Source organism: Rhinolophus sinicus, linkage group LG03 (assembly GCF_036562045.2).
Source record: "Rhinolophus sinicus isolate RSC01 linkage group LG03, ASM3656204v1, whole genome shotgun sequence".
NCBI classification, from domain to species: domain Eukaryota; kingdom Metazoa; phylum Chordata; class Mammalia; order Chiroptera; family Rhinolophidae; genus Rhinolophus; species Rhinolophus sinicus.
In genome coordinates, this window is record NC_133753.1 from 110,680,521 (window position 1) to 110,824,699 (window position 144,179).

Here is a 144,179-nt window from a genome sequence, read left to right on the forward strand (position 1 = left end):
ATGAATGGACTTTTAACCAATCCATCAAAGGAACACCATGTTTGAGTTGGCAATAAGCAATAAACAAATGAGATACACTTATCATTTAAAATTTTTTTAAGACAGACCCTTCTAGAATAGCTTGCTAGACTCCTGTACCTGCAATACCCCAGCCTAGTTAAAGTTCCTTCTGTAGCAGCTAGATTCCAGGAAAGGGTTTTTTAGACTAAACATCAAACTTGTCACACTCCTAAGCAATCTCTAGAGCATATTATCAGAAGTAAAATTAAACTGAGGTTTATGAAATATTGTCAAATTGGTCTTTTATTGAGTTTATATTCTACTAGGAATATATGCAGTTCAATTTTCCATCTCTTTTTGCCTATTCTTTCACAGACTTTTCCCCTTTTTTGTCAGACTTACGCTGTTTAATGATATCTCTGTGGTTTTAATTTTCCTTTTACTGATTAATTACAAGGTTAAACATCTTTCATATTTTTGTTAGACATTTAGATTTCTTGTTATAACTGTTTATTTTAACTCTTTGTCATTTGTGTTTATCTTTTACTTATTGATTTGCAATGTCCTGTATGTATATTTTCAAAACTAAATTCATTTAAAAATACAAAATTTCATTGCTTATGTTGTGGCTTGATATATTGTTTAACAAATAAACTTAATAAACTAATATTTAGTAACTCTAGTTGGAAATCATAATGATTTTCAAGTTGTTTTTATTGTGATTAATAAATGCAGTTCACTAAAGGGATTTCTGGAGACAAACGTATATTCTGCACAGATCAAAGAAAGACAAACCACTAAACTTCTTGCAGTACCCTTTCCCTGTGGCTAAAGATAACAGAATCTAAACACACGGCCCAATTCTCAAAGATTTTTGTATTGCTCATCCAGGCTTAAATATGTGCTAATTTAGATAATGGCTACAGTCCATAAGTTAATAATATTTACAACAAAAACATATGGCCAGCACTTGGAAGGCCAGTCCTTAACTAATGTGGGTCATTTCCAGATGATATAGAGATAATTTATATTGTCGTTATGAATTCTATTTGAGTAGTATGGCATCTGTCAGGGTGGACTTTAAGATTAGACATTGGTGGCTACTTATGTGTTGTCTATTGAGAGATCATGAAGAAGACCACTCGCCCATCACAAATTATGAGGTACAGACCGAAGCAAGCACTAGAGCTTGAGGGAGGTAAGGGAGAGATGAGAGAAAAAGAAGGAAATAGTCAGAAAAGACTAGGAGGACAGAGAGTGAGCAAATTAAAATCTACATTAGTCAGACTAGATACGTAGGTTATGATGCATAACCTATGATCCCTAATAATAATGGCTCAATCCAGTAAAATTGTTTTCTTGCTTGCAGCATGTGGTCAGCATGGGCCAGAGAGGGCTCTGCCCAGTGTAGTTACTCAGGCGGTAGAAGTTTCTGTGATCATCAGAACTCCTTGCTAAATTAATACGCATCATTTCTGATCACACTTAGTTGTCCACAGCAAATCCCATGGTCACCTATAACTTTACAGAAACCAATGTACCTTCCACGATACGCCTGGAAAGAAGTGAGCTGGAACTATTTGGTAATCAGCATAATGACTACCAAAGAGTAATGTCAATGAAAAAACATCCAGCCTAAGAGAAATCTTATAAGAGTTGATTTGAGCCAAACTGATGACAATTGCCAGGAAGCAAAGTCTCAATGGATTGAGAAAATGCTCCGGAAAATGGAAAATGGTCACTTTGTAACTTATTTTATATATTAGAATCAAAGGAGGAAAGTTATATGAAATCCATTGGTTGTAGATTAAAGGGGTGGGAGAAAGCAAAGTGGGGAAATCTCTGGGATTGGATAAAAAGCAAAATGAAGATACACACACTTCTTTTACATGGGTGGGTACAGGATAGTTAATAGCATTTTGCAGCACATAGAGATGATATTTGAGGAACAAGATAACAATGAGAGATTTTGTAATTTCCTGCTCTGAGGTGGTGGGTTGTGCCCCCTGGGGGGTCCGGAAAAAGGGATTACTTTGACATTCCAAAGGGTATGTTATCTTAGATCCAAAAAGACAACAGACAGGCTCACTTAAGGTAAAGACTGACCTTTGTCAAGGAAGCTACAGGCCAAGGACTTCCTGCCACGGCCCACCTTAGTCAGGAATTTTTATGTTCACACCATCCTATGTGGTTATTTTCAGTCTCCTGAGCTTGCCACGTTTAACATGTGGCCCCTTTTCCATCCACGCCACCATTTTATTTATTCAGTATTGGTTCAATTGATTCACACTCAACCCCCCAAACAGAAAACATCTAGCCCTGCTCTGAGGAAGATAACCCAAGAGTTCTACTCAGTTATGGCTCTAAGCTCAGTATCTTGGACCTCTGCATTATTCATCAGTTTCTACCTCAAGGTTAGATGTGGCTACTTTTAAAATGGAGATCTGTTAACAGAGAGCAGGCCCTTCTCAGCATGGTGTCCAGGTTCTTGGCATCTCGAACAAAGAATTGAATGCAACACAAAAATACAGGGGTGAAAGAGCAATTTATTAGAAGTGAAAGTACACTCCAAAGAGATAGGAGTTGGCCCGAGCCACAGAGTGGCTCAAAAGGCTCCGACTGGCAAGGACTTGGAGTTTTTATTTCCTTTTCTCTAGAATAGGCTACTCCTCTCTATGCGTGGGGCCACTTGATTGGCATCTGTGATTGAGAGGAGGCTATTGCCTCATCTTTTTAGACTGCAGCATGTTCCTTCCCAGAATTCAGTCTGTTATAATGATATTAATGAACTTCTGGGCATATGTATGATATTATAATGATAATGAGGCTAAGGTGAGGTAAAGGTCGTTGTAGCCTTTAGGTGTGAGTGACTGGTCTAATCTAGTTAGGTATTTTGTATCCTCTCGCTTCATCATAGTAGTTGATGGTTATAGGGGATAAGGGAAAGGTTTGGGTGGAGAGGGGACGTCTGCTGGGCAGTGTAGGCCATGTTGGACATGCAGGAATATTGTCTGACATGCTCAGGCGTCTCGGAAATCCAATTCCTGTCTCTAACTGCCTGCCTCACATCCCCTTTGAGAGACGTGATCCTCATAAATCTCTATGGGAAGCTGAGGGACAGGAAATCTCTTCTGTATCTGCTTCCTGCTGAATGTGGAGTGTCCTTATATATCGGGGATTCATGGAACTCTAGCCCTATCTGATCTTAGAGGAGGGGAAGGGGTCTCAGGATCTGCCCAGAAGGCTGTGTTAACCTCTTTGGATGGGATATAGTGGAAGTCTGGCTGGGGCATCATTTGTATCCCATCAGCCCCTACATGAGGACAGATAGATTTTTGTTAAGCAGAGTTAAAAGTGTTGGCCTAAGAAGCAGGACCAAAGCTGTTGATGCAAGCTGGCTGTGTGATAGAAATTCTGTTTAGCTTCATGGAGCCTGTGGCCTTTTCCTCTGGTTAATCCTGTCATTCAGGTGGCAGTGTTCACCCAGGAGCTGGACCTGGAATGGCAAGGGACTTCCTATGATTCAGGCAGCTAGAAACAATCTTCTGTTAAGATTAAAAAGCTGATTTGAAAGGTGATTAAGATCAGGAACTAGGTTGCTAAGAAACTAGGGAAAAGGAGACTTAAAATTCCTGTAGTGGCAGGGGCGGCCCAGTGGCTCAGGCGGTTGGAGTGCCATGCTCCTAAAGCTGAAGGCCACCGTTTCGCCAGTGAGCTGCGCCCTCTACAGCTAAGACTGTGAACGACAGCTCTCCCTGGAGCTGGGTTGCTGTGAACAGCTGGAGCTTGGAGCTCAGTGTGAGATGCCCTGGGCTGCCGTGGGCTGCCGTGGGCTGCTGGTGGCCGCGCTGGCCGGCAGCTGGTGTGAGCGGCCGGCAGCCGCCGAGAGCTGCTGTGAGCCACCGACCACGGACTGGTGACCGACTGCCTCAGCTGGATGGAGTGCAAGGCTCATAATACCAGCATGGGCCAGGGAGCTGTGTCCTTCACAACTAGACTGAGAAACAATGGCTTAAAAACTGGGGAGGTGGGAGCAAAAAAAAAAAAAAAATTCCTCTAGTGGGAGGCTCTCCTGTATCAGATCTATCAACTAAAAAGACAAGTTAACAACATCTAACACACACACACACACACACACCATACATTAGTGTAACAGACACAGGTAACCATGATAAGGCTGTAAACGTAACAGGCCAGTGCAGGAAGATAAGAGCTGCTGAAAACTGCTAGTACAGTGATTTTTCTGTGAGGCTGTCTGGCATTTCACTTATCCTAAACTAGGTCTAGGGTGATACCTGGAAAAGATAGACACAAGAAGCTTTCACCATTCAGAACCTTGCCAAATTAATATGAAAAAGTTAAAACCCTATGTAGCATATATAAAGATAGATAGGCACCAGAATATGACATAGTTTACTTTTATCCCAGGCATTTCTGTCAGTTTGTAGATCTGCAAAATAAAATTCCCTTGTGAGCTGTCTAAATTTAAACTCCAGGACTCCTTTAGCAAATGCATTTCTCTTGTATTTCACCTTATTTTCCTCTCACCTGTGTGGTCTGCAGCCCCTGAACTCATTTAGACTGAAGTCTAGTATCTGTGCTTCTGGTATCTAATTTGTTTGGTCCCAAGTGAGTACTCCCCTTAAGAAGATAGATCTACAAAAAGAAACGGGATATTTTTTATGAGAATGGAAGACTTTCCTATCACAACTCTTAAATCAGTAACTGACAGCACAATCGGCTGAAAAATAAATTATAAATGAAAGAGTTTAGGGTTATCTTCTAACATGTAGTTTATACTTCAAGAGGAATAGAACCAGGAAATAGCAAAATAAGCCAAGAAGAAGTACAGAATGCCAAACACCAAAGAGAACAAACAATTGAAGAGGAAAAAGCCTGGGGAACTTTTAAACAGCAGTACAGAAAGCTCACCCTCGCTGTCAAAGCGTGATCTGTGCACAAGCGGTATGGGTACCATCTGGGAATTTGTTAGAAATGCAGAATCTTGGATTCTGAACCTTACTGAATCCAAGTCTGCATTTTAACCACATCATCCGGTGATTCACGTATGCGTTAATGTTGGCAATCATCTTGATTGTCGTTATTAAAAGTTATTAAAAAATAGAAAAGTATAATTGTTTATATAGTCTTGCTTACAGAAAGCAGCATGTAACAGGGCCTGGTAACTAGGTGGTTATCAATGACTATTTGTTAGTAAAATCAAACTTCCCCTTTTATACTGGAAACACTTCTTTTGCTATGTAGAAGATTATTGCTGAGATAAAGTTTATGTGAATGGCAAAACAATAAACAATTTGAAAAAATAACTAAGTAGAGGAATGTCTTACCCTTTATATATTTACATATTCCTGTGCACATTCTCACATAAATCATGCATACAAATATCTAAAATGTAATACAAGTAAAAAAGGTAAACTTTGTCATGTAAGTATATATATTAAAGGATGCTTAGACACAGAGAAGTTAAGCGTATCCAAGGTCACAAAACTCCTAACAGATAAAATACGGAATAGAATTCTAGTTCTCCTGACTATAATCTTACATTATATCCAATAACTTGGAGGCTTAAATATTTTTGAGATGAATTCTCATAGTATTCCATGATGAATTTCAAATAAGAATCAGGTTATAGCTTGAATGGTTTTGTATTCATGTTCTTTTGGAATATTAAATTAATAAATGAAAGTTTCATCTTGCAGTTAAAAATAGTTTTCATAATTTATAATTATATATTTTTAAATATTCGTGTTATTTTATGATTATGAACTTACTCTTGTACTTTCTAAATAATATGAGGTGAATTTAATTTAAACATTAAGGCTTTAAACTCAGAAATTTTAATTTCAGTAAAGATTTTCATAAAGTTTTAAATCTGACTTTCTTACACATTTGATTTGTTTTAGTCTATCTAATTTTTATAATGGAAACCATAAAACATGGAAAATGGTAAAAACTAATTTATTAAGTATTTTCCACGTGTCATTCATTTATGCCGTACTTTTTTTGCACCAGTAAAAGTTCCTTCTCTTTACAATATTAATATACATTAGCTCCAACTTTTATTATACATAACTACCTTATTTATACCTATGAAGACTTTAAAAACAGAGAATGTAGAAAATCAAAACATATTTATGTTAAAATAATCAAAATTGTATGTACACCATAATTACAACATAAAAATATTCATGCACATAGAGGGTAAAACGCAAAACTAACAAGTTTATTTTACTAATATAGGGTTATATATTTTTGCTATTCTAGACATTTACTTAATGTTATGTATTCTTTTCAATAAAAAGTGAGTGCTCTGTGTGTGTATACACACATATGCACAAATGTTTTCTCATACTCTGTGGTTTTAATTTCATCTTCTTTTTAAAAATATATTTAAAAATTTTCAACTGCAGTTGATGTATAATATTATATTAGGTTTCAGGTGTACAATATAGTGATTAGACATTTATATAACTTATAAAGTGATCACCTGATAAATCTAGTACCCCTCTGAAACCATCCATAGTTATTACAATATTATTGACTATATTCTGTATGTTTTACTTTATATCCCCATGACTATTTTGTAACTACCAATTTGTATTTCTTAATCCCTTTCCTCCCCTTACCCATCCTCCTAACCCCCCTCCTATCTGGCAACCATCAAAATATCCTCTGTATCTATGAATTTGTGTCTGTTTCGTTTGTTCATTCATTTTGTTTTTTAGATGTGATTAGATTTTTATCATCAGGTCAGTAGTTCAGCCTTAGCTAATTTCCTGTAGTTGGAACAACTAATTTCCGACTGAATTTATTTAATAGAAGAATATTCAGATATACCACTTCCTTCTGTATCAGTTTAAGTAAGTTGTATTTTTCTAGAATGTATAACATGCATTTAATTAAAGTCCTAGAAGGGAGAAAAATGGGAGAGAAGGAATATTTGAAGAGATACCCACCAAGAATTTCCTCAAACAATGAAAGACTTCCATCCATAGATTCAAGAAACTCAAACTTCAATCAAAATAAAAGTTAAGTTAGAGGCAGATAAATGGGCAGATGGTTAAAAAAGTTACAAAAGTAGTAAAAGGAATAGCAAATAGGCAGCATATGTAGGAAGCAAGTAGGAAGATTACAGGTTTTAACTCAAATACTATTACTACTGGTCACATTAAATGTAAATGTGCTAAATGCTAGAACTGGAATTTTTTCAGAACCTCTCAGATGCCTTAAAGCTGTTCTGCCATCTCTGCAAGAGCTGATGATTTCCAGTTTACACTAACTCCTAGAATGCAATCTTCTGAGACCTAAAACATTGTGGGTTTCTAAGTGTTCCCACTATTGGTGGACTTTGGAGTGCATAATTTGTCCCCATGTCCCCTGAATTCTTTCACTTGTGTTGCTCAGCTTCCTTGCCCCTACTTCTGGGTTGACCAAAGATCCCTCAGCCAAAGCAGCCCCAAAGGGACTTTTTTCCTCCATATTTCTGTCAAGGCTCAATTTTCTGCATTTCTGTCTCCTCATCTAGTAATTCTTTATTACCTTGTTATGATCCTGATCACTTCAAATACATTTTTTCACCATGTATTTTATGCAGGTTTTATAGTTGTTCTCAGTGGGAAGAGTGGTCTTAATAACGAGTTTGTCCTACCAGTCAAGGTAATTCCTCTTATTATTTTTACATGCACAAGGGGAATCCAGTTAAAATGGTTTCTTCATTTCTTAAACTTATTAAAAATAAGTGTTTTAATAAAAACTGCATACGAATCACATTAAAAGTCAGATAATCTCTGAATTTAATCATTAATAATATATTTATTATTTATAAGTCAAGGGTTTCATGAATTTATTGTATGCATTGCCCCAGTATCAGTTCCATGAATATTCAAATGGACATAATTTCTATGTAAGCATGTTTAACATCAATTTCCATTAGCTTAGCTAATTCTAAGGAAACAACAACAACATTAATAATAATAATATATATAATATTAGGGATATGGAATAAGTGGACTCCAAATATCTATAACCTGAAACTCCAAATATCTATCCAGAGAGAGGAACATCATGAAGTTGAAAGAAAAGACAGAAACAAATTTCACTTCTCAATTTTCTTAGAATCTAGTATGACTCTCTTGAGCTGTTCTAGAATAGCTGACAGTTCTAGTATGTAACTTATGTTGAATTGGGGGGTTCATGTGACTATTTTACCCATCTCAGTTTTATAGCTTCATGCTTGTTTTTTTTTTTTTTTTTAATTAAAGCTTATTGGCGTGACAATTGTTAGTAAAGTTACATAGGTTTCAGATTTACAATTCTGTAATACATCATCTATATCACATTGTGTGTTCACCACCCAGAGTCAGTTCTCTTTCCATCATGATATATTTGATCCCATTTACTCTCATCTATTCTTAGTAATGAAAGCAAGGCCAGATGATATGGCCAGTTAACAAGCTCTAAGAGATAGCCAGAAGAACTTAAATTGAAGTTAGTCTTAACTCAAAGGCTTTCAGTTGCTTTTCTTAGTGTGAACGAGAAACATGCAGTCAGTTGGCAAGAGATGGACTCAGTTATTTTCATACTTCCAGCTTTGCTTTGTGCTATTCAGAAATTGCTTATGGAGTAGGGAAGATTTCCTGGGAAAGACAAAGTCTCTGATGACTATTGAATAATGAGTATGAATTAGCAAGGCAGAGAAGGGCATGAGGGAAGGGTTATCAATGCAGGGAGATATTTAAGAGATGTATTTTAAGATCTTATCATGTGGGAATCTAAGGAGTAATTTCTGCCTCTAATCAGACAAAAGTTTCTGATTTGAGTAGTTGAATGGATAAATAATGGTGCAGTTTACTATGGTCAGAAATATAGCAGGTTGAAATCCTGAGACACATCAATAGTTAAGAAATTAGTTAAAAAAGAGAGCAAAAGATTTTGAGATGAAATGTGTTGATGTAAGGAATGTCCAAACCTGTAGAGAAGTTTAATGAGTTTATTTGGACCTAACTGACAATAATTGCTGGGAAGCAAAATCTCAACAGATTAAGAAAATGCTCCAGAGATTGGCAGTTCTGCAGTTTATTTTATACATTAGAATCAAAAGAGGAGACATAAGACGGGTTACATGAAATCCATTGCTGGTAGATTAAAGGGGTGGGAGAAAGCAAAGTGGGGAAATCTCTGGGCTTGGATAAAAGGTAAAATAGAGAGACACATACTTCTTTTACATTGGTGGACACAGGATAGTTAACAATGAACATTCACAGCACATAGAGAAGTCAGTATTTGGGGAAACAAGATAACAATGAGGGGTTCTGTAGTCTTATGCTGTGGTGAGGTGGGTTGTGCCCTGAGGGGGTCTGAAAAAGGGGTTACTCTGATATTCCAAGGGTATGTTATCTTAGATGCAAAAAGACAGGCTCACTTAAGGTAAAGATTGACCTTTGTCAAGGAAGCTATGGGCCAAGGATGTGACTACCTGCCATGACCTGCTTTTAGTTAGGAATCTTGGTGTTCAGACCATCCTATGTGGTTAATTTCTGTCTCTGAGTTTGTAGGGCCTGCCATGCAGGCCTCCCCTGAGCTTGTCAGGTTTAGTATGTGGCCCCTTTTTCATCCACAAATGGAAGAGAACCCAGAGAAAGTAATACCCCAGAAATCAAGCAATTTGAGAGTTTCAATAAAAAATAAGTTCTCAAAGGTGTCAAACAAAGCTTGTGAGTTGAAACAGAAAATACCGAAAAGCCATTGGATTTAATAATATGTTGATCACTAAGGACTTTTGGAGAGCCGTTTTGATGTTATTAAGGCATTAAAAATAAGACTTAAGTGAGTTAAGACGCAAATAAGGAAGGAGAAATAACAAGGGCACAGTAGACTTTCAAGAATCTTGGCTGTCATGATATGGGATAGTAGCTATAAAGGGATGCAAGGTTGAGGGAGTTTCTATCTCTCTCTTTCTCTCTCGTTCTCTCTCTTTTTATTAAGGAGTAAACCTAGAAACTGTGAGAGACCCAGGGGACTGGTAGGATAAATATAGGAGAAAAAGTGCATAAGTGATGAAGAGAATACCAAGTGAGAAAGAGGACTCTTGATGGACAGCAATGGGAAGTGGTTGGCCATAAAAAAGGATATTTTTAACATTTGAGGGCAGGCAAAAGTTGCCTAATGAAGATACACATGTGTGGGGCGGCCGGTTTACCCAGTGGTCAGAGCACAGTGCTCATAACACCAGGGTCGCCGGTTCTATTCCCACATGGGACAGTGAGCTGAGCCCTCCACAACTAGATTGAAAAAAACAATGACTTGACAAGGAGGTCACGGGTCCTGGAAAAACACACTGCTTCCCAATATTCCCCAATACAAAAAAATAAATAAATAAAAAGATACAGGTGTGTGTATGTTTGTAGAAGTTTACTGTGCAGATGATGCCTGATCAGACCCTAGGCTACACATTGATTAGCTGCACTCTGAAAACTCAGTTGAAGTTGATTTTAATATAAATGTTATAATTAAGAAAAATAAGACAATTTGTAATAGTCATCCACATAATGAAGACTTTAAATAAGAAATTATATTGCAAACAAATCCAACAAAAAGATTTAATACAAGAATCTTGTATGCAAGATTGACCTTGAATGACGATTATGGGCTGAAAGGAAGTTGCTGAAATTCCAAAAAGGGCTATTCTCACCTGTAAGGCTACCTTTAGACCTCAAGGACATCCAGTCCATCAACCAAAGGAAATGCCAGTGGTCAGGATAAGGCGAATATTTGAGATGGCAGAAGTCAATGAAGAGGCCATACATAAAATATGATACAAATTAAGAGCTGAGAAAAGGGTCTTTGAAGCATTCACTACAATTCATGGTATTTGGTAACCTTCTATTTATATTAGCCTTCAGGATTTAAATAGAGATCACTGGTCCTTGTTTGCCTGGTTTATACCTGCTGTCACAGCATCCTTTCCTGTTTAATGTTGGTCATATGGTGATCCTAGATTTAGGCACACTGATTGGACATTGAAACAAAGAAAGGTCATGCTGGAGTTGAGTGAATATGTTAAATCAGGAGAGCTAAGACATTTTAAAACCGGATTGCTATGTCCATTGGTGCTGGCCCTAAGCCACTCACAGCCAACACATTTTGCTTTAATCTCATTTGACCTTGATATGCTTGAAATTATAAGCTTAGCTGTTCAGACTACAGGAAATTAGCTAAGGCTGAACTATTGACCTGATGGTAAAAATCTAATTAGGAAAAATGCCTAAGAGGCTCATAACCCCTGGAAACTTTCTCATGGTCTCCAGTGGTTCCTCGGAGAAGAGCCAGTGCCCTAGAAAGAAGTAGCTATTTGTAGCCATAAATGTAGCCAAAGGATTGTGTTAGCATTTCCCCCCCCCCCCCTTTCTTCCACTTGCCCTCCCACTCAGGTTCAAGCCGTTGTTTCTAAGACTAGTTGTGTAGGACACAGCTCCCTGGCCCATGCTGGTATTATGAGCCTTGCGTTACCTGGCTGAGGCAGTAATTATCATCTAACACACGCTAGCTCTTGGTTAATTATCATTACTTTCAGCATTAGTCAGATAAAATGAATAATAACTGTGGATGTCAGTTAAGCATGCATAACTTACTTCTAACATTTAGTGGATTCTAATAGCCACTCCTTGTAAAATTAGATATTTATATCCATACAATAATAATGTTGCTTCCAGTCCTCTCATGTAAAACTCGCACACTATGGAAACATGGTCAAATGATCCTATATTTTGAGACCAACTGTAAAAAGATAGGAAAAGAACAAATTAGTTTGCCTTAAAAGCAGTGAAAATGATATGCTTTCACAGAAATATTGTCAGAAATAAAGTGTTATGGTTTTTCAGTTGACTCCATGTTCAATACGAATTTTTAAGATAATGCAGTTGTAAGCTGAATTAGCAGGGGTACAATATTTCGAAAAGGAGATAGCATTCATCCACTCAAAAAAGATAGTTTTTAAAGCACCTCTGAGCCAGGTACTATGCTAGACAACAGAGATGCTCCAATGTGTGCTGTTACGATGGGCTCATTAAAAAAAATAGGTTAATATAACCTGGAGAAAAACTGACATTATAGTTATAGGAAAAGGCCTAACCTTTAAACTGAGTAAAATCCTGTACAACAGTTTTTTCCTGACTTATTATATCTGATCACATACATGTATTAGCAAAAAATGTATTTAAAATTCCTTATCATCTAGGTCATGCATACTAAGGTGTTAAGCCAGCTGCTTTTCAAAATGTTCAAACATCGCCATCTGCAACATTTGAAAATTGTTTATTCTTTCCTTTTAATTTTATTTATGTTTCTCCTGAACATTTCTCATGATGAACTATAATCTTTTGTAGAATTTACATTCTATTAATATTTTAACTAAACTTTTAATATATTTAAACCTCAATAAGAGTAGTTAAGGTGTTATAAAATTTTAAAAATAATTATGTAGATAATACTCTAAATTGTCTCAACCTTTTCCACAGACTCAAATCCCATTCTCATTACTAAATTTCAGATACACGCATATTATTAAAATCCTGAATTGATACGGAAGTAGGCAGATGCTATTTGTGCTACCAGTTTTCTGACAAAGTAGCCATTCATACCTCTTTTTCAGCAAAGTAAACATTGAAGAAGAAGGGAAAACATGAGCAGTGACTGGTGAATGTATCAGGCCACAAACTCAGGTGTACAGGAAATGACACCAGTCTTTGGTCACTTTGATCACTTCGTGCTGGCATCTGCTGACTTGTCCATCATCCCATGAGCCCATCTGGTCAGCAGATCAGTGGCACCTAAGTGGCAGCTGAGTCTTCCTTCTTCCCAACGTCAAACCTTGTTGCTTCAGTTCTTTCATTACTACAGTGCCCCTCTAAAAGGCTTGGAGAAATCCTTGGCTGTGCTCCCAAACCATGCTGGCAGAAGAAGAATTTTCTCAGGCTGTCTCACACCCTTGTTGCCTAGACATGCAATAGGCAATTCCTACCCACACCACACATGTTGGATAAAGGGGCCCTTGAGCTCTTGCAGCCTCCCAGGGTTTCACTTGGACTGGGGTTCAGACCCCCCACCAGTGCTCTAATTAGGGTTTCTGTTGTTCTTTTCTTTCCTGGTATTTGGTCTCAGACATCAGCCAGCACACAGAGCCCATTCTCTGGGAATCACACCAATATCTAACCCTTTTGTATCTGCCCCGCCCTCTTCCTTGAATATACTCTCCAGAAAGAAGAAACTGACTGCCTCTGGAGCTTAGACTTCTGAAACTCAGAAATGAAGTTCTGACTTCATGGTTCTGTGTTCTGCTACAATTAACAGGCCAACTTTGAGGTAATGGATGCCTCTTGCCTTAACTGGTTGAGAGGGTAGTGAGAAGGCGATATGGGCCAGACAAAAGGGCCTCTCACTATAGAAACTCTAAGTTTTCTTCTCACTATAGAAGCTCTAAGTTTTGTCTTGCTTTGTACCTTCTACCTGCTGGCTTGTATTTGCCTTAGGCCTGGAGAAACGCCTGGAATGTAAAAACCATCTTAGCCTAAAAGCCATCTTGTCTTGCTTTGTACTTTGTACCTGTTGGCTTGTGTTTGTCTCCTAGGGGCTTATGATCAGTGGGCCTGGGTGGTGGGTCCAGAAGGTGGCCTGGGGGCCAGGATGTGTAGCCGGAGGGCTTGGTCATGCTTGGAAACCCTTTGTTGCTGAGAGACAACACAATGAAAACCCCCTGAAGTGTTGAAGGGGGAACAGCCTCATTTACCCGCCTCCTATAACACTCCATACCCCTTTTTGCTCGGGGAGGTTATCGTCTTTTCTAGGCTGACCTCCCACAGCCCAAACATGCCAAATAAATCCTAATAGACCAATTTTGGTCTCCCGCAACTCATTGTTCCATCCGTGCCTAACACTGGTTATAATCATTTTTCAAATCAGTTTCTTAATCATAAATAATATATTGTTTTTAACCTGAATCATAGACATCTCCTACCTCCTGCTTTAGGTAATTACCCTAATGTCTGTTGACTATGGTCATTGTATTACAGTGCTCTTTCCAGGCCTAGCTCCCAGGTGAACAATAACTGAATGACCAATTAAACCAGAAGAAAGGCCAGGCACCATGAAGCGGAACAATTTTTCATCACGCAGTCACCTGTGTCAATGGCTTTGAATCCTGCATCTTGGGCCAACACTTTTAACTCCATTAACTAAAATCTAGCTCTCCTCATCTAGGGGCCACTAGGATACAAGTGATGCCCCAACAAGACTTCCACTATATCCCAACCACAGAGATCAACCTGGTCCTCCAGGTGGATCTCGAGACCCCTTCCCCGCATCTAAGATCAGATAGGGTGAGAGTCCCGTGAATCCCCAATACGCAGGGACAATGGCCACATTCAGCAGGAAGCAGATACAGAAGAAGAGACCTTCTGTCCCTCAACTTCCCATAGAGACTTACAGGGATCATGTTTCTCAAGGGGGACATAAGGCAGACAGTTAGAGACAGGAATTGGGTCTCCGAGATGCCTGGATAGGGCAGGTAACATTCCTGCACGTCCAACATAGTCTATGGGAAATAATCGCTCAAAAGCCTCCCCTCTCCGACCAAATTTGCCCTTGTTTACCATAACCATTAGTCATTGTTGATCACAAGTACCAATCAAGTGGCCCCACACCTAGAAAGGAGTAGCCCATTCTAGAAGAAAAGGAAATAAAAACTCCAAGACCTCACCAGTCAGAGCCTTTTGAGCCTTGCTTTTGATCGGGGGGCCCGCTCCAAACCCTTTGGAGTGTACTTTTTCTTCTAATAATGAGCCCTTTGAGCCTTTTGGTCCACTCCTTTGTGCTATGCCCACTCCAAACTTTTTGGAGTGTACTATCTCTTCTAAACAACTTCTCTTTCACCACTTTACCTCTGTGTCTCATTCAATTCTTTGCTTGACATGCCAAGAACTTGGACATCGCGCTGAGGAGGGCCTACCCCTGGCAACGTAGGCTAGGATCCCCAGTTTTCCTCCCAAGGCCTGGGTTCAACCCCCAGTGTGGGAATCTAGTCCAGACTGCCAGGTCGACCCCCGGTGTGGGAGCCCAGCCCGGACACCGCTATGTTCGACCCCCAATGTAGGAACCAAACCGGGACACTGTGCCAAGAAGGGCCTGTTCTCGGGTAACAGAGGGAGGGAGACGGGTGAAAGGTGGTTCCTGGGATGGAAAAAAGGGTCACAGGTTAAACCTGACAAGCTCAGGAGCCTGAAAATAACCACATAAGAGGGTCTTAACATAAAAATTCCTAAGTAAAAGTGAATTGTGGCCAGTAGTCACATCCTTGGCTTGTAGCTTCCTTGAGAAAGGTCAATCTTCTTCTTATCTGTTATCTTTTTGCATCTAAGATAACAGAGCCTTAGAATGTCAGAGTATTCTCTTTTTCCAGACCCCCCAGTGGGTGCAACTCACCACCTCAGAGCAGGAAACCACAAAATCCCTCATTGTTATCTTGTGCCCCAAATATTACCTCTATGTGCTTTAAAATACTGTTAACTATCCTGTACCCACCCATGTAAAAGAAGTATATGTTTCTCCATTTTGCTTTTTATCCAATGCCAGCGATCTCCCTGCTTTGCTTTCTCCCATGCCCTTAATCTACAGCCAATGGATTTCATGTAACCCTTCTCCTTTGATTCTAATGTATAAAATAAGTTGCAAAACGGCCATTTTCTGGAACATTTTCTCAATCCATTGAGACTTTGCTTCCTGGCAAGTGTCATTAGTTTGGCTCAAATAAATTCTTATAAGCTTTTTTTTCTTAGGCTGTATGTTTTTTCATTAACACAGTGCAGAGTCTTAGTCTCAAACGCATAAGGACAAGGAAAAGGACAAATATGAGTGAATATTTGGAGAGGAAGCTCTTAAATTATGTGGAATTCTTGAAAGTAGATGAGTTGTGAGGTGAAAATAGCTTTTCTTGAGAGGGAATAGGATTAGAGAGTTAAATTCAGGCTGGAATAGAAATTTATCTGCTCAGGTAAGAGGTGAAAAAGTGCTAGTTAATTAACCAGTTTTTTAAAATATATACGTAATTTTGTTTATTGTAATTTTTCTTGATATAAGTTAAATTTTAGATTTTTAAAAGTGCTATGAGGAATGAAATGTGCTGGGGAAGAAACAAATTCACTCACATTTTTACAGCATGTTCTCTTTTTGTCACATGGTCACATGGTACTTGCAAAATTTTATCTCAGGAAAAAGAAAAAAAAATACAGAGAACTTATCTTCCTCATCCTCTCCCCTTCTAACTGAAGATCAATAAACCTCAGATGCTACCAAATAGTACGAGAGGGAGTTTTCATTCTCTTTTTCTTAAATCAATATTTTTATATTGTTAGTAATGTAATACTTTTGTTTTTGCTAGACAATGATTCATTTTACTACAAAACTCCATTTGATCTAAATGTCTTTCTATGTTTTCATATAGCAAACAACTAGATCATAAAAACTTCAAATAATGTCCTCTTTTTGGATTTAAATAGGGTATGAAGGTATTTTGATGCAGATAAAAAACAATGGACCATTCATAAGCTTTTCTTTTAATAATTTAGCTTGCTTATCAATCACCAAAATATTTGGTTAATGCCCGATTTACAACAGTAGGTTTGATTATTATCTTTGATATAAACCAATTAGTTCATATTTTTCCCCTTATTGGTTTTCTTGGCAACATCAGAATGAATTGCCTTTTTTGTTTGCTAAACCCAGTCTGACAGAATTTGTTCATTATATTATTGCCCTTTTGGCATAAGCTTTCAGGTATCACCTTCAAAATTTTTAGCTTGTTTGCATTAAAATATAATATATAGTCTCAATATTGCAGCTCTTAATATATGGAGAATTTGCTTTAATTTTTCATTATGTCATTGACAATTTGTAAAACAGAAAATGGCAGTTTTTTGACTCCAATGTCCAGGTACAGAGAATAGTACATTCAAGAAATAGCACAAGAAAGAGTCATGGTGAAAAAGATAGTGAATGAGTTACCTATTTCCTTTCCCAAACATTGTCTTTTGCTTTCAGAATTTTGGTTTCTTGATTTAATCTGACATTTCAACTATGTATCCCCTTTGACTCAAATCTTTCTGGAGATAAGAGCACAGCTGTGTGATTACCGTCTGCTTCCTCTGTCACATTTCAACAGTGAGGTGAAAGGGTTGCAAGTGTGAATGGGTTTCAAAGTGGACACACCTGACCTTGTGAACAGTGTGGCTCCTCCTCCCATCAAGTTACTGCCGGAAGCCTTTATTACCTTAGTCCCCAGCCTCCAATAAGACACAAAGGTTCTCCAGGCCAGAGCGCTTAACAATCATTTGTGCAGCTTTTAATATGCAGATTCCCAGGTGCTACCCAGCTCTATTGAATCAGAAACTCTGGATGTAATCCCTGGGAACTTGCATTTTTAACACCTCTCCCAGGATTCTGAACTCCAGCTATGTATTATATCCTGTTTTTTTATTCTCATTCTCTAACTGTCCCTGCTGCCCAGACTTTCCTCTGGGCCGCAATGGAACTCAGATATGTGCACATCAAATTCCTTATAAACCCTCAATGTCTTATAAAACCCATCCTTCCATGATATGCCTTATTAAAAACTTGGCTCTCCCTGGAGGGACCCACTTTCCCTTTAGTCCACTGAAGTGAAGGCAGTAAACTCTCACACACCCTAAATACTGTGGTCAACATGTGCTCCTTGTACTTCATGGTCTCTTCTGGACTATTATGCTTCCTGGTTCTGTGATCATGCTTTAACTTTCTCATATCCTGGTACCTCTACCTCAACCTCTGAAGACTTCAAAGGGCTTACAGCTTTCTTCTCTTTCCGATTCATGTCATCAGTCAATTCCAATCTCCAATTGGGTTTTTATTTTTTTCCCACTCTATCATACTTTGCCAGTCTTTCATTCCTCACCCACGCCACTCCATTCAGATGCTGGCTCTACTCATATTTATTTGAAAATATACAAGTCATCAGATGGGAACACTGTCATTTTCATAGCATTCAAATAATGCATATGCCAATTGTCCTCATTTTTCTTGCCATGGAATAAATGAATGTCCCTTTGATTATCAAAAGCCATTCTTATTATACATGTTCTAGAAGTCATGTTCTCTCCCCCTATTAAGAATTGTCCCTGATTATTCCCCTTTCTCTTTTGATTTAATCTCTCCTCTTTACCACATTATTTTTCTTAGCATATAAATATTCTCTGTCATGTTCCATATTTAAAAATACTTCCCTTTTCTAGAACTAGACAAGGTGATTTTAAAGTTTGTGTGGAAAAATAAACAGGAGAAACATCTAAGATAACTGTGGAAAAGGAAGAGCCATGAAGGGTAATGAGTCACATCAAATATTAAAACATACTATAAACGCTCAGCAATTAAAGCAGTGTGTTACTGGTTCATGACTAGAAAGACAGACCAATAGAAAGAGATCAAAAAATTGGAACAAAGATAAAAATTTAGTATACAATAACAGTGACATAAATAGGACAAAGATAAAAATTTAAATGAATGGTCTTGAGACAATAAGATTACAATCTGGAAAAGATAAAGTTAAATTAATACCACACACTACATATGAAGATAACCTCTAGATACATGAAATATTTAAATAATAATAATAATAAAAAAAACTCATAAAAATCACTGAAAGAAAATATAAACCATTTCTTTTGAATACCGGAGAGGTTAAAACCTTTCCAGTTTAATTCAAAATTCACAAACCAAGAAGGAAAGATAAAATATTTGACTACATAAATGGACAAAAGGAAGGAAAGGAAAGGAACAGGAAGGAAAGGAAAGAAGGAAGAGAAAGAGGAGACAGAGAAAGGAGATGGAGAGAGGGAGGGGGAAAGATGACAGAGAACAGGAGGGAAAGAGAAGAAGAAGAGTTGGGGGGGGGAAGAAAAGGGAAGAGAAGAGAGAAGAAAAAAATCTGCTTGGGAAAAAAACACCACAAAATCAAAAGACAAATGAAAAAGTGGGGTAATATCTGCAACTCATATCACAGATGAGGGATAATCTCTTAAATAAAGATCTCTTAGCAAAAGTAAGTAACACAGTGAAAAAAAATAGACAAAGGTAATGAGCACAGTTAAGAGAATATAATTCTTTAAGAGTATAAAAATGTCCAACTTTATTCATGATATGAGAAACACATACTGAAAGTACATTTAGCTTCTATTTTTCAATTATCAGATTGGCGAAATTCAAAGGTTTCACAACAGTTGGCAAGGGAATAGGGAAGCAGGCCCTCATGTATTGCTGATAGGAATATAAAATTATATAACCCCACAGAATTCAGTTTAGCAATACCTATCTACACTATAAAAACATGGTCCAGCAATCTAATTTCTGGGAACTTATTCAACAGATGCACCTAGATGTTTACAGGAAGAAATATTTACAAGGTCATTAATTTGGGCATTGTAGTAGCACAACATTAGAAACAATCCAGGAATGCATGGATGGGGAGCTGTTTAAATAAAGTGTAATATATGCATCAAAAACTACTATAAAAAATGAGGAAGCTCTCTGTATGTTAATTTGGAAAAGTCTTCCATGTATATTATTAAATGAAAAATTTCATGTACAGAATAGTATTTTATATGCTTAAAATGGGCACAGAAATAAGAATATGTATGCATACTTACTATATTTTCATAAAGAAACACTGAAAGTTTTCCCAAGAAATGAGTAAAATAAAAAGTGTTCATCTACCAAGGGTGGGAGACAAAGTCGGGATAGAACCAAGACTTATCCATGTATCTTTCCCTCTTGTTTTATTTGTTTCATTTAAATCAAGATGGTCGAGTTAAAACAAAACATAAATAAAATATTTCAATTCTCTTTTGACTCCACATACTCCCCAAGGTTTTTATTTCTCTGTCCCTGTTTAATGCAAAATTTCATGAAAGAATTATCTCCACTTCCTCACCTACCATTCACTCTTCAGCCTATCTGGATCTGGTTGCTGCCTCCCCATCAGTCAAAAATTACTCTTGCTGAGGTCTTTAATGACATCCATTTTGCCAAACCCATGTAACTTCTTTCTAGCCTTGTCTTTCTAGATCAATCAGTATCATTCAACACCATTGACTATTGATAGGTCTGTGACACTCTAGCGCTCATTTGTCTCCTACTTCTCTGATCACTCCTGTGTTTCCATCTATACTTGAGCTGTGTGTGTGTGTTATCTATATCTATTATCTACATCATCTATTATCCATCTATCATCTATCTATCTATCTATCTATCTATCTATCTATCTATCTATCTATCTATCTATCTATCTATCTATCTATCTATCTACCTACCTATCTCTCTATCGTCTATCTAATCTATCTATCTGAGTTAAAGGAATTTGGCTTCTGTGATTGTAAGGGCTGGCAAGTCAGAAATCTCTAGGGCAGGCTGGCAGGCTGAAAACTTAGGCAAGATTTCTGCATTACAGTCTAAAGGCAGAATTCTTTCTCTAGGAAACCTGTTTTTGCTCTTAAGGCCTTCAATTGATTGGTTGAGGGCCATCCACAATTTGGAGGGTCATCTCTTTATTTCATGTCAACTGATTATAAATTTAATCACATCTATAAAATAAATTCACAGCAACATCCAGACTAGTGTTTGCTCAAACAACTGCACACCATGGCCTACCCAGGTTGATGCATAAAACTCACCAAAACAAATAGTTCTATTTGGTTTCTCATTTCCACTTTTGCCTCATTTTCCACTCTGATTTCCACACAGCAGTTGGTGTAATCTTTTTCATAGTGTCTCTTCCATGATTAAACGATTTCCATTGATTCTCATTGCCCTTGAAATAGAGTACAAACACTGCCTACAGGTCCATCGTCCACTCAGAGTTTTCTCCTCTGCATTTACTTTGCTCCAGCCACTTGGAATACTGGCTTCCTTTCTGTGCATCCAACATGCCAAATTCTTTCCTCTTCTAGGGCCTCTACATATACTTCTCAGATGTGTGATACATATTTGTCAATGAATGTATAATAAATAACCCCTCCTATGGAAGATAACTCACTCTGTTAAGAGACTCATTCATGTGCTTCCAGCTTGAAGCAAACACTGGAGTCTGGTGCTTCCAGATTGAGATAAATAAAATTGTGCTTATTACACTATCCTTGCAATACATTTCCCAGTTAACTACTCACAAAAGCTGGAGTTATATTCTTGTCTATTCTTTTCCTGTATAATTATTAGTTTCTATTGGATTTTATCATGAATTTGATCCCATTTATATATCTTCAAAAAATTTCTAAATGCTTCAGGCTTACCAGTTTTCCTGCTCTGTTGTTTCAAACTTTCATATTTCTTCTATCATCTTAATGTGAGTTAAAGATAAGGGAGACAGGAGTTTGCATTGAGTCAGTTTCCTTTGACTAAAAATTTATAATCAGAACAAAATCTCAAAATACATATTAATGAAGATGATTTTATTGAATTACAGGACAGAGAACATAAAAATATTTGATTAAAATTTAACCATTTATTCAAAATTAGAAACTTTAACTATTACAAAGTACATTTTGTAGTAAGTATCTAAACTATTACCCACTTATTTATTATTTAAAAATTTTATGATTAAGGCAAATATTTAGTACTGAATCCCCAAATAGGTAAAAAGAACATCAACTAAAGTTTTTTATATGAATTAAAACAAATTAAAGTTCTTAATTAAAGAAAAGCTTTAATTAAGGAAATATAGCACATGCTTAATTAATGTCAGTTCCTTTTTTCCATTTCATATTAAAGAACCACACCCTTTCCTTTCACCTCTCCTAAGAAAGCATATGAAAACCCCATCTATATAAAAAAAATCTTAAAGTTTGATCTCACCTAACATTATTTGATCATAAAGTTCTTTGGTCAATGGAACATAAGATTTTTTCAAGTTATCCATGAAGTAAAGTGGATCAGAAATTTTCAATGGACTAAATCCTTCTTCCACCAACTGAAGCTTCTTTGGTTTGAATGTCCCTGTAGTTTCCATCTTTTCCTATAAAGCAATTACCAGGATTAGTGGAATAATTTAATATTATATATAATATATAAAGAACATATTTAACAATATAAATTATAATATTGAGTTACATATAACATTTTCATACCCAATGGCCATCTCTATTTACTACTAATAATTTAACATTAGAAATAAAAAATGCTCTCTAAAACATCCTTCTCTGCTCTCATCCCTTTTCTCCCCTTTCCTACCCAACAGAATTAGATTTGACTGTGTAGAAACACATATTCTCTTTTACAAAATTGGAAGCTCATTGTTTCTACAATTTTATGTTCTGCTTTAAAAAAAATATACCATACCAGGCACATTTCCCCAGGTTAGGTAATTTTCATTAAAACAGCACTTTTTAATGGTTTCATAAGGTCTCATCTAATTACAATATTTTAGTTAACCTCACTCTTATTCTTGAACTTAGAGAGAACATCAAAAAATTTTTACTACTATAAATAACACTTTGAAGTACAACTTTCTACATAACATTTGTACATCTTTGATTACTCCCTAAGGATAAATTTCTGGGAATAAAATTACTAAGTCAAAATACATGCAAATTCTAAGACTCTGATCACATATTTACCAAATTATTTCTTAGAGAGGTTATAACAATTTGTGTTTCCACAGGCAGAATGAAAGGACCAATTTAATTTCTTTGCAGCCATACTGGAGTAATAGCACATTAAAATTTTTATTTTTTGTAATTTTGTTGGCAAGAGAATCCTTTCAAAATTTGTGCTGAACAGATTTTTAATAAGATAATTGTTTTATTCATTTTGTCAGAAGTAACTTATTGTTTTGTTTATATCAGATCATTAGTTCATTTATTAAATAAATATTTTGACTGCCAACTAAGTGTCATGTATTATGCTAACTATAGCAAATACTCTAATAAACATAAAAGTCATAGCCCAAGTGCTTTTAGTTGTTTAATGATGCTAAAATATTTTCTAAATTTGTACAAGACTGATTTAGTCTTCTAGAGTAGTCCTATGCCAAAATATTTCTTCTGCTTAATAAAAGTGAATTATAAATTGTCCTAGGGGAAAAAATGTTTAAAATATTATTTGATTTGTCAACTTTCTATTCCATTAAAACACATTGTTTCTGGGGTGGTGTAGGGAAGAGCAGGAGGGAGCTGGTGTGATCATAAAAGGGCAGCATGAAGGATTCTTGTGGTGTTGAAATTGTTCATATCTTGACTGTCTTCATTGATGTGTAAAGCTACACAGCTGATAAGAGAACTTAATACTGGAGGGGTTCAGAGCCGGCCTCCCCAAAATGTACCACTTTGACATGTGAATTATTTTGAGCTGAAAGCAATTGAGACCCTGCGGGTTCACAAGACACTTTTACTTCTCCCTTAAAGAATTTAAATTAGGGGTCTTGCCCATAATGAGTTATCACCAGAAATAGCTTTTTATCACCTATCCATATGGCAGGGAAAACTTCTAATTACTGAACATCTGCTCTTCTTATTGTCCTGCAAATGACCTTCCTCCTCTCTGAAGTTCAGCAGCCTACCTCATCCTTAGCTCAGAATACCTTATATGTCTCATTTTAACTTTCTGTTTCTGAACCTGTCTTGTATGTGGGGTCTCTGACTCTCTCAGGTATATGGGGTTCCCATATGTACGTATATAATTAAATTTGGTGATTTTCTCTTGTTAATATGTCTCATGTCAATTTAATTATTAGACCAGCTGGAAGAATCTTGGCTGGAGAAAAATTTCTTCCTCCCCCACAATACACACACACACATAAACACACACACACACACACACACACACACACACACACGAACACACACACACTGGAGTACAGAGAAAAGTTTAATAAGATGGATAGATTGTATCAATGTCAATATCCTGGTTGTAATAGTTTTGAAAAATGTTACCATTGGAGGAAACCAAGTAAAGAATACACAGGATCTCTATTATTTTTTTTCACTCTCATGTGGAGTCTCCATGTGACTCCACAATTATCTCAAAAACTTTTTTCAATTAAAAATGTGTCACTTCTGCTTTATATTTACTTACCTTTAGTATTTGAGACTACTGATATGAAAATAATCTGAGATAATGTGTAAAAGTTCTTAAAAATAAAAAATATTATGTAAATGAAATATGTATTATGACAGTTCAGATAATGTGTCCCATGGGTCAAACAGTGACTTGACCATGAGGATTGCTCAGCAAATTCTTTAAAAATGAACAAACAGACAACATCTGTTGCTCTAGTGGAGATTTGATAGCAATATGACAAGTGTATCTGGAAAAATTCTGTGTTTGGGTGTTAAGAGGTGATGAGTACTAGCTTTGGGAAATTATATTTGAAGCACAGTATTAAATAAATGAATGGCTGAAAAAAATGAGCAAGCAAAGTTACACAGTAGCTGAGTAAATTTATTTTCTTTTTATTGTGCTCTATTCTAGAAGCCTAACAAGAGAGCGCCCACCTCTGAAAACAAATAAATTCAGAATTCCTCCAAAATATAAAATCCCAGAGGGAAGTTAGACAGAATGAGGACAAAGATTAAAAGCAGAATTGCTTAAAGCAGTTGCCTTTAAGTTCTGCACACATCCTACAGATACCTTGATGTCAGCTTGGCAGAACCTAATTTTAGGCACAGAGCACCAGATACTTTCACAAGGCAAGTATAAAATATGCTTTGGCTTGCCACTATCTGTGGGGCCACCATTTTTGCTCTTGAGGTCTTGATTGAAGAGGAAGAGAGCAATTCCAAATTAGGACAAAGAGAAAGACATCCTAGCATTTCATCAAATTACCCCTTCTATAATTAGGCTTAAAATATGGCATAAGTTAGCATCCCAAGGCTTTTTCATTGCTCTTAAAATTCTCTAATATAAATAAAATGCATATATTATCGAAAGGATAAAACATTATTTTGTAATTAAACCATCTCTTGGATTCCTGGTCTTACATTTGATGGGTAAGTAAAATTACCTGAATTCTTAAAAATCGTGGGCAGGCGTACACTGGTAGAAATGTTACAACTTGTTCATAAACTTTTTCCAAGTCTAAAGACTTATTTGGTTTTAAAATAATAGAAGCCATTCCTGTTTTTCCTTCACATTCTGAAAAAGAGTTTGAAACAGAGTCAGTTTTATAAGTACTAGGTGAATTTTTAAAATAGTCCTGTAAATTGCATATTAATTGTTGTAAGCAGAGACATTAACTCTATTGCAACAAGAACAGTGCAACAGTATCGTGAATGAGTGAGTCCTTCCCTGAGCATATGATTTATTCCTTAGAAAGAATTTAGGAACAGGGAAGGGCAGAGTCTATCCCTAACTGTCTATGCTACAAAAATGAAATAGATGGAATGGAAAACATCATAAATGACCCATAATTTGCATCCTACCAACATCAATACAAAATATTGAGGCAAAATTTATTTAAAGGCAAACATGTTACAGAGAAATGTCCATGTTAAGTATCAATGAAAAAAATAAAGGACATATTTTCAAGTTAAGAAACTAGAGACAGTATTTCCATAACTAATTCCACAGATTGCTTACTGCTTATCATGCCACCAATCGATCCTTCCAGGAGATCAGAATTTCCTGGACCATTTCTCTAGCACCTAGTGGTTGGCTATTAGAGTAAGCATCTCCTTCCTTTGCTCCCCTATCCACAGTCCCCCGTCCTCCCCATATAAACATTAGTTGAAAAATACTGTCATTTGTAAAAAAAAAAAAAAAAAATAGACAGTGAAGGGGAATCCTGTGATTTCGAGTTGATCATTTTTATTTACCATTTGTACCATCATGAGACAATCCTAAAATGCCTATTTAGAAAGATAAATGAGGCGAAATTTTAAAATAATTTTTTAAAAAGATGCAACTTAACTACAAATTAGTGTTATTGAACATTTAAACTAGAACATGTTTCTGTTTAGTGGCATGTATAAATTCTAGTCATAAAGAGAAAAATAATAGACTATTTAAAAGCTGTAACCTATTGTCAAGCAGTGACTCACTGACCAGGGTTTTTTAAGCTTTGCTGAAAAACACACACAAACATTAAAACTCATTGGATACCTTTCCCCCGATGTGCCCGTGAACTTTGTTACCTTGGTCCAGGGCATTATTTGCCAAGACGAGACTATAATAATCATTTAACATATAAAAAATAAAATGCTGAATTAGTAAGTTTGTAGCAAAACTAAAGAAAAATTCTCTTTTTGAGAATCCTTCCAAAAACCAGAATATATTCCTACCTGGCACAGCCACACCATAGACGTTTGATTCCTGTATGAAATCCAGCATTCCAAGAACATCAGCAACCTCTGTGGTTGCAACGTTTTCCCCTTTCCATCTAAATAAAAAGCAAGTTCCAGTTAGAGTACCTATATTTGAAGTACTAGGTACTCAGTTTTAGTGCCTTGCATTTGGCTCTGTGCAAGCATCTAATAACCAAAAATAATGGCAGCTTTCAAAACGAAAGGCATTTTCTAAAGAAGCACTTTGTTGATAAGTCAACAAGATTAGTATGCTTTTTAGTTAAAATTACTTTACCTATGTCTCACTGGTATAAATTGCTTACTGTCAGTGTTTTTGTAATATAATAATAGTTAAGTACAAACATTTCCTATCTCTAATGATAGAGATAAGAAAAAAACAAAATTAAAAGGAAAGCTATAGTTGTCTTTCATTGTACTGACCTCCTTTAATTTCTAGGGATTAATCCCTTTGGATCTTTTAGTGTATATTTTAATTAAAATAATTTTACATGAAGTGAGCTCCTAACATAGCACAAGGAGGTGAGGAAGTAAGTATAATTCGTTCAAGCATTTTTGGCATGTCTACTGCCTGTCTTTCATTGTTCTATAGTCACTGATTAGTAAAGTAAAATAATTTCATAAGCCTAAAATAATTTTAAGTAATTAAAAATGAAAATAATAGAAAGGGAAATTTTGCCATTTCATTTATTTTTATCATTAGGTCAAGAATTATATCATATTTGACCAAATTGGTTTTCTGTTTTAACCCTACCATTTAGACTTCACATCTACCTGTATGATATATTAAAGAAAGGAGCTCACTGATTTGGATTAATGGATTCATTAAAATAATTATAAAAATTGACATCAAAATTTAACTTATGTTTCAGTCTGGAAACAGATAGCTGATTTTTTCATTTTTAAATGGGGAAACATGACTGAGTAAAAAGCCTCTGTCTACCCTGAAGACAAAGGGCATGTGATTTATCATGTTCCCATAGAGCCTTGGTCGGAGCTCGGTTCACAATTCCAGGACAATTAGTGCAACTGATGATATTTCAGACCTGAAAGTGTCTCCAATACGGTCCCAAAAATAAAGGAAATTCTCCTGATCTTGGACCATTAAATCTCCTGTGTTAAAGTAAACATCTCCCTTCTTAAAAACATCACAAAGCAATTTCTTTTCCGTGTGCTTCTTATTCCCAGCATAACCAAAGAAAGGATTCTTTTCATTCACTTGAGAAATTAGAAGTCCAGGCTCTCCTGTAAGAAAAAGGTATTCTTTAGTAATCTGATCAAAACTATTATTATACACACCATGCATTATGTACGTAAATTATATCTGACCAACACAGCCAGTGTTACCTATCTTACTTTCCTTTGAACTTATTTTTATTATATTTGACATTATCTGTTCTGGGTGCTTACAGGGCAACTAACACATTCTTCCACTTTGGAAAAACTAACAAAAAGGAAATTGAATGTAAAAATAGGTATATTATTTCACATGCTGGGTGGGTAGACCAATGGCTAGTTTTCTTTTAGATTATGCCACTGATAATAAATAATGACAACTATATTATAAACAATAACCATAATACTAATTTTAATAAGGATATGATAGTACTATAGCAATATTTATTTATTGGGCATTTACTACGTATGTAGCAAGCCCCATGAGCCCTTTTATTCTTCACAGATAGCCTTTGAAATTGATAATTATAATCCTTATTTCACAGGGAAGGAACCAGGGCCCAAAAGGGTAAAGTTACCAAAGTCCAACAGATAGAAAGCAATGGACCTAGCACTCAAATTCAAGTCTCAATGATTTTGCCTCAAGGTTTTTGTATAGTACCATCTCTGATCTAATTAACATGTTATTAGAAGTTTAGGAAAAAGTTTTAATCCTCTGGGATGTTAGTCTGCAAATCCTTGATGAGCAAGAGATAAGACATGAAATTCATTAGGTTTAATTCAAGTGAATCCAGATTTCGCCCAGCAATCTGCAAGGTGGAAAAACACTTCTAAGAGAAGGGGAGAAGACAAAGGGAGCAGCAATCACTGCCTCAGAAGATCCCAAGGCCATTGTTGACTTGCTTTGCCCCCTGTGAAGAGAGACAACATCCAGGTGAGAGTTAGATGGGGTTGAATTGCAGTAATTTTAACCGTCTCTATTGAACTCCCATCACTCCCAGTCCTTCTGGGTATTCTGATTTCCAAGGGCACACATGCTGCTGGCCTGAACAAGCCTGCTCTGCTACAGCATAGGCCCCTCACTGTGATCATCACTGGCACCATCATTAACATCATCATAGTAATCACTGTCATTACTATATGGATTGAGCACTTTCTGGGTACCAGTCACTATTCTGAGAGCTTTACAAATGTATCCCATCTGATTCTCATCACAAATCTGGAAGACAGGCCCTCCTATGATCTTCATCTACAGGTGAAGAAACGGAGGAATAAAAAACAACTAGCCCACTGTCACACACCTGCCAAAAATTGGGGTTGAAGTTTTTTTTTAAATCAGGTCCATCTCACTACAAAGCCTTTCCTGCATTGCATATTCCATCGGTCTACATTCCCTATATTTCAGAATTTTTCCAAGCCTCATATTTCTCTTAAAATTTATTTTGTTTTTCTTCTTCAACACACAAACTGACAGTTTCTTCCCTGAGAAATCAATTATTGCAAATGCTTAAAAAGACTGTAGTGCATTCTTTGCTATCCGTTATAGGCATAATTTAAAGCAAAACATGATGCTTTAATAGAAACATAAAATATCTAGTAACCCATAATGAGAATTGCAAAATAGTAAAGCAGATATTTGGGGACAATCCACTCTTTAAGAAACTCCGAGGTTACGTAAGCATTGGATTCAAATTCTAATTTCAGATATTATTGTAATTGTAATTGTAATACTAAATGAAACACACTAATAAAGTGCGTTTAAATAAAGTTCTTGTGATTTCCAGTCAAGATGGTGGAGTAGGTAAATGCTGTGCTTGCCTCCTCTCATGACCGCATGAAAATTACAACTAAACAACCATCATTGTAAATTGCCTCAAATATAGCTGAACAAATGTCTTAACAACTAAGGATATACCGAAGAAGACATGTCAAAACTGGTAGGAGGGGTGGAGATGCATAACAGGATGGTCCCACACCCACGTGTGGCAGTTAAAAATTGGGAGGGCTATCATGGCTGCAGAGGTACCCCCTGGAGGAGCAAGGGGTCCCAGCCTCTCTCCAGCTCAGGGTTCCAGTGTCAGGAAGAGAAGTCCCCACAACTTCTGGCTATGAAAACCAGTGGAAATTGTGGCTGAGTGAGACAAAGGGCAGCTGCACTCCCAGGTGCTGCTCTTAAAGGGCCTGCATACAGATTTGCTCACTGATGGACTCACTGGCTCTGAGCTGCAGCATTGGGGCAGCAGCTCAAAAGGCACCAGGGACTTACAAGGAGGAGCTGAGCAATCCGGCTTCAGGGTGAGGACTGGAGGGGCTGCTTTCTCCCAGACAGAAGTGCTGACAGAATCCACTGTTCCTTTGCTGAGACCTCCCCCTTCCCAATGTGCAGACAAAGGTGGTCCCCTTATATGAGTCTCCATCAACCTGGCTAATACTGTTTGCCCTGCTCCGGTGATTCCTTGAGACCCTGTACCACCCAACTTGCCAGCCTTCCCAAGCTGCTTCCAGTGTTTATTCCCTCCAAAAGATCTGTCTTGACTCCTGCTGCAGACTTTTCTAAAATCTCTCAAAGGTTCTCAAAACCCAAAACAAGCAGCATCTGGCCTCCACATGACCTGTACCTCTTGTTAAGCAGCCCGAAGCTGGGCATTGGTTGCAGCTGACTTCGGTTTGAGACTTGGCCTCTCCCAGGCACTTCCAAGCCCAGTACAGGTGGCAGCCATCTGCGGATTGCTTTGTGGATAATCCCAAGGAGCTCTGGGCAGGCCACAGGCTGCAGCTGAACTTGGCCTGAGGCTGGGCCCCTCGCAGGAGGACCACTCCACTGCCTCCATGAACAACACACACAAAGGGCAGACTGGGCCAGCACCAGAGCCCTGCTAAAGTGAATCCTGCTCCACAGGGTCAGCCCCTGCACCACAACTCCTCCACTGTAGTCACAGCCAGTCCTCCCACTGATGTGCAAACAGCAACCAAGATTAAACTATAACAGGAGGACACACTCAACCTACACAAGGGACACACCTGCAGCACCTGGCTCAGGTGACCAGGGAGACTGTGCTACTGGGCATCACAGGACACCTACTACATAAGTTCACTCTACTAAGACTGGGAGACATAGCAGCTCTCCCCAACACGTAGAAACAAACACAAGGAGGAAGCCAAAATGAGGACACAAAGAAAGGTGTCTCAAATGAACAAACAGAACAAAACTCTAGAAGAACTAAACAAAATGGAGACAAGCAATCTACCAGAGGCAGAGTTCAAAACACAGTTTATAAGGATGCCTAGTGATCTCAGGGAGAACTTCAATAAAGAGATAGGAAATATAAAAATGGAGATAGAAAATATGAAAAAAGCACCTGTCAGAAGTGAAGAATACAATAACTGAAATGAAGAATATATTAGAGGGAATCAATAGTAGGAGAGATGGAGGAAAAGATCAAATCAGTGATTCAGAAGATAAGGTACAATAAAATACCCAATTACAACAGCAAAAAGGAAGAAGAATCCCAAAATATGAGTATAGTTTAAGGGCTCTCTGGGACAACATCACGTGTACTGACATTTGCATCATAGGAGTACCAGAAGGAGAAGAGAGAGAGCGCAAGGAATTGAAAACCCATTTGATGAAATGACAAAAAACTTCCCTAACCTGGTGAAGGAAATAGAAATACAAGCCCAGGAAGTGCAGAGGATCCCAAACAAGGTGAACCCAAAGAGGCCAACACCAAGACACATCATAATTAAAATGCCAAGGGTTAAAGGCAAAGAGAGAATCTTAAAAAGAGCAAGAAAAAAGCAGTTAGTTACTGCTAAGGCAGCTCCCATAAGACTGTCAACTGATTTCTCAACAGAAGCTTTGCAGGCCAAAATGTATTGGCACGGAATACTGTATTGAAAAGCAAGGACCTGCAACCAAGATTACTCTATCCAGCAAGGCTATCATTTAGAGCTTCATTTAGACAAGAAAAAGCTAAAAGAGTTAGTTCATCACCACCAAACCAATATTGTAAGAAATGTTAAAGGGACTTCTTTAAGAAGAAGAAGAAAAAATATAAAAAATATAAGCAAAAAAAAGGCAATACCTACCTATCAACAATTACTTTAAATGTAAATGGATTAAACGCTCCAATCAAAAGACAGGATGGCTAAAGGGGTAAGAAAACAAGACCCTTACATAAGCTGCCTGCAAGAGACTCATTTCAGATAGAAAGACGTACACAAACTGAAAGTACAGGGATGGAAAAAGATATTTCATGACAATGGATATGGAAAAAGAAAAAGCTGGGATAGCAATATTTATACCAGACCAGACAGACTTTAAAACAAAGGCTATAACGAAAGACAAATAATGATCCAGTAATCCCACTTCTGGGTATTTATAGGAAGAAACCCAAAACACTACTTCAAAGGGACATGTACCTCCATAGTTTCATTGTTTATTGTTTACAATAACCAAGATATGGAGGCAGCCTGGGTGTCCATCAATGGGTGAATGGATAAAGAAGAAGTACACATATACAATGGACTACCACTCATCCATAAAAAAAATGAAATCTTTTCATCTGCAATAACATGGATGGACCTAGAGGGTATTGTGCTAAGTGGAGTAAGTCAGACAGAGAAAGACAAATGTCATATGATTTCACTTATATGTGGACTCCAAAGAACAAATAAAGAAACAAACAAAACAGTTAAACAAACTCATAGATACAGAGAACATTTTGATGGCTGTCAGATGGGAGAGGAGTTGGAAGGATGGGTAAGATAGAAAAGGGCGAAGGGATTAAGAAGTACAAATTGGTGGTTACAAAATAGTCATGGGGATGCAAAGTACAGCATAGAAAATATAGTCAATAATATTGTAATATCTATGTATAGTGCCAGGTAGGTACTAGACTAGACAGGGGGTTCACATCATAAATTATACACAAGGTGTGATTAAAAAAAATACAGTGAATGTTTAAATTAAAAAAAAATTACAATAAAAGACACATTGCCATTAATCCCCCTCAAAATACTCCTCCTTGCTTCGAACACACTTATTCCATCGTTCTTGCCACTTTCTGAAGCAATTCTGGAAGTCCTCTTTCCTGCGCTGTCATGGCTGTCTTAATGTCCTGAATCAATTCCAAACATTTACCTTTCATGATCATTTTGACTTTGAGGAAGAGCCAGAAGTCACACAGTGCTAGAACCAGTGAATAAAGTGGATGAGGACACACTGCAATGTTTTTATTTGACAGAAATTGCCGTATACCAGAAGTGATATGTGACATGGAGTGTTGTCATGAAGGAGAATGAAATAAAGACCCTCATGAAAGAGGACTTCCAGAACTGCTTCAGAAAGTGGTAAAAACGATAGGATAAGTGCTTGAAGCCAGGGGCAGTATTTTGAAGGGGATTAATGGCAATGTGATTTTTACTGTAATAAATCTTTTTTCATTTAAACATTCACCATATTTTCTATCACACCTCGTAAATGTCTAACCACTATGCTGTACACCTGAAACTAATATAATGTTGTATGTCAACTGTAATTGAAAAAGAAAAATATTTAAGAAAATGAAGTTCTTTGTAATCTCTTTGAAATGACTTTTCTCTTGGACACTACCTATAGAGTTGAATTAGGGAAAGACATTTGATAAATTTCTTAGGCTTGAAATGCAGAGGATAGGGAAATCTGTTTTTCAGTAGACAAAGCTTATACATTTTCCAATCTTTCAGCTGCCAGTAAAGAAACAGAGCAAAACAAAACAAAAAACAGGTTTGGAACCTTTATCTCCACATTTGAAGTGAAGATTTAAAGGAAATTATGTCTGAAATGTATTTTAAACATATTCTGAGGCAGTAAAAATAATTTTGGCTTGATTTATTCAGACTGGATTGCTAAACAATTCTAAGTGCACCTCTCTACATTTAATTTTCTAGATTGATTTTATGCAGCAGCAAGTCAATTGGGGCACTTGCTTTCACTAAAATTTCTAACCAAAAATTATAAGAAAGTCTACTTTGGTGGAGGAGGGAAATGAGAGGGAGCAGAGAAGGGAGGGCATAACTAGCCCATGCCAGGCCCTCCAAAGGGCTTTGCATACATCATCTCATTTAAATGTCAACAATAACCTCACAAAATCTATATCATCCCCTCTACATATGAACAAACTGTGACTCAGACAGGTTGAGGGACCTTCCAAAAGTAGTAGAGTTTCTAAGTGTGAAAGCCCCGATTTAAATCCAAGCCTGCCTGACTTTCCACTACACCTAGAATGTTAAATTAAGTCCTTCATTTTTATGTTATATTTTGGTGATACAGGACATTGGACATATGCCTCTATCAGAAACCAGAAGTGGTGGATTAAGAAAAATATGAGTCAATAGTAATCACTTTTAAATTTTAATAATTTACCGTTAATCAACTTATCTGGGGCCCCTAACATCTATTAGGGTGGTGCAAAAGTACTGGCGGTTTAAAAGGTTAAAAATAATTGCAAAAACCACAATTACTTTTGCACCAACCTAATAATATTAATAATTAAGCCATTCTACCTGCATTGAAATTCCAAGTAAGTCACATTACATATTAGAAATAACCGTTCTTTCTTTTCTAAAATCAGCAGTAATTTCAAAGGAAATTGAGAAACTTCGCCTGAGGTGACATCTTCAGATACAAGAATCTTACCTTTTTTCACATGGCTACACCAGCCCTGTTCATTTCTAATAGGTTCATCTTTCTGAAAATCATACTTTATCAAATCGAAAGCAAAAAAAAGCTGCAAAAACAAAATAAAATGAAAACAAGATTTAGTTATTTATTTGTGCAGTGACATCTACTGGTAGCAGATTTTATGCTTAATTGAAATAAAGAATTAGAATGTGGATTTATTAAAACACGTAACCTTCTGTTGCAAAATTTTAATAAATATTTGAACATCAAAATTGAAGGTATTAGTAAAGAGCACTCATGTACTGGCATTACTTTCATTTCTTTTATGTTGCACACTACCCAAGCCAAACATGAATAACTTCTATCCTGACTGAGTGAACGTCAGCATTCCCTGTACTCAGTCACATATTCTATGAATTCTAGGGAAGAGGACCACTTTCTTGCCTTCTTCTTTTTGCAGTCATTCAAAACATCCCTCGAAATGGAAAGTTTTAATAGAACTAAAATGTAAACTATTTGAATGCAAGGATTTTGTTGTCTATTTTTAACTTACAATCCTTTGAAAAGGCACCAGATGCCAAAAAAGTACTTGTTATTGGACGCTTACTTTGACCGTTTCCCCAGGCCTTTCACTGTAACGTCTCTCAACTAACTCTCAGTACTTCTCTGTACACTATTGTGGTGTGAGGTGGCAAATTTGTTGGAACATCCACATCCCACTGGGAACCACGCTTATCGGACATCTCTCCTTGTTTCCAAATATTTGCAGCTGACCTACTCCCGAAACGTCCATATTACCATGTCACGCAGATTCATAGATCCACTAAAATGTAATCCTGGGGGAGAATTACAGATTGGTTTAATCTAACATCCTCATTTTATATATAAGAAAATTGAGATTTTCCTGATCAATTAAATAAGCAATCTTAGTAAGCTGAATGAGAAAACAGTAAATACAATGGAGGTAATAAAATGACGTAAGGAAAAATAATAAGGAAGGACAAATAGAAGAGAGAGAAAGAGGAGAAGGACGGAGGAGGAGAGAAATGAACAAATATAGAACAAATAAGTAAGAAAAGATAAGATTTCTGAGATAAATTTAATAATATTATTATCAAAGACTAAGCACAAATATCTCTGGTTTTTAAACTCAGTGAAATCAGCATGTAACTAGAATCACAATTCTCTATTTGAATTAAAATACAAATAAGAGCAACTATTATTGATTCAGCACTTACTGTATGCAGACACTGTGAAAAGTTTAAGAGCAGTATGTAATTTAATCATCAAAATACCCTGTGAGGTAGAAATTAGTATTATCTTATTTTAAGATGAGGTCCAATAAAAGAGTTGCGAAGCTAAACACATTGTTATTCTAGACATATAGATTCTTTATTAAAATGCAAGCTTGCATCTTGTTGGTCTTTGTCGGTAATTGGGATAACAGGATACTGGCCACTTGCCTAATAACTGGTAAAAGAAAGATTCCAGAAGTTCCGGAACTACAATTATCATTTTGGCCAAACAAGAATAGAGCCCTGTTCATTACACAATCTCTTCCGTCCTGTTTTAACATGCTTTATATTTTGAAAAATTTGCCCAGCAACTGGTGTTATCAGCTTTAGTATTATTTCTTTTATATTCATTTGGCAACCACATGTGTGGGTGAGATTCACTCCACACCAAACCACTGTTCAGTGTACTGTTATCAGATACGGAGGACCTGATGGTCAGCAATTGGGTAATTTTATAACACAAATGAAATTGACAAATATCACGACATCTTCTAGAAGCGGCGGGGATCAGAGTATTACATCTCTGCCAGAGGGATTTCTATTGTTTTCCCCTGCCCTTGAAAGGTCCCATTTTATAACACAAAAATGGCTGTGTTATAAAACCAAATAAAAAAATAGGCACCACACTTTCATGTACCCTAAATGGATGCCTATGTACAAGTACGGGCACATGTGTCCAGAGCACAGCTGCAGGGAGTCCATCCGTAACATTCTAGGTAAATGGATCCCCCTGAACTGCACAGCACACACCTACGTGGCCGGACACCTTGGCCCTTGGAGTTCCCACACACACCCGGATGCCTTTGCATATTCAGATTTGTAAATCTAGAATTTAGAAAGAGAACACAAAAGTTATTTCCTTCATTAATACATGAGGAGACTTTGAATACAGAGGAAAGTGACTTGTCAATGTCAAAAAGTCAAGTAGGGAAAGAGCAGGGACTAGGGCCTTTGGCACAGTGATTCCAATTCAGGGGTTTTCCTTTCAACATTATATTACATTGTCTTGGCCGGTATAGTAGAGGCTCATTTACCTGGCACCATAGGTCAAGGGCAGTTTCTCTGTTTTCTCAAACAGACGACCCTAAAAAAATACAAACACACACACACACAAAGCACAAACCTATCCATCTATGTAGCTATTATAAATATATATTTATATATTATAACATATAATATCACATATAGCTGGGCTATTTTGAATACTTAGTTTTAGAATGCATTGTTATGCAATAGCATAGTTCCGAATGGCTGCAGAGTTCATTGTGGTTAAAAATCCTCATTTTAAAAAAGTCAAGCAAAACAGAAACATAAGAAAATTTAAAATCTCCCCAAATCTCAACCAAAAGTAAACCAAAATAAACATGCTGTAATATATTCCCCACACCACCAAAGTGATCCCATTAGAGCTAAAACAGATGCACTCAATCTTCTGCTCAAAATCTTTGCTCACTTCACTTTCACTACTGTGGTCTCAAACATGCCAGGTCTATCGAGACCTCAGGGCATTTGCACTGGCTATTCATTCCACTTTGAACACCAGATAGCCTCATGACTCATTCCCTTATTTCCTCGAGGCTTTCCCTAAATGTCAATTTTGCACTGTGGCCTTCCCTTTCCACCCTGTCAGAAATTGCAAAAACCCCTCCCAACACACACACACACACACACACACACACACACACACAATCTCCTTTTCTATGGAATTTTCTCTTCGGCACTTATGCGTATGTAATATAGACTCTATTTTACTTTTTTATCTTGTTTTCTGTCTTCCCCAATGGAATATAATCTGCACATGGGCAGTCTGTTTTTATTGACTGTATTCACAGTGCCAGGCATATTGAAAATTTTTAATAAATACATACCGGTGATGCCAAAAAAATGTATACATGTGACATGTATTCATCTTTTGTTATCGGTGTATATTGAGCATTACAGTTTTAATACAGTTTTTTCTTTCTTAAAATGCGTATACATTTTTTTGGCACCCTCTATAAAGGAATGCACTTGATGAATGTCATTACAAGCTTGTGTTGAAATTGATATAAAGGTTGGAAGTTGATTAATAAAATTATTTGTGAAAAATGAAACCACACCATTTTAATACATGCAGTCAATTTAAAATTTCTTGAATTTGACAAAATTCTTTCATTGAATTTTACTGGAAAGTTAAACTAAAGTGTTTCTTTATCATGAGAGACATCAGTCCCTGGGGTAAAGAATTTAACCTTAACTCAGAATTTAACCAGAGGTCTGGCTTTTGCTCTCAGCTTCTGGGAAGTAATCTCTAAGCCCTAGCAATGTCGTGACCAATGGGAGTGTATTTGTTTGCCTAAGGGCGTTGGGCAACCAGATGGAAACAACATGAGTTAGAGCCACACCAATGATGTGATCATTGTAGGGCTTGAGTCACCCAGCTTGACCTCCTGAGAGGTTGTAGATGGAGGCCAGTTAAGGACACAGCCAACTAGATCTAAATGATCAAGACTCTGGATACCAAGTCTGGGTTAGGTTCCCTAGTGGGCAATACTCCATGTATATTGTCACCCATCGGTTACTGGAAAGTAATTCTGTCCTGACTCCATAGGAGAGGAGAATGGGGAGCCTTGCATTTGGTGCTCTTCTGGATTCCGTCCTATTGCTTTTTCCCCTGGCTGATTTTAATCTGTGTCCTTTAGATGTAATGAGCTGTAACTATGAGTATAACAGCTTTCAGTGAGTCCTTCTGGTGAATTATCAGACCTAATGGTGGTCTTAGGGGCTCCCAAATTGCAACTGAAGTCAGAAGTAAGGGTGGTTGTGTGTGAACTGTTCCCTAACTTTGCAGTTGGCTAAATTTCCCAGTCCCTAAAAGATGCCTACTTCAAAGACAATAAAAAAGTTTATAAAAATGTGAGGAGAATGAACCTTTTTATTAAATGACATATTTTATCTTTACATTGTATCTACAGATTTACTACTATGAAAGATGAGAGAATTAGCATTTATGCTTCTTCCTCTCTTCCCACCCAATTTCTATTTGTTAGTGCATTAATTATCTTTATATTGTGAGGATTTATACTTCCATTCTATCTGTAAACATAACTCAGAGCCATTCAATCTTCTATATGTAAACGGATTCAATCAAACCTTTTAACTTAAGGTCATTCCTTCATTGCTCAGTTCTGCTTTATCTTCAGGTTTACCAGAAACTCTTTCAGTGAATTTTATGAAGAAATATTGCATTTCTATATATACATGGGTATTATATTCTCTGGCTTCTTAAAATTTTGAGAACACCTCTTTGCTGCCTTTATACTTGAAGAACAACTTGGGTGAAAACATTGCTTTCCTTTTTTCTTTTTCTGGCATTCAGTGTTTTTTTTTTTTTAATTTTTATTGGGGAACAGTGTGTTTTTCCAGGGTCCATCAGCTCCAAGTCAAGTCGTTGTCCTTCAATCTAGTTGTGGAGGGCGCAACTCATTGGCCCATGTGGGAATCAAACAGGCAACCTTGTTGTTAAGACCCCGCACTCTAACCAACTGAGTCATCTGGCCGCCCCTGTTTCTGTTTTGAGAGATGCCTGAGATGTTTTCCATTTCTACCCTATACTTAATACATCCTTTGCTTTTTCTGCCTTAGTGTCTCCTTATGGTTCTTTAACTTATATTCAGTAATTTCACCAGGATATATTTTTCTGATGATCATTCTGTGCCATATATTTTTTTTTCATGGAACACAATGTGCTCGTTTGCTGAAGATTCAAATCTTTATCTTAAGAAAGTTTTCTTCTACTAGGTTTCAAATAATTTTTCATGTCTTTGATTTTTTTTCTCCCGTGGAACACCAATTAAGCATATGTCAGATCATTGTCTATGTTTTAAAAATCTATTTTGTTAATTTACTTTATATTATTACATGTGTATTCTTTTTCTTTTTTTTTTTTTTTTTTGGTTATGTGACTCTTTAATTCCATCCATTTTGCTCCCTAACAGTATTTACAATTCTGTTTATTTTTAAGTCCTTTAATGTGGTGTTCATCTCTGTAATATATATTGTTTTATTTTCTGAGCTGAGCATGCTTAGTTTCCAATCCCTTTTGTTGATTTATATGTATATTTTCCTTGCACTTTCCTCTTTCTTGAGCTCCTATTTATAAAGAGCATATTATTGCAATTTTTATACCTACGTATGGGAAATTGTTTTTCTAAACATTTCCTGGCCACTTTGGAGGACTTATTATTTTGATGTGCATCCATATTTTTTTCAGCTGCGTTTCATTTAGATTCATTTTCTCTGCTTTTCAAATTTTATTTCTTCTAGGGATTTCACGTTTGTTCCTTCCCAATTATTATCCCTATGTGTTTAAAAGAAGGCAGTCCATAACTTTTACTTGGGTTTGTCTCTCAAATTCTTTGTCACCAAATTGTTTTTATATTGTTTGCTTTGGAGGCATATATGGGTCACATATCCCTTTAGTGTCATGCATTTAAATAGTACATATGGCACACAAGAAGGACTTTTGGGTCACATGAACTCTGTATTGCCGCTTTATCTTTTTCCTTCACATGCTAAGTCCGTTTAGGAGCTGATTCCTCTCTGAGACAGTAAGTGTAAACTTCCATTAGGTTTCAATTTTTGAGAGGCACACTTATCAAATCTTCCCACATAATTATAAAACAGTTATTGGGCCAAAGTGTTTGGACAGCTGGCTATGTAACAAAACAATATATGAGTGAAATGATAAAAGACAGACTAGAATTCATTATGATATCAGGTATATACTTTTTTCATTTCCAAACTGAAAACAAAACCTAAAATGAGTTGAAAAATCAGAAGTTTTCTAAGTAAATTGGAGGCAATCATGACTTCCTGTATTACTGACATTATTATAGTCTGACAGGGAATTTGAGATATTAAAAAATTATAATGAAGCTAAGCCAGTAATAAAAATACAAATTTTCTTCATTGTACTCCTGTTGGATGATTGCCTTGGAATGACTCAGCTTCACTAAGAAGCTTTCAATATAAATGTCAATTTTTAATGGAATCAGTGCAATGAATTAAGAAAATTAACTATAAGGAATGTAAAACTCAGTAGTATCAGCACTTACTTTCCCCAAATTACTTTTGTTCAGAATGCAGATGCATATCTGACATGGAGACAAGACACTTAAAATCCCAAAGAATGTGCTATAAAACCCGTCTGTGCCTTCTGCAGGTTCCAAACATTAGGGCAATTTACACCAGCTTTGAATCTATTTCTTTACTTTTAAAAAATTACATTTTTATCTCTTTTGACATTAAATGTTTCCTTTCTATTTAAGAAATTATGCTCTTTATTATTTCCTTCTTTTTATTTTCTTTGAGTTTATTTTAGTTGTTTTTTTAAAATTAACTTATATAAATGGTTATTTAGCCCACTAATTTTCAGGGGCTCTTATCTGAGTCCACAAATTTTGAAATATAATATTTTCATTATGAGTCAGCTCAAATTACATTTTCTGTTGACTCATGGAAATTTAGGGATGTTTTATTTCCAAATATATAGGAGATGATCTAGCTGCCATTTAATAATTTTTTTTTACCTTAATTAGACTGTTGTCAGAGAACATAATCCATATTTATTCAATCCTTTGAAATTTGCTAGAATTCCCTAAGTGGTCCAGCAATGTTTGTGAATTTTTCATAAGTGCTTGAAGAGAATGGATATTCTGCAGTTTTTAGATGCCGTGTCCTATACATTCATTAGTTAAAGTAGTTTGTTCATTGTGTTATTCAAATATTCTATATCACTGAAAGTTTCTTTTTTTTTTTCTTGTTTTGTGAAATACTGAAAGAGCTAAACTAAAATATCCTACTATGATCCTGAATTTTATTTTCCCTTGAGGTTATATAAATTGTGCTATATAATTTTGAGACTGGTTTCTTTTTTTCAATTTTATTCTTTAAAAAATATTGAGTACAAATTCTATTTTGACAATTATTTCCTCCAAGACAGTTGAAGGTATCTGTCCACTATCTTTTGTCTTCCATGGCTGCTATTGAGAAATCAGCTGTAAATCTTTTACTCCTAGGAAGGTGATTTTTTGGCTGCTTTTAAGATTTTAGTGGTATCTTGATATAGTTTTTAAAGAAACCATATATTAGAAGCTTATACATGATTTTTTGAGTGATACAAAAATGAAAGGTAAGTAGAAATAGTGGATTGAAAATACTCAAGGGAAATGGAGTCAAATTAATATATATCAAGACCTATGCTTGCTGTTTATACTTATTAAATTTGAAAACAAACAAAATAATTAGGTATCATCATCCTCATATGACAGCAGGAAGACACAGGAGATAGCTGAGGTTTTCGTAACTTAGAGCACCGTAGTTTATTTAGAGGCCACTACTTTTTTATAGAAGTTTTCAACTTAAAAAAAAAGTGATTATATTTACCATACTTTCCAAGCACAAACCTAGAAGAGAGGTTAGTGGACTTCAAAATATTTCTTTTGTAAAGAAAATATTGTACTCACTTTGTAAAAGAAATTTGTTCTTCCAACTGCTCCAATTTTCCCGGTGTGATTCATAAAACAAATGTTTCCTTCGGTAGCTCCATAAAGCTCACACATCTTAATATTTCCAAATCTGTCTAAAAATTCTCTCCATACATCACTCCGTATACCATTTCCAACTGCCAAACGTACCTGATGATCATTTTCTCCTTCTTTCTGTTAGAACAAAAGATTTTACTTGTAATTTATTAATTCTAGTTTCCAATTCTTCCTTTTGTTGCTATTGCTTAAATGGCAAATATCCAGAAGTAAGTTACATATGTGCAATAATGGAAGGGAAGTAAAAAAAAAAAAAATCATGTAAGTCTCTGCTGCAGAATTGTGTTCAATAGCTCATGAAACTAATACTGGCCCAGAGTAATATGCCGTATTTTACCATTTATAATGCGCTCCCATGTATAATGCTCACCCATGTTTTTGGCCCAAACTTTCAAAGGGGAAAAACTCTTTTGTTCTAATTTTTTAATTCAAATTTTTATTTGTTTACATTTAGGTACTTGTTTTTTGTATTATAAAGGAATTTTAGCATCTATTTTTTAACATGAAATTTTATGTGACAAATAATTACAAAATACAAGAACAGATATAAGGTACAAGAAATTTTATGTACCAGTAACAAATCTACGATATTTATGCATCATAGAAGGCCAAAAATTCTTTGTCGTTGCAAGGTCAACAAAACTGATTACTGTATTCCAGGGTATTATTTTGCATATGGATATCATTATTGGTTTCTAGAGTTACACATTTAACTCATAAGCATAAATACAAGATTTAAAACATAGATACGGAATTAGTGCTACCCATGTATAATGCTCATCCTTATTTTTCCCTCACAAATTTGGGCAAAAAAATGCACATTATACGCGGCAAAATACGGTAGCTTTTATTTCCCTCTCTCTGGAAAAAGCTATTCCTAAAATCCAGAATTCTGAAGCCTTATTTTGGTAGAGATCAAATGAGGAAGAAAGTATATTTCAGGAAAAAAGCATTACTTCACAAAAAATTATAAAATATACTTGAGTTTGTACTCTCAGCTCTATTATTTATTACCTATGTAACTTTGAACAAGAGGTTGAATACCATTCTGATTCTTAGTTTATTCATCTGCAAAAACTGATAATAATACCTGTCTCACTTATATACTGCAGTATATAGTTAATTCCAGTGCTTAGTTTATAGTAAACAAGAAACTGAAGTAATCTAATCACTGTAATATTTGGCTTGCAAATATTATGACAATTACTTGTAACTTATTTTTGAATGTGCAATATTCTCATATTTTTACTGCTAGTTCATATTTTGAAATTAAAAGAAAAATAGAACTATATTTTATTCTACATTCAATAAGCACTATGTTAATTAACATGAATTGTACACTGATCAAAAATTATAACCCCATCCCTGTTAGAATGACTCTTATCAAAAAGACAAGAAATAACAAGTGTTGGAGACAACACTGAAAAAAGGGAACCCTTGGGCACTGTTGGTGGGGATGTAAATTGATGCAGCCACTGTGGAAAACAGTATGGAGATTCCTTAAAAAATTAAATATAGAACTATCAAACAATCCTGCAATTCCACTCCTGGGTGTTTATCCGAAGAAACAAAAACACAAATTTGAAAAGATATTTGCTACCCTATGTTCACTACAAAGACAAAGTATTGATGGGGGGGAAGGGACTGGGGGTACTTTTTGTCTTGAGAGTACTATTTGATTTTTTTAACTGTGAAAACTAATTTGATAAAATAAAAATTAAATAAAAAAAGAGAGACAGGGGGCCAGCCTGGTGGCTCAGGCGGTTGGAGCTCCGTACTCCTAACTGCGAAGGCTGCCGGTTCAATTCCCACGTGGGCCAGTGGGCTCTCAACCACAAGGTTGCTGGTTCAACTCCTGGAGTACCGCAAGGGATGGTGGGCAGTGCCTCCTGTAACTAAGTTTGAATACGGCACCTTGAGCTGAGCTGCCGCTGAGCTCCCAGATGGCTCAGTTGGTTGGAGTGCATCCTCTCAACCACAAGGTTGCCAGTTTGCTTCCTCAAGTCCCGTAAGGGATGGTGGGCTGTGCCCCCTGCAACTAGCAACAGCAACTGGACCTGGAGCTGAGCTGCGCCCTCCACAGCTAAGACTGAAAGGACAACAACTTGACTTGGAAAAAAGTTCTGGAAGTACACACTGTTCCCCAATAAAGTCCTGTTCCCCTTCCCCAATAAAATCTTAAAAAAAAAAAAAAAAAAGAGAGACAGCTAAGACTGTGGATAAAATGGAAATCATAGTCTGGTTTGCTGATTTCCTTAGGGCCATATCAATGGGGTTTATGGTAAACATTCTGCAGATAGAGAAAAACAAAACAAAACTCAGATACGGCTCCTTCCAGGACAGAGGATTCTTTTCTACCACTAAGTAAACCCTGACCAGTTCCCACCTATGGGCATGTTAGATAATGCCTACCTGGCAAGAATTAGCTTTTGGATTTTCCACTGCCATTTTCCTGTATAAAACACTAGTGTTGCAAATCAAAGGATTAATCCTGCTTGAACAGAGAACACTCTTTAATATGGCTTAACTCTTGGATGCTTTTCAGGTCAGAGATGGGTTTTAGCAAGTATCATTATTTACAAAATGTGTTGGCACACTCCAGAAACCAAAAAAAAGGTGGTTTATAAACTAAATTCCTTAGACTTTAACCTGTGTGGGATATAGGTACACAAGCTTACTAAATAAAAATAAACACTCATTCAAAATCATTTAATTGATATAGAAAATCAAATTATCAAAATCAGGATAGGGCTTTTGTCTAGAAATGTAAAATTCATTTATTTAACTCTCAAGATATTTTTATTCTATTTTCCTGTCCTTTAAAAGAAAAGCCAGAAGATCATGCTTTGAAGGAAGGGTGTGAGAAAGGATTAACGAATTCATTATTTAGTGTTGCGGGGAGAAAAAGAATGTATATTTCTTCTGATGTTGAAATGCATGCACATCATAGAAAATTTCAAAAGTATAGAAAAATAAAAAAGAAATAAAAATAATCTAAATTCTACCACGCCAACATTATTTTTATATGTTTATATATACACATGAAAAGTTATAAACACACTGTATATAGAACAATATACTATTCTACTTTGTTATTATACTGTTATATGCTGAGCATTGTTCTAAATGATTAGCTCTTGTCCTTTAAAAATATGATTTTTCATGTTTATATGATTTTCATATAATTATGTCATAATTTATTTACTATCACCTATTTTTTTAAAGACACACTGTTTATAAATATTCACCCTTATAAATTACACAGAATGAATATCTTTTCTATAAATCTTTGTATCTTATTAGAATAAATTCCTGGAAGAAGCCAATAGTTGTAAATATTTTTATGACTTTGTTGCCAAATTGTTGTATAAAAAGGACCTCCTACTTACATCATATCTCCTTAAAAGCACTAGAATTAAGGATTTCCATTTAATTTAAAACATTGTACATTTGTTAAGAAAATGTGGTGTATTCCTTTTTTAGATTTAATTTATTTTTCTTTGATTTTAGACAAGTTGAATGTCATTAATAATTTATAAAATTAATGTTTTATTTTAAGAGCATTATTTATTTTCTTTTAATTTTACTTTTAATATTTGTTTAGTGTGTTTATTTTTATAATTAAATATATTATACTTTTTTCTTGTTATTATTTATACTTAATTTGTGATTAAAAATCTTTCCCATCCCATAGTAAAAAAAAATCAATAGATTATTTTCTTCTTTACATTTAACTATTATATTCATCTAGAATAATCTTGTGAGAAAGGTGTAACTTTCAAAATTTCATATAATGATTTATTTCATTTATGACCAATTTATACTTCATAAAAGTTTAGTTTTAAATTAATTCAATTGTACTTATCCATTGACTTTCAAATAAAAAGTCCTCAATTAACAAAAGTCTAAAATTTTACAAACGTCTTTAAGCTAATTCAATAAACATATGTACACAGGACACTTTTAAACAATTCTCTCAAATCTTCCTCTAAAAGATAATTGAGAATATAAACATAAGCACTCATGAAGGAGTAAAATATGAATGACATAATTGACATGTGAGCTAAATTAGTTATTTTACAGTTTATTGAGATAATTATCTAAATTTGTCAATGACATTATTCAGATTTTGTTTGCTTGAGTCAAATCATGATCCATTTAATATATATAAATGAAAATAATATGAATTATTTATTTTATTTTTTATTTTTAAATTACAATTTTTTGGGATGACAATGGTTAGTAGGGGGGTGGTCGGGTAAATGGGGTCAACTATATGGTGATGGAAGGAGAACTGACTCTGGATGGTGAACATACAATGTGATATATAGATGATGTATTACAGAATTGTACACTTGAAACCTATGATTCCTTTATTTGTAATAATGTAAAAATTATGTGAAGCCCTATAGCACACCCAAAAGATATAGTTATTTTTGGCATACATATACACACAAACTTACATGTATATACATGTAAAAAACCCAGAAGTTTAAAAAAACCAGTTTACACAGGAATGGAAATATTACCTAAAAGATATGTACAATAAGATGTTACCATAAACTGTAGATGAAGGGTTAGCAAACTACAGACTTCAGGATCCAAATTCAGACTACCTCATTTATAACTAACTTTATAAATAAAGTTTTATTAGAACACAGTCATACCCATTTATATGGATTGTCTATGGCTGTTTTTGCAATACAGAGGCAGATTTAAGTAGTTGTGACCAGCAAAGTCATGACCCACAAAGCCTAAAATATTTACTAATCTGGTGCTTTACAGAAAAAGCTTGCTGACCCCGTCCTAAATTATAAATAAAGTTAAAAAAGCAACAATTTCTTAATATTAACACAAGTCAAGTATCATCTGGTTAATTGGATAATAATATATCAGTGCTGCAAATATTGGTTCACTAAGTTTTCTCATCTAGATTACCATGTATGTTCACTTTATGTTTCTTTATCACATTGAAAATAACTGGGAGTTGGTTTTATTTGTAAAGTGGGCGAATACCTTCTTATGCACAGTGAGTATATTGGTAGCAAAATAATTATTGGTTAGCTGAGCCTTTTTATAAGTGATATTGTGAAGATCTCTTGTTACCCTGGAAGACGACTGCAAGCCAGGGGCAGGGAATCAAGCGGAGCCTGTATAAAAACAGCATTAACCTGGCTCTAACTGGCACAGTGGGCTGGGAGGTTGGTGGGGTCACGGTTAGCATCTGGAGTGCCCCAGATAAAAGATGATAAGGGGAAGAAACCAGATTATGGTCAGAGAAATGGGAAAGGAGAGTCAGCAGAATGACAAATGTGAGGAAGAAAAAAATCGTTAGGATTGGCAAAGGGACCATTAAAAGGTGACCCTGGAATATATGCAAATTGAGAGGAGGGTCTGAGGGTTGCTAATTATATTTGGTTTTATATTTGTCCATTTTGAAATTGCTGTGAAACTAGCATTGTCTCAAAAACAACCAGATCTTCATAACGTCCATCTATAATTTAAAAAAATCCCCTACTCTGTCAATAAGTTCCCTCAATGCTTCTTTAGAACAAATTCCTATATCTTTTAATTCTTCCTGAGCTATGAGGCTACTACCTAAATATCACTGGATATCTAAGCTGTGCTGGGAATGGAATGAGGGGAATATACATAAATACAAATACAATTAAATGAACGAATGAATACAGAACACCTACATACATACATATACCAGAGAAAGCCATAGAGTGGCAGAGACTGAGAGACAGAGAGAGACAAAGAGATGGAGAGAGTCAGAGAGTGCATGAGAGACAGAGACAGACAGAAAGCAGGAAAGAGAGTGAAAGGGGAAAAAATGATAGAGACCCACAGAGAAAGAAAACAAGAGAGACACATAGAGGACGAGAAGGAGAGAGAGAGAGAGAGAGAGAGAGAGAGAGAGAGAGAGAGAGAATAAATTAAACACGGAGAGACATACTTGAAGAAGACATACTTGAAGAAAGAGAGAGAGCCATATACATAGAGACACACAAATATGGAGACACAGTTGCACAGAGAGACACAGGTACTGAGACACATGCAAATAGAAAGACATACAAACAGAAACTGAGGTAGAGAGAGACCAAGAAAGAGGGCAAATACAGAAATCCAAAGTGTGGGACAGGAACAAAAATCATGTTTGCAGCCAAATCAGGAGAAGCAAAGGGAGTGAATATGTTTGAGCTCTATATGTCCAGTTTATTGCATTATCTCATTTTAGTCACCATGATAACTCTATAAAATAAGAAGCATTATTCTTATTTTGCATACAGGGATAACAAAGTTCAGGGCCAAGGTCATATGCTAAATAATGAGACAGAATTTGAACGAATTCAAAGGTAGGCGTTATGTGGGCAGGTACTGCTGCCTGTTCTGTCCTCTGCTGTACTCCATTTCCTAGGACAGTGCTTTATGCATAGAGGTGTTCACAGCACATTTGTAGAAGGTAGAAAGAAAGGGCAGGAAGGCAGGTCCAAGAAAGAAAGGGAGGGAGGGAGGGAGGGAGGGAGGGAGGGAGGAAAGAAAGGAAGAAAGGAAGGAAAGAAGGAAGGAAAGAAGGAAGGAAGAAAAGAAGGAAGGAAGGAAGGAACGTAGGAAGGAAGGAAAGAGGAAGGAAGGAAAGGAGGAAAGGAGGGGAGAAAAAGGAAGAAAAGAAAGGGGAAGAGGGACAAAACCAGCTTAAAACATCCTCAAAAGCCCATGTTCCATTTTCCCAAGCCTTTCCCCATGATTTCAATAATAGGAAGCAATCAAAACATAAATTTTAACTTAGTACTTAGTGTTTAAATGTTTACACACTCACACACACACACAGCATAAGCCATTTTACAATATACAGAAAGTACTCATTTTATCTTCAGCCATTTAAATCCTATTAGTAATTTAAAGAGAATTTGTTGAATGAGTCAGAGCTTTCAATATAGAGATCCCAAGACCTTGGATTTCAGCAGATCAGTTTTCCTCTGGCTTTCAGTGCCATGCATTAAATTGATGTGACCATATCAGTAAAGGAGTCGCGTGGATTTTGAACAAAGGCTCCTGTTTCTTCAAAATGTTAGGGATCTGTTTTTCCAGCAGTGTCTGTTGAGCGGCTATAGGTGAGGCAGTGACTGAACTATAGTTACCTCCTACCCGGTCATAGATTTATTTATTCAGTTGCTGAAATAGCAGGCCTCTAACAATGCCCTCTTAGAAACAAAGTCTCTTTCTTCCAGAGCATGTGCTTAATCCTACTCAGAGAATCTATAACACACCCAGGCTGAATTGCCTCTTTATATGCCTATGAAAAGTGAAACTTTGGAGGTTCTGTTTAAATACGGGTAATTTTGTATCAATCTTCATTTCTCAGGAAACAAAGACTGTACTGTTTATTAAAGATGGAAAGACAGAAAGGAAACATAAATTCATAGTGAAAATAAAGGGGCAAATCACTTCTGCCTTCAGCTCTGGAAAACGAGCTGCTTAATACCAAAAATGAAAGTATGGTCTAATTCCTAAAGGATCATCTAAAATATATAACAATATGTGTTAGTGATTATAATTCTTCGATCTTTTAAAATAATCAATAATTGTTTTATTTTTCAATTACAGTTGATATACAATATTATATTAGCTTTCGGTGTACAACATAGTGACTAGACAATTATATAACTTACAAAGTGATCACCGTCATAAATCTGGTACCCGTCTCATACTATACATAGTCATTACAATATGATTGACTATATTCCTATTGCTATACGCTACATCCTCATGAAAATTTTGTAACTACCAATTTGTACTTCTTAATCCCATTCCTTTTTTCACCCAGCCCCCCAAATCCCCTCCCAGCTGGCAATCATCAAAATGTTCTCTGTATCTACGAGTTTGTTTCTATTTTGTTTGTTTTGTTCTTTAGATTCCACATATAAGTGAAATCATGTGACATTTGTTTTTCTCTTTCTGACTTGCTCCCCTCAGCACAATACTCTCTAGGTCCATCCATGTTGTTGCAGATGGGAAGATTTCATTCTGTCTTATGACTGAGTAATATTCTATTGTATATATAAGTATGACCTCTTTATCCATTTATCCATTGATGGACACACAGGTTACCTCCATATCTTGGCTATTGTAAATAATGCTACAATGCACATATTGATGCAAATGTCCCTTTGAGGCAGTGTTTTGGCTTCCTTCGGATAAATACTCAGAAGTGGGATTACTGGGTCTTTGTCTCTTTAAAACAATGCCTTTGTTTTAAAGTCTATTTTGTGTGGTATAAATATTGCTACCCCAATTTCTTTTCTTTTTGTTTCCATTTTCATGAAATATCTTTTTCAATCCCTTTACTTTCAGTCTATGTATGTCTTTTGATCTGTAGTGAGTCTCATGTAAGCAGCATTGCAAGCAGTCTTGTTTTCTTATCCATTTAGCCACCTTAGTCTTTTGACTGGAGCATTTAATCCATTTACATTGAAAGTAATTTTGTTGACAGATATGCAGTTATTGCCATTTTATTGTTCATATTTTTTATTTTTTTCTTCTTAAAGAAGTCCCTTCAATAACATTTCTTGTAAATGATAGCCTTGCTGGGGAGAGTGGGTAGAGTAATCTTGGTTTTGAGTACTTATTTTTCATCACTTGGAATATTTCCTGCCACTCCCTTATGGCCTGCAAAGTTTCTGTTGAGAAATCAGTTGACAGTCTTATGAGAGCTCCCTTGTAGGTAACTAAACTCACTGCTTTTCTCTTGCTGCTTTTAAGATTCTCTTTTTGGCTGTAAATTTTGGCATTTTAATTATGATGTGTCTTGGGTTCATCTTGTTTGGGACTCTGTGCTTTCTGGGCTTGTATTTCCTTCCCAGGTTAGGAAGTTTTCTGTCATGATTTCTTCAAATAGGTTTTCAATGCCTTGCTCTCTCTCTTCTCCTTCTGGTATCTCAATGATGTGAATGTTGGTGTGCTTGATGTTTTCCCAGAGGCTCCTTAAACTGTCCTCATTTATTTTTTTGATTCTTTTTCTTTTTGCTGTTGTGATTGGGTGTTTTCTGCTACCATATCTCCTAAATCGCTGATTTTATCCTCTGCCTCAATCTATTGTTGATTCCCTCTAACGTATACTTCATTTCAATTATTGTATTCTTCATTTTTAACTGTTCTTTTTCTATGTTTTCTGTCTCCATTTTTATGTTTCCTATCTCCTTGCTAAAGTTCTCACTGAGTTCATCTACTCTTCCCCTAAGTTCACTGAGCATCAGTGTTTTGAACTCTATACCTGGTAGATTGCTTGTATTCAGTTTGTCGAGTTGTCTTTCTGGAGCTTTGTTCTGTTAGTTCATTTTGGACACGTTTCTTTGCCTCTCCATTTTGGCTGCCTCCTGTGTTTGTTTCTATGTATTAGGTAGGGCTGCTATGTCTTCCAGTCTTAATAGAGTGTCCTTATGTAGTAGGTGTGCTGTGGGGCCCAGTGTCACAGTCTCTCTGTTCACCTGAGCTGGGTGCTGCAGGTCTGTCCCTTGGGTGTGTGTGTGTGCCCTCCTGTTGTAGTTGATCCTCAGTTGCTGTTTGCACATCAGTGGGAGAGACTGACTCTTGGGCTCATTGGTTTTGAGGCCTGGCCGTGACTACAGTGGAAGGGCTGTGGTGCAGGAGCTGACCCCCTATAGCAGGATTCACTTTAGCAGGGCTTTGGTGTCCGCTCAGTCTGCCTTTTGGTTGTATTGTCCACAGAGGCAGCTGGGTGATGCTCTGCCTGTCCAAAAGCCAGCCACTGGGCAGGCCAGGCCCAGGGAGTCCTGTGATGGGCCCTGCCACAGGCCAAGTAGCCTGTGCCCTGTCTGGTGCCACCTGGAATGAGCCAAAAAGCAATTCGCAGATGGCCGCCACCCACGCTGGGCTGGGAGGTGCTTGGGAGAGGCCAAGCCAAGAACCGAGGCTGGCTGTTGCTATTGTTGGGCTTGGGGCTGCTCAGCAATAGGTATCGGGTATGCTGAGGCCAGATGCTGCTTGTCTGGGTTTTGTGTACCTTTGAAAGATTTTAGGAAAGCCTGTAGCATGAGCCAAGACAGAGTGCTTATATGGAAAAGCCACTGGAAGTGGTTTGAGTGTGCCCGAAAGTTAGGTGATATGGGGTCTCAGGGAATCACCAGGGCACCAGGCTGATGGAGACTCCAACGTGGTGGACACCTGCATCTGTACGTTGGGTTGGGGGAGGGCTCAGCAAATGGACAATGGCTTCTGCCAGCACTTCTGTTTGGGAAAAAGCTGCCTCTCTGGCCCTTGCCCTGAAGCCAGATAATTAAGTTCCTCCCTGTATGGCCCTGGTGCCTTTTGAGCTGCTGTCACCGCACTGGAGCTCAGAATGAGTGAGTCCATGAGTGAGTAAGTCTGTGCATGCGCTCTTTAAGAGGAACACCTGGGACTGTAGCCACCTTTCATCTCACCCAGCCACAATCTCTGCTGGTTTTCACAGTCAGAAATTATGGGGAATTCTCTTCCTGGCACTGGAACCCTGGGCTGGGGACCCTAGTGTGGTGCTGGGACCCCTCACTCTTTCAGAGGGTACCTCCACAGCTGAGATATCCTTCTCAATTCTTAATCACCACAAGTGGATGTTGGAGAAGACTGTTCCACATCTCTGCCCTTCCTACCAGTCTTGAAATGGCTTCTTCTGTATGTCCTTAGTTGCAGGATTTCTGTTCAGCCAGACTTCAGGCTATTCTCAATGATGGTTGTTCTGTAGTTTAGATGTAATTTTGATGTGGTTGTGAGAAGAGGCAAGCACAGCATTTACTTACTCTACCACCTTGACTGGAAAACCATAATTTTTCTATTTTGATTCTATATAAGACCCCCTTTCCCTAAAATGTACTGATAATTATACATGCACAAGTGTCATGCCAATATACCCCATAGAATGGAATGTATAGTAACTATACATTCCAACAGTTTGCTTCTTTCACAGACATTTTAATATTTGTATACATTGAAAAAAACACAGACAGCAAGCCAAGAGGTATTACAGAACAGGTACAAAGTAACATTACATGCAAACAGGACATCAGAGAATCCTGGGGCAGAAAAACAGGCATAAAATAACAGACTTTCTTATACTAAAGCAGGAAAGGAATGTAGTAGGAGAGGGTAGAGACCTCTTTGTAGAGAGAACCAGAGAGTATGTAAAATGAAAGGCCTATAAGGCTAAGACAGTGGGGGCTCCAGCTGTCCCTTAAAAGTCTTTGTCATGTTGCCTCTCCAGTCCAGGTTTGGGCAAACCATGTTTTCAGAGATGACAGCCATCCTTTCAGCAAACCATTTAAAGGCATAAATAATACTCTGAAAAAACCCTTATGATCTCAAGTATTACAGCAAAAAGCAACCACATTGTGGTCTAATTTCAAACTCGTTTTCAAGACATAAGAGTAATGGGGCGGGGGCCGGCCCAGTGGCTCAGGTGGTTGGAGCCCCATGCTCCTAACACCGAGGACACTGGTTCGATTCCTACATGGGCCAGTGAGCTACGCCCTTTACAGCTAAGATTATGAACAACAGCTCTCCCTGGAGCTGGGCTGCTGTGAGTTGCTGTGAGCGGATGACCAATGACTGGTGACCGACTGCCTCCGCAGGGCGGGTGGGGGGAGCGCAAGTCTCATAATACCAGCATGGGCCAGGGAGCTGTGTTCCTCCTACACGACTAGACTGAGAAACAACAGCTTGAACCAGAGTGGAGTGGGGTGGGGTGGGGTGGGGGAGGCGGAAGAAGGGGGAAAAATAATAGTAATAGGGCTTGTCATTTACAGACTATTCTGAATAGGTGCTTTCTATCCTGGTAGCACTTGGGAAAACTGAAAGTGGAAAGAAAGCAATGCTTCAGGGTTTCTGATTTTACATTCTTATTTCTAGTGTTCTTATTTGCGACAAGTATAATATCATTAAATTTTTAATATTTTAATATTATTAAAGTTTTATTTTAAATTATGCTCCATTTAAATTGATTTTTGCAATCAATGTGTGATTTTTATTAGTCAAAAACCAATTATTTTTCAACACCCACAAAAATTAATTTTATAATGACATTCATGGAAAACATTACTACATTCTGTTTAAAAACAAAAATCCTTCCATTTGTATTGGGCTTTTGCACATATATCTCATAACTGGATTGTGGGAATCAAGGGCCAAATTAGGAGAAGTAGGTATGGTTACCTATTTTATATAAAGATAGGAACTATGGCTCAAACAGGAAAAGTGACCAGCAGAAAGTCATGCAACAAGAGTTTGAAATTTTGAGTGTTGCAGAGAAGAAAATGGTAATGAAACTAATTTCATTACCATTTTCTTCTCTGCAACATTCAAAACAATTGATTCATCTCCAAGACCTACTTGTTTTAAGAAATTTATACCTTTTTTATTATTGCTTTCCCTCAAATATTTGAAGCATGTTATTACATGGTTGAGAAAATCACCTGTCTTTTAAAATCTATTTTCCTTAAATAAATCAAAGATGTATTTAATATTCTCACAGCAGATATGAAGGCATATAGAAAAGTTATCAACATATCTTAACAACAATTAACATTTACATTAATTTAAAAATGTCATTCTTTAGTGATTACTAAGTATGAGGAGAAAAGCTTACAAAGATTAATGCTTCGATAAACTATATCTTTTACAAGATGTGGAATGGGGAAACCATGATGATAAAACACTTGAAGTTATGTAGAAACTAAGGAAATGAAAATATGACAAAGGAACAAATATTTTTAATATATCAATTTTTAACAGAAAAAAATAATAAATAGTAATGCACTGAACCAGGGACAAGGTAATGCCAATGCATTTAGCCTATAACTATCTTTAGACCCATTCAAAACATAAACAAGTTCAAGAGATCTAGGTCAAGTCAACATCATTTAGTCTCCTACCGTAACATCTTCCTCATCTCCACAGCTTATCTAAATATGACAAGGAAAACTCTTAAATCTTGAAAGAAATGATGGGCTTTCACTAGAGCAAATCAACTAGGTCTCCTTTCAAACTGAAGTCTTAAAAAAATCTCACAGTGCTATCATTTGATTTTTGTTATTCAACACTTTCATTTTGCTACTGCCAAACCCCACCAGCAAACAGGAATTCAATTAAGGGTTGACTAAACATTATTAGTGGAAAATTTAATACAATTTGTATGGCTTTTAATGAACGATATTTAATGAATATTTATCAAATATCTGTATGCTTTATAATGTCTCTCTTTTCATAATGGGAGTAGAGTATAATCCATTTTGTAAAAGTTTTAATACAATTTAATGAAAGTCTCCAGAATCATAAGGATACTTTCTGGCTCCCAGTGAATTTCTTAGCTTTTAAGAAAACAGAATAAAGAAAAGGGATATAATTTATAGAAAAAACATGTATACTAAAATACACATATTTAAAGGTATAGGCTATGCCTTGAGAATGCCAAAATGTAGGTGTTTCACCCTAAAAGCTATGGACAAAATATACAGCCTAAATGATAAGCTATAATATTAACTTGAAAAGCAGGCATCATACATATGCGTCATAACAGGTCTTTGCTTTGTTAATTAGACCCCATCCTCTGGACTCTTTGGGCTCCAGATTCATAGATCCAACTGCCTATTTTACTTCTTCATCTAGATGCCTAATTAATATACCAAACTCAACAGGTCCAAGAGAAATTTAATGTCATTCCTCAAATCTCAGATTCCCTTGTCTTTGCAAATGGTTCAAAATTTACCTAGATGCTTGAACCAAAATCCTCAGATTCATTCTTGATTTTATAAATTCCTTCTTTCCCTATCCCTGAACTAACATGTCTTTCAAAATAGATCCCAAATTGGTATAGTTTTTTTTTTTCTAATTTGCCTTTACCTTTTCCCAAATGCTCTGCTGGGAATAAAATACAAATTTCTCCTCTATGGTCTACCAAACCTACAAGATCTGGTCCATAGATGGCCAAGCTACACTCTCCTTCTCTTCCGAGATTCAGGCTGCATCCTCTGTGGGCTTCCTCATTTTCAGGTTCTTCTGTCAGGACTGCAATCCCCCAGCTTTTCCTTGGCTGGATCCCACTTGTCCTATTAGTTCCTCAGCTCACAGGCCACCATTTCAGTGAAGTCTTCCCTGACCCCTTGATCTAATTAACAATGCCCTCTCCCACCACCCATCACTCTTCATCACCTCAATTTGTTTTATTTCTTCATACTTATCATTGTCTGCAATTACTTTCCTTTATGTGTTTGCTGGTTTATTTTCTCTCTCCCCAAACTAGAGTGTCAGTTCCATGAGGAAAGGGTCTTGTTTGTCTTGTGTGCCCCCTGTATACCCAAACCTACAATATTAATTAAATGAATGAAGGAGTGACATATATGACACTATCCCTAGATATATCCCTAGGTATGGCTAAGCGTTGACTGCCTTAGGCGGGTTTATTTCAATAAGATATACACTGTAGAAGTTCCCCCAGAGAATCACTGATGTCTAAAGTTCCACAATTTCTCCCAGCTATCAATATTAAATACAGCATTAAGGAAATACAAAATCAGATCCAACCAGATATTGTGCAATGGTACTTCAACAATGCAGAAAACTTAGAAAATTGGAAAGTGGGGAAGAGCTGCTCCCCCAGTTTCAGGGGAAGAGAATAATTACCCCATCGTTCCATGAATTAGAGAAGCCAGTACCTTGGCTTTTTTTCTTTTTTCTTACAGGATAGCACTGCTGCCAGCAGTTTGAGGCACAACCAATGTTTATGCCTCAAAGTTAAAAGGAACTTTTGTAAATAGAACTCTGAGAAAAGATAGGGTTGGGTGGGGGTGTATAAATGCTTTCTGCCAGGGAAAACCCAATCCTAGGGTGTTTTTATGCAACTACATAAAAACATTCAACTCAGACTGTGACTTCTGCCTGCAGGTAAATCTCTTTAGGAATATATTACTTACCCTGAGATGGACAACAAATCTGGATATACTTAGAGAATATGTGGTTTCTCTTTCTTTTACGTAAGGATTTATGTTAAATAAATGTCTGGGGCTTCCAACCATGGCATACGAGACATTCAATTTTAATTCCTTGAGGGTGTGGACCATGTCATTTGTTCACTCTCTGGCCTGACCTGAATCCACTGCTGTGCTGGCTGCACAGCAGATGCTAGGAATGACTATTGGACAGCAAAAAGCAAGCTGTCCTTCAAGGGCTAAGACGTCATCATAGAATGACTCTCCTTTTCCTAATCTCTAACGCCAGGAACTGCTTGTACTCATTCGGATCGAAATCAACAAGGGGGATTAGGTAACACAATGCATCTCTGCTCAGAAAAATGATTGTTTTCCTTTGGGCAAAGCTTTATATTTATTTCCCTCTCGCCTCCTCAATTTGCTTGCAGGTAAGTGCTGAGAGATTATTTCACAAACACTAGCTTTCCTTCAAAGAACTTTAAGAATTAAAAAATATATAAATATATATGTGTGTGTGTGTATATATATATATATATATATATATATATATATATATATATATATTTATATATATTTTATATAAGGAAGGTGCAACTCACAGTGGCCCATGTGGGGATTGAACCCACAACCTTGGTGTTATTACCACCACGCTCTAACCAACTGAGCTAACCAGCCGCCCCAAGAATTAAAATATTTAATTAACTAAAAGCAATCAGGGATTCTTTTTCAATTCTCAGTTCTTTCAAATTCTTTCATTTCCGCCACATTGGTGCATTACAAATAGGTGAAAAGAATATTTCATTTCATAAAAAATAAATATGTAAAAGGAAAACACCTTGAAAAAAGATTTGCAGCAAGTATGACAAATTATTAATACCTTTATTATACGAAATGATAGCTCAAATGGCTAAAATAAAACATTATATGCCAAAGAGATAAATGAGTTAAAGACTAAGAAAAGACATTTTAAAGGGGGAAATACAGCTAGAACACTATCCCACCTTGCCAGTAATCTTAATGAAGAAATTAAAAGTGTTTGTTTTTAGTCTATAAAATTATAAGTAAAATTAAATAATCTTTTCCCCATTCTTTGAAAAAAAACCAAGACATTCTTTGTTAAAACAAAATGATATTAAGAAGCTCAAGCAAACTGGGTTTCATCTACCATATCTGAAAGGGTGGGCCATGAAGTTTGGCCCGTTTTCCTTGTTCTCCATCCTTCAGGGACTTTTGAGGATGCTGGAGGGAGCGTTAGTTCTCCATGAAGCACAACTGGAAGACCACTATTTTTAATGGCATCCAGTACTGAAAGGAGACTGTGCAACAGGCATACTCCCATATTGTTGAGATTCTAATTCATGTCAACGACTTTGAAAAAGCAATCTGGAAATATGCCATGAAAATCACCGAAAATAGCTATGCCCTTTGACAACCTTTACTTCTGAGATCCTACATTGGCTATACTGCATGAAGATAATAATTTCAGCATTATTCAAGATGGTAAAATTTTAGGAAAAAAAATAAATGCATGTATTCAGTCATTCAATAAATACTTACTGAGCAAAAGACCCTGTAAAAACAAATGTTTCTATTACAGGATGAGAGGAAATAGGAATGGCTGGGGGCACAGTTTAGAAAGGCCACGAAGAAGTTCATTATGTAGTGCCTACTATGTCCTTTACTGAAGGTGACTTTTACCTTACTGGAGGACATTAATTCCTTAAACTAACTTAGTCCAGATATTACATTACCAAAGAGTACAATAAAAACTAGAAGAGAAAATATGTCAGGATGTGGCATTATAGTTGTTCTACTGGGACTCTTCAGGTAAGACCACAATGCTAATATAGGCAAAGTCTCTCCGAAGAGAATAAAGGTAAGAAACAATTATAACATTTCTCTGGGACTCCCTGTCTTAGCTATGGATCTAGGAAATCGGTAGCTATTTGAAGCACTTCTGACCAAACAAAAAGAATAAGGATGGCTTCTGCCACAAGGAGGTGGGTCAGGAGCTAGACAGGAAGTCTCTCCGTGGCAAACACCAAGCTTAAAATGAAGAAAAGCATTTTGTAAATAAGATTATCCAGTTTCACATTCTTTTCTGTGTTTATTTCCTCTGTGTAATCCCATATGTTTAATAAAGTTTTATTTAAATTCCTCCAGCCTAGTCTAAGCTGCCCTGTGGGTAAAAGAAGGATTGCATGTCCTTATTTTAGCCAAACGGAGAAGATACCCCAGCCACCATCCATGCTTTAAGCTGGAGTGATGAAGGCAAAGGTCCTGAGTGAGAGATGCCCTAGCCTAGGAGGGATGTTCCTCCAAGGCCAAGGGCAGGCCATGGGGTTCTGCTGCCCCAGCCCACACAGGGAAGCATTCTCTATCATCATTCTTCAAGGGGCTGGCATTGATTTGATTAGAGTCACTTCTTGGTAGTCTCAAGAATGTTTAGAAAATCAGAGAGTTAAAAAAATAAGCATCTCGAAATATAAATGAGACCAGAAAAAGAAAAATAACTTCTGAGGGCAAAAAACAAAGAAACCAATAAAGACAAACTTCAGGCTGTTGCAATTCTCTCTGCTAAACAAGTTTCAGAAGGGGACAATTTATCAAAAGTATGTGGAAATGATTGCTTTAGGTGGGGAGACATGTGTAAATCAAAGCAAAATTTCTTTTTACATTTAAAGCAAAACCAAACAAAAATATATTCTTATGTAACTACTTATACAAAAGAAAAAAGTAGAAAAACAAGGCTAAATCACTGTCGTGAGTTTTTGGAGAACAGCATTTTAAAAGATTATTTAATTCAATCTTGGAAGAATTGCTTTCTGTAAACATAGCATGCATCTACTTTCACAATCGGATGCAGGCTCTGTGTGCAGAAATTTTAATCAGTCTAAACACGAAGTGGACTGGATTGCAGGTCTGTCCTTTCCTGCCACCATATAAAGCACATTAGTGCATTCCTGGAAAGCTCTCCTTTTATTTTCTCTGACTTGCTTCATATTCATTTTATCTTGGGGTATTGCATATATCTTTGTAAGTCAGCTAAACTATGTTCTGGAAGAAGGTGGAGTATAACACCAAAAAAATTACTTTTTCTCTCAATACCTTTTCTTTCTGAAATTACTATTTCTCTGTGAGAATGATTACTCTTACCTTAGGTTGTTTGCAAAGGTAGCGACAAAGTTCTCCAATATATTGAAACACAGTCACATTATACTTTTTGCAGTCATTCCAAAATTGGCTTGCTGAGAATTTCTTCTTTAACACACAAGTAGCTCCTATGAGAAAAGGCAAAAAGAGGCACTAGGGAAAAATATTCCAGGGCAGAATTAACATAAAATATGCATAATGTTGCTCTGTCTAGAACACTTTTGCTCACTTTCAAGGCTTTTATAATCCGTCAGTGGCCATTTATATCAAGCTCATTTGAAAACATTAATCGTACAGTCCATATCTTGAGGCTGAGAGTGAGTAAGGTAGTGAGATAGCATCAACGAAAAAGTTCACTGATGACTGCAGAACCTAACTTTAACAACAATGTAAGTCATATGAATATGTTCTGAGGAAAATGCTAATGACTTGACTTTCATCTTTACTTACTCTGGACATCGATCATATTCTAAATATGCTATTCTATAAAATTACTTTACAGTATTTTAGACATACATGTAGTAGTAAATGACCTCTATATATTATTTCAGGACTAGCTAGGAATGGACAAATAATATCAGCATGTTTATGAGTGGAAACTACTATGTCACAAGCTCTACAAGCCAACTTATGGGGTGTCTGGGGTACATTGTTTGCAAAGATAGCCTCAGCAATTCTTTTTTAAGATTTTATTGGGGAAGGGGAACAGGACTTTATTGGGGAACAGTGTGTACTTCCAGGATTTTTTCCAAGTTAAGTTGTTGTCCTTTCAATGGTAGTTGTGGAAGGCGCAGCTCAGCTCCAGGTCCAGTTGCCTTTGTTAGCTGCAGGGGGCGCAGCCCACCATCCCTTGCAGGAGCCAAACCGGCAACCTTGTGGTTGAGAGCCCACCCTCCAACCAACTGAGCCATCCGGGAGCTCTGTGGCAGCTCAGCGCAAGGTGCCGGGTTCAATCTTAGTTGCAGGGGGCGGAGCCCACCATCCCTTGCAGGACTCGAGAAATTGAACTGGCAACTTTGTGGTTGAGAGTCCACTGGCCCATGTGAGAATCCAACCGGCAGCCTTCGGAGTTAGGAGCACGGAGCTCCAACTGCCTGAGCCATCAGGCCGGCCCAGCAATTCTTATTATGCACTTACTTTTGCAATGTGAATTTGCCACTCCTCCCTTCAAGAGATGGGGTGTATTTCCCATCTTGAATCTGGACTGGCTTGTGACTTGCTCTGATCGACCAAATAAATGCAGGTGAAAGGATCTCTGTGACTTCCAATGATAAACCTTAAGAGCGATGCAGCTTCCACATACACTCTCTTGAAAGACACGTCCCACCATTTGAAGAGATAAGGGCAGACTATTAAAGGATGAGCGACCCCATGGAGAAGGAAGCCCTGGCAACAGCCAGCTCCAACCACATGGCCATCCCAGGGCACTGCTCCTTCCATTTCAGGAATACACGGAGTATGTCATGAAATTGTATCCTTTTAATAAATGCTGTGTTATGATTTTGTAATGTGCACATAATCACTCTGAATTCTACTGGTAGAGTTTCAAACTTTAAAAACAAGAGTTCTAATTATTAGGCATTGTGAAAAATTATCATACAGAAAATGAAAACTTACCCAATTCAATACATCCACCAATTCCCAGGAGAGATCCTGAACTATGATACAGAGGAAGGGTTATATAAATAATGTCATCAGTAGTACAACCGAAAGCCCACAGTCCAAAAGAACCCTTTAAAGCCTGCAGCTGAGTAATCACAGCTGCTTTAGGGAGACCTGGAAGAAAAAGGAATACATATGTAGTAGAAATCAAGTCTAAGCTGGTACCAACTACTACCATGCTTGAGACAAACACATCAAAATATGCTTTGTAAAAGGGTCCATGCAAACGTAAGCTACTACTGTAATTAATTTCTAGAAACTTAGATCTATCCAGAAGAACTAAAACTACAAAATTACATAGAATTTGAGATACCATAAGAGCCATATCTGCTATAAAAGTGACAAAAATGACAAAAACCTGAAAATGTACATCCAAAATGAAGCAAATCACAATATAAATCTAAATTATTTTAAAGTAGAAAATTTCTAGTGAACATTCCAAGTAAGATTCTGTCTCAATTATGAGCCATTAATTTTGTCATGTTTAATATGTCCCAGAATATGATCATTATAGAATATCAGATTCCATGATACATATGTTGAAATTGTTTTATACATTCATGAAAAAATTTTAAAAGTTTTTCTTTCCAGTCTTCTATGTACAATGGGTTTCTAATTTAAAAAATTGTAATTGTAATTAGTGTATAAAAAGTTTTGCTTTTGTTACTTTGCATTTTTAGCCTAAATATTTTTCATATTGTTATAGCCCTCTGTATTATATATAACGTCAGCATAATAAATTCATCCAGTTTGTACATAACATAATATGAAATTGCCCTGTCAATGGTTGAATAGCAGTGATTTTATGATTTAAACTATATTTCTTTACCATGGAACACAACTTGTTTTTATAAAGATAAGTATCATCACTTAATTAATTTGTTAGATTAGGTAGTATTTTAGTCATATTCTGCCTGTGAGTTGATGTCTAATATTTTTAGAGAGTCTTCATGGAGAGGGCCATGTCCTAAATCTACCTCATCAATAAAGTTACTTTGATTCATAAAGTACAATGGTGACAAGTATCATTAGATGTTCCAGAGGCATGCAGAGACCAATGGCAGAGAAATCCCAGGAAGCAAGCAAATGGCAGGATCAGGTGAAGAGCAGTGGCCAGTGCAGCCGGAAGAGTCGTCTTTTACCCCGTTGTGACACAGTCTTACTCAGCCACTTGTCAAGGGGGGTTACTAACCTCAGTGGCTCTGCAAACTTACACTGCATCTGATTTGACTTTATTTCCCAATTCTAGAAACCGAGTCCTAAATTGACAATGAAGGACTTCCTTGCTGTTGTCTGCTTGTCTAAGGCTAGAGTCTAAAACACACTACTGTGCCCTGGCTCCATGCCGGGTCCTGTTACTGCCGTTTCTCCTTGGGTCTCTGCCTCTGATCCTTTACCTGTCTTGGCTCAACCTCCTTGACATGATGCTGTATCTTCCAACTGACATTTGACCCACACTTGCTGCTCTTTGTAGCTCCCAATGCATAGCTACTCAGACAACCAGCTCCATCTATTCCATACAAACTAAATCCCAATTTTTTCTCTTGTAGGCTTTCTCAGGTTTCATAATATATCCTGTGGTCCGTATCAACCGGAACTACTTATACATCCCACAGTCAACTGGGATACCATCTCACCCAGAGTAGCACACTATGTGTTCTCTGGTTCAACATATTTACTGATTCAAAGTTTTCACTGGATTTTTGGTCATGGCAGCACACAGAGCTATGAACCACAATCTACAGTGACTTCTACACACTCTTATCAGAGTGAGTCTCAAGCCAACCTTGTTGCTGCACCTGCTTTGACATTTCCACAGGATTTGTGCTCCATTTCCACTAACTAGGAGAGACTCAATCTTATACACAAAGCTGGCATTATCTTGCCTATTAGCCTAACTAAGATTTATTTATTCATTTTTTCAAAAGAAGTCTCTGGCTTTTCCTGATAGCTTGGCATCCAACAACCTGAAAGAGTTTATTGTCCTCCACATGCATACAGAACCTCTCCAACTTTTCTTGTTAAAGCCATGTATAAAGATTTAGTATATTAATATGTTTTCTAAATCTTTTAAGAGGGGACTCTAAAATGCAATTTTAACAAGGCTTCATTTATTCTCCTGGTTCTTTCCTTCTTTCAAACTTTAAAGTCCATCAACCTTTGATCACTTTTGTTTGTTCAACAAGCTTATTATCTGTTGTCTCCTTTATCAAAAGATATGACTAGCTCCCATTTGATTCTTGATAGTGCAATCGCTTTCCTTCATTCTAGAGGATCAAATATTTATGCATTTTCTTCTTCAAGAAATTCCTATCCATGCTTTTCAGTCACCGTGTTATTCCCACACTGTTCCTGATCTCATGGCAACCCAGCTTTAGAAACAATAACTTTTCAATTGGAGGTATGTCAAGAAAAGAAGGATGCTTTGTCTAGTTATTTTCCATCTGAGTGCTTATGTCACTCCTTCAAAGCACTTTAGTAAACTGATTAGCATGTTTCTTTTCTGAATTTGGTTAGCTTAAAGTGAATAATGATCTCATTAACTTATCATAAACCACCCAAGATACTCAGATTTTTTGATAAAATAAACAACAGATATGATATTGTCCAACAAACAAAAGTGATCAAAGGTTGATGGACTTTAAAGTTTGAAAGAAGGAAAGAAGCAGGGGAATAAATGAAATTTGTTAAAATTACATTTTAGAGTTCCCTCTTAAAAGATTTAGAAAGCACATTAATATATTAAAGCCCTTGAAAAGCCCAGCAGTACAGAAACCTTGGCATTTTTGTTAATGGTATTTCTCAAACTTATGTGGTCATAAAGCCCCTTTTCAATTTTCATTTCATTTCTTTGAAGTCATGAAGGGATATGGTATGGAATATGCTTTGAGAAATGCCACCTAAATGTTCTCTAAAATCCTTTGCTCTTCTAACCTTCTGCGAATTCTTGACATCAGAACTCTTCAAATATCCCCAGACATAAGTAGATAGTTGGGATGTGGTCTAGGCATGAAGGTGGGAGCGAGGCTACGTCCAGTGAATTGGGCATTAGGAGGAAGAAGGAGGAAGAAATTATATTAAGAGAAAACCAAAACAGATGAGGGGATAAATAATTTGGGGAATTCTGGGGTAATTTTTAACAAAGAGAATGAATCCATAAGATTAAAGAGAAGGAGAGACAAACAGAAATAGAGATTTAGATGATGATAGCAACTGGTTCCCAGGTGCAGTGCCGCAGGCAGTTACCTTGTTTTCCTCCTCCCACTGCTTCTAGGAGTTTTTGCATGTATGGCTGCTCTGTCTGGGCTTAAACAACCTTCCATAGACATTCTTGAGGCCGCCTAACTCAGAATGACAGACTTAGAAGTTGGCAGATTGGCAGATTGAACACATACACAGACCCTCAAGGCCAAAAAAAAAAAATGGAATTGGAGATGACAGCAACAACATTTAGAATAACAGATGGACGATTTGGTGACTGACACAGCAGACTCAAGAAGTTGAAATTTAAAGTGAAGCCTTGAGGAAAGCTGATTTATCCCCACCGAACCCCAGAAAGGCTCAGAAATTTGATTACCAGGTACCTCACAGAGTAGAAGATAAATATGGAACTATAAATGGGGAGCCTTATAGAAGTTCTGTTTAAGAAGCAACTACATCAAGGTCATAGAAAAGGGAATCTGCATAACGCATTTCTTATTCATCAAGATATCACACAATCTCCTAGGTCAGAGAGACATGAATGGTATAAAAAGTGACCGCAATCCTTTTCTTACTCAGAGACACTCTGAGTTTGTTCTTGGATCCTGGAATACAATATTTTGGTGAACTTGGGCAAACAGGACTTGGCGGTAGTAAGAGTGGTTAGGAAATATTCAATATTATCCAAAGGGCTCCCTTATAACCTGCCAAAAGGGGCTATGGGCAGACTGTTCTCCCATCATTTAACTTTTCAAAGCCTCACTTCTTTATATCACTTCCTAACTTGTACCAACACCTTTTTCATTATCAACATCATGAGATTTTTGTGTGTGTGAGAATCAAGTGATTTGTCTATTAGGTGGCATACTAATACTAATTCTCATATTACTACCATTCCAATCACTTAATTCAGCTCCGGGTTTTGAGTTGTAAAACACCAGTTTATAGTAGAGAGAGAGAAAGAGAGAGATGCCTTTTATAAAAAATGTCAATTAAATCCTTGTTGAGGCTCAAAGTGATATTGTTACACTCTGTGATAGCTTCAGAGCCATACAGCACAACATGGTCTAATTCTGTACATTGCTCTGCTCTGCTCGTCACAAGACCTCATGTTGCTCAGGATTTGAAGCTAAAAGAATACATTGATAAACTTTTCCCTGTATAATAAGATCATTCACAGACCAATTTTGGAGGAGTGTCAATAAATGCTTTTGATATTTGTTTTAAAATGCAAAAAAGAAAACAACCAAATTACAGCCCAGGTTGCTTCCTCCACACTGGCAAGAGATCTGAGATTTATTCTCTGGAAAAGATGACCCTGGAAACACCAGGAAGAGGAGGATTGAATAAAAAGGGGGAATAAGAGAAAGTCTGTCTACTCCTCCAGCTCCCTTTCGACACTTTACTAGTTTTACCCCTCAAGATTCTTGTCTGAGGAATCTGAATAGCCCGCAAGTAAAAACTGAAAGACACTGACAGTCATTCTGAATCACCCCAAGAAGTGAGCTGGACAGTGAGGCCAAGTAGTGCACAAGTCCCACGGTGGCACACGGAGCTTCTAGTCCAGAGTTGGTGTGTTTTTGTGTGTGTGTGTGTTCTGGTATCTGCATTTTAAATATTAGCTTCTAGCCAAACGTCACCAGGTGATTGAGGAAATTCTCCAGGATAGAGGCTAGAGACCAATACAAACCAAAAACAAAAGGATGTTGCAGAAAATAAAGACAAGATAGAGAGGGGAAATTTTAAAAAAACTATTGTTATTAATATTCTGAGAGATATGAGACTGTAAAGTATCAATAATACAAAAATAACATGCTACAAGAAGAGGAACATTCAGAGAATACAAGGGTTAGAAGATAAATGTCTCAAAAAAGTAAATCAAAAGGTAAGAGAAGGAAAATGGGATAGAAAAAAATTAAAAAATTAACAATTCAGTCCAGGAGGGCTGAATTCAAAAGATAAAAGATAAAAGAATAAACAACTAATCAAGTATAATAGAAAGGAGGGAATGGGGAGAAAGAATAGAAATAAAAATGAAAGAGAAAGGAATGCAAAATTAAAAAAAGTTTTTCATGTATCTGGAATCATAAGACATGAGTTTCTAAACTAAAAAGTCCTGTAAATTTCTCAGTAAAATGGATGAATAAGACCAGTCCCAGTATAAGCCATCATGATGTTACAGATTACTGAAAACTCATAAAAAATTCTAAAAATCCCCAAGAGAAAGAAAGAAAAACAACACCAGTTTGCATAGGATAATAAATCAGAAAGAAAAAGACTTTTCAATATATATACCGAAAATCAGAAAGTAGTAAAGCACAGAAAAAGCAGAGAACCATATGATTTCACTGATATGTGGTATATAAAACTGAAAACAACAAAAGAACAACACAAACAAATGAAGGAACTAAAACTGATAGACACAGACAATAGCTGAGGGGTTACTAAAGGGTAAAGGGTGAGGGGGCTCTAGAAGAGGGTAAACGGGATCAAATATATGGTGATGGAAGGAGAACTGACTCTGTGTGGTGAACACATAGTGTGAGATAAAGATGACATGTTACAGAATTGTACACTTTGAAATCTGTGTAACTTTACTAACAATTGTCGCCCCAATAAACTTTAATTAAAAAAAATAAAATAATAGAGCAATGTCTTTAAATCCCTGCACAAAAATTATTTCTAACTTATAATTCTATACAAATAAGTGTAATGGTAGAAAAAAAGACATTTTCAAACATGTGAGGACTTAAATTTACCCCCTAAATACTCTTTATCAGACAGCTACTGAAAGCAGGGCAATGATAAAATGAAAAGTAAACCGAGGAAACAAACTTAGGATCTAGGAATTAGGGGACCAGAAAAAAGAAGAGTTGAAGGGAATTCCCAGGAAGATGGTGAAGAATGATCCCAAGAGAACAACTGGTCAAGACTGAAATGGAGGGAGGAAGGGAAAGAGGTGACCAAAAACATGGGCTTGACAAAGTATAGGCCATCTTTTCAACATCAAAGGTGAGTTACCTTTTTGACAAAGGGATGAATATGAACCAGTTACAAGTGTATAGAAAACTAAGCAAGCAAATGCACAAACAAAACAATGGCTAATTCCAGGTTGGAGGGAGTTTTAGGTGAAAAGAAATAAATGTACTTTTGTTATACTATAGGGCTCAGTTAGAAGCAGTGTTTAGTAAGTTATGGTGCTAATACCAACCAAACCAAAATTTATGATGGAACAATATTAGTGTGATGCTGGGGAGAAAAAGTGCCTGAACGAAAGAGAAAGAAATGAGTGGAGGGAGAGAATGGTGATGAAAGAAGACAAAATCCTCATCTTCCATTGTGGAAAATCAGTAGATAGTTTTTAGTATATACTTATGAAGTATCTGTAAGATACTGATTCTATTTAGACATATGGGGATGATTAGAGAAAGAAAGATCTAAAATTACTAAATGTGGTTGGTTTTGGGAAGGAGAAATGGGGGCGGGGGAGAAGCAAGGTGTTTTTCTTTAAAATTAGAATTTTTTTTACCTCTGTGCCGTATAACTTTAACATAAATAAATATGAAATGAAAAAATAGTAATGCTTCTGATTTCAGCTTACTGTGCAAATGTATAAAACACTCTGGTTTTAATCTTGAAGAACAAAAGCTGATAACAGTCTGCTCCAGGCTGTTCTCTTTGGGGTGGGGAGAAGGGGCAGTGGTGAAGATTGCTCTGAAGACCAGAGTCACTTTCTAATTTTCACGGGAAATCAGCCATAAAGACAAACTGGTTAAGTACGTTCTGTTGGAAGTTTTCAAAGCTTATCATTTGTAAAATTTTATTTGTTGTTTTCCAAGTTCAAAGCCTGACTAAATTTATGCTAACAACTTGATACGTATTAGCATTTTCCTGTTCATTTATCAAAGCTCTTCTAAACATAGTAAAAATATAGTCTACTCTCTAGTTTAAAAGAGAGCATTGTTAGACTCCAAATAGAAAAATAAAAAAAGAAGGAAGAAAAGGAAAGAAGAGAAAAAGAAAAAAGTAAGACAATTTTACTCATACAATAGTAGTTCTGCTTACAATACTACCTGTGCACAAGAAATCAGTATCAGCATATTTTCAATATGTCCACTTCAAACTGTCAGTTACCTTCAAACTAGTTAAAAAAGCTTATTCAGCCTACTATAAATATCATTCAGTTTTTTCTAAGACTCAATTAAGTTTAACATTTCTTTTGACTTCTTAGGCAGTTGTGTGTGTGTGTGTGTGTGTGTGTGTGTTATCATTTAACTAAAAAAGGGAAAGTTTAGTTACTTGATTCTATTTTGTATTTTCTCCCAAACCTGTAATACCTTCAAGATTTCCTGTTTGTCACGTGTTCCAATCACCCTAAGGAAAAACGGGAGAGCCAGCGACAGGTGCTTAAATTGAAGCTACAACTGGATAGCATTTAGGATTTAACATTTTACCCAAGAATATAGAAAACTTTTAAAGTAGACTAATGAATTTTTTAATCCAGCAGGATGATTAGACACTATTTAAACTAATCTCTTCATTTTATAAATCAGGAGTCTAAGGAACAGAGTAGTAAACTAGCGAAGACCTTCGCAAAGAAGATGGCCAAATGTCATGCTCTAAGCACCAGGGCTGCTGGTCCTACCAAACTTGAAGACAATGGCTGTGTGAGTGAACATGGTGACTTGCCAAGTTCAAGCTAAACCAAGTTAAGGCCCAAGCTGCCACTCATGGCAGCAAGTTGCCTGACACTCTTGCTTTCTAAGTTTTAAGAAGAAATGAATCATACCTGTTGTTCCAGAGGTAAAAATATAAAGATAAGAAGACTTGAAGTTTGTGGCAACATCATGGCTGCGTGGCACCGGCTTGTCAGATGCTGTGCTCAGTTTTTCTTTAAGTGAAATTACACCATGTGGGACAGAATCTTTCATCCCCCAAACACTGATATCTTCTGGGAGGCTGGGAAGGATTTCTTCTATAGTTTCGAGCAAATCTAAAAACCAGACGATTAGGAATAGGTAAACAAAACATAAATCTCAAACAATTCGCCCTGTATTTTCTTTTGCATGTTGGAACAGGGATAAAATGTAAATACGATGCTGATTTCCTTTTCATGTTGGATAAGTAATATCAAAGCCATTTTATGACTCTGTTTCAACAGGACCACAGAAAGGGAAATCTGGTTATCACCTGATTTAACCAATGCAAGTAGGCCAATTCAAATTGAATTATGGAGACTCCATTATCCAGATTATGTTTTTTCCCAAATTTTAAATACAACTATTTTTTAAAGTATTTTTTGTTGGAGAATATTGGGGAACAGTGTATTTTTCCAGGATCCATCAGCTGCAAGTCAAGTCATTGTTTTCAATCTAGCTGTGGAGGTCGTACCTCACTGGCCCACATGGGAATTGAACCGGCGACCTGGGTGTTATAAGCACTGCGCTCTAACCAACTGAGCCAACCAGCCGCCCCATGAAACTATTTTTATATTCTGCTTTAAATCTAAGTTCAGGATACTGCACTAAACGTTGTCCTTGAAATACAACTCAGTAGCTCATTATTCCAAAAAGCCATCTACCTGACACTGTTTAGTTCTACTTTAATGCAATACATTCAGGAGAATCCCCTGACAACTCAGGAATCACAAAGTCATTATGTCTTAGAGATAATTTCAGAGCCAAAAGTGAAATGAGGAGATTGAGAGATGCTACTGGTCTTTTGGAGTTAATGCTACATGTCTTTGGTGAGACATGCCAAAGATTGCCAGCAACCACCAGAAGCTCGGAAGAGGTGAGGAAAGATTCTTTCTTAGATCATTGAGAGAGGAGCATAGCCCTATAGACACTTTTATTTTGGACTTTTAGCCCCCCAGAACTGTGAGGGGATAAATTTCTGTTGTTTTAAGCTACCTCATTGGTGGTCCTTTATTACAGCAGCCCTAGGAGACTAATACAGCAAGGTCACAGTTGGTGGACAGTAAAACTGGTTTTAGTCTAACCGAAGTCTAACTGTAAAATGTATACATTACCTCATAAAAGAAATCAATGATAAAAAAAAAGTTATTAAATGTAAAAATTACCCTGGTCAGAATGCTCAACTACATGTAAATATGGACCTTTCCATCTAAACAATGATATTTTTTTGTAATTATTTAACAAAACTTAAAAAATAACCACAAGATATAGTCTGCTTTGAAGCTGACGCCAGGGTGCTGCATCAAACATTTTCCTGGGAACGTGAATCAGCATCTGGTTATCTCAGAAAGCCATCTGTTAGTCACTGTTTAGTTCCACTAGAAAACAACACATTGGAGAAAAATCATGATTTACTTCCTCAAAATCTATAATCCAGATTGACCACAGACAGGCAGCAAGAGAAATGCGTCACATGGGACTAGGCAGTCCACAAATAAAGCAAGAAAACGAAGGAAACAGAAAATGGTAAGGAGTTGATATGTCAGGGGTAGAAGGCAGATTGGGACTTGAAATTTTTCGAGTTCATTTTTTATTTCTGTGAGAAATCCAAATAATGCAAATGGTAAGAGTCCAGAGAAAATATCTAGTTCTACTGAGCACACGCAGCAAGCTGCTGTCTACAGATTGCTTTGGTAAAAAGGAGTAGTGAAAAAGCAGAAGGAATAATGCTGAGGGAAGGACAAGTCATAAATAAATGAAAAAGCAAGACAAGCAAATGATTTAAATTGTCTATTTTCTTTTAACTTTTAGTACTAGATTTTGTTTTAATGACTCTATCTGGCACTTTGCATGCAAAAGTACAAGTCTCTGAACTGACTCATTTCATTACCTTAATTTCAAATTTCTCATCTGGAATTGTGAATTAACACCATAAACTCTTTTTTTTTTTTTTTTTTTTTTTTTTTTTTAACACCATAAACTTTTATATGTTCTTAGTGATATGTATGTCTGAATTGGCAAAAGAAAGTTACAGTATGATTAATTCTGGCCCAAAATCTTTGTTGGAATTGTGGAGTCTAAAGAAACAGTCAGCATTTACAAAAAGTGATGACTCTTACAAGAAAAAAAAAAGTGAGTGGATTCCTAAGAATGAGAGGAGACACAATTTAATTTCCTTCAATTTAATTTTAAATTGACTTAGCTGAGACATTTAGAATTTTCAAGTAGAATTTTATCTAACAAAATTATTTATTCAATAGTGGTAGGAAATGTGGGTGAGGACAGTGAAAGTTGAAATTTAAAAAGTGAAAAGTCATGTAGGGGATAAAGAGTCATTATTTACTTATCACTGTCAATCTTTCCTAATAAGATGAAAAGTTTTACAGTCACTTTGAAAGTAAATTCTGAATATTAAGTCCTGACACAAACTAGCATTTGTTTAAATACTTCAGGGAAACTTGGCTGTATTTCACGAAGGTTTACTTGTTAGTGATATGTACTGCCATTGAAATCTGTAGAACTGTAAGTGCCTCAAAAGAACGATGTGTGTCCTCCATCCTTTGGCTGACTGCACCTGGCACACACACCGTAGGGGCTGGACAGACACCTGGTTGTGGAAATGACTCTGCCCATGGGATCCACTATAGTTGCAGGTCTTGACAGTAAAGTACCTTAAGAAAATGAGACAGCTGAATATTCTATAACCTTTAACAGAGTCTACAGTACAGGAGAAGCCTCAATCTCTCTTTTCAAAGCAACAGGTTCTTCCAAGAAATATATTGTTTCTTGCATATGCAAGCCACTGTGTTAGGTGTGTTTGCAAGCAGAAAAACAGACACATTATGCTCCCTCCTTACAATCCTTTAGCACTTTTTGTACAAATTAATTTATTTTTTTCTGTATCATTATAGTATCTCTTATTCAAATTTCTGAGACTATAAAGTTACTGAGGAAGAATATACTATATCCCTCTAAAATGCCATTAGTGTGAATTATGTTATCATACTGCATTAAAAACTCTTTAAAATATCCTATTAATACTGTACATAAAACCAGCTAATGTTTTCAAAGGTATTGCTTGTAGTTCTTAATACATTGGCAAACATTTAAACTTCTATGCATTAGTAAAACTAATATGATACTCAATTACAAATGGTCAATTTGAGTTTTCCATACTGCAAAGCAATATTCACACAGAATCCAAAGTGAAATAAATGATAGATCTCACCACATACTTGTAACTACCATCCACCCTGCTACTTAGAGCAGCTCCACAGGTTTTTCATAGGATGCATGGGCAGAAAACTGACGCATAAATAAGAAAAGTCCTAAAGCAATTCATATTGTGATGTAGATACTAATACTTCATATTAGTCCAGAAACTCATTTCATGAATAATATCAGCTTTTTTTAAACAAATATTATTTTATTAATTATCACTAGAACCCTAGAAAGTGCATAGGAGCACTAGTCTTTCAATTGTGGTTACATTTTCTTCCCTGAAACAATTTTACTAACTGCCCTGAATATATGCACACAGGTTTGTTAGTGGGTTTATGTGTTTTCACTCTCAGCTGTCCTCACATCTTTTGGGGAACAGAAAGGCAAAATTGTGCAAGAAAATAAAAAGCGTAACAGTTCATTTGACATTATTTCCAACACATCTCCTATTGCCAATGAATAATTATTACTCAAATAGGGCCACGATGGTATGATGTACTTGGTTTACTATTTTTCAGTAAGTGAATGATATATTTTTCAAAAGGCAATTCCAAGGTGACATTTCTGCAAGATTCAGACCCCATCAGAGCTCTCTGCCACGTGTTCTTGGTTATAAATGGAACAATCCTCTTGACCAGAGAAGAGCTAACCATCTAGCTCCTAACTTGTGCCTGACAGCATGTCAGCCCTGGCCTTTGGGGTTGGGAAGTAGATATGACTGTTCTGTCACTGGGGGAAGACAGGACGGCTGCTTAAAACCAGGTCTCTCAGGTCACGTGACATGTGCCTGGCTCTCCCTCCGTACAGCCCTCTGCCCACAGCAAATCCCAAATAAGGAGACTCGGGCAAAGACTGATGTCATACTTTGCATATATGTCTCTGCCACCATGCAATTAAAAATAATTATGGTGACCATTTATTGAATATACACTGTGGTCCAGGCATCTGTGTCCTTTACGTGTAAGTCACAGAAAACCCAATGATATTCCTGATTATCTGCTATGTGTTAGCAATCTCAGTTAATGGCACAGTTAGGATTCAAGCCCATGTTCACCTGACTCTAAGATGTGTATTTCTCCCATTCAGCCATACGACTTGCCTGAGGGGGCACAACCTTCCTTTAATTTGTTTTTGCTCCTGCCATTATTGAAGCATCATTCTCTTACAGCAAACACACGTTCAGCAAATACTGAAAATAAGAACCCCTAGGTCAGTGCCCCCACAATCAGTAAAGAATAAGCCATGCATTGTCAGTGCTTAGCACAGTGCCCTTTCCGGCTAATAAACCATGAAGCCACTTAAACTTCCTGTCAAAATCAGGTTTTTCTTTTGGAATGGAGGTAATCCTTGACCTAGCTGAGTCTGAAATGGAAAAAAAGGCAAAACAACTATCCATTCTACTAACGTAAGTAAAAATATAGAATTCCCTAAAAATTAAAATCGATATATGTCAGAATATCATAGTACATGACTGAATAACAAAATTCACATAAGCCATGTATTTTATCTATCTGAATACATATTGTATTCTATAAAATGTAAAGGGTCTTTATTTTTCCTCTAGCTCTTCTTCTTGGTCTTTAAAAAGCAGATGCCTTTATGGCTGAAAGTCATTTGGAGAATTACAATGGCTCGTTTGTTAACTGGAACATTTGCTCTGCACAGCCTGAATGAACAGTTCATGAAAAAACTAACAGAGCAAGGCTGCATGCATTACTCTAAGTACATTGAACTGACACAAGGTTTTTACTTCTTGTGAACAGAAATCCAAAACCCTTGTAAATATGTTGACACACAAAATATTATTGAATCTAAAGTAAAAGTGTTCAGCATAATATGAACATAATCTTTCTTAGTTATTTATGTATAATTAAAACGATTTAATATGTGGTATATTGACAGAGGAGAGAGAGCAAAATATGTACATGCAAGTAAATCTGAAATTCTGTGGATGCTCAGTGTGTCTAAAACACTGTACTTCTAGGGCAGGGGTGTCCAAACTGAGGCCCGCGGGCCAACTGTGGCCCGTGATCCATTGTTAATTGGCCCGCAGCACAGTCCAAAAATATATTTAGTTTACTTAAATAAACTAGGTGAGGCAATACGTACTTCACCTCGAGTGAGTGGCCCGGCTGTTTGTGTATTTTACCGCATATGGCCCTTGGTGAAAACTGTTGAAAAAAGTTTGGACACCTCTGTTCTAGTGTGTCATGATTCTAGCACTTATTTTATTGGTATAAAATAATACAACAAAGAAGTTCTGTTGATCTATCTACTCTCAAAATCAGTTACCAAATGGACAATCAAGGGACAATTTATTAGCAAAACTTAGTAAGTAAATAAAGTTACCGAACGCCCACACGTACCTCATAGTTTTTTGTTAGGTCATTCATTCATTCATCCATCCATCCATCCAGGCAATAAATATTTATTGAGCATCTTCTTTGTGCTAAACTCTGAGAATTTATCAGTGAACAAAACAAACGTCCTCAGCTCAAACAGCTGACATCCGAGTTCTTGTCCTATTTCTCAAAGCCACACAAATATCTACGTCTGTGAATTGGCTAATAAAACTTTACCGTTCCATTGGGGTGCTGTGAATAGCCATAGTACACCTGAGGCAGGATGTCTTAGTGTAAAAGGTGCTGAAAGAAAGTAGATGGACAGATGGAAGGTGAGAGAGAGGGAAGGAAAAGGAGCAGGTGAGGGGGTTGGTAAGGAAAGGGGAAGGGTAGGTAAAAGAGGGAATGAACAGGAACAGAAAGGAGAACAAAGACAATCGTTCACCCAGCACACTTTTATGCTTTAGCATCAGTAAATGCAGGCTACATCCTCACACTGCCTCTCCTAGACATATAAGCTAGAGGAGAGTCTGTGCCCACTTTAACCAGGCTGCCCTCAGCTTTTACAGGAGGCTACAGCTGTGATGTGGCTCACATAAGATAACACGTATAAACCACTTTGTAATGTATATAGTAGTTTTAAAATGGAGGGGGTTGTTATTATTATGGCTCAATACGTCAAAGGATATAATTACATAGACTTTTAAAAATGATATACACGCATCACAACATATTCTGTTTGTGCTAAGTAAAGAGAAACGAACACACAGGCAGTTGACAATCTTGGCACAGGCAGTGTTAGCAATATCAGAGTTGAAATATCACGGGGAAAGGAGTAGGTTTAATCTAAGACTATTTAATTTTCAGTAAGTGCTGAAATTTTCCGGGGAAATTTTGGATGCCACTCGACATTCCATCAAAACCAAACTACACAGATACAAAACTTCTTTGCAAGTCTTTTTGAGTCTTCAGACTATGAGAGAAAGGAATACTAATTTTATAAATATTTTAATTTTTATAGTTATTTGTGTATTAAAAGACTGATGTCTTAATATTGGCAACTTTTACTTTACTATTTTTATATAACTGGAATGCATGTTTGATCATAAGGGGATTGACACTCTCAGAAACAATTGGACTATATATAGTCTCACACCAGAGACCAGGTTTTGACTCTTTGCTCTGAAACCTACTAGGTTGTGTCACCTTTGACACCCTAGATGAATTTCTTTCCCTCTCAGTCTTCAAAATATAGCTCTGTATCTGCCTCACAGAATCACTGAGAATGCCTTTTACATAATCAGTCTTGAGTAAATGGCAACTGTTAATATTTTTGTTAATGACAATAACAGCAGAAATACCATTTGCTGGGGACTTAGCTGATAACTTTTCCTTTGGCTTGTTCCTGGAGACACTTAGCAGTCACCTGCCACGATTGAAACTTCACCTATCACCATGGACATTATGTGTCCCCTCTGTTAAACCTTTCTGAAACTGGTTCTATACAACTTCTGAAAAATAAAATTTTGCTAAAGCATGCCAAAGTAAAGTGTTCAAAGTCTTATTCCAAACAAAAGTCCTTACTAGTCTTTTTTATACCTAACATCAAATTAAGTTGTAGCAGCAAAATCCAAAGGAGATCCCTTATTAATCTCGGATGATTCTATCACAATAATAATAGCAGTTATTTCAGGATCTAGTTAGTACATACCAGGCACTCAGCCAGCCACTGTACTAAAGCTATGCCATTTCATTTTCAGAGTTAACACTGTGAAGTAGATGGTATTATCACCATTTTACAATGAAGTAAAGTGAGCCCAGGGCAACTGATCTTATCTTCCACCACACAGTTGAGAAATGGCAGACTATAAATGAAATCCAGGTCTGTCAGGCTTATCTCTGTCTAAACCACTTGACTCGTCTTGCCATCTCAATGTACTCACCCTGGGGATATGATTTAACTGTACACCTCCATCAGAAACATTCAATGAAATTTAAAGTTGTAAAAACTATATGTATATATTGTTCACTGATTAGACTCAAGATACCAAGAATACAGTATAAGTATTTCAGGGTAAGAGGCTCAAATACAGAAAAGTGACTTTGATGTAAGCTATATCTTATTTTTAAAAAAGCTAGTAATTAAACAAAATAGAATTGTCCCATCTTTGAAAAACATGTAATTTCTATACTTTGGAGGTATGCTAAAAAGAACTGTTAGTAAGACTGAAGGTTGATTTCTCCAGCTATCTACTTACTGAGCAAATTGACTACATTGTTTTGGCTTTTATATATAAAAAAATGACTGTTATTGTTAAAAACAAGGAAACAATGAAATTAGTTATCGGCAAGCGATGGGAAAGCAGGCACAAGTAAATCTACGAAATTAATTGGTCCTAATTAAGCAACAACTCAGTCAACAGCAAACTTTGAATACTCTATTTTGAGAGGTAACCATCCTGTGCATGTTAAGAGAGCCTCAGGAGACTGGCTATGGATGGTTCTCAGGTTGGCCTCAACATCTTGGCCACAGAAATCTTTTCAGGGATACCGTGGCCCTCTCAGTTTGCTTTTCTAAAGGAAATTGATGGCTTTATCCATTTTTAGCACAATTTGAGTTTTAGATTTGCTCCCAAACCTGTAATCTAAATTAGAATGAGCAATAATATGGGAAGTGGAATAAAATGTCAGAGTATATCCAGAGATGAACTGTGGTCACATGATCACTTGTCCCTGCACAAGTGGTAAACGTTGCTTCACCATGTTATCCAAATTCTGTGTGATTCACTTATCCTACTTATGGCTATAGTTCCGAGAATAACTATCATTTTTCATACTTCAATTTTGCTTTGTAATTGCAACCCATCTTCCTAAGTACTTTGTTAATTAGGCCTCTAACTAAAAGACTTTTCTTCATAGTTCAGTGTCAATATGTGTATCCAAAATCTAACTCCAAGGGTGGGGGTTGGGGGCAGAAGGTTAGAACTTACTGAAGGAAAGAAATGGTGGACAGATCCCGCAGGGGAAGAGAGAGAAAGAAGCCTATAGAATCTGCCAAGAACCCGCCCACTGGCTGGTATGTGGGAGCCCAACCTTGCTAGGCAAATCCTAGCTTGCAGGAGGTACAAAATAAGAGCAGACATGTAGATAGGAATTCATGTACTTGAGATGAAACACACCGGGGGTATTAAAAAAAGTGTATACACATGACTTGTATTCATCTTTTGTTATCAGTATATATTTTCTTTTCTTAAGATGTGTATACATTTTATTTTGGCACCCTCTGTATTTGTTCTGTAAATGGAGTCAACCCTGATAGTGTTACTATTAGAAGCAGGTCGATATTCTGCAATGAAATCAAGATAACTTTCCTACTCATCAAATAATTTTGTCAGATCTGATAAAACTTAGCACTGACAGTTTTACCTCTCTGTTCTTGCACTCAATGAAGCTGTCCATAGCAGTGAAATTGCCCCTTCCCAAAATAGTTAGAAGCAGAGAGTTCATAAAAATTTTCTGAAGCTGTCTTGATATTTATTAATCTACATCAGAGTGATTGGAAAGGGGTTATTAAAACACCAGTCACAGAACTGTAAAATTATAGAATTTGTAAAATTATTTTGCAACATGCACCCTTTATCACAGGCCCAAAGTATTAGTTGTGCACTGTTCTAACAAAAAAAGGAGGTGGGGAACCGGCAGGGCTGACATTCTGCAGAAGCTGCCCAGACTCCATACTCTACCTGCGCCCACGACCAGAGCCCTAGGTTCACAGCTGCGGATGCAATGCAGGAGCGAGTTGGAGCGGATGTTGGAGTTGAGGAAGGCCACCACGCAGCCCAGCTTGGCCAGGCCGAACCACACGTGGACGAAGTCAGGCTCGTTGCTCATCAGCAGAGCCACGGTATCCCCCCTTTTCAGCTCGGAATGGTTCAGGAAGACATGGGCCACTCTGCTACTTCTTTTGTCCACGTCTTCATAGGTGTAGATATCTCCCTCGTAGATGATGAAAGGTTTCTGGGGCTGCTTCTTGGCGTGGCTCAGGAATTTATCCAGGACAGTGACCAGCTTCCCTTTCCGACTGTACAGCTTCATCCGAATGCCACAGTGTACCACCTTCACAAGGTACCAGAAGTCGTCCCAGAAGTAAGGGAACAGGAGTTTCTGCAGGAAGTGCAGTAAGACCATTCCAGCCCCTAGTCCTGTTAGCCATGATAGGTACATGGGGGCCCCCGGGCCAGGAGGCAGCTCTGATCCCAGCCCCGTCAGTGTCCTCTAGGCGCAGGTCTCCGCAGGTCCTCAGAGCCCAGGGCTGGCACCTGCAGTTCACTAGCCTTTCCCGGGAGAGAAGGGGATCTTGCGAAACAGAATCAGAAGTTTTCAAACAAGAGGTTGCTCAGAGGAAGGGATGCTGGGGATAAGGCTTTGTACACCTGGCGGCTAAGTAGATAGCGTGCGGTTCTGGCGCGAAACCAACGCAGGGAGCTGCGGCGCCCTCGCCTCGGGAGCCCCGACGGCGGGATCTCCCGCAGTTTCCAGCTCTTTCCGCGGGCGGGCTGGGTCAGTGCCCCGCGCCTCTGCGGCCCTAAACGAGCCCAAGCCCCTCAGCAGAGGTAGGTCCTGGGGCAGATGCTCTCCTTCTCGGGGTAGTCTTTCCGGCCGCTGCGACTTGGAGGCTGAATTGGAGCCAAGAAAAGCTGGGATGGCGGCGGCTGAGAAATCAGAGGCTTTCGGTCTTGATTCGCTAGACTCTGTGGAGGGTCTCGGGGCCACGCCTCCGCCCGGTGTGTCCCCAAGGCCAGTGGGATCTCCGACCGGCAGCGCCGCCCTCGCTGCGCTCCGCGCTCCCCTCGGACACACCTGTCCCGGCGAAGCGCTCCCAGGTGACCACTGAGCCCGCTGGATAGAGCTGCCTCCTATCCTGGCCCCAGCTCCCCTCCGCGTACCCTTGGGGCTGGTCTCCTTCGAACTGCAGCGGGGGTGTCGTTCGCCTACCTCCGGCCTCCAGGCCCCGGGCCAACCGCAGCTCCGATTGCTGGGTCGCTGGAACAGCTCGCCCCCCACACCCGCGGGCTCCTCCCTTGGCTCTTGTCCCGCCACCCCCGCTCGGCTGGTGTGCTGAGACAACAGCCGAGACAAGGGCCTCTGGAGGAGAAGCGGACAGTCCCAGGGCAGAAAGCCACGTACGCCCGAAAGCATAGCATGAAGTCGAGGGGACCAGGCTGCTGGAAGTGGGTCACGGTTTTTCATTTATTAAACCGATAAAGAATTAAGGGAACTAAACGATTACAGAAAACAAAAAGAGAGAGAGAGAGAGAGAGAGAGAGAGAGAGAGAGAGAGAGAGAGAGAGGAATTGGACAGCCAAGGAATATATTTGAATTCTTTGTTCATAAAACACCACAAAATTGATTTGTTCTACAAAAAGTATTTTTGAAAACATATTAATACATTGGTATTGACATTTATATTGGAATTCCAGAGTGCCTAGACAGTGTTTTTCACAAAATGTCCAAAAATATTGATTGATTTGGGAGCTTTTCCATCTCTACATCATATTTTTAAAGAAGTATAAAGTACTGACTATTCTCTGTACTTAAAAATAACAAAACATTGTTTTTAGTTATATTATTTAAAAAATTATCCAGACTTCAAACTAAGGATTCTAAAAGGGGGAGAGAGTGGAGAGGAAATAGGTAATTGCAAAGAATAACAATAACGTTTTATACAAAGACAAAATTTTATTGAAGATAAAAAACTGAGGGGTATTTAATTACACATTCCCCCACCACCACCGCAGACACTATCGTTCCAGCTCTCTGCTTTTAAGAAGTATGCATAAATGCTTAATTATACGTATTGAAATGATTACAAAGCCTCACTTTATCTGGCTTCTGCTTCTTCTGTCTTATATTCCGCAGCTGAGGTCTAGCTAACCTCCGATTTCCTAATACAGAAAAAACTGATAACCCCAAAGACAGACTCTGGTTTATTAATCTGAAAATGATTACTTAAAGTCACAGTGAAGAGCCCAGAAGTAAGAAAGGCTCTTAAAACGCTTTTGTGTTGATGAAGGAAACACTTTCTGAATTTACTCAGAAGCCCTGGTCTTTTCAATTCAGAAACATCTTTTCAGTTAAAAGAAAAAGTATTAGTATCAAGTAGTTTACAACTGGGGGTATCAGTTTACAACATGAAAAGTATGTTTGAAATTCTCTCCTTTTCATTCCTAGCTCTAGTCTGATTCAGTCACCTCCTAGAAAACAATATTTGAAGCAGAAAATAGAAACTGGAGCAGTTGGTCTCAGACTTTTGGATTTCCAATACAAGTAAAATCTGTCCTCCTCTAGTGGAAGAAAATGAGTAAAGAAACAAGATTCCCATCCTTTTATTTTGTTAAATTAGAAACCTTAAGGGCACATTACAATTATTACCATCTACTGTCACCATTGTTTCATAAAAGGAGGATTTATTTCAACATTAAAAAGAAGGGAGGGAATACCATTATAATAAAGGACCAAATTTCAAAATAATAAAATTAACTTTATGAAAAACTCATTGTGTTACACTTATTTTTCTTATCACGGATCTGCTAACACCATTCCAAGGCATGGAAATAAATTTTCAGCAACTACTGATATGAGTCAAGAATATTTTTGGCACCATAAATGTGAGACACTTTTACTTACCAGGAGTACTACCAGCATATGTTGCCAAAATTTATATTGGCCAAGACCAATTTCATGCCTGAAATCTCATAATGAAAGAAGGAGTTGATGAAAATCTTGGGATTATATGCATTGTGTGCATGCCTACATCAGGCCATGTGTCTGTTCCTATTTTTTCCAGAAATTTTGTATTCATTTTCAAATAGTGTCAAAGACAGGTGAGTAAAATAGATAATTATTAATTGTAATTTTTAATTATTGCCAAATGGTGGGAAAGACAATAAGCTAGTTGTGAGTAAATTTATCACTTAACTAAAATGAACAGAATAAATGTATACAAATAGTGTAGACATTTGTTAACATTACTTTTGATCAGGGACAACGCAATATTTCCCAGGTTTCCCTTTAGGAAATATAGAAATGTTATGTTTTTATTTAATGTCATTTGAAAATAAATATTGTTACAATGCAAATCAATGCAAAAAGAAAATTTTTATTTTCAATCTAAATATGCTCTCCTCTACGCTTTTCCCATTTCTGATTTGAGTTTCCTCTTGAACCCTCTCCCAGTCCCCTCTGCATCCTCAGTTCTGTTGAAGATGAATTGTTTAGTGAGTAGATTAAAGACTGAACAAATAGCGTCATATGATGGACACTAATCTTACACCCATAGGATTTTACCACTGCAACTCCAGAATTCTGACTTTGTGCAAATTACTTGGGTCCAGAAAAATTCTAATGAAATTCGACCCCAGTCACATTTTGGATTATGGGAGGTTTGGGTGAGAAGGAAAAGGTTCAGAAAGGACCCAAATGTTGCTGTGTTGGTATCAAAACACAATAGTGGGTGCTTGCAATGGACCAAGACTCTCTGAGTACCTAGACTGCAGATAGGCGTGGACAGGATACATGAGGGAGATGGATGGCTCTAAAAATCAGAGTGAGAATGCTGAATGCAAGACTCACCTACTTTACAGTTCTGTCCAGGAACAGGGTTCTGCTCAGGTTTTAATCACTGTTTTAGTCTCTGATCAGAGCTTGGTTTTTGATGGGAAGCTTATTCTTCCTACAATCTGTCTGTATTAATGAACAGTTATTGTCCAGAATATCATTCCTCACAAGGACTCGTGAAGCAAACTTCAACATTAAAGATGAGAACTGCTGTTAGAGGGTTGGGAGGTGTTAACATTACTATATGTCTTCGACACATCAAACGCTTCTTAAAATATAAAAAGTTTATGGCACCAAATAAGTGATCCTGTAATAATAGTTTGGGGAATAATTCTCAAACAAATTAAATATTTAACTATCATTTATGCCACAGACTACAAACTATGCCCAGAAATTTATGCCAATCAGGATCCTGCCGAGAAGACATTTTATATATATATTCATGGTTTTTAAAAACAGCTTTCTTTTTACAGATACTTCTGTTTATGATAACTTCCCCTTTCTCAATGTTGGTGGCTCTGTTCCAGCAAACTGAGAACCAGAACAAACATGGGGACTGACACCCTTCTTTGAAGATCAGAGTATTTGGGACACAACTTCCAGCAACCACATGCTACAAGAGCCTTGGGGTAGAGGACTTACCTAGGGGAGGGTAGAAACACGGTTAGATCTGGCTGCTGTCATTTGGGCACACAATTGGTCAAAGTGTAGGCACAGGAGTACCTCATGCCACTCAGGACGATATGTGATAAGGTCCTGAAAGGAATTTAAATTAATTAATTAAGTCATCTCTCACCAGACAAGCTTATGTCTGGCACTCTACCTGTGCCCTGGCACAATACTGGCGGACCACCAGCAATATAAAACACACAGAATCTGGGCTTTGGGTCATCTGCTGATGCCCACCTGACATAAATGATCCACACTGTACAGAATATATTCATCCGCCAGATGATCCAAAGTTTTCTTTTTTTTTTAAAAAATAAATCTTTATTCACTTTTACTCTATTATTATTATTATTATTATTGGGGAATATTGGGGAACACTGTGTTTTTCCAGGACCCATCAGCCCATGTCAAGTAGTTTTCAATCTAGTTGTGAGTGCACAGCTCACTGGCCCATGTGGGAATCAAACTGGCGACCTTGGTGTTATGAGCACTGCGCTCTAACCACTGAGCAAACGGGCCGCCCTAAAGAGTTTTCTGTACCTGCTCTTGATGCCCAGGCACTCTGGGGTCTGGTCTCAGTGGACCTGCATATTGGTCTTCACACCCTTATTAGCAAAGGTTGCCCAATTCAGCTTTTTTATATGAATCATCTTCAGATCTCCACATTCAGTCTTTATGTCTTCTGGCTTCCAAGAACCCATGATATAAGACTAAAACATTCTAATTAATATTCTCTTGGTGGGCCCTTTAAAAAAATGCCAGGTACCCATTTCCATGGCGATAACAAATACAGGGAAAACTGTAAGGTGAGTGCACCTCCAGTGCTGCATCACCTAGTGTATCACCACTTCTTTGGGACAAAACTGGCATACTTTATTTCTCTCCAGGCATTTAATTAGTACACATCCTTCATTATAACAGCTTTTATCCCTCCCACTGTCACTGTGGCTATTCCTATAGCAGGCTTGGATTCAGAGAAGCTGCATGACAAATAAAAGGGTTCAAAGTAGGTAAACCAGAGATAGAAAACTATAGCCAATAAGGCCTCCGTTCTCTAGTTCCGTACATATTAGGGAGCCTTGGTAGGCATATGCTATAGCTCTCATCTCTCCATAATCATTCTCCTTGGACTTTCGAAAACAAGAGGTTCCTTGGCTGATGTTCAGGCTAGAGTTTCCAAGGTAATACCCCAGGTTAGAAGTTACAAGCTAATACCCCAGGAAAACCTCGGCCTGAAGTTTCTTTTTCCTTCTTTTAAGACTTGAACCCTGGCTTCCACCATTCCCTCCTATTATTATATCAGCGCATAGGATCTGCCTGGTTGCACCTCTCTCTTCACCAGGCTCAGTACCAAGAGTAGGGATTGGGATAGATGGCGTGATAATCCTGTAGCCATGTAACCACAATGGTCATTTGTAGAATCAGGAGGAATGGGAGGGATGTAGGCCCATCTCAAGCATACTGTAGTTTCTTGGCTCTGTTTAGTCAACAGAACACCAAGGGGCCCAGCCTGCTGTCTTAGCAAAAAGCACCTACGAGAAAATCGACAAGTAATGTTGCCTGATACTTGAAGGACCCTCAGCTCACGTGTACAAGAAATATCACTGCTGGGATTCATTCTTGGGCTTCTCCACTAGAAGTGCTGAGGCTCTAACACTGGCAGGTTGGCATATCCCTGTCTTTCAACTTCTGCAGCTGGCCAACCCCCACTGACTCCCATGCTTGAGTGATCCTTACATTATCAATGTACCAATGATCAATTTGAAGAGTGACAAATTCACCAGAATTTAATTCATTTAAAAGATAATTTGCTGGACTATTAAGAATTTCTTTAACATTTTAGGGTATTTTGTTGTTGTTTGTTTCTTTAGCATCTCACTCTATTGGTACTAATGCTTCAGGCTTGCCCTTGTAGCTTCCAGAAGCCATCAGACAAATACGGGAAAGTGTGTAAAACAATCAGTGTTGCCCCTAGAGACAAGAAGGGGCAGACCCAACTTCAGGAGCAGGGTGACATCAAGCTGCAAACAGAGAGATTTCAGTCTATGAAGTTTCAATCTATAAAGTTTCAATCCCAGCAGTGATATTTCTCTTCCACGTGGGCTGAGGGTCCTTCAAGTATCAGGCAAGATTACTCATCGATCTTTCAGTTGTTGCTTTTTTGCTAAAAGAGGACAGGTTGGGCCCCTTGGTGTTCTGCGGATTAAATGGAGCCAAGGAATTACAGTATACTTGAGGTGGGCCTAGATCACTCCCATTCCTTCTTTGAATATAAAACAGGAAGGTCAACGCAGGGGCAAGTGTAGATGGTGGAACAGGAGATGTAGGAGAAGGCAGGGACCTCATTTAGCAAAATGGAAACTTTCTGAATAGGCCAACATTCTTCTTCCCAAGCACAATGCTTGGTATATTTCCTCACACTGGATTAGGAGAAGGGTGGAGTAAACCTACAAACTACTAAAGATTTATTATGGAGCTAAAATGAGGGAGTGACAAATCTTAATGAGAACTTTTTTTTTCTCAAAGCCTTTTAATTATTTGAAAATTCACTTAAGGGTTATAAGATGGGTTCAACAGACAAGAGAAGATATTCTAAAAGTATGAGAATATACAAATTACTTCTTTATATTTTATTGCTAGGAATTATGATTTATTTAAAGCACCAGGCTAAGGCTACCCACCCCATTTACGATCCAGTGCTTGAGCAACTCTTCTTTTTTTAGCAAAGCTAGTAGATTGTTTTCTGATGTGCTTTCATGAAATATTTGGCTTCTGTGTAGCCTTGGTTTTGAAAAAAAACCACGATGTTTGTTCACTGGACTAAAAATAGAGGTTCACCAACACGAATATACAGAAGCACCTATTACTGAGGCATTCAAAGTAGTATATGGGTTCTTTTTGTTTGTTTTAGCTTCACAACAAGGAAAATAACTCAGAATTAGCTCATGTATATATGTGTGTATGCATGTATGCATATTCTTTTACTTTCTAGTATCTAATAATAAGATATCGTTATTAGTCAAATTTAAGTGTTCTTTATATGAATGAGTTTTCGTGAATGTCTTGTTTTTGAAACGTTATTGAGGATTATTATTATATACATAAAATAATAACTGTACATATTAAAAGTGTATGATTTGATGTTTGACATATGTATATACTGATGAAATCATTGCCACAATCAAGATAATAAACATATCCATCACCCCCAAAGTATCTTCACTTGAAAATCCCTCCTTGTCACTCCATACATTGTGTTTCCTAGAAGCAGGCATAAGGAGTTGTCACATTTACATATGGGTGTTAATCCAGTGCAGATTTGGTAGGCTAGTGACATTTTGGGTGTGAATTCAAGTTTTCAACATATCTGCACTAGATTCATACACAAAACATTTAGTCTGAATTTCTTGTGCAATGAGGATGGTTGAAATATCAAAACATAATGTTCCAAAGAGGAAAGCAACAATGGAATTTAATGCGTGTTTGTTCCAACAAACCCACGTCTTTGTACTTGGGTATTCCTTGTTCCAATCCTATTGTCTAGAAACTGTACATAAACTGAAGTACCATCTGGATGGACCGACCAGGAGAATTTATATTGGTCATCTAGCCCTTGACTGGGAAAAAGTAAACTGGATCTCACAATCTATTGACCAAAATAATAATAATAATAATAATAATAATAATAATAATAATATTCAGATGACTGCTCATGGGTAATAGATGTATTTTAGTGTCACATGTAGTTCTCCACTCATATATACTCTGGACTGGCCTCTTACACGTGAAAGCCTATCTCAGGGAGTGACCATAATGCCTTGCTTTTTAGTTCCTAATGCTGCAACCAGGGCTCCCTTCCCTTTCATTACTGATGACTAGCTTACTTTTCTCCCCACAGAATCTTGGTCTTTTGGTGTCTAACCCCCCACTTCAGAGTTTTAGACTGTAAGAAAGGAAATAATGGGGAAGCTAGTTGAGAAAGTAAAATGGAAAAAGCCCCAAATGGGTTCTTCCTCTATTTACTGTCTCACCAGCAAGCCACATTCTCTACCTCTCAATCAAACCTTCACCTCTCAGAGTTACCCATCCTTCCCTTCACTGGACTTCTGAAGCAGATTTTGCAAGGAATTGCCAAGACAGTGTTCTTTGGCATAAAGCAGATATAAAATCCGTAATGTTTAATTAAACCTTAGGGAAATTGATTGCAACTGATTGCAAACAAGAGACAGTAACTTACACGATGCAGATTTAAACAAAAAGGGAATTGCCAGAAAGGCTGGACAAAACAAGAATCAAAGGAGTCTGGGTACAATGACTGTGACTAAACCACACCACCAAACCCCAAGTGGACACAGACATGGCGATTGGGTGCAGCATCTGGCACCCAGGTCCATTTGGCACAAAACAGTGTACACTGGTCCGCCATGATGACTGTGGCCAATAGTAATTTATGCTGCCAGATGAATTCTTGTTCCATGCCCAGGGCCTGGAAAGTTGTACTCATCCCTCACTCCTACGGGCTGGAGAAAGCGGGTGTTCAGAGAGTGGAGATTTTGGAGTAGGAGATGAGCCCTGCCGCCCCAAGTATCATGAGGTGGAGAATTTTGCAAACATAGGAAGGAGCTTCAACATCTAAACAGACAAAGAAAACTAAAGTTCCAGTAGAGTGACATTTTTGAGAAGACTTGGAATTTTGTGATTTTTCCCTTATTTGTTAGTTTCAAGCTGTATTTGTTTTACTTTTATTATTAATTTTTTTAAACCTTCAAATAAGAGTTCTTTAAACTGTGGGATGTAACCTGTAAATCAGATGTGAAATCAATTTAGTGAGTTGTAACTAACATTTTTTAATAGAATAGAATGAATAACAATTATCAATGTGCATATCACATAATGTGATGTTTTGTTCCATAAATCTTTGTTTCAGTTATGTATATATGTAAGTATGCATTTATTTAATTATGACTTAAACACTTTTATCATTGTGGGTCATAGTTTAAAAATTTTGAAAACCACTGCTCCAAAAGACTGTACACTTTCACTCAGGAACTTGGGGACTAGAGAATAACTTTAGTTTGTCATGTCAGTGGTCTAGAAAAGGATACAAACTGTAGGCAGAAGGGACAGGTCAGGGTAACGGGACGTGAATGACTCTCAGGGCCCTATAAGAAATGTAATCAGGAGCTGGTGCAAAACCAAGGACCTCCCAGGACTTCTTGCTCTCTTCCTATTATCCTTTACCAGAGCCCCAGATGGCTGGAACTCTTTATCAGGTCCCAGTAATGATTCCCAGTGATTGAGGAGAGAGTGTCAGAAAGGTCGACAACACTGGAACATGGCTCCTGACATCCAAAGTTGGAATCCATTATGAACTTCCCCTGAGAGAGCGAGGAGTACCTTGCTAGAGTCTGCAGTGTTGTTACTGCTATATTTAGACACACCTTAAGTTATGGAGGCTACATGTATAACATTATTTCTATTGAAAATATGTTCAATTTCTAAAGAACTGATACAACTTTCCAAGCTTTAGTAACTTTCTCTAGTAGTTCTAAGTAGGGGTGGGGGCTGTCATGTTGGCAATAGTGGAAGCATCTCTCAGTATAAACATATGAACAGGCGGTAGAAGCCATGTAGAAATGGCTTTGTCAGTTCTTTCATAGTATATATTTTTTTAAAGCTTATAAAGTTTAATTTGGCATTTGCACAAATTTCAGTAATATTAGACATTTTTCATGTTGTCATACTTTGTCAGGTCTCCCTAAAACTGAATTATCCTCAACTTGAAGGTATTGAGAGCCAGTCTGTTTTCCCTTTTGGTGGGGTTAAAAAAATCTCATGACACTCACGTTGATCTTTCTGTGTACCATGCCAAGGACATCCCTTCCTGGGACTGGAGGATGCACTGAATTGCATAATTTATCTGCTGATTAAGCATTGTTCTGTAACTCAGACTTGCATGTTGTGATGTGGTTAACAGGATATGGAACTATATAGAGAATCACCTCCAAGAATGCAGACACATTTTCTCTCACAGGGCATTAGACTGTCAACTTCTAGGGAGCAAGGAATGAGACTTAATTAACTCTGTGCTCCCAGGTTGAATACAGAGCTCAATATACAACTGACGCTCAACAAGTCATTCTTGAGTGGGAGAGGGGTGTTTCTCTCCAACATTTACCGTTACGTGTTTCCTAATTAATAATCGCAAAAAACCTACAAACTGCAGTTCATCACTGTTTATACTTTGCAAATGAGGAAACAGAGTGATTAAATAATTGCTCAAAGTCACACAGCTCATGAGAGGCCAAGCTGCGATCCTAGCCATGTAGTTTGACTCAAGAGTCCACAACGCTAAACTACCTCTGCTGATGTTGAAGTATTGTTGGAAGAAATGAAGACCACAAGAAATATTACCAAAACTTTGTAGAAATTATCAAATGAGAATGGAAATAAAATTAGAAAGCAGTCCAGTAGAGTGCTAGTTCCTTTGCTACAGGAGCTATTTCCTTTGCTATTTCCTTCTGCCTCCCTTGAGTGAAACTCTCTAGCGCTGGTAGTTTTAGGATCTGCTTCAGCTGTACAGACAAGACTATATCTAAATAATAGGGGCTTACATAAATTAGTTTATTTTGTTCTTATGTAAAATAAATCTGGAGGCAGGAAGTTCATCCTATGTTTTCATCAGATACCCCAACTCCTAGCTTTCTTTTTTTCAATCATAGCACAGAACCCAAAGTATTTATTTTAAAGCCATTATAGATGATATCTATACCAGACAATTTGAGTGATATATTACAAATTACTCTGATCTATACTATAATCTAATCCTAATTCTAGACCAAATCCACTGAATGACTTTTTTTTGCTATGTCTCCTAAATGTTTTTTTTTAATTTTCAATTACAGTTGACATACAATATTATATTAGTTTCTCGTGTACACTATATTGTTTAGACATTTATATAACTGATGAAGTGATCACCCCAATAAGTCTAGTATCCATCTGACATCATAAACAGTTATTACATTATTACTGACTATATTCCTTATGTTGTACTTTACACCTTCATGACTATTTTGTAACTACCAATTTGTAGATTATTTCTTAATCTCTTCCCCTTCTTCACCGCTCCCCTAACCCCCAACCACCCTCTCATCTGGCAACCCTCAAAATGTTCTCTGTGTCTGTGAGTTTGTTTTTATTTTGTTTGTTTGTATTGTTCTTTAGATTCTACATATAAGTGAAATCATATGGCATTTGTCTTTCTCTGTCCGACTTACTCCACTCAGTACAATACCCTCTAGGTCCATCCATGTTATTGGAGATGGCAGATGGGATTGTTGTTTTATGGCTGAGTAATATTCACTGTGTATATGTATCCCCTCTTCTTTATCCATTCATTCACTGATGGACACCTATGTTGCCTCCATAGCTCAGCTATTGTAAATAATGCTACAATGAACATATGGGTGCACATGTCCTTTCAAAGTAGTGTTTCGGGTTTCTTCAGATAAATACCCAGAAGTAGGATTACTGGATCCTTCTTTGTCTCTTGTTATAGCCTTTGTTTTAAAGTCTATTTTGTCTGTTATAAGTATTGGTATCCCAGCTCTTTTGTTTGTTTGTTTCCATTTTCATGAAATATCTTTTTCCATCCCTTTACTTTCAGTCTGTGTATACCTTTAGATCTGGAGTGAGACTCTTTTGGGCAGCACATGTAAGGCTCTTGTTTTCTTACCCATTTAGCCACCTTATGTCTTTTGATTGGAACATTTGAAGTAATTGTTGATAGATATGCAGTTATTGCCACTTTACTATTAATATTTTTTATCTCTTCTTTCTTTCGTCTTAAAGAAGTCCCTCTAACATTCCTTGTAATATGGGTTTGGTGGTGATGAACTCCTTTAGGCTTTCCTGTCTGGGAAGCTCTTTATCTGATCTTTGATTCTAAATGACAGTTTAGAATGCTGGATAGAGTAATGTTAGTTGTAGGTCCTTGCTTTTCATCACTTTGAATATTTTGTGCCACTCCCTTCTGGCCTGCAAAACTTCTGTTGAGAAATCAGCTGACAGTCTATGAGCTCCTTTGTAGGTAACTAACTGCTTTTCTCTTGTTGCTTTTAAGATTCTCTGCTTTTAACTTTTCCCATTTTAATTATGATGTATCTTGGTGTCAGCCTCTTTGGGTTCATCTTGTTTGGGATTCTCTGTGCTTCCTGAGCTTGCATGTCTATTTCCTTTGCCAGGTTCGGGAAGTCTCCTATCATTATTTCTTCAAATAGGTTTTCAATTCCTTGCCCTCTCTCTTCTCCTTCTGGCACCTCTATGATGCAGATGTTGGTACTCTTGAGGTTTTCCCAGAGGCCCCTTACACTATCCACATTTTTTATGGATTCCTGTTTTGTTTTGATTTTGTAATTGGGTGTTTTCTTCTATCTTATATTCCAAACCGCTGATTTGGAATCAGCTTCCTCTGCTTCATCTCATTTACTGTTGATTCCCTCTAATGCATTCTTCATTTCAATTATTGTATTCTTCATTTCTGACTGGTTCTTTTTTTGTTTTCTATGTCCATTTTTGTTTCCCAGCTCTTTGTTGAAGTTCTCACTGAGGTCATTGAGTGCCCTGATAACCCGTATTTCGAACTCACTCTGTATCTGGTAGATTGCTTGTCTCCATTTTGTTTAGTTCTTTTTCTGGAGCTTTGTTCTGTTCTTTCATTTGAGACACTTTTCTTTGTCTCCCCATTTTGGCTGCATCCCTGTGTTTGTTTCTACATATTAGGTAGATATGTTAAATCTCCCAGTCTTGGCTGGGTGGCCTTATGTAGTAGGTGTCTTTGGGGACAAGTGGTGCAGTCTCCCTGATCACCAGAGCTGGGTGCTCCAGGTGTGTCACTTGTGTGGGTTGTGTATGTCCTTTATTTTGCAATCCATTTCCAATAGCTATAGGAGCCAACTGGACGTTTATTTATGTTATGTACATTTAAGAAAATCTGTACAGTTTCACTGCGTTACATGAATTGGATTTATTTCTTAATCTCAAAAAAAGAAAAAAGAGAACTGTAATGGAATTATTGAACACAGCCTATAGAGATTCTAAAATATTTTTAGGAATTGAGGAAGATCTTTAGTTAGCTAGAGTGTGGGGAGAGAAGTGAAACACATACTCTATGAAGGCCTACCCTAATACTTCTGAAAAAAAAAAGAGCAAATTAATCACAATATTTACCTCACTCTCCAAACTCCTTCTTGGAATATAGTGCATTCTGGACTCCAGGCAAAGTGAACCCCTCATTGCTTTCTACAAGTTCTGTGCTCTACTCTCTCCATGCTTATGATTGGTATATAATCCCACCACCTGAAGAAGAAGCTTCCTCTCATTTAAAACCCAGTTATAAATATCCATCCTTCTTGAATCATTCCCTGACACCCCTAAATCTCAGTGGCACTTGCTTGGCCGTCAGCTATAGTACTGTGTAATCCTCAAAAACATGGCATTTGTAGTATGAAAAACATCAGCTGTAATCCTGCTCCAGAACAGACTGAAATCTCAAGTGAACTATTAACTTCTCTAAAAGTGGAAATAATACTATTGCCCTCCCAGGGCTTATGTGAAGATTAAAGTACTGACTTCCAAGAAATTGTCACTGTTAGTTTAATATTTTTATCTTTGATTCTCCCATAGCCTTATGCTAAAATGTTTTGTATAAACAACATATATTTATTAAGTGGCTAACTCTGTGCTCAGCACCATTCCTGGTCCTAGATATGCAGCCATGAATAACAAGACCAGGTCTATGCTTGCAGGACTACATTTCAGTGTTAGGATGATAAAATATAAATGAATAAGGAAAAATATCAGACTTTGATTGGTTTTATGCAGACTATTAAAATTAGTAATATTCAGAGAGGGACTGGGTAGTTATTTTAGATTGGTGGTCAGGGAAATCTCTCCTCAGATGGGACATTCCAGCTCTGACCACAACACCCCCACTACCACCAAACCAAACATACCAACACAACCCTTCAGATAAATGCAGTTATACGACATGTGGTCATTTACATCTGGCTGGCTTCTTTCATTAAACATAATGTTTTCAAGGTTCATGTTATTAAAAGTATGAGTACTTCACTTCTTTTATTGCTGAATAGTATCCCATAATATAGATATACTGCGTTTTGTTAGTTGATGACTATTTGGGCTGTTTCCACTTTTTGGCTATTACAGATGCTGCTGCTATGGACATTCACGTACATGTTTTTGTGTGGACAAATGTTTTCATTTCTGTTGGGGATATACCTAGGAATGGAATTTCTGGATCATATGGTAATTGTGAGGAAATTCCAGACTGTTTCCCAAAGTATTTTCCAAATTTCACATTCCCACAATCAGTATATGAGAACTCCAATTTCTCCACATCCGCACTAACAACTGTTATTATCTGTCTCTTTAATTATAATAGGTGTAAAGTGGTATCTCCTTGTGGTTTTGATTTGTATTTTCATGATGAGTAATGTTATTGAGCTTGTGCCTATTGGAATTTGTATATCTTCTTTGAAGAAATGTCTAGTCAGACACTTTCATTTTACAGGCTTAATAGATTTTATTGCTTAAAGCTGTCAGCAGTTTGTTTATAGTAATTTAAAAAGTTTTATTTCCTCAAAAACAAAGATATTAAAATCAAAGCAACCATTTGTGAAAGCAGGTATGTCATAGAACAGCAGGTTTTTTAATTTCTCCCACACAGTGTCTAATAAAGACCACAGAATAGACTTATTAGCAAAAGGCAGAATACTTTGCTACCCCAGTACATATTTCACTTCATGTTGATTATTTCTGAATTTTACAAATGGAATAATGTCTTGAGATTTTCTGCATTAAACAAGGATAATTGTTAAATATGAATTATTTATATTTCTGAATAATTGAATAATCTGAAGTAGTCATTTCTTTTCAAATTCATATGGAATTTGCTGAGCACTAAGTAATTCAATACTATATCTCATCTCATTTCTCTATGTTCCTGACATTTTATGCTAATTTAGGAACAACTTGTGTGATTGAGAAGTTTTCTTCCAGTAAGGTCTGGAATGACTACCAAAAACGCAGTGACCATGTTTCTATATATTGGGGGAATTCTGCATTAATTAGTGACCAGCCAAGGGTGAATTTGAAGGACAGGGTCCCAGGGTTGGGTCCAGGTTACTGGGGAATGGACCCTGCTCTTCATGTAGACCAGTGGTTCTAAACCAGGGAGATTTTGCCCTACGGCATATTGGGCAATGTCTGCACAACACTCTTGATTGTTACAAGCAAGGCTCCAAGTGGCAGAGAGGGGTAAGGGAAGTTGAGGGAAGACACACTACCAGCGTCTAACAGAGAGGTCAGGCATGATGCTAAACATTCTACAGTGCACAGGACAATCTCCCACAACGAAGAATTATCTGGCTCAAAACGTTAACAGTCTGCTTTGAGAAACTTTGATGGTGACAGAAAAGAAACTGCTCTATCCAAATTTCTGCTTCTGACCAGTAAAGGTTGTTACCTACCAAATTGCAGGCAGCGTGCTAGGGCTTTGACACTGAATCATTTTCTCTTTAACCACATATATAATATATATTGCAAACAAGAGAAACTAACCTACACTATGCAGATTTAAACATAAAGGATATTGCCAGAAAGGCTGGAGGATCAGACACAGGCAAAACAAGAATCAAAGGAAGCTGGGTGCAATGACTGCACTTAATATATACAGAGGGTGCCAAAAAAATGTATACACATTTTAAGAAAGGAAAAAAAAACTGTGTTAAAATTGTAATACTCAATATAAACTATAACAAGATGAATACAAGTCACGCTTGACTTCTGCAATTACAAGAGGTGCTCAAAGTGGTTACCATCAGTATAATATTAATACAGTCTTTTTCTTTCTTAAAATGTGTATACATTTTTTTGGCACCCTCGTACATTACCTCAGCTCACCCTTACATTATTTATGCAAGATAGGTGTTTTTCAGAGTAATTAAATAATTTGCCCAAGTTTATAGAAATAGAAAGTGACCAGGCCTGGATATGGACCCAAGTCCAGACTGACTCCCAAAGTACTGGTAGTTTTATTACAGTGCACTGTTTCTCTGCTGGCCCATGGCACACTGTACAACTAATTAACTGACATGCTTCTGGATAGCACAACTTAGAAAACTGGAAATAAATACAGGAATATAATTGCAATCTAAGTGGATGTGGGAATAGCCTGTACTCCCCAAACCATTGCCATTATAAGTTTACTATTTCAAGTTAAAAGTCTAAGAGTGCACATTAAGATGTGAAAGACAAATACTTTTCTCCAGTTTTTTCTGCTAAATGGACTTGAATGATTCATGAATTTCTGTGTTGCCAGAGTCATAAAACTGTGTTCAATTTGATATATACTTTTAGAATTTTAGACATTTAACTAAATTATTTGTAGTATAAGATGATCCATTGCCTAGGACAGATTTTCATTTTATCTCGAACTACCAAGTTACAGATTCAGATGTGATAATGCTCTACGCATCACAGGTCTCACAATTTCCCTCATGAGTCCCATCAGTGGTTTATGGCTTTACCATATTTTAGGTGCCCATAAAAATGGAAATACCTCTGCTTTATGGATCATCCGTAAGAATTGCCAGTGAGTGCTTTGTTGATGTGATTAACGAGAGTGACATATTCATTTGTATTTAAGCATGACCTAGGTTAGCCCAGAAACGGTTTTCTTTTACTTTTCTTAAACGTTGGTAGAGATGGAGAATGAGATTCTAGAATTTTGTCTCTTGAAATGAGCAAGTTCATCATGGAAGAGATATGGAGCTGAGATAAATTATAAGCAAGTTAATTTTTGGTTATAGTTTGGCATAAAAATAGGGTATTAGTAAGTAAGAAGATCGTATAATGGCCAAAATATACTGCTAACGTGATTCAAAAATCATTAAGAACAGAAATATGCATGGTGTTTCAAACATTGCTCAAATGAAGTCAAGCCGTCCTGGTCTTTGTTTTTATGGAGCATCACCTAAAAATTAATGGGACTCACCTAAATATTAATTAATATCTGTATGTCCACAACACTTTTCAATTTACTTCATCAAATAGCCTTGGTTTTGCTATAAGACAAATAGAAATTTAGCTCAAGATTTAAGAGAAACATTCTATTCATATTTCAGAACTGGCTAGGCATTTATAGATTAAATAAAGTAGATGATCCTTTTTCTGTGAGAAAAAATATTTCAGATTTTCCTTATGAATGATATTTAGTGCTTTTTTATTTAGGTTGGACATGAATATATCTTATAGGTGCCTAATTGCCCTTTCTGACTAGTGCCTATTTCTACACACCCCAAACAATTCCTAATTATATATACTAGCAAATATAAAATTCATTTATTCATTCAATGCCATTTCCCACAATAACTTTTTTGCTGTGCAAATTTTAAAATTGACCTTTTTTAAAACCTCATAAATATTTTCATTTATACTATGAACCAAAATCTGATTATGGGAAGACAAATAACCATCACAAGCCAGGGAAAAGGCAAAAGCAGGAGAAGGACAAGCAAAATATGAGAACAATTCTAAAGGTTAAAATGAAAACTCAAATTAGGAAACCAACCTAGAGAAAGAAATACCATTTTCTGGGGCACTGAGAGTGAAGGGCTCCATCTAGCACATGGCATGTACATTTGGAGCTAAGAAACACTACAGTCACATTGCTATACAACTGGCATTTTAAAAAAATTGGTGTGACATAAAATTAGAATTGTGTTATATTCCTCCATTTTCACCAACCAACTAGATGTTTGTACAATTGTTCTAAATAAAAGCTTTTTACAAATGGATGCATTGAATATATCATATTATCACTCATACAGCTTCCTTACTAATAGTAAGGAGGAAATTTGGTCAATTATCCACCAGGGGCCAAGAAGTAGTGAAGAGTGGCACATTCTATCTTGAGACCCTTTGATCCTCATTTCAAATCCTCATTTCAAAATCTAAGATCCTCATTTCAAAATCTGAGAGGAACTCTGGGACATAAAAAGTCACAATGTGTGAGACAATCCTCAAATTGTGCTCCATTATCACCAAGGGACAAAGTTACCACAGGAAAGCAATGAATAAGAAACTAAGTATTCTGTTTATCATAGCCCCACACAGGCCAAGTACAAATTCACTCTGAGAGAGGAAGACCCATTTTCTGCAACAGGATCGTTGTACCTCTAATTTTAAGAACCTGGAAGCCAGTAAAGAAAGTGAGCACAATACTGTGAGTTTCATTTATAACCTAATGATTGAAATGGAAACATATTTTACAGTTTTTATGAAGCCCTAAAAACAAACCGTGCATCTAGTATTTGGCCTCATTATTTCTTTTCCACTCTTTGTTTTCCTAAAACATCGTTTGAGTATGTGCCACATAAAAATGTTACATTTTTAGAAGAAAAGAGAGATCACTAAGTAGGCCTGGCACTGGGAACTGGAGTAAGGCCTGAGACTTGGAAGGAACTTCTTAAACATTTAGTTCAGTTAAAACGTTGAGATTTAGAGATCCAAGGAGGAAAATATATCTCTGTCTTCATCTACACAAATGCCACTGGGGCTGTGGGACTCATAGTGTCTTCTCTGAGGGAAATGTCACCATGCGTTTGTGTAAACAGGCAGGCTGAGTCCTGCCTCTGGAAGTATACAAATTTGATTCACACTTCCTATGGTATTTGTGAAACAACCACGAGTGAACCAATGGTGTTTTTACTTCATTTAGTTTGACAGTTCTATCACCTTCTTCATATTGATGTAAAAAAGAATGAACAATTTGGAGATGGTCATAGATGGTATATTTATACCAAATTGAGTATAAGATGGCTTTCTTTCCAGTACCTCATTGTTGATTGCCTGAGATGAAAGACATAATACTACAGTATTATTGTGGCAATCACACAAAGCTAAAAAATATAGTAAAGAGATTAATGACAGGCAAGCAAAAACAAAGCAAAACTAAAAGTAAAATATCTTCCTTTCTGAAGTGGGTTGAACAGTGGCCCCCAAAAGTTGTCTCCATGTCCTAGTCCTTGGAACCTGTGAATGTTGTGTTTTTGGGGAAAGGGGGCTTTCAATGTAACTAAATTAAGGATCTTGAGATGAAGCGATCATCCTGGATTATCTGGGTAGACCCTAAATCCAATGACAAGTGTCTTTATAAGAGACACACAGAAAAGAAGACATGCAGAGGAGAAGGCCACGTGAAGACAGTGGCAGAGACTGGAGTGATGTGACCATTAACCAGGAGCTGGAAAAGCATGGAACAGATTCTCCCTGGAGTCTCGGTAGGGAGTCAGCTCCTGCCAACCTTGACTGGGACTCGTCACCAAAACTGTGAGAGAATAAATTTCTATAGTTTTAAGCTACCAAGTTTTTGGTAATATTATGGCAGCCCTAGGAAATTTTCCATAACCCTAAAATATACTTTCCAAACTAGACAGATGGATAGACAGATAGCTCTATACATATATACATATATATATATATATATATGTACACACATATGATTGTGTACACACATGTATGATATATACATGTGCACATGGTTATATGTACACACATGATTATGTGTATACACATGTAGTATACATATATGTATATTCATAATCAATATATTCATGACGTAGCTTCCACTAAACAAATTATTAAGACTCTGTAATGTTTGGCACATATCCCTAAGTGCCTGTTACGGACTGAATGTATCTCCCCCCAAATCATAAGATGAACTCCTAACCCCAATGTGACAGTGTTAGGAAGAGGGGCCTTTGGGAGGTGATGAGATCATGAGGTCAGTGTCCTTGTTAATGAAATCAGTGCCCTTATAAAAAGAGGCATGGGAGGACTTGCTTCCTCTCTCTCTCCCTGCCATGAAAGTATACGATTAGAAGGTGGCTGCCTGTAAACCAGGAAGTGGACCTTTACCAAGAACCCAGCACTGCTGGCACTGTGATCTTGGACTTCCAGCCTCCAGAACTGGAACATTTATGAGAAATAAATAATTATTGTTTAAGTTTATCCAGTCTATGGTATTTTTGTCTTAGCAGTCCAAACTATGACAGTGCCCCAAGTTCATCTGTTTTCCCTAGAGAATTTTATCATGAATGATAGAATCATATGGTAAGAGGACCTTAAGATTTTCTATTATTCTTTTCCTTGTTTCCAGAATGCTTGTTACCCCCATGCCATGCTCAGATGATTGTTATTTTTACTTTATCTAGTTGTAAAAGTGAAAAACTATGAAATTCCTATGGCATGAAGTTTAAAGAAATAAATTTTAAACCATGTTAAGTGTCAAGCAACAATGATAATTATCATCCATTAATCTTAGAATCCAAAGGGCAGATAGAAAGGGTAATGGTGGTTCTTATCCATCTCAAGAGCAAGATGGGACAAGACTTTATGAATATGCTGAGTTTCTTCCTAAGTTGAGTTATGGTAAGAAAGGGATGCCACTTCCAGAGAATTATATTTGGTTTTTGGTAAATGGCTCCTGATTACCCTCCTCTAAATGGAGCCTAGAGAAACTACAGAAGCAAGAGTCTACCTGGGGAGACTGAAGACTGCCATGAGTTGGTTTGAGGAGTGAGTGAGGCAGTGCTGTTATGGGGGCAGGAGTGGCTGGAGGCTGAAACGAAAGGATAGTTTGGAGGAAAGCTATAAATTCTGCTCTTGCTTTTCACCACACTGTCTAGGGAAAATTGCTTGCCCCATGACTGAAATATTCTGCCAGGCTGTTGGGGTTGGTGGGGTAGGCAAGGATCATAGTCCCCCACCCCCCTCCCCCCAATCCACTCAGAGTTATGAACAGACACACACAAGGATGTTGACGGCAGCCTCATGCAAGCACAGAGATGCTGGGTGTCACTGGCAGTGTCATAGAGGCACCCTATTGAGGAATCAGGCAGCAGTCGTGTTTGCTCTTTGCCAAAATACAAAAAGCCTTATGTTAAAAAAAAAAAAAGAAGAGGTCTAATTTTAGACCAGTAAGTACTTGGAAAAAAAAACTGTAGACATTTCCATTAACCCTGTAATTGCAGAATATAAGAAGTGGTATATTTCAGCTACCATGTTTAAGTCTGGCCAGGGGAAACATTTCTGTGCACTTTTAGGAAAAAGAGCTTTCTCAAACAGGTTAAATTATCCAAAGAAATGAGGTAAATCAGAATTGTCAGTATAAATTATTAATACCAGTAATTTCAGTGCTTCTCCTGTTCCTCATATTTCCATATCCATTAATCCAACTTTGAAAGCATAGCCTATGATTGTCAGTCTTTCTGCATGTATTAGGTTGGTGCAAAAGTAATTGCGGTTTTTGCAATTATTTTTACACTTTTAAACCATAATTACTTTTGTACCAATCCAATACAATGATGTGTTTATAAAGTTATCTTACTCATCATGCAACCCAATATAGTTGTTCTTGAGTCTGTTTGAGCCCACAGCTGAACTGGGTTAAGTCAAGGGTTTTAAAAGGCAGACATGGAACCCAGGATGCTTTAACATCATAATGTCCTGTTTTCTAAAGAATGTCTAATAATTCAGTCCCAGTGGTCTTCTGAGAGATACTCTCCATTACTCCTGCACCTCATATTGGCAGGCAGGCTCCAGACCTGTCTCTCAACACCAACTTTCAAGTGTTTGAAAGAATCTCTAAGAACAAAAGGATTTAATCCAGATAGTATCCCTGTACCACTCTGTTATTTGGAAATTCATTTTTCCTTTAACAAAGGAAACCTACAAGAATATAATTTCTGACCAGGTCTAGTTATAGTTGTTATCATATTTTTCAAAGCACATAAGAATAAGTCTGAGAATCTCAAGAATCACTATGATTTTAATGGCTGTCTGGCAGTTTTTCTAATCAGCATTGCTGTACCTCACATCCTTTTCTTTTTTATTTCTTACCAAGAACTATAATTTTTAATTGAATCATGAATCTCAAGTTATACAAATAATCTGGTTTAATGAATACATTTTATACTAGGCAATCGTGAATCTAAGGATTGTGGAAAATATTATTAAAAATGAGCAATTTCATTGGACGTATATCACTATGAGCTCTTTTAATAAATTAAGTTAATGAACAGAGATAAGTCCTTTTTAAAATTTTTTTCTTTAATAATCAAGGTAAGCAGTAGACAGAATCGGCTATTGTATCAACCCAAGAGTCAGAGGATGGTCAGAATCTACACTTAAAAAAAAAAAATACCTGTGCTACAGACATCTCATGTAGCTCTAGGAAACACTTGTGTCTGCTTGGACAGAGACACAGCCGAAATATGCATAGTCCTTGTTGTAGAGGTTTGGTTGGTTGAGTCAGACAGGGCATTTGATGATTTTAGCAACAATCCCTTTTTTGGAAATGTGTGTGTGTATACATACATATATATCTATATATATCTATATATCTATGTCTATATCTATATCTATATAACATCTCTCTGCTCCAATCTATTTCTAATTCTGCAGTCATATTATGTTTTTAAAACATCAATTCCAGATCATTCTTTTTCTCAAAAATGCTTAGTCATTCTCATACCTTGTAAGATAGCTCTCAAATTTCCCTTCCTAGTACTCTCTAACCTACACCTCTCCCTCTAGCTATTCAACCATATCTTCCATGAATTCGTAATACTGCTCTTTGCCCTAAACTGCCCATTTCCAACTTCAAGTTGGAAATGCCACTTGCCCTTCTCAAATTGTCAACTGTGTAGGTCGAACCCAATTTCTTTAAAAAATGTCTCAATATCTTTAGCACTCTTGTATCTGAATTCTTGTAGTACTTATTTTCTCATCTGCTTATTTTAGCATCCAATTATATATGTATGTATCTTGTTAATTATTTGAAACTTTAATCAGGTTTCTGTAATTAGGTATTTAAATAATAGTTCCTGCTGTATATGAACCTTAACTGTTTTTCAGCGAGCAAAGTGTTTTGCTTATATCAGACCCTTTTTGTATGCTGAATGAATGAATGTTGAGAGAGCAAGTTCAAGTATACTGATCTAGCAAAATCAAAAGGGATGTCAGGTCTCTTGGTTACATAAGTCCAAGAAATACACAATATATAATAGCAACTGATTTCTCATCTGTTACAATGTCAGGCAATGTATACCAGCAGGAACTGACTTGGATATATGGTCAAGACACATCTTCAGTACCTCCATCAAGATTTTGATAGCACTCTAGGAATGAGAATATCTTGGATCCGGCTGACATAGTGAAGATGGAGAAAAGTGGCCGGGGTTTGAATATATAACGACAATGGAACTGACAGTGTATTCTGATGAATTAGAGGTTAGGACGTATGAGAAAGAAGGAGGTAAGCACAAACCCAAGGTTTTTGACCTGACTCACCAAAAAGACAGAATTGCGAGGAGTTCAGTTTCAGGCATATTAAGTTTGAGAAGCCTGTGAGACCCTGAAATAGAGATATTGAGTAGGCAATGAGGTCTGCAGTGGAGGCAGGAAGTCCTGACTAGAGAGATACATCTGGGAGTCATTAGCATGGTATGACCTTTTACACCTATGTTAGGATATGGGTTAAAATGGTTTTATTTTTACTCCATATTGACTAAATAGAAACCTGAGACCCACAAAGTTTGAATAACAGCACAAGGTCCCTCACCAGTTAGACAGAGCAGGAATGAGAACAACTTTTTTAGTATTAGATTAGGACACTTTCATTTGCAACGCTTGCCCTGTTTAACTCCATCTACCATCTTGCTAAGATTATTTGTTCCAGCCTCTGTGATAATATGTTCATCACATGTTTATTAAACACCCATGATATGCAGGAACTGTTCTAGAGGCTGGGGATACAACAATGAACAAAACTGACAAGATTCTATCTGTTGAGGAGCTTACATGTCATTAGGGGAGAACACAAATGAATAAACAAGCAGATGCATGGTAGACTGGTTGATGATAAACGTAGATTTTAACAATAAATTAGTATAAGGGGAGAAAGGAATACCAAGGGGCAGCAGGGGATACCTAACTGTGTTATTATTTTTTATGGGGTAGTCATGGAAATTGTCACTGAAGTGAGTTGAGCAATGACCTATGGAATGAGAGGGAGCCATGTAGAATTTGGGGGAACAATTTTTCAGAAGGAACAGCAATTTGAGATGATTTCCCCCCGAAGACTGGAAATCAGAAGACAGACCAAATAAGATATGTTTCCTCCCACTGGCCTAAATGTAAATAGATTTTTCACCAGGTAGCTTCATATATAAAAGAACCACGGGGTGAAAAATATATGTTGCTCTTGAACTTAAGAACATGAACAACAATAAAACAAACAATAAAGTAAACTGGTTACAGTCTAGAAACTGTATGTCAGCCTGTGAGTCATCCTTTACATGTCCCCAAACCAAAGGAAACATTAATTATACACAATCACAAATACTACTGCAAATAGGCACCCTTGCATGTGCTGCCATCTTGTGGCACAACAGAAAAATCTTATTAAATTACTACATTTACTATACCTATGTTACTACAGGTTCTCCTAGTTGACCAAATGTGTCTCCTGGGAAACAAAAGCATGCTTTATAACTGATCTTTGAGATGAAATACTTTTGAATTAAGTTGACATTGAATAAAACAACTACAAAGTGAAACTTGTAAAAACTGAGACTTGAGTAGTTTGACTAAAAACAATGAATTGCATTGTAAAATTATTTCACCATACATAAAGTTTCTTCCCAATACCCAATACATCATTTTTAGATTAATTTCATTATTCTGTAATTCCCCCAAACAACCCCTTTCTGCACTGAAGCAGATCGGGTCTTTCAATCTTTGATGAATTGCTTTTTTGCATATGCTAGATTATATACAAAAGAATAATATTTATTTTTCCCCACGTCCATGAATTTGGTATTTTTTAGCTGTAAGGGACTTGAACAGACTGACGACGGCCTGGGTATTTATGAGCTCTGTGCTCAGATGAACAAGATTCCTGGGGAGGGGGGAGCTTCCCGACGGGGGAGCTTCCCGAGGAGGTGAATTAATGTGTCATAAAAAATAACTCCCTGTCACCTGGAAAATTCAAGAACATGAGACATCACCAATGATATGTTACTGTGACCTCATCTGCCTTGAGAGCAAAAGTGTGTGACAGGTCACTCTGCTGTAATACTGGGTCACAGGTTTGACCTTTGCCTGTGTGCTGTGGCCCTGCTCGCACCCAGCCCAGATCCATCACTTTTATCTTACAAGGGATGGTGGCTGGGTGGGTCTCACAGACCTATCTCACCTCCGCTACAGATATGCTTTTATATTGTCAAGATGTATGGCATTTACGTTTGGTTCCACAGCATAACTCCCACACTTGTTTAACCTTGGTTCCATGTTTAGATATATTCGATGCTAACAGCAGAGCAGCTAGCGGTCCTCCTGTATCTATCCTCTACCTTGTCCCTTGTTCCTAACTCAAACCTCAATTTTAACCTGCACCCTTGGTTGCCCAGACTGAAAACTGCATTTCTCAGCCTTCTAGATATGACTCTCTAAGTTCCAACCCATGAGGAGGAAACAGAGGTGCTGAGAGACTTCTTCCAGGAAACTTTGTAAAAGACAGCTAGTGTCCTACATATTAATTAAAAAAAAAAAAAATCGACTTCAAGAAGTAGCTGTATGTTGGAGGACTCTAGACACACTATAAAGTAGAAAATATACCCTACAAAAGTTCAGGAGCACATCACATCAGTTAAGATTTTAGAAGCTCAATAGTATGGGGTGTGCCCAGACATTGTCTCCAAATTAAAGACAAATTATTACTACTGGAAGCCTGCCCCGCTGCGGGATGACTCTGAAGGACCTTGCACACTCGAAACTCACCCTGGGTTGGCTGAGCCTTCTGTTGCATCATCCCTGTCTGCTCAGTCCTGGATTCCCTACTTCCTTTCAGGTGAAAGAAGAGGAGAAACCTGTCAAGCACCCTAATTAGACTCCTGCATACATCATTTCATTTCTGAGTGCTTTTTCAAGGAACTGAACGTAAGGCACCTTTCAGTGTCCACCCCATCTCCGGTAAGACCTATGTGATTTACAGTCTTCTGAACCCCAAAGGGTCTGAAATAAAGTATATTTAATGCTGAATTTGAACCCCCGTTATCCATGTAGATGTAATACACAGTTATACACAATACACATGATCCTACATATATATAAGCGGATTTTTAAAACACTGAACAAAAGCCACAAAATGATACAGAATTATCTCTAGATTGTAGATAACTTTTACTCTCTTTTTAGTGATTTTTTTCTAAAAGAAAATTTATTATTTTTGTAACAAAAATTTTTAATAAAGAAAAAAACTGTCAGATCTAATAATAACGATAACAGTAACTACCAGCCAGGAACACCAAATATTCCAAATAAATCAGATGGATTTATAAAACAAACCCATTTGTAGTGACTGATAAGCATACACATTATCTCTAGTCTATGTCTTCCTCTGCATTCCAAGTAGAGTAGTGAGATAAACTCTGTAGCTCTGGCTGGGAATATTTCAACACTCAAAACGGAAAAAAACCACAGAGCTATTTCTGCAATCTCTGTCAACTGATGTTCTGCTGTAATCTGCTTCAAATCAAGCAAATGATAAACATAATAAAAGTGTGGAATGACAACCACATTATATCACATTCACTTGCTCTTGTTCAAGTTAATCAGCATGAGTGACCTTTGAGAATTTATCAGGAGGGGATTTCTGATGCTATTATTATTATTATTAGGAATTCCAGAATGAATTGCTGGTTCACCTTTTGCTAACATTTGAGATCCTAGCTTTTAACTTTTAGTCTCCTGAAGTATAACACTTGGTTGGGTCTCTCTTCTTTTTCCTTATAGTCTCATCCTACACTGCTTTCCAATTTTTGCTGCATTTCTTAAGAAAAAAAAAAATCTATTAATTCCTTACAGGTTTAAAGGTAACACTTATTTGTAGAGGGTGCATCTCTTTCTCTGAAGCTATTAGCTACATAGAGTTAGACCAGTTGTTTCTCAATGCAGAGAACATTGGCTTTTGCCACCACTTATTTTTGAGGTCTGTCATTTTTTTCACATAGGGATAATCATAAGTCAAAGTCACCATGGAAACACATACAATTTGCTGTGTGTGTGTGTGTGAGCAGTCTCTAGGACTTCATGTGTCTGGCACACAAATAGCTCTAACTCTTAAGACAATACATTTGTTCTTTCAGATCTGTAAGTCCACCTATATTAATGCCACATTTTACAAGTACATATTTTTCCCCTCTAACATTATAAAAGGTTTTAATTTTAAGGATAAATAAAATGTTTTTAAATGAGGACATTAACTCATCCTAATGTGTGTCATTAATTATTAAATCATATTAAAACAGTTGAATGCCTTTGAATACTAAGAATGCAGGAAATAAAATGTTAAATGGGTTTGACACTTATGTATTAAGATTAAATTATTTTAATAAAGTTTTGTTTTGATCATAAGCATGACTGTACATACTCTTTAATGGGCACTGTCGGAGGGGTGTGTGGGGGGGTCAACTTCTCTATGAAAATACTTCCCTTTCTTTTTGGTTCTTGTTTGAGCATGACTATCTATCTTATCAATAGATTCTTGGCTCTTAAAGGGTTGCTGTTTTTATTCATATGTTTACTCCATAGAAATTAGCAGAATACCAGTGTCTTGTGCATAGATGGTGTTAATGGTTATTTGTCTGACTGATAGGCAAGAGATTAGTATTGTGATGAAACTGACTATATATATTGGTGTTACCAGCTCTGAATAAGGAAAAACAGATGATACTATTTACTTTAGCAGCAAATGAACGGCTGTGAACATATATTCCAATGTTACCCTGAGCCTACTGTGACCATATATGGCTTATTAAACATAGCCACCAGTTCTTTGACATTTCTTCCATTGAAACTGGGCATGATACCCCTTCCCTTTGAATCCAGGCTAGGCTTTGACTGCTGTGACCGATGGAGTATTGCAGAAATGACACTACAGTAGTTCCAAGTCTAGCCTAAAAAGGATTGACAACTTTCCCATTGGCTTCTAGGATTCCAAGGCTGCATTGTAAGAAGTCTGAATGCTGAGGGGCAGAACACATGGAAAAACCCTGAGATTACAGTGGAAAGGGAGAAAGAGTGACAACCTATTCTTCCAGCTGTCTCTGCTAAGGCAACAGGCATGTGAAGGAATCCATCTTAGAACCGTTCCAAACCAGACCAGCTGTCAGCTGAATACCACCAAGTGCCCCAGTGGATGTCTCATGGAATAGCAAAATCATCCAGTTCAACTCTGACTGAATTCCTGACTCACAAAATCATGAGCTATAATACAAGTGTTGTTATAAGCTACTACTTTTGGGGGTAGTTTCATACATAGCAATTAATAACAAGAACATTCTACATGCTGGTTTGCCCAGGACAATTCCAGTTTTTGCCAGTTGTCCAGGCATTCTGTCATGATTTATATTTGTTACGGATTTTTTATTTTTCACAAAGTATTATTAATAATTGTGTTAAAATAAGCCAAGACAGGTTGGGTAGTTTCTGTCATAGTCTCATCTAGGAGAGTGTGAGAATTATGGGGAATAATTAGTTTTGACCTGAAACCTAATTAAAACTGAAAGACAACCAACATAACTCTTTTCTACTTTCCTCAGACTGAAGAAAACTAACATTTCTCTTTCAAGGTCAATATGTAGGGTGCTTCCTGATAAGGTCATGTTCCTGGGACATAAGCTACAAGAGACAGCCATTTCTTTCTGGTCTCAGGTAATGCTGGAGGGAGAACAGTCTACACTACTGCTCTAGCTGGCCACTTAGCAAACCAGCCAGTGGTGCCTTGGTCCTGCCTTGGTCTCCCAGATAGACAAATCTACCAGGCCACCATCCTGCATGAAACACTGTTCATAATAGATGGGGGTGAGGGGCTTTAGGGGGAAACATGGGAAATTACAGGTTAAGTATAAGAAACAGAACTGAGCTGTCCTATTATTGAGTGAATAGAGAATAGTCTTACTCTTGATGTAGTGAAATCATCATTACTGTACCATGTAAATTTATTTAGTGTTTCTCAAATTTTAAAAATGTGTAACAAATATTCAGAAACAATGAGCTAAAAATAAAAGTGTATGTTTAAGGAAAATAAAATACTGAATTTTCAATTCTCAAGAAAGAAAATGATAAAAAGTGATTTGCACAAAATGCTCTTCATTCCTCATCCACCATGATATCTGTACTATATCACTAACTCATGAAAACCAGAAGACACAAATTTGCTAAAGAAGATCAACATCTACCTCAAAATTAATTATTTCAGGAAGACTGTGCTTCAAGAAAATAATTTAGTATCTGCCATTGCAGAAAATGTGTTTGCATATCAAACTGTGAAGCATGACATTCATTTACATCAAAGGACTGATTTTCTAAATTAAATGTGTTCATTTTCAATTTCAAGATTTCTTGTTCACATATGAAAGTGAAGCAGTGGCTGTTAATGCGTCCTCTATTAGCAAAAGAAAACTTGGCAAACAGTCAATTAATGCTGTTTGTTCACCAATGTCTCCAGGTTGTTCCAACAGAAAATCAGTTAAGTTAATATCAAAAATCACTCAAATGTTTTTCACCCAATTTTTGGAATCAAAGAGAAATGTTTAGTTCATTTTGCAAAAATCAAACTGCTGACAGTTTGTAAAATTTGTTTAAAAGTTCAACACTGGAGATAAAATGATTTATTTTGTGGTAAAAATATGGAGACAAGCTTAGAATAAACAAAGTTTTATGATTAAGAACAACAGTCCTAAAAAATTCCACTTGGAATTGGTGGTGGTGAACATATAATTCATAACTGAGTTCAAACAAGCTTCAAGATTCCATTAATTGAAACAGAATATGTTAACTGTCCAAATTTATGATTTATAAATATCATTACATATGCATAGTTAAATAAGTGGTCTAAAATTTTTGTGATAAAGCTAATTTTTAATATTTTAAAAACCACTTCAGCATAACTGCAGGCCCTTTACTAATTGAATATTAATTGAAGATTAGTATTTAAGTCTTTGAAGAAGTACCTTGTAAATCAACCTGTGCTCTACAAGGGCACTGAACTTTTCTTTAAATTAGTCCCTTAAAGTTTAGAAGAATTTTCTTTCAAAGTGTTCACAAATTGAGCATTAAAAATCTTTGAAGCATTTGCATATTGTACCAATGGAGAGCACTGCTTGCAAAACAGAAGACAATCAAATAACCCTTACAAAAGCTAAAGAGGAACTGAACAAATTAGATAATATGAAATCAAAGAATGCACTGTATAAGATTTAAGTTTGATGTTCTACAGTTGAAATTTGAAACATCTCAATTTGCAGGAAGAATATTTAATTTTAAGAGCTCTTATTTTTAATAAATTAAATTCCATACTGGGATGGAATGAAATTGAGCAGGCTTACAGTTTTCTAACATTTAAGCTTGGCAAAACATTGAAAAGAATCATACACAGGAGGATTTTTTGATAAATTTTGTCTTGGAGTAATATTTGTCAAAGATAGTTTACTGAACAGAGGCAAAACCCCCCAAAAAAACCAAAAAATAAAAATAAATAACTCTGAAATAGTAAGCTAAAAATTTCATAGTTTAATAAAATATTTAAAATTGAGGAAGTCTTTTATTTAGCAGAACTTTTTCTGAGCTTATTAAGCACATCAGATGTGTAATGAGAACATTTAATCAAGAAAAACTATCACAATCTACAGGCAAGTCTGTTTCAAATTCAGTATCATAAAAGACAACTTTCAAGAAGATTTCAGGTAATTTAATGAAAAATTAAAAATAATAACATTACATTGAAAATATATTTTCTAGAAAATATTAATGATGAGGTATTAAAAGCAGAAATAGTTATGAAACTGATTAAAATATGTGAATATATATGTATATAAAACAGAAGCATGTATTTAGCTTGTTATTTTTAATTTTCAGCTAATCAGTATTTTTCCTTTAATGTATATTGGTATATTCTATTTTTGAAAATGAATTTTAATTACAGAATTGTTCACTTGAAACCTATGTAACTTTACTAACCACTGCCCCTCCAATAAACTTTAATTAAAAAAGGAAATGAATTTTAAATAGAATTTTATCAGTCCATCAAAAAAATAAAACCAATTTGATGGCCTATAAATATTTCTAAAAGCTAAATTTTAATGATTTTAGTGCCCATGGTTTACTCTCAAGTGTCCCAGTTTGGAGGATAAATTATGTGGTCACTTTACTTCTAAGATGAATTATTGTTTCTAGTCACTTATTTACTTTGCTCACATTACAGCCTCATGCCATCATTATCAGATTATTTTTCTCTTTTCACAAGGTAGAAAAATCAATTTCCTTATACTGTTTTCCAATCTGACACTCTCCTTCATTTTCTATTTCTACTACTTTGTATTTCCGGGATATGTTTTTTCCCCATCTTTAATGTCTTAGACATCACTAACGCTCTTTTTGGACATGTTGAACTCTTCATTTCCAAAGCAACCTGTGATCTTCCCCATTTTTCAACGTCTAGTTCAAATGTTGTCTCCTCCCACATTCTCTAAGCCACAATTAACCTCAACAACTTTTCTCTTCCTGAAGAGCTTTACTTGTCATCTACTGCAGCATATCACATTTGCTTTGCATAGTAGATAACTGCATACCTGTTTCTCCCTCTAAATCATCACGTCTTTAAACGCTATGCTTTCTTATTGACCTCTGCTTTCTTCCCTTGCATCCCCTCCATGCTGTAGTACAGTGGATTAAGCCTAGGGGTGTGGTACTCTACAACATTTGTTTGACTAATTGCTATTTTTCTATAAATATTTTTCACTTATCTATCTCTCTTTACACATGTAATCATAATCAATTTTACTGTTTTAATACATTAAACATTTATACTCTTTTTGTGATATACGTGAAGTAAGCTTCCTCACCCAAACTCCTCACTACTAGTATTCAAAGATGGCCTCCTAAGTTTTTTCTCACAAATGGAAACATTTTCCTGTTGTTCTATTCATCTCTGACTTTTGCTGCAAAGTCTAGTCTTTCATATTGTAATTCTAATGTCTCTTTGACAAAAATATGATCATTTCTTCTCAATTTTTTTGGGGGGTATTTGAAAAACTTCATTAGTTTTTACCTGTAGTGGGGAAAAAATGTAAAGAAACTACGCTTCCACACTCACTTCAATGGAATATAAGAGGCTGCTGTAATCCCTAAGTGTTCCTAGCCAAATTTCATGGGAATTCGAAGATAGTTCAAGCAACAGTGAATGGGAATGATCCTACTCTTTCTTTATTAGTTAGAAATTTTCAACATATCTATCATGTCGATGTATAATTTCTTCTCAATTTTTAAACATCAATATTTCTCATCATAAAAAAGAACACATAATTTCCTCAGACAATGGATAGCAAGGGAAAAAAACCACATACAATAGTTGACACAAATAGATGAGAATGATAAGGCCATGGATATTATAAATATAAGAAATCCTGATAGGTAGCAACCATGTTTAGTCACACGCTTTTAATTATGACTTGCCAAAGAAAGATATGAGAATTTGTTTAGTCAGAAAAGATAGAATGTCTGGTACTACAATGGAAAAGTGCTTGAATTTGTTTATCAAGAGCTTTTCTTATACTTGGCTTGTAATTAAATGCCTCTTCCTTCTAAGGTTTTTGATTATTATTAATGTTTGAAGTTCTGCAAGGTCAAGGCCATGTCTATATTTGCTCCATATGTATTTTGCCCAAATACTATGCCTAGTGCAATAAATATTTATTAAATGAATGTACTATATAAATTTGCATCAAGTAGACCATAAATTAATATTATGGTGCCATTAACACTTTCTTTTTGCATTACCTGCTCCCTGCTCCCTGGCTCCACACAGCAGACTCGGTTATCTCAAGCTCTCAGAACAAACAGACAGAGCTGCTGTCAGGACCTGTGCTCAAGGGCCCACAATAATAATATAACTTTACCAGGCAAACACATGTGCCACCGCATACAAAAAAGACGGTTATATCAGTACTTGCTGATCTCCACACACTATTTTATCACTGACATTTGTAGAGATTTGCAAGCTTTTTTGTAAAAAAGATATATGTATATGGAAATGTGTGTATATGTTGGAAGTGCATGTATGCTCGTATACTGGAAAATCAGTAATGCACTGATAACTCCCTTTTCTTCTTTTATTACCTGTTGACTCCAGACCCAGCCACGAAAACTGTGAAGTCTGCTAACTTTTAATTTTTTTTTACTATATTCTTCCACTCTCCTTTTCAAACACCATTGTCCCTACTCTCGTTCTTTTCCTCATGACATATCAGGATATCCTGTCGTTCGCTAGATATCCAGTTTTACCTCCTCCATCTCTCTTGTCTTGAGCTTCCTTCACTTTCTTCCCCCTGCCATTGCGTGTGAGGTATATTATAAAATGATCTGTAAATATTACAAATTATCCCTTCTAAGAAAAAATTCTCTAAAAGTGGAGTTTCATTTATAAAAATAGACTGCCAGATGATAATTTTTGGAGCAAGAAATATTACACATCTCTTATTCAAACAGTGTATGTGTCTTCTAGCAATCAAAGACAACCAAGGTTTTTTCTCAGTGGTACTGTTCTTAGCTGGTATTTTTTAAAAAAAAGAAATCAGCCAGTACAACATACAAGGAAATGTATCTGTTTAAAGCTATTCAACTGTTTTAAAAGAAAGACCCACGCCCCTAAAACTAAACATTACAATGCTTACTATAGATTTTCTCCCTGCCTTTGGAAACTACCCAACTATTTTCATATGGTGCTTAGTAGTCGTTCTCCACCCCCATGATTGATGTGGTTTGAATGCTAAAGTTACAGTTCCCTTGTCATCTGAAGTGATTTCCCAAGATGATCTGTTTCCTCTCAAGCTTCAGACATTTTAACTCATACTCTGACAACAGCCAAGACAGTTCTTATGAAGATCAAATTAACTTACCATCAAGGATATGTAAAAAAAAATTTTTTCTGGATCCTAGTCAGTGTTCTTAGATGTTCCTGGACGTGACTGAAGATCTAAAACATGTTCTATCTATAGTCACTATGGAAAACAAATTCTATTTATTTAAAGTTAAAGGAGATTGATTTTAAACATCCATTCTCCCCCTTCCCTCCAGTAAAATCATTTAAGCTTCACTGTGACTACATACATCAAACAAAGGGAGAATTTGAGGAAATTACCCCACAGACAACAGAAAAATGTTTCCCACTATTTTATCTTTGATGATCTGAACAGTTCAGATGAAGAGCCTGGTTTTGGCCTGAATTGCTAGGCACACTCCCTGATCAACTGGAATGGTTGTCTTTCTAGCAGCAAACGCGTTTCTCATGTTCTCTTACCAATATTTTCAATTAAAATTTAGAGATAAGAGTTCCATTCTGTACATAAGAGAACAGGAAAGGGAAAAGAATCCACAAAGTTTATGCTTTGTAAAGATGAAACTGACATTTGTAGAATTGTCAGTATATTGGTCTCTGCCTCCACCCATCATCCACCCTGCACCACACATACCAAACGTACTCCTCCATTTGTAGCACCACCTCAGGAAATGGTAATATCAGCTCCCTATTACTTAAATCAAATACCAGGATAAAAATGCTCAAGTCCAATCTTTTCTTCTGTATCTAATAAAGATGCTATGCTCTGCTGTCCTTATCACATGTTAGTATTTCTAGAATTCCTCCACTTCTCATCATTCTCATTAGCTCTACTTTACTTGAGCCACTGTCAGCTCTCACTAGATGATAGGAGAACCTCTGTCTGACACCTCTAGCCACATCTCTTAATAGACCTTTCCCTTCTCCTCTTCACGACTGTCTTCAACAAAGCTGAAATCCTGGCAGGGCCCAGCATACGTCATGCTCACTTTTACCCATGGACTTTGTGCATCTGCTTCTTTTGTTTGGACTCTTCTCCCCCATCTACCCTAACTACTTCTTGTCTTCTAGTTTTCCTTCAAGGCTGAGCTTAGTAATTAGCCTTCCTTACCCTTTCTACCACCACAAGTCTGTTGCATGCCCCTTCTCTCTGGTCTTTTAGCCAATAGAAAATTTAAACCTGGGGCTGGCCAGGTGGGTCAGGTGGTTGGAGCTCCGTGCTCCTAATGCCTAAGGCTGCTGGTTCGATTCCCACATAGGCCAGTGGGCTCTCAACCATAAGGTTGCTGGTTTGACTCCTGCAAGGGATGGTGGGCTGTGCCCCTTGCAACTAACAAAGGCAACTGGACCTGGAGCTGAATTCCGCCCTCCACAACTACCATTGAAAGGACAACAACTTAACTTGGAAAAAATCCTGGAAGTACACACTGTTCCCCAATAAAGTCCTGTTCCCCTTCCCCAATAAAATCTTTAAAAAAAATTAAAACAAACGAAATCAAAGTGTTTAAAAAAAACCCCTAACACAGTATTATTATTTTATTATGATGAAAATATATTTTCTAACAGACTTCATGAATTACTGAAAGATAACATGCATTTCTTCTTTAACCACACTTTTGCACTCCAGAAGCCAGGGTCACTGAGATTAACTTAGAGAAGTGAAGCTGCTGATGCCACAGCACTATATTAAGACAAGGCAGTGGATGAAATCTCATAGCCTGCCTCACACCAGATCATTCTTGAAGCCACATGACTTACAGACTTGTTTATAAAATGTACAGGTCAGACTTGTTTATAAAATGTACAGGTCTCCATAATCTGGCATTCTTTCCTTCTCAATTTTATAATCCACAAGAGAATGTGGATGATTTAACTCATCAGAATTTAAGCACTTAGTTCGCTCTGTAAATATTCATCTCTCCTATTGTTTTCTTCTACACCAAAAAGCCTCAGAACTGGAACATATTCTATCATTATGACATAGCTTCCACGTATATGGCTCACTACTGAACACCATTTTTTTTAAATGTTTTTTTCTGTCATTACCTCAAATTGCATTCATTCAAAAGATTTGTAGTCTACAAAAGATTTGTAGACTAAAGCAGAGACAAATGAGTTTAGCAAATTTGAATTATTTCACCAAAAAGGAAAAGTAATTCGCTTTGCAAAATCCCTTACATTAGCAGCATATAAATAAGATCCAAAAATAGTCAAAGTTGAGTCTCATACCCCCAGGCACTTTCAATCTTAGTGACTCTCAGGTATCTTGTGTTTTTCTGGTGGTCTCTCTGCCTTGTTTTAAAATAGTACAACATTAGCTCATTCAAATTCATGTAAAAGATTGATCCAGCTTTAAATGGTACCCTTTTTCAATCTGCATCTGAGGAGGGGTTTACTAGAAGGAATAAGTCTTAGGAGAAGGAAATTTGGGGAAAGAGGGCCTTCAAGATCCATGAAAACATTACCTAAGCATAAGATTCACTCTCTCCCAGAGGAGTAGAAGGATTAGTTTAGAAACTGTTCTCTATTAAATAACATGAGTTAATATTCTACACTTATCAAATATTTAAGTCAATAAAGTTGATATCTATGATAGTAAGATGCAATTAAAACAAATTACATTATATTTAATCATTAAATAATCACTGATTATTTTTAATCTTTCTTTGATTATGAAGTTACTTTAGGGTTTTGCAGGACCTCTGGATTCTCATTAATGGAAATCCTTGCTGATGTGAATTATCTAACAAAAATGAACAGTTGATTATTTAGTAATTCTACTAATGATATTAATTATTTGCCTCTTTGACATTCTCTTCTACAGTTGCTCTGCTGGAGAGCAGTGGCCTTGATCTGTATTCATGTGACCCCCACTCTTTGACCAGGTGATTAGAGTTCATTGATCTTCTTGGATGTGTAGATTACTGTTTTTCATTGAATCTGAGGAGTTTTGATCATTATTTCTTCTGCTCTTTTCTGTCCTCTCCTTCTGGTACTCCCATTTTGCATATATTGGTACATTTTGTGATGTCCCACATTTGTCTGACGTTCTGTTCATTTTTATCCATTTTTTCTCTCTGTTATTCAGGCTGCAGAATGTCTAATGATTTATATTCAAGTTCACTCATTCTTTATTCTGCCAGTTCAAATCTACTATGAGCCCCCTCTAGTGAATTTTTTCATTTCAGTTATTGTACTTTTCAGTAAAAACTAGAATTTCCATTTAAAAAACATAATTTCAGTCTTTTTATTGATATTCTCTATTTGATGAAACACTGTCAACCTATCTTCCTTTAGTCCTTTAAGCATGATATCTTTTTTTTGTTGTTGTTCTTTGAATATATTTATAATGGCTACTTTAAGGTCTTTACTTATTAAATCTGACATCTGGTTGTTCTCACAGGCAGTTTCTGTGCCTACTTTGCTCCCCCATGTTTAGGTTTTCCTTTCTTTGTATGTCTCACAATTTTTTGTTGGAAATGGAACGTTTTAGGCAATATATTATAATAAATCTAGGTACTGGTTCTCCAGCTCTCCACTCTAGGGTTTGCTACTGTGTTTTGCTAGTTTATTTGTTTAGTGATAGGTTGGATTAGTTTAGTGAAGTCTATTTTCTCTCCACAGTGTGAAACCTCTAATGTTGCTCCTAGAAGGAGCAGCCTTGAGATGCACAATCACTCTGGGATGATAGTGGTTTTGGCAGGTCTGTCTTTGACTATCTCCTCCCTGACCACAACCAGCTGTTAAGCCAACCTAATCGCCAGCTGACTGCATTATTGTTTTCAATAATGTTCTGGGGCATAAAGTGCTCCACAGACTGATCTAATTAAATTCAGGATGCTTTGTTAGGGATAGTTTTTGAGGTTAATGTTTCATATTTGTTTTGATCCTAGGAGGGCTCTTTCTAATTGTCAATTTCACTGTTTTTCTCTGATAAACTAGCTGGCTGATAGTTTAGCTTATCTCTCTAATGAATGTATAAGTCTCCTCTTAATTGTTTTTCACCACAACCTCTGTTATATTATTATTATTATTATTATTGCTATTATTATTATTAGTTTCAGGTGTACAAAACAATTTAATAGTCCATTACTTTTGAGAGTACCCTTAGGTTTGAACTTCCCCACACTTTGTTGCAAATGAAGTCAGTTCCTTTAGGAAGTACTTCAACTGTTCTGTTTTATGACCTACTTTTATCCATAGGCAAAATCTCAGATTGCCTTTGAAACTCAGAGTGGGAAAGTGATCCACTTTTCTCTGAGAGTGACACCCCTGCTTTAGGACCTGGAGCATATGGTAGGGAGGTAGGAGTTCAGAACAGTAGGCTCAGGTCTCAGCTGCCAATTGTGACGTGGGACCACTGCCTTATGAGCAGGGCAAGGGTAATAGGGCTCTAGTATTCACGGCATCCAAAGTAGCGCTCCTGTCCCATAAGTGGAGGCTAGACGGAAGAAGACAGCCCCCAGTTCTCAACTGCACTTGCCCGTAACTTAGCCTCTGCAAGATGTAATTGGGAGTAGAATGAGAAGTGCTGACATCCTGCTCCTTCTGGGAAGACATTGTAGCCTCTGACAGGAGCTGGGAGAAGAGAAAGCCCTGTGTTCTTGGCTGTACCCATCTGGAGTCCAGTTTACATCACGCTGAGCTGGGATGGAGGGAGCAGATTGTGGTTCAAATGCCACATATTTTCATTGTTATTACCAAAGATTAATAGACTTTCTTGAATAAATATTTCTTTACTTACTGTATGCCCTTAGAACTATTTCCAGAAACTTTAAATGGTTGGAATTTCAAAAAATAATTTTCACCAGTTTTGCTGGGGAGTGGGGCCAGGGAGCTCTTCACATGGCCATGCCAGAAGTGGTCCTTACTCCTCATGCATTTTATCAGTGAATGAACATATCTGGCTCAGACTATTAAACTCAAAATCATCATCAAATCAGACTCCTATCAGAAATTTGGAATCAGGAAGCCAAGAGCCTGCAGCAGTAATGAGGAAGGGCAGATGTTAAAATACTTCAAGAATTTTCATGAGGTAAAGAGGACCTGGTCAATTTAAATGGATTGAATTGGATACCATGAGATAAATGCTTTGAATTGGATACCACGAGAAAGTGAAGGTTATGGGATAACTGTGAGAAAGAACAGAAAAGCTAGAAGAAGAGAAAGAAGAAGAGAAGCTGTGAGTGAGAGATGGTATCACTGCACTGATACAAGTTCCATTTCTTGTGAGGTCAGGTTATACTTTGCTTTTCATATGTGGGATCCTGTTACATTCATATGATACAACCATCCTAACAATCAAATAAAATGAAAGAAAACAAGAATTGTCTATTTAATAATTAAGTCTGGGGTTTGACTTTGTCTGCTCTGTTGCTTATTTGTCTCAGCAATATGTTGGAGTAGAGTAAAAGCTTAAAGTCCCTAAGAGTAACATAATTACTGCGGAAATGACTGGGGAAAAATTGTCATTCAAATTACCTACAACCTTTCTGATATAGAAACTGTAGAAATACTGGGTAGAATGTGACAAATTAACATTTTTTATTGTAGTAATATATACACAAAATTTATTATTGTAACCATTTAACTACTGTGCGGTTCAGTGGCATTAATTAACTCACATTGTCGCTAAACCATCACCACCATCGCCAGAACTTCTGCATCTTCCAAAACTGAAACTCTGTACCCATTAAACAACAAGTCCCCATTCTTCCCTTTTCCCAGCCCCTTGGCAACCACCATTCTACGTTCTATGAATTTGACTAGTCCAGGTACCTCATACAAGTAGAATCATTCAATATTTATTCTTTTGTGACTGGCTTATTTCACTTAGCATAATGCTTTTAAAGTTCATGCATGTTGTAGTATGTGTTAGAATGTTCTTCCTTTTAAAAGGCTTAATAGTATTCCACTGTGTATATATAGCACATCTTATTTATTCTCTTGCCCTTACATTGACACTTGGATTGCTTCCACCTTTTGGCTATTGTGAATAAGGCTGCTGTGAACATTGGTGTACAAACACCTGATCAAGTCCCTGCTTTCATTTCTTTTGGGCATATATTCAGAAGTGGAATTGCTGAGTCATATGGTAGTTCCATGTTTGATTTTTTGAGGAACTGCTATACTTTCCATATTAGCTGCACCATTTTATATTTCTACCAGCAACAGACAGGGGCTCCAATTTCTCCCCATCCTCACAAACACTTGTTACTTTATAATTTTTTTTTAAAAAATAATAGTCATCCTAATGGGAAAATGTAACAACATTTAAATTCTTATCTGAGCAGTCAGGAAGAAATACAAAGAAGGTGAAAACCACGGTGGAAGGAGCTTAGGTTTGTAGCTGTCACCAGAGTGTAGGCAACAAATGTTGAGGCTGCAAGGTGAGGAACTGACGGAAGCACCTAGATAAGGCCAGGACCGGCAAAGAGCTACACTCTTGGTAGAGGAAAGATCTTGGGAGGAAATCATCCACCAGTTTATGGAGATGAACAGAGAAATCTTGTTCATTTAGTCTGGGGTAGAAAGAACAAAAATCTGAGTAGACACATCTCTGAGAATTTGTGAGCAGAGGTGTGCTCTTAAGCAGACTTTGAATCAAATGTATATGCCTGTATGGCCTAGAAATACAGAAGCTAGTGTGTTAGCCTGAAAGTAGTCAAATCATCCCACCTAATAATGCTCAGGGAAGAGCAAAGCATAAACTTAACTCTGGAGACCCATGGCCCCAACCCAGTCTTCATAAGGTTTCCTTAAATAAAGACCCCTTCCCCCAACAAAAGCATATAGTCCAAAATTAGAAGAAATGGGAGAATATAAGCTATTATGTCACAATCAAGTCATTAAACATAACAAACAGCATATTTACACTCCATAATAGACTACAGAATCATTAGTAAATAATAATGTTAAAATGTACCATTTCTTAATTTTTTGAGAAACCTCCACACTACCTTCCATAGCGGCTGCACCAGTCTGCATTCCCACCAACAGTGTATGAGGGTTCCTTTTTCTCCACAGTCTCTCCAACACTTGTTACTATTTGTCTTGTTGATGACGGCCATTCTATCTGGTGTAAGGCAATATCTCATTATAGTTTTTTTCTGCATTTCTCTGATTAGTGATGTTGAGCATTTTTTCATATGTCTCTTGGCCATCTGTATGTCCTCTTTGGAGAAATGTCTCTTCAGGTCCTCTGTCCATTTTTCAATTGGGTTGTTTGTTTTTTTGTTGTTGAGTTGTATGAGTTCCTTATATATTTTGGATATTAGCCCCTTATCGGAGGCGTTGTTTGCAAAAATCGTCTCCCATTTGGTTGGTTGCCTCTTTATTATTATTATTTTTTACACTTTACAATGTATGTTTTATTTAAGTGGTTTTTTTTTTTTTGAATGCTATTTTCTTTTATTAGTTTCAGGTGCACAAAACAAGGTAACACTTAAACATTTATCATTTATATCCCTCACACTGTGTCAACCCCCTCCCCCTATCCACTATCCCTCTGACATCACACACAGCCATTACATTTCCACTGTCTCTATTCCTAATGCTGTACTCCGCTTCTTGTAAGTATGTTTATATATATATATATATATATATGTATTCATTATTGTTCAGCTTCAGCTTCAGGTGTACAATGCAGTGATCAGGCATCTACATCTTCCCTGAGGTGGTCTCCCTAATGAGACAAGTGTCCATCGGATACCCTACAAAATCTTTACAACATTATTGATTACATTTCCCAAATTAACTTTCAAAACCCTGTGGCCATCTTGTGGTTACTGACTGCTTTCTGATCCCCTCACCTTCCCCTTTATCCCCATCCCCCCCATCTAGTAACCCTGTTTTCCCTCTATGTCTCCGAAACTGTTTCTGATTAGTTCATTCTTTTCCTTAGATTCCAAATATAAGTGAGATCATATGGCATTTGTCTTTCTCTGTCTGACTTATTTCACTTAACATAATGTTCTCTAGGTCCATCAATGTTGTTGCAAATGGTAAGATTTCTTTCTTCTTTATGGCTGCATAATACTCCATTATATAAATGTACCACAGATTGGTGCAGCCACTATGGAAAACAGTATGGAGATATCTCAAAAATCTGAAAATGGAACTACCTTATGATCCAGCAGTTTCTCTCCTACGTATCTATCCGGAGAAATCCAAAACTCTAATTCAAAAAAAATTATGCACTCCTATGTTTATTGCAGCACTATACACAATAGCCAAGACATGGAAACAACCAAAATGCCCATCGGTAGATGACTGGATTAAGAAACTGTGGTTGCCTCTTTATTTTGTCGATGGTTTCTTTTGCTGTGTAGAAGCTTTTAAGTTTGATATAGTCCCATTCATTTATTTTAGCTTTTACTTCCCTTGCCTTTGGGGTCAAATTTATAAAATGCTCTTTGAACCCAAGATCCATAAATTTAGTACCTATGTTTTCTTCTATGCAGTGCATATGATTTAACTGATATGTGAGATATAAAACTGAAAAAAACAAAGGAACAAGACAAACAAATGAAGAAATAAAAACTTGTAGACGCAGACAATAGTTTAGTGGTTACCAGAGGGTAAGGGGGATTGGGTGGTAGATGAGGGTAAAAGGGATCAAATATATGGTGATGGAAGGAGAACTGACTCTGGGTGGTGAACACACAACATGATATATAGATGATGTAATACAGAATTGTACACCTGAAATCTATGTAATTTTACTAACCAATGTCACCCCAATAAACTTTAATTAAAAAAAGTACTGTTTCAAGGAATAAAAATGAAGTAAAAATAAAACAAAGGTATATACTTTTAAAAATAGCAGACTGATGAACAAAAATTAAAATATTTACAAAAGGAAAAAAATAAAGTCACTGAAATGAAAAGCAATCAATAGCGTTGTTCACACACAAACCTCCAATCCTGTGGTTAGCTGTTAAGGTAACTGTGAGGAGCCCAGGAGGCCACCATGGACTTTCTTGCCACCTGAGACAAATCCTGGGGGAAGAAATCCTGAGTGACTTGGCAAGCATTTTAAATTTGATGTCCACAAAGAAATGCCAGTGTGTACACACACACACACACACACACACACACACCCTCACTCTCCACCCCTGCGAACACATGAACACACTCATGCACGTATGCATGCGTGCCTCATTTCCTGTAGATGGTGAGAGATTTCAGGGCAAAATAGAGGCACCTAGGACAGAGGGTGGGGCTGGGGGAGTAGAAGGGGGGATGAAGACAGAGTGCCATGAAAGGAAAAATCCAGCTTTTCATTCGAGAGTGAAGGGGGAGAGAGAGAGCATCAGAGAGGGAAAAGGAGAGTGAGAGAGAGAACAAGAATGAGGGAGAAAGAAGAAGAGGAAGAGGAGGGAGAGAAGGGAAGAGGAGTGGAAGAGAGAGGAGGGGAGGGGAAGGAAGAGCATAAGCCAAGTGTCAATGTTTTTCAGAAGTCCATATAGGGTTCCTGCTGTATAACCAAGAGTAAGATGAGACTTCAAGCAGTTAGACTCTGCAAAGAACTGGACAGTAACATAGTCTAAACTGCCAAACCAGAACAAAACCACATAAGCGAACAAACAAGCCTAGTGCTGATATTCCATCAGGCATGTCTTCTTTCTCTAGGAGGCATGCCACAGTTACCCTCACACTGATTTTCCTCACATTATAGTAATTAGTAATATTATTATTACACACACACACACACACACACACACACACACACACACACGGTACCAAAAAAATGCATACACATTTTAAGAAAGGAAAATCTGTATTAGCATTGTAATACTTAATATATACTGATAACAAATGATGAAAACAACAAAGGAACAAGACAAACAAATGAAGAAACAAAAACTCATAGACACAGATAATACTTTAGTGGTTACCAGAGTGTAAGGGGGGCGAGGGGTGGTAGATGAGGGTAAAAGGGATCAAATATATGGTGATGGAAGGAGAACTGACTCCGGGTGGTGAACACACAATGTGATGCATAGATGATGTAATACAGAATTGTACACCTGAAATCTATGTAATTTTACTAACAATTATCACCCCAATAAACTTTAATTTAGAAATAAAAAGATGAATACAAGACATGTGTATACATGTTTTTGGCACCCCAAGTATATTTCTATATTTCTCACAGCGACTTTATGGAGTAAGTGCTGCCTTATCCCCATTTTCACAGATAGGGTAACCAAGGCAGAGAGAGTGTAAATAACTTGTCTGAGCCCATACAACTAATAGGGGGAGCAGGGTCCTGAACCTAAGTGACTTGGTTGAGAGCCTGCTTCTTAGTCTGAATGACAACTACTTCTGGACTTCAGAAAGGCAGGTGAGAGCATGCTCCGTACAAGCAAGCAGGGTTGTAGGTTGGGACCCCAAGATCTTTCTCCTCGCTCTGGACAGAGTCTGTGTGGATTTTATGGAGCCCACGTCCTAAGCTGTGAGAAGGGGAAGGGGGAGATGGCGGCACATCCTTTCTGCTCCATGCTTTCTCCATCTCAGAGCACACTTGCAACCACGACAGGGATGGGAATATAGCACTGAACTCTAATGTAAACCTGCTTTGAAGCTTGGCCCAGCCTTCTGCTGTGTGATTCCCAGGGAGCAGAAAGGAAAACACAGGACACTGCAATATATGAGATTTTCCTGGCACATATTACTTACTCCTCCTCAAAACCATGGGCCTTGGTGACCTCCCTTCTCAATAGCATCGTAAACTGGAGAGAAGTTTAGTAAGTAAGTGTAATGTCACTCCCTGCTGGAGTTCTCATTTGTTCCCTAGCTGCGTGATCCACGCTCCATTCAGATAGCATCACACCTCACAAGGTCCCTGTCTCTCCATGGGTCTGAAATCTCTCCATTATATCACACCAGTTAGTGTGAAGTACCTCTGAAGTGCCAATTCTCAGGTTTTAAGACACTCTTATCACAGAGCGAGGCCCAGCGACTCCCCGCCAGGACCCCTTCGAGCTGAAGACCGAGCTCTTCTCACCCCATGCCTGAAGGAGCGGTGTGTGGCGCTGAGCACACACCATGGATGGCAGTGGACAAAAACCCAATATTTATATTTGACTTGAGAGGCTCTCTGGGTAATTTTGCAGGAGTTCTTCTGTCCTGGTTGTTTTTCTTAGATTAAAATTTTCACCAGCATTCCAAGGGCATACGCTCACTCATGTGCCGGGCCCGGTAATGAGAGGGAGCGCCACTTCAGCGTCAAACTCTGCCAAGTCTAATACTCAAAGTAGGTGAATGAGGTTTGACTGCCTCCTAAACTGAATGTCTATGGAATTTCTTGGACCTGAAACAGAGCCCAGAACAAGGTCTGTATAGTAACATTCACTAGGTGTCAGTGTTTGACAAACCGTCTTGCCAGCATCATTAGTGGAATGTTCATGTTGGCACAAATTGTCTATGGAAAATGCAATTAGGAAAAAGTTGTGCGAATGGCAATTAGAAAGTGAATAACCAGCCTTATTCCTTTTATTCAGATTACCCTTGGCTACTAAACTAGAGCCCTACTGGAAACAGCCTGCAGACTGTCACAGTAGCCGCTGGAGTGCATTGTCTGCAGAGAGAGTGGGAGGAACAGGCCAGGGATTTCTTCCATCTTGCCCGCTTCCTCTTCCTGCCACTTTCTTCCCTTTTTCGGGACACCATCCTGTCACTGTTATGGCCATTAAGTCCAGGCTTCCTTCCTTGGCCAGAGGCTAGTCCCTGTGCAGGGAGAGGAAAGCCCCTTCTAAGGAGTGGCGTTTTAATATGAATCGGCCTTGACAAACATTGAACTGTTTTTAACAGAGAGGTATTACTATCTGCCCCATTTGTGACTGGTAAAGTACCAAAGAAATACATTTGTTCTTTCATTCAGTTAATTTAATCATCTACGATGTACTGAACACTTTGAACGTGCCAGACACACTGATCTGGCTTCAAGAGAATCAACAGTCAACATCCCTGACTTCACGCATGTTGCTTTCTAGTTAGAGACGACAAAATAAACAGAAAAGTAAAATCCATAGTATGCCAGATGTTTATAAATGCTATGGAAAAAAATTAAAAAGGGAAAGGAGAGAGTGAGTTCCTGGTGTGGAAAGTGGCTGCAAATGTATTATGATGGAACACATCACTGAGCAGGTGGCACGTGAACAAAAACCTGAAAGAAAGGAGAGAGTAACTCCCATCTCAGGAAATGGCATCCAGGCAAAGGAATTGGCAAATGTGAGTGCCTTGAAGGATGAATGCACTTAGTGGGTTCAAGAAAGAATCAAGATCAGTGAGACTGGAGAATAGTGGTAGATGAGATCAGACAAGTAAAGGGGTGTGAAAGGGTGTACAACATCAAGGGCCTTTAGGTTGTTGTAAAGAGGGGAGTTTGCTCTGGGAACCACTGGAGTATTTTTGAGCAGAGAAGTGACACAATCTGACATAAGTTTAAAAGATGATTGTTGAGGACATTCTCCAGGGGTCGGTGTGCAAAGAGACAAAAAGTTACAATAATTCAGGCAAGGTGGTGAGATTGAGGTGCTAAGAAATAAAAAAAGATTCAGGATATGTTTGGAATGTGTAACTTAAAATGACTTGCTGATGGATTTTTTCTGGTGTGGGAAAAGAGAGGAGTCAAGATAATGCAAAAGATGTCGACTTGGGCCGCGGGCATTTTCATTTCCTTACAATCCCGTGGCAGAGGGCTGGGGCGGGGCGATGTGGTGGGGGGAAGCAGCAGTTCAGTTTTGCATCTGTTAATTTTCACATGCCTCTTAGCTATCCAAAAGAAGATGATGAGTAGGTAATCTGATACACAACTGTAGAGCTCAGGGAAATGGTCCAGGTTGGGGACAGACATTTGGGAATTGTCACTGTACAGGTGGGGTTTCAAGCCCTGAGACGGACAAAAATCAGCAATGAAAGGAATGTAGACAAAGTAGGGATGATGTGCATGTTAGAGAAGACCTCAGTCCTTACTGAGTCTCGGGACACTTCACCATTTAGAGTGGGGGCTACAGGAAGGAACCCATAAAAGACACTGAGAAGGAATGGCCAGAGAGGCAGGAGCAAGAACTGGAATGTGTGGTGCCCTGGAGACTGAGGGAAAGGAGTGCTCAGGGAGCAGAGAACGGTCAACTGTGGATTAAGGAGCCAGAAGCAACTAAGGCCAGTGGGGTGAGAGAAGAATTTACAGACCCTAAGTTAGGTATCTTCTGGTAGGGCCCTTTCATTATGGTTGGGGCCCACATATAGTGGCTATGTGAGACACTGCTAGTATTCGGAAAAAAAAGTATCTCTGTTTTGTTTAATGTTACTTCCTTCTGACTCTGTAACTTCTGCCACTTTTACCCCTCACCTGTACTTATGTGATTGCATGTACATGTGCAACAAGCATATGCAAGCTTTTGTACACACACACACACACACACACACACACACACACACACACACCAAGTTATGTCTGGGAATCCCAGGAGTTGGCTCACTTGTGCTTATGAGCAACTCCTGAGAGTTACTGCAAGGTACCCCTCCTTCTTCTGTCTTCCATGGGGATGGATGTCTGCTACCGTGTTTCCCCAAAAATAAGACCCAGACAGACAATCAGCTCTAATGCGTCTTTTGGAGCTAAAGTTAATATAAGACTGGTATCATACCATATCACATCACATCACATCACATCACATCACATCACATCACATCACATCACATCACATCACATCACATCACATCACATCATATCATTAGACCCGGTCTTGTATTATAGTAAAATAAGACCAGGTCTTATATTAATTTTTGCTCCAAAAGACGCATTAGAACTGATTGTCCGGCTGGGTCTTATTTTCGGGGAAACACGGTACTGCATCCAGCCTCATAGATTAACCATACACAATGTGTTAAGAGTCCCCAAGGTATTAGAGATAAAACCTAATAAAAAAGGAGGGGGATGTAATATTATCATAATTAAGCATTTGATTTCAATTAATATTTAATTCATGACATTGTTACTTCTCTAAAAATGCTAAGCCAAAATGTTTTGCTTGCTTGTTTACTGCTTCTTCCTCATCTTCCTTTTCCTCCTTCTTTTGTAATATGATCAAATTTCAAGTATATGTTCTAAAAAGATTGTGGTAAATATAGAACCAATTTAATTCAGTTAAAAATAAATGTGGTACAGGAGCCAACCTGAAGACACTAACAAAGGCAAAAAATGGAAGAATTTGAGCAAGAAAATAAATAATGATAGTATTGGATTATAATCCATATAATCTCCATGAGGACATACTAATGTAAATTAATGTGATCACCACATAATTGAATAAATAAATCAGTGCTGGTTTTTTGTTGTTGTTGTTCTATAAATAGTACTGAGAAATAAATCTTCTATATTGTGCCTTTTTTCGTTTAATATTTTATTTGGAAGATCTATCTATCTATCTATCTATCTATCTATCTATCTATCTATCTTTGCCTTGCTGTTTCTAACTGATGCACAGTATTTCATCAGTTTACATATCCCTCCCTTATCTTAGAAACACAGATTTCTTTAATCTTTCCACTAACACCAACTATGCTGTACAAATATCTTTGAACATGACTATCTTTATGGAACTATATCAGAATATTTCTCAAGGATGTGTATCCAGCAGTAGGATATCTGGATCATAGAACAAACATGTACTTAATTTTAGTAAGCACTTCCAAATTGCTTTCCAGAATGAATCTATAAGGCTATACTTTCACAAGCAGCATACAAGCTTCACATCTGTTCACATTTTTGCCAATATTTGATGCCATATACCTGCCAATTTTTACAATTTTGATGGGCACCGAATTAGTTTCCAGTAATGCTGTAATAAATTAGCAGAAATATAATGGTTTAAAACAACTCTAATTTATTATCTTATAGTTCTGGAGATCAGAAATACAAAATTAGTCTCACTGAGCTAAAATAAAGGTGTCAGCTTGGGGGCAAGAATCCATTTCCTTGCCTTTTTTAGTTTTTGGAGGCTGGCTGCATTCCTTGGATCATGGCTCCTTCTTCCTTTTTCAAAGTCAGCAATGTATTATCTACAAATTGCCCTCTCATTCTGACCTCCTTGCTTTCCTCTTATAAAGAACCTTGTAATTACATTGAGTCCACCCAGATAATTCAGAATAGTTTCCTGAACTGAGGATTCTTAATCACATCTGCAGAGTCTCTTTGACAAGTAAGGCAACATATTTACAGGTTCCAGGGATTAAGATGTGGACATCTTTGGGGGTGGGGCATTATTATGCTCACTATAGGTGTAAAGGTTTTCTTTTTAATCACCTTCAAGAGAGTGGCAAGAAAATATGAGCGTCATATTTTACAGCAAATGCCATGAGAGCTTTTTTTCATTTACCTACACACTGCATTGTCATATGACACTAAGAATACTGGAGAGCATGTAGAGAAAAGACTTGTACAAGAAAACTGATTCTTCAAACTCACACAAGTCAGAAATTCCATGAACCAGCTTCTAAATAAATCTGCAATTTCCTAAAAACCTGACAAAGAAAAAATGACAATCAGCTCTAAAGACACAATTTAGATCGAGAATACTCTTATTTGTTAAGTGTTCAAATTCAGTGTTATTAATGCACTAGTATTGTGCAAGTATAATCACAGATTCGCCATATTTCATCCCTGAAAACAAAATTATTCCTGAGTTTGTATGTAGAACTTCACATTATTCAAGGATGCAGGTCAGAACCTGAGAATACAAAAGCAAAGATCCTAAAAAAAAAATTTTTTTTAATTTTAAATTTTTTAAAAAATCCTAAAAAAAATTCTAGCAAATCGAATACAACAACACATTTAAAAGATTATACATCACGATCAAATGGGGTTATTCCAGGGGTGCAAGGATGGTTCAACATACACACATCTATCAATGTGATACATCATAAAACAAACAAAAGGGATAAAAATCACATGATTATATCAATAGATGCAGAAAAAGCATTTGACAAGACACAACATCCATTTATGATTATAACACTTAATAAAATGAGTATAGAAGGAAGATACCTTAACATAATAAAGTGCATATATGCCAAACCCTCAGATAATATCATAATTTATGGTGAAAAACTGAAGCCTTTTGCTCTACATTCTGGAGTAAGGCAGGGATGCCACCTCTCACCACTGATTTTCAACATAGTGTTGGAAGTCCTCGCCAGAGCAATCAGGCAAGAGAAAGAAATAAAAGGCATTCGAATTGGGAATGAATAAGTTAAATTGTCACTTTTTGCAGATGACATGATTCTTTACATAGAAAGCCCTAAAGACTCCACCAAAAAGCTATTAGAAACAATAAATGATTACAGTAAAGTTGCTGGCTACAAAATCAACATACAAAGATCCATTGCATTCCTATATACCACGTTTCTCTGAAAATAAGACCTACCCTGAAAATAAGTTCCAGTTAAGATCTCAGCCAGATGGACGCATTTTAGTACGTTATGATGACGTTTCAGTAGAAGATGACATGACTGTAATTGAATAAATGTAGATTGTTGTACATGAAAAAATAAGATATCCCCTGAAAGTAAGCCCTAATGGAGCAAAAATTAATATAAGACCCAGTCATATTTTGGGGGAAACACGGTACTAACAATGACATTTAAGAAAAAGAAATGAAAAAAAATTCCTTTTGCAAATGCAACAAAAAAAATAAATTACCTAGGAATAAACTTAACAAAGTATGTGAAGGAAGGACTGGAAACTGTAAGACATTATTAAAATAAATTGAAGAAGACACAAAGAAATGGAAAGATATTCCATGTTCATGGATTGGAAGAATAAACATAGTTAAAATGACCATATTACCCAAAGCAGTATACAGATTTAATGCAATCCCCATCAAAATCCCAATAGCATTTTTTAAAGAAATAAAGCAAAAAATCATCAGATTTGTATGGCACCACAAAAGACCCTGAATAACCAAAGCAATCCTAAGAAAAAAGAACAATGCTGGAAGTATCACACTCCCTGACTTTAGCTTGTATTACAAAGCAACAATAGTAAAAACAGCATGGTATTGACAGAAAAACAGATACATAGACCAATGGAATAGAATTGAGAACCCAGAAATAGAATATATATATATATATATATATATATATATATATATATATATATATATATGCAGGTAATTTGCCACAAAGAAGCCAAAAACATACAATGGAGATAAGAAAGCCTCTTCAATAAATGGCTCTGAGAAAATTGGAAAGCCACATGCAAAAGAATGAAACTAGCCTGCTACCTGTCACCAAATACCAAAATTAACTCAAAATAGATCAAAGACCTAAACATAAGACCTGAAACAATAAACTGCATAGAAGAAAGCGGAGGTACTAAACTTAGGGAACTTGGAATCAAAGAGGAGTTTATGAATTTGACCTCAAAGTCAAGGGAAGTGAAAGCAAAAATAAATGAATGAGACTATATTAAATTAAAAAGCTTCTGCACAGCAAAAGAAAACCATGAGGCAACCAACAGAATGGGAGAAGATATTTGCAAACAATGCCTCCAATAAGGGGCTAATATCCAAAATATATAAGGAACTCATACAACTCAACAACACAAAAAATAACCCAACAAGTAATCCAATTAAAAAACGGGCAGAGGACCTGAATATACATTTCTCCAAAGAGGACATACAGATGGCTAAGAGACATATGAAAAAATGCTCAACATCACTAATCATCAGAGAAATGCAAACAAAAACCTCAATGAGATAGCACCTCACCCCAGTTAGAATGGCTATCATCAACAAGACAAATAAAAACAAATGTTGGAGAGGCTGTGGAGAAAAAGGAACCCTCATACACTGTTGGTGGGAATGCAGACTGGTGCAGCCATTGACCCAGCAAGTCCTCTCAGGGGTATCTACTCCCCAAATTTGAAAACATTTATCTGTAAAGATATATGTATCCCAATGTTCACTGCAGCATTATTTATGGTGGCCAAGACATGGAAACAACTAAAGTGTCCTTTGATAGATGATTGGATAAAGAAGATGTGGTATATATACACAATGGAATATTACTCAGCCGTAAGAAAAGATGAAACACTGCCATTTGCAACAACATGGATGAATCTTGAGATTATGCTTAGCAAAATAAGTCAGACAGAAAAAGTCAAGAACCATATGACTTCACTCACCTGTAGGATATAAAACCGAAAGCAACAAAGGAACAAGACAAACAAACAAAGAAACAAAAACTCATAGACATAGACAACAGTTTAGTGGTTAGTGGTTACCAGCAGGTGAGGGGGAAAGGGGATGGTAGAAGAGGGTAAACAGGGTGAAATACATGGTGATGGAAGGAGAACTGACTCTCGTGAGCACACAATGCAATAGACAGATGATGTATTATAGAAATGTACACTTGAAACCTACATAATTTTACTAACGATTATCACCCCAATTAATTTAATAGTAAAAAAAGTAAATAGCCTAGGGTATCATTTTTCAAAACAATGGTTTTTTTCTTAAGAGCAGTAGAAGCCGTTTTCAAACAAACTCTTAAACTGATCATCAAGACGTAATAAGCCAAGCTCTCTGGTTGAAACAGGAGGTGGAGAAACAAGCGCCAAGCTCACTCAACCTCTTTTCCCTTTGCAGGAGCCCTGGTGACATCTCTGTGGGGTCCTAGGCTTTGAGCATGACACCGTTACTAATCCTGAGATAGTCTAGAGGGTAAAGTCCCAAAACAAAGAAGAAAATACAGAACTTTATTTATTTATTTTTGTGTGTGCATGCAGTGAATCTAGGAAGAAGGAGGCCTATTAGTGATTTGTCGGTGATAGAAGAACATCCTGCCTACAACAGAGAATTTGGAAGACATGTCACCTAAAATATTAACCAGAATTTAGACACACTGATTTTCCAGTAAGAGACCATTATAATTGGCTTTTTTGTAACAAGTTTGTCACTTGTTGTGCCACCATTATAATTGGCTTGCTTGAGCATAGTGGGTGAATTTGGAGGGGAAGCTCCATTTTAACTGTCTTGGGGAATGTGTTGTAACATGGAACAATTAGGAATTTGTATTAGAAATTAGAAATACAAAGTTCTAATAAATGTATTAAAATGCATGGTATAGCCAGATTCCGAGTATAAGGAGATGTACAGGGCTTCAGTCATTTTAATCACTTTGCCAGCCTCTTACTGATAATACTCTAAGCTCTTCTCTCCTACTTTCCAAACTGCCCCTCCCATCTCATTGTCCCTACAGTTCAGCCACCACCATTCCATTCCAAGAAACCTGTACCCAAATGCATGCTTTGCAACACACAGCATCTCTGTTATCTGCCTACTGTCCCATCCAATCTGAGTTCAAAATCAAATTTTATGGTCATTTCTCTCAAGTCTATTTTTAATATCCATGAAGCCACAACATTTATATGTTCTTCTTAATTTAATCTGCTGGTTCTCAGCTGGTGAAAATGACAAGGAGTTGGCAACATCTGCAATCCCTGATTGGACTGATGGATTGTTTTCTATTTAAAGCACTCAATTTAGAAACATTTCTTAGACAATTGGCTTTAAAAAAAAAAAAAAAGAAAAGAAAAAACAACCACCATCAACACACTCCCTGGTCTGTTTTTAGTCATTGCCTTGTTTCCATCTGTCAAAAGGGCTTTTTTTCTTTTTTTTTTTTTTTTAACAACTCTTCAAATGTTGAAATTTAACCAATAAGCCTCAATTGTGATTTGATTTGGCTTCAGTTACCTTTAATGCTATAAATTGACTTAAATTTTTTGGCTGTAGTGGAGCAATCCACATAATTGGCTGCTGATATGGAAATTAGAAGGTGAATTAGCCAGGTACAGCCATACAAACTGGATTAGAGAATAAAATGATTGAAAGATTGGCTTGAGACACGGCAGTGCAGCCAAAGTATCTTTCATATGGAACAGATTGGATTTGTAGTCTGGAACCCCAAGTTGGTGGTTTGGCTGCTAGAAGAAGCTCACAAGAGGTAAAAATGCTCTTTAACTCCTCCTTTCACAACCCAGGAAGCTAGTATTTACAAAGTCCTGGGTGAGAAGACAGGCAACATGATGAGCAGAGAGCCTGGATTGTGATTCCGTGTAAGCACCTCCAGCTGAGCCACCAGTGCGGTGGCCATATCTACCAAAAAGCCAGGAACCATACTTTTGCATGACATTAGGTGGACACTTAAATATTGTGTCATGGCCTGGAAGGAAGAAAAATAAAGGGCATATGTATTAGGCAGAGTTCTTCGGAGAAACAGAACCAATTGTGTGTGTGTGTGTGTGTGTGTGTGTGTGTGTGAGAGAGAGAGAGAGAGAGAGAGAGAGAGAGAGAGATTTATTTATGCTAACAAATTGGCTCATGTGATTGTAGGAACTGGCAAGTCCAAAGTTTGCAGAGATCAGCAGGCTAGAAATCCAGGGAAGAGTTGTTGCAATCTTGAGTCTGAAGACGATCTGGAGGTAGAATTCCTTCCTCAGGGGACTTTAGCTTTTTCTCTTAAGGCCTTCAGCTAATTGGATAAGACTCACCCATATTATGGAGGGTCATCTGCTTTACTCAGCTTACTGATTTAAATGTTGATTACAGCTAAAAAAATACTTTCACAGCAACACCTAGACTGGAATTTGACCAAACATTTGGGCACTGTAGCCTAGTCAAGTTGACACTTAAGATTGACCACCACAGAACAGTAGCCTTTATCCTCAAAAATGTTTACTGCGCCCTCCACTATGCTAGGTACTCTCCTAAATACTCGGGAGACAGAAGGGGACAACACTGACTGGTTCTTGTTTTCAGGGAGATCACAGCCCAGCCAGGAAAATGGACAAGAAAAAACACAAGACATTGAATGAAGCTCTGCCTACTGATTATGAATTTGGGGCTAAGGCCTGAGAAAAATACAAGATAATTATCCTGATATTCTAAAGAGACGTACTTGTTTTTTGCAGTTATAGTCATATAGTATAGTATTTATATAGTGTAGTATGTGAAATCCTTTACAACAAAGTTTACTAAGAAACTCAAATGTCTCAGAATGGACTAAATTTCTCAGAATGTTTATACTTCATGGCATTCAAGGAGCATAATTTCTATCATTAAGCTATTTTTTATCTAGGTAAGATAAATATTCAAATTAGCTATACATGTTTAAGTATAGGTATAGCATTATCTATTTAGCTAAACTTCTGCCAATGTTCTGGGCAGCCATAAAATGCTCACAGCGCTTGTCCTATAAATAGACAATGGCCAAAAGACTATCACTGCATTTGGATCTATGTGCATGTGTTTTTCTGTGAAGACACAGTGTGGCCCAAGAGCTTAGCTTGGATTAACACTCTCCTACGAAAATGCCTGGGGGGCAATTCTGTCCACTCTGCCTTCTGTGTGGAACACGCCACAGTGAGGTAGACGGTCGTGCTGATCAACTTTCTAAGAGGGAGGCAGAATGACGATTAATTCAAGCTGGTAAGATTCTAGATGTTAAGGAAACCAACACTGGATTCAGACTGCTTATGTTTAAAATATGACGTATGAGCTATGTGACTAGTAAGTAGCTTCATTTCTCTGTGATTCAGTTTGCTGATTTGTAAATTAGACACAGTACCATGCCTATGTCATTGAATTACTGTGAGGAAATAAAATAATGTATATTGAGAAACTAGCATAATTCTGGCAATCAGTATGCCTAATTATGTATAAAATATACATAAACATATATCTGTATATATATGTCTAATATGTATACAAATACATAGATTTATATATAACATGTATTTATATATGTATATTCATAGTGTATATAAATAGTACAAGCATATCAAAATGAAAGTTTGTTATTGTCTACCATTATTCCTTTTAAAATTTATTTATGGGTAATATTTCCCTGTATAATATCTTTTTTTCTGAACACACCCCATCTTTAATATACCCTTTGGTCACTTTCATTTCCAAACAAACTTCAACTAAAATGTTAGAGCACATAGTCCCAAACAAATCTGCACTTGATCTAAGATCCAATCATCCCCTCTGCCCCAGCTGGGCGTGGCCCTCTCTTGTCTCCAAGGATTCGTCCTCCCTTAGTGCTCTCTGTGGTTTTGGACCTTTTCAGAGGCTATCTTGGAGGAGAGAGTGTTAGGAAAAAAGGGAAGTTTTACATTCTGAGTGCAGTTTTCATCCCCATTGTTGGAGCCCACCGCCCACTGGATGTCAGTTGTGTCACTGCTGCCACTATCTCTAGATCAGGTATTTCAGCTTGGAGGCCAAAGCCCACCTCCTGATACGATATGAACACTTATTTCTCATATGTCAATATGTATGTTCTTAGGGGTGTGTGCATCCATAATTTTCATCCAATTGCAGAAAAAAAAAACACCCACTGCTCTACACGGAAATCATATCATTCAGGGAAAGCTTGTTGGACCATCCCCTCTTGCCCTGTGGTAAAGGACAATTCAAGAGAAGGGAAGCTCTCCAGGGGAAATAGTGGTCTTTTTAATAAGGCACGTAAAAAAGGTAAGGAGAGGTGGATGCATTTGTACCCTGAATTAGTAGATTATAGAGTTTTATAAATACCTACTTCCTAGAGTGTTAACAAAAGCAGCAGCCATACAATTAATGAAATAGTTACACATTGAGACTCTCCGTTGTAGCTGGTAGTACTAAGTGATTCATACGTATGTGAAAAGAACCTAGCAAATAGTAGGTACTTCATACATAATTCCTGCCTCCTTTTTTCCCTTTCATCCTCCTCTACTCCTTCCTGACATTCTAGACCACTCGTTTATATGATTGTCCTCAGCTCCCGAGGCTCTTCCTTCCAGTTTTCTCCCTAAGCTTTCTATTAGGTTCTGTTCAGCAAGAATTCATCAATGGGAAAACTCTTTACTTACCCAAATATATTTGCAATCATAAATAAGGATTGAAATGTCCAAAAGCTGAAGTAATTCATTTAGGATAGCTCTACTTCTCAGAATTCAGAAGTAATTCCTTTCCTTTTAATTTTTTCCCTTAAAAAAATCATATTGTAAGAACCTACTTAAAGTATTTCTTCTCTTTTATCATAAAGATCATATAAAGCATTACAGATACTGTGAAATTACAGAAATGTTACTTATAATTGATTCTCCCTAACGAGACTTGTGGGTCTAGTACTTGTCTATCTCTGTTCATCTCCTTACATGTAATCAGTGTACAGATGCCGCTCATAACCATTTCCTTATTGCTCCTTAGTCCTCATCATTATTTTTATAATGGCGGCCTAATATTTCATGAGGTACATAATTTTGCCTTCCTCTTCTGTTGGCCACTTTTATTCTTTACTTTTTATTCTGTTACAAAAAATACTTTGTCCTTCTTTTATTGGGTTAATGTCTTTTAGACTGAATTCACAGAAATTACATTACTGGGAACTTTTTTCCTATAAGAATGTTTTCTCTATGCCATCCTCACAAATTACAAATTGCCCAACATTATGATCTGCCTTCAGTAGACCAGATAAATCTGTTTTTATTAAGCTAAATATATTTAACCTGTGCCACCAGAAGTCACATTATTTTAAGACCGATGACCCCAAAAAGAACCCAGAGCCATACTGGGACTACCGAAGAGGCTGTGGAAAGTGGCCACTGCTAATTCTGAGAAATAATGAAGACCTCTCTCTTAAGCTTATAGGCTGTGAGGCTGTGTGAAGGAAGCAAGGAGGACAGAGGCAGATAGAGGTGGACAGCACAGTCTTATCTCTCTTCTCTTCCTGGCTCAGTCTTCGTGGAAACTATTTTGAAGGAAATGGAAATGTGTGTATCTTAGGGAAATATCCATAGCATGTTTATAAAAGATCACTCTGGTAAGCTCTTGGCAGGCCTGAAGGATCATAGCTGTCATCTTTGCCTATCCTTCATAGTCTGGAGAAAATAAATGATGATAATGTTACTCATCTACAAGAGTTCAGTTTTCTCCATAAACACAGCTGTGTCGTGAGTTAAGCAAACCCAATATGTGAAAATTTGGATTGACTGAAAAATAAACCAAAGATAATTATTTGCACCATAAAAGAATTCTATGCTTTATAAATGATTCATCATGGAATTATTTTGAATAGTGAGGTCTGTTAATGATCCAGCAATACAATTCTGTTTATAAGCATGTGATCAGCACAAAACTTTTTAAAGCCTCATCAATTACGTACAGAAAGGTATAACCATGCAGATGGTTCTCCCTTCTATTTGTGAAGGATTCTGTTTATTTTTCCAAAGACAGATCAGTTTCAAGTTATTATTTTATCATTTAGATGTGAACTTAAATTTAACTAACTTTCCCCTTAAGTTGACTCTTTAGGAAAATAATTTCTATTATTTCAATGCTAGTTAAGTCATTTTTCCTATTTGACCACTTATTTCTAGAAATAATAATAGAGACATTATTTTAGTAAGGATATGGTTTGTGATCACATCACTTGTGTTTCCAACATAGCACTGCATCTAGGAATAATTCACATTTCATTATGGGATGGAGAATGGGGCAAATAAAGTAGACAGTAGTGTCAGAAAGACTTGATTTCACCACTTTATATTATACAGGCAGATTTAATTTTCCAGAATTCAGCGTATGAATATCTAATTTCTTGCGAGACTAATAAGTGAATTTAAGATTGGCAGAGGTTGAGAGATAGAAGTAAGTAATGAGCTGCAAAAAGGAATAAGGGAACATTTACATTCTCACTGCACAAGATGAGAGGAGGTTTCAAGAGATATCATTAAACATTGCTTTACAAAACAAAAAGAATTACCTTTTATCACTCCAAAAAGTAAAACAAAACAATAAATGTACTTGTCAAAAATTGGGAGAAGAGAGAAATGGGGTTTGGCTAAAGTCCTTACCTTCTATAGTGGAGGAGTGGTCAAATATACTGTCTAATGTTTTAAAATACAGAAAATGGCATAACGGAATAAGCATCATATTTAAACTTCCCAATAAAACCACCATTAGAACTAAAGCTGAAGTGACTAAAAACGATTCATTTATGAAGTAGGAATGGGTACAGAAAAAGGGATGTGCAGAATGTTGCTTTTTAGCTAAGCCCTTTGCTGTTGTACCTGTTTTGCTTTGATTTTAACAAAAACTTTTGTATATGTACACATAGGCAGACGAGCACACCAGAATCTTCAATGGTTCGCATCATCTTGACAACAAAACAATGCAAACTTCTCAGGATGATCACGGCCACTCATAACCCAGAACTCATTATCCGTCTAACCTCTTCCACCAGTTTCCAGTGTCCACCTGCAATCCAGCCATATCGAGCCACTTAAAGGTCCTCCAGACTTGTCTTTTTCAGTTGCTCCTTAACATCCTTGCATTTTCTTCTGTTTGTCATTTGCGCATCGGCTCTTCCATCCATTTCCCGTCTTTTCCTTTTTCTGTTCTGCATTACAGGGAGCTGACCCCTGCAAAACATAGGCCTAGACTCCCTTGCCCAGGCAATGGGAGGAAGGGACAGGAAACTGGTGTACAGGAGGAAGGTGAAAATCAGGCTATTTTTTTCCATTCGTTCTATGCTACAGGCAGCTCCCCTGGCAGTGCTTGCTGTGTGTCCTCAATGGTCCCAGCTCCCGGTAAGCACACTCCTCCGTAACTCTGTTTCCACCTGGCAGACCCAGCTGTACCACTTCTGCTAGGTACTACCATCTCTTCTCTTTATCTCTCCAGCCCTAGGAGCCGGAGTTGTTCCCTGCAGGTGCTAATCTCTGAATTGCTTCACCTTTTGCTCTTGGCTCTATCAACTCTTCCAGCACTTTTGTAGCTACTTCTGTCTATTAAATCCCCCTTCTTGAACTACACATAGTAAGTTCCATTTCCCTCACTGAGAGGTCTCATTAACTCTATTTCCATAAAGACTAAGATCTGGGGTGACCACCTTCAGGACACCTTCCTGTTCTGACTGCCTTCTAGAGTCCTCTGTGGTCATCATGCTTATGGTCACATTGTATTGTAGTTGTTCACATTCATGTGAATTTCTCAAGGGTTGAGACCCTGTCATATTTAACTAGTTTGTCTTGTATGGAATACGGACTGGACCTAGTAAACACCCAGTAAATATTTGTTGAATGACGATATCAGAAATGTGGACGATTTTCTTTTCAGACTGACAGTAGAGTTGATCTTCCAAACATATAAATTTGACAGTCCTTGGGTGGAGTTCTAAGGTAGTTTATATGAATATCTGCAGTATTCTATAAACTGCATCTTCCACCTACATCAGTGCCTTTTAAATGTTTTCCATCATGAAACCAGTAAAATATACACATTATACAGAGACTCCATATTTAATAAAGAGCATTTTTAATTAGGCTTTTGTTTTTGAGGATATGTACACATATACACAAGACTGGTAGCTTCTATTCTATTCTTTTCAACTCATTTTATTCTATTTCATTAAAAATATTATGGTTGCATCCCACCAAATTAATTTCTTGAAAAGCTAATAGTTCACAAACTTTCAGTTGAAAAGCCTACCTTAGGTAATAGAGGTGGCTTTTACTTACACAGGAGGGCTTCAATGATGCAGAAAGATTATTTCTGCTGTCTTCTTTTAAAATTATTCCCTCAGATATATTCAGATGCTTGAAATCCCACTGTGGAATCTTAGTTGTCTTATGCTAAAGATTCAATTCCTACTATGTATTACTGCTACTACTACTACTGCTACTAACATTAATAATAAGTACAATTCTCTTTGGAGGGTGCAACACTTTAAACTATTATCAAACTCTTGAAAATATATAAATGAGTTTCAGATCTTTCTATAAGGGTAAGATTTGATGAATAGTGAAGTGAAGAATGCTGAACATCTGAAAGGAAAGGGAAAAGGTTTCCTAATTTGGATATGCATACACACAAAAGTACAGGTTTAAAGTACTTCCTAATTTTACCTTGAGTATTTGATTGAAAAGTTTATATGAGGTTTGATCAATAAATACAATAAATGCTGCTGCCAAGTGCCATCCCATGGAAAGGCAGGGATCTTCAATACAGGAAGCAACACATTGAACCTTAGTAACAGTGTGTGACAAGTTTCAACTTGTTTGGTGCAGTCAGTTGGGTGTGACCTATGGTTGAGGAAGGTGTGTTTTAAAGTGTGCCATAAATCATCCTCCATCATGACAATGCTGTGTGTCATACATCGCTTCTGCTACAGAAATTTCTGTCAAATAAAGACATTACAGTGTGTCCCCATCCACCTTATTCACCAGATCTGGCACCGTGTGACTTCTGGCTCTTCCCCAAAGACAAAATGGTCATAAATGTAAACATTTTGAATCAATTCAGGACATCGAAGCAGCCATGACAGCATAACTAAAGACTCTCACGAAAGAGGACTTCCAGAACTGCTTCAGAAAGTGGCAAGAACGATGGAATAAGTGTGTTGTGTTCAAACTGATAGTGAACATTTTGAGGGATATTAATGGCAATGTGTCTTTTACTGTAATGAATTGTTTTTTATTTAAACATTCACCATATTTTTTGATCATTCCTCATATATGTTGACATCTTGCTCAATAGGAACTCATTGACCTCTCTAATGAGATAATACACTTATGGAGACGATTTTTGATTCATTGAATTCTATGTTATAAAAAGCTTGAAAGTGTTCACACTCTTGGATGTTACAAGGAACAGGCAGCAAAAAAATCTAAATTATGGTCTCATTGATCAAATATTTTGGATCAGGCTTACTGTCAAAATATCCTCAATAGATTTGCAGAACACTAATCCATCTCTCTTTCTTAGTATACAGATATTGTTTCTCTTATTAGACATGCATGCGCAGACACAAAATAATTTTTTCCAAGGTAAGTTACAAAAGACCATCACTGAGCCATCTGTGAGCAATTTCACATCTGAAATGCATAACCAAGGTCAGGAACAAAAACACATAATAGATGGCTCAGGGTCAAGTCTACATCCTGAACAAAGAGGTAGATGTGATCCAAAGCAAAAGAAATGCTGCATTCTTTTGCTTCAGCTTCTAGAGACTATCAGCTCAGGGTTTGATGGAGGTGGGGTTAGGGAGATGGTATTATTTAAAGACCTTTGCATGTGGTCCAGGGAAGAAGAAAATAAATTTTATTGAGCCAGACCCACCCCCTCCTCCAAAAATATTACTAGGCAAACCAGAGTAATTTTCATCCTGCATGTGTGCATTCGTTGTATTTGCTGGGGGTAGTCTATTAAAAGGAAAATGAGTAGAACGAAAAGAAGAGTGTCAAAAGTTAGAGAGAAAGAAAGGAAGATAACAAGATGGAGATGGAGAGTGTACATGAGCCTACATTTATAGGACTAAGTTTCTTTCTTTCTGGAGTTTAGGCCTTACCAAAAATGTATAGCATTGTGGTGCAGACCAGACCCTATTCAGAGCCTAGGTTTTGTGTTTTTTTTTCAAATTTCTGATAGTTTGTCCTTAAAGGGATACCGTTATGGGTTGAATTATGTCTTCTAAAATTCATATATTGATGTCCAAATCCCTAGTATCACAGAATGTGACCTTATTTGGCAAAAGGGTCATTGCTAGTGTAATTGGTTAAGATAAGGTCATACTGCAATAGAATAAGCCCCTAATCCAATATGGGTGATGTGTCTTTATAAAAAGGGAAAATATGGACATAAAAACAGTCATGTACAGAGGGGAAGTATGTGAGGAAACACAGGGAGAAGATGGCTATCTACAAGTTGAGGAGAGAGACCCGGAACGGATCCTTCTCTGGCATCTTGGTTTTGGACTTCTGGCCTCCAGAACTGTGAGACAGTACATTTCTGTTGTTTAAGCCACCCAGTTTTTTGTTTGTTTCGTACTTAGTTATGGCAGCTCTTGCAAATCAATAGATACTAAGGCAGATTCTAGTTCCCTCACTAAAATTCAGTGGTCTATAAAACACTAGGCATTGCTCTAAGATAGGGATAGCATGATGAGTTGCTCAGTCCCTCCCTACCCTCAAGGAGCTCCTGATGACAGTTCAGTGTTCAAAAGCAAGCAGAACATTTTATGAACCACCCTAATCCAGGAGAAAGTAGAGGGCAAAAATCACTGTCCCACTTGCAACGACAAAGAACCAAAGAGGAGAGATTAAGTGACTTCTTAAGCAGAACATCACAAGAGTGAATTGAACTTTTCTCAATTTGCCCAGGAACAAATGGTTTCAGTGTCAGTTAGGGGTAAGGGGGGTGGGAGTAGAGAGCCTCTTGTTTAACTAGGAGTCATTTGGTGAGTTGGGTATTACACAAAGTGTGAAATGTATGAAGTCCAAACATTTGTCTCACTCTGCCATTCCCTTTCTTCAACCTTATATATATTTTCTTTTCTTCTCTCTACTGGTAGTATGTTTGTGAGATGCTACGCATGGTGTGCTTAACAACAAAAATAGTTATGTTCCTCAGAATGATGGAAAGGGAATAAGAACAAAATTGAATTATATACACATGAAGAAGACTCAATTATGATGACCATGAAATGTATTTGAAGTACAAAGAAACTGTTGTAGTGAATTATTTCTTTAGTAGAAATATTTGTTTTATGCCAGTCAGTTATTGGGTTTTTGCCATTTTTACTCTCAGGTCTGAGAAATAGTTGGCAGAGTTTGAAATGACATAGTTTATGCAGTTCTGTCTATAATTATACAGGCTGTCTGGTATTTTTACTAAGTTTTACAATATGATTCCCATGAAATCACATATAAGACTCCTATTCAAGAGGCTTGTTTGCTGATACAAAATGACCCTGCAGGATCTTGAATCAAAATTTTAGGTTATAGTATTGGCTCCAAAAAAACCCCACTCTGCCTTACTGTAAACATCTACTAGTGTAGATTACAGCGTGTTAGATACCAGCATCAGGAAAGCAATTTAATTTTTGTGTTTTTCAAGTACGCTTTCTTTTTTTATGTAATATATTAAATATTTATTTATCCATTAGAGGGCAGTGTTTCACAAATTTTAATTCCATTATCTCTTGGGAAATTTGAACGGCAAATTTCCTGACAAAATAGTAAAAAAAACCTTAGAAAATTCTCACTATTTCAATAACTGTTTAACTAGAATTTTGAAGACAACACACATGAAGTATTTATAAAGAATGCAAATTCCAAGAGCGCATTGGACATGTCTGTTCATTTATATGGCACCTGGACATAGTGATGACAAATGTACAAAATATCTGCAACATCTAATTGACACTGATAAG

At 37.1% G+C, this 144,179-nt stretch overlaps 1 protein-coding gene across 1 annotated transcript; it reads right to left on the reverse strand.

Annotated features, from left to right (window-relative positions):
• Positions 1-21,521: 21,521 nt before the first annotated feature.
• SLC27A6 (solute carrier family 27 member 6) lies at positions 21,522-79,804 on the reverse strand. The gene is made up of 10 exons (XM_074328538.1): positions 79,324-79,804; positions 69,890-70,093; positions 61,855-62,013; positions 60,241-60,365; positions 42,029-42,223; positions 34,243-34,333; positions 27,434-27,632; positions 26,367-26,464; positions 25,091-25,221; positions 21,522-22,105 (listed from the first exon to the last, which is right to left on the reverse strand). The coding sequence occupies exons 1-10, from the start codon at positions 79,802-79,804 to the stop codon at positions 21,929-21,931; spliced, it is 1,860 nt and encodes a 619-aa protein (XP_074184639.1). The 3' UTR covers positions 21,522-21,928.
• Between the last annotated feature and the right edge of the window lie 64,375 nt (positions 79,805-144,179).

What these genes read in the sequence shown, in the direction of transcription:
- SLC27A6 (XM_074328538.1), bottom strand. Translation starts at nt 79,804, where the DNA reads ATGTACCTATCATGGCTAACAGGACTAGGGGCTGGAATGGTCTTACTG. An exon ending in TTTTACCTCTGGAACAACAG is followed by an intron (nt 62,014 to 69,889) that starts GTATGATTCATT and finishes TTTTTCTTCCAG; the next exon opens with GTCTCCCTAAAGCAGCTGTG. An exon ending in CTATGGTGTGGCTGTGCCAG is followed by an intron (nt 25,222 to 26,366) that starts GTAGGAATATAT and finishes ACTCTTTTTCAG; the next exon opens with AATGTGAAGGAAAAACAGGA.